Source organism: Canis lupus, chromosome 5 (genome assembly GCF_003254725.2).
Source record: "Canis lupus dingo isolate Sandy chromosome 5, ASM325472v2, whole genome shotgun sequence".
Lineage (NCBI taxonomy): Eukaryota > Metazoa > Chordata > Mammalia > Carnivora > Canidae > Canis > Canis lupus.
This window is the reverse complement of record NC_064247.1, coordinates 75,733,957-75,858,632: the sequence shown is the minus strand read 5'-3', so window position 1 is coordinate 75,858,632 and position 124,676 is coordinate 75,733,957. Positions and strand designations below refer to the sequence as shown.

At 44.3% G+C, this 124,676-nt stretch overlaps 2 protein-coding genes across 14 annotated transcripts; one reads left to right on the top strand and one right to left on the bottom strand.

Annotated features, from left to right (window-relative positions):
- Positions 1-6,947: 6,947 nt before the first annotated feature.
- Positions 6,948-110,838, top strand: ZNRF1 (zinc and ring finger 1). Of its 7 annotated transcripts, none has more exons than XM_049109615.1 (6): positions 6,948-7,698; positions 96,341-96,436; positions 96,546-96,674; positions 106,805-106,910; positions 108,495-108,586; positions 109,733-110,838. In XM_049109615.1, the coding sequence occupies exons 1-5, from the start codon at positions 7,275-7,277 to the stop codon at positions 108,550-108,552; spliced, it is 813 nt and encodes a 270-aa protein (XP_048965572.1). In that variant the 5' UTR covers positions 6,948-7,274; the 3' UTR covers positions 108,553-108,586; positions 109,733-110,838. The 7 variants fall into 7 exon arrangements, with proteins under 7 accessions (XP_048965572.1, XP_048965571.1, XP_048965570.1 ...); XM_049109614.1 differs by having other exon boundaries at positions 109,552-110,838; XM_049109613.1 differs by having other exon boundaries at positions 6,949-7,698; positions 109,531-110,838.
- LDHD (lactate dehydrogenase D) lies at positions 103,934-118,239 on the bottom strand. 7 transcript variants are annotated; one of them, XM_049109606.1, is made up of 12 exons: positions 118,081-118,223; positions 117,641-117,686; positions 117,177-117,291; positions 116,797-116,938; positions 116,438-116,579; positions 116,142-116,301; positions 115,686-115,885; positions 115,463-115,591; positions 115,256-115,383; positions 114,653-114,743; positions 114,457-114,568; positions 103,934-105,982 (listed from the first exon to the last, which is right to left on the bottom strand). In XM_049109606.1, the coding sequence occupies exons 1-12, from the start codon at positions 118,153-118,155 to the stop codon at positions 105,823-105,825; spliced, it is 1,500 nt and encodes a 499-aa protein (XP_048965563.1). In that variant the 5' UTR covers positions 118,156-118,223; the 3' UTR covers positions 103,934-105,822. The 7 variants fall into 7 exon arrangements, with proteins under 7 accessions (XP_048965563.1, XP_048965566.1, XP_048965564.1 ...); XM_049109607.1 differs by lacking the exon at positions 103,934-105,982 and adding an exon at positions 110,408-114,375 and having other exon boundaries at positions 115,463-115,554; positions 115,661-115,885; positions 118,081-118,220; XM_049109605.1 differs by lacking the exon at positions 103,934-105,982 and adding an exon at positions 110,408-114,375 and having other exon boundaries at positions 118,081-118,216.
- Between the last annotated feature and the right edge of the window lie 6,437 nt (positions 118,240-124,676).

Here is a 124,676-nt window from a genome sequence, read left to right as displayed (position 1 = left end):
TACTTTGTTAGTTTGGTTCTTGTAAGGAGTTAAGCACAGAGCCGGGAATGTAGTCAATACTCTTACGGTTGTTAATATTACCACTGTTTCTATATACAAGTCCTTGCGTGAATAAAGGTGAGAAGGATTACCTTCCCTCCTGGAGTCTTGCATTTAATGGGGAAAGACAGACATATCAACAAATTAGGGTGACCAAGTTGCCTAGGAAACCCTTCGGTCCAGATAAAGTGGGACAGTTGGTAACAGTACAACAGATATACACTTGAGAGAATGAATTGGGTTTTATAAAAGACTTGCAAGCAACGTGCCAAGAAAGGACAGCCTAAATAAGAAACCCAACGTGGCATCCTGAACAAGTTGACATTGAAGCTTTCCAGTATACTAGCATTTCCGTAGGATACACTGTCAAGAAAAAGTATTTCAGCATCAAAAGTGAACAAAGACCCTTATGTGTGAAGAGGGGAGATGTGTTCCAAAGATAAAGCAGTTCCCCCCCAAAATTGTCACAGAGCTGTGCTTCTTCCTTTTCCTGCAGAATACACACCACAATTTGTAATGCATTATTTGTTTGTTTGCTTAATATTTTCAAGCTTTGGGAGGATAGGGAGCAGATCGGTTTTGTTCAGCCTTGCATGGTGGCTACACACCAAGGCATTCCATATATTTGTCCAGTTAATGAATGGAAAAAGAGTGGAATCTAGGGCAAAAGGATGCCTTCTGTGAAACCAAAAGTAATTTCTAAAACCATTCAAGGTCTTTACTTGTAACTCTTTACACCCACAAGGGGATACAGAACCACCACGCATTCTCCTTAAAACCCTCCACCAATTAGTTATTCTCACACACTGCAGTTCTTTATAAACTCCTCCAGCCCTGGCCTTCACTGTCCTGTAGTGGCATTTCTTCTTGCCTCCCCATTTCCTCCTTGTTGTCTATGGAAAAGGCCAAAGGCTGCTCTGGAGAGAAGGGCTCAGCTCAGCAGGCCAAGTTCAAGGCCAGAGAGAAGGAAAGATAAAGAATACTCTCTATGCACATTCAGGCTGTCACATGGGAATAAATGAATTCATTCATCTAACATGTCATATTCCTATTGTTTATTTGCCTACAGCCTTGGCTGTAATAGGTGCTCAATAAATATCTGCTAAGTGACTAACAAATAATCAAGTATGGCTATAACTTAGGGTATCTGACAGGATGTAGCAGGCTGTACAGCTAAAAAAGTTGGAACCTGCTAGTAGGAAGGACCCTGCCTTGGCATTTGAGTTTTATTTTGGAGATAGAGACAGAGATACAGGTATTTCAAAGCTCCCTGTCTATATATAGGTTGGTAATCTGTTCCCCACTAGAAACAGAACTAGAACAGGTAGGATTGCCCTCACCTGAGCATTTCTGTAACCCTCCCCCACTGCCACCTCTTTAGTTCGTATTTGTCTGGTTCTCAAAATCTGCTTGTCATGGTTCGTAGGGACAGAAAGTACTTTGGGTTTCAAGTCCTTGGTGCCCTCTATTCTCTCAATGTTTTCTCTCTTAGATGTGAAAAGGGCCCGGGTAGAATTTTTGAGAGAGGGAGCATGAGTACCTTTCATACTGCCCCCTGGGGCCCTTCCTTTTTCTATCTCCCACCCACACTGTCATCACAAAAGAGTGGGGACTCTGGACCTAAATCTAGAGCTCTCTAGCTGCTACTTGATTGCTGTGTGCCTCTGAGATCCACATATGAATGTCCTGTCAATCAGAGACTGGAGACCGTTGGGGGTCCCTTGTCAAGTGGATCTCAACTTGCTGGCCAGGCCACAGGACTCTTATTGCCAAGCAAGTTCTTTTCAGAAGGTCACTCACCAGCCATACCACAGGAAGACAGGATATGTGGTCAACCCAGAAATCCAGGGCTTTGTCTGGCTGTTATCAGTAACTACCCTTGCAAATTTAAACTCCGATCCTTTATCTTTCTAGTCCCTCACTTCCGCTTCTGTAGAACGTAGAGTTAGCCAACCCCTCAGTCTCTTTACATCTGGGAATCTTGGAATCCTGCCCTGAGCCCCACTACTAATTTTCCTCTCCATCAATCAACAAATATTTGTGGACATGCATACATGCTCATGCTCCTTGCTTTGTGCGTTTGGTTGCCCATTGCCCTGATTTCTTTAAGGTTTCTCTTTTTAAGCAAAATAATAAAAATGTATAGAGATCTGAGAAATCTGGGAGAAAGTTTCTAACTGGGAGACACTTATTCACCCCCAGAGGAGGTGCTGGGGGATCACTCCAAAGCCATGGCTCATGGAGACAGAGAGGAAGGAGGCCACAGATTTCCCAAGGTTTCTCAGGAGCAGGCCCCAGCAAGCTGTTTCCCTCATTTTCTGAACCTTTCAGGAACCTCCTAGACATATATTCTTTCAGAGATGTTTGAAACTGGGGCTTTGCAGCATTGTAATGCACTGGCATTCACAGGCTTTGGCAACACCAATTTTATCAGCCCTTTCTCCTGACACTTCTGGTAGGTGGGTCAGTGGCTTATTAACCCTGTTTCACAGCTAAAAGACAGCCAGGAAGCAGTTCACCCAGGGTCAGTGAGAGCAGGAAGATAAAAAATAATAATAATAAAACAGAGTCTTAAATCTATAGCTGAGGCCATTTCTGCCTCTGATCTCCTTGCATTGAGAGCATCCAAAATGACTTGACACCTCCCCAGATCCATTAACTTTAAACCAAAAATCCACAGGAGAAACTCTCAGCAAAACCCATACTGGATCTCAACGCAATGAATGACAAAATGAAACTAATCGGAGGCTGCAGGTCTCCGTGGATGCCTGTTGCTATGCCATGAGTCACTCTCCCTAAGATGTCAAGGGTAGAGTCAAGCTACTGAAAGAAGAACTTTACCTATTCTGTATTTTAATATTTTAATTTCAAAGGAAATTTGTTCTTTAATAAGTGCACAAGGAGATAACAAGGGCATTGCCTGAGATAGGCTGCCAGTCAGAGTCCCACAGGGTACCTAAGCCTGGTGTCATCACACTGCAGAGAGCAGAGGCTTCACCTGCAGTTCAGGCTCTCAGCTGTTCCTTGGAGCCAGATGTGAGAAAGGATGGCCTACCATAATCAGTAGACTGGAATATAAACCTTAAAGGTAAATTCTTAATTTACAAAAAGAAATAGAGCCGTTAAGCAGATTAACTCTTTTTTTTACTCCATTGGTGAGCATACAGAGAAAATGAGCTTGTCATCCAAAGAGTTGTTGATGAGCATGTTCACTATAAAGCTTAGAAGTCCAGCTCTACCCCTACTAGCCAGGTGATCTTAATGCCCACGTATAGACTTTATCTCTCTGTCCCCCTCAATTTACATGGCTCCAACACTAAAATCCAAAAAAGTATATAATGGGCAGCCCGGGTGGCTCAGCGGTTTAGCGCCTGCCTTCAGCCTGGGACGTGATCCTGGAGTTACATGTAGGGTTCCCCGCGTGGAGCCTGCTTCTCCCTCTGCTTGTGTCTCTGCCTCTCTCTCTCTCTCTCTCTCTCTGTGTGTGTGTGTGTGTGTTTCTCATGAATAAATAAATAAAATCTAAAAAAAAAAGCATATAATGAAACAAAATATTTGTCATCCATCCTGTCACCCAGCAGTTTAGTTCCCACTGCCCACCCCCAGGGGGGACTACATCATATTGTTTCATGTTTCTATCCAGGGACTTTATCAATATAGAAGCTAAGGAAAATAAAGATCTTTATTTGGGGAGGGCACAAGTTTCTTAATTTTTCAAGTGTTGACCTCTTTAATGCTCATTAATCATTAGCCATTTTTATTTTTACTGATAATAATGTTGATAAATCTTCCCAGAGCTCCATATCTCCTCAGGATATGGTCCGTGCCCCCTACCGGCTCCCAGGACCCTCAGGCTTGCCCCTAAGGACCAGCTTTTTATTTTTTATTTTATTTTTTATTTTTTTAAGGACCAGCTTTATCTTGGGTTCCCACTTCCTCTTCTATCAACTCTTCTGTAGCTTTTGTTCCTTGAAGATGCCATGTTCTCTAGGCCTTCAAACATGCTAGGAACATGGTTGGAACATGCTTGTCTTCCTAAAGTGCAGTTCTCCCCCTGAGACTCCATTCCCTGGTTGGTCACCAGCTCATGTTTTAGGCCTTGGCTTAGAATCATTATGTTTGTGTGACGCCTGGGTGGCTCAGTGGTTGAGCGGCTGCCTTTGGTTCAGATGGTGATCCAGGGTCCTGGGATTGAGTCCTGCATCAGGCTCCCTGCTCAGCTTAAAGCCTGCTTCTCCCTCTGCCTATGCCTCTGCCTCTCTCTCTCTCTGTGTCTCTTATAAATAAATAATCTAAAAAGAAAACCAAAAATGAATCACTGTGTTTGTGCCTGTCTCCTTCCATCAGTACCATGCTTTTTCAACTCTCATGGCACTTCACCATTCACGCAGTCATTCATAGAGAGTGCTATCTACATGCCAGGCACTGTTCTAGGCCCATCTGTCACACCATACACTGTCACTGCTTACTTCACTACTTTGTATGGCATTGCACTGTCATTCACATACCATCAAGTTTACCCTGTTAAGTGTGTAATTCAGCAGTATTTAGTATATTCACAAGGTAGTATAAATATCACCATTATTTTTAAAAATATTTTATTTGAGGGAGGAAGAGAGAGAGAGAGCACAAGTGGCAGAGGTTGGGGGGAGGGCAGAGGCAGAGGGAAAAGCAGAATCTCTGACAATGCAGGGCTTGATCCCAGGACCCCAGGACCCCAGGATAGGACCCTAGTGCCACAACCTAAGCTGAAGGCAGATGCTGAACCAACTGAGTTACCCAGGCACCCTCACCTTTTTTTTTTTTTTTTTAAAGCAGGTTCCATATCCAGTGTGGAGTCCAATGCAAGGCTTAAACTCACAATCATGAGATCAAGACCTGAGCTGAGATTGAGTCAGATTCTTTTTTTTTTTTTTCCGAGTCGGATTCTTAACTGAGCCGTTAGGTGCCCCAATAATCACCATTATTTAATATAGAACATTTTCATCACTCTAAAAGGAAACCAACCCATTGGCAGTCATTCTCCATTCTTGCCTCCCCCTCAACTCCGGCAACCACTAACCTCCTTTTTTGTCTTGGTGGACTTGACTGTTCCAGAAATTTGATATAAATGGAATCACACAATACATAGTCTTTTAGGATTAGCTTCTCTTACTTAGTGTAATGTTTTCAAGGTTCATCCATGTTGTAACACATATTAGCACAGAATAATACTCCACTGTATAGGTACACCACATTTGCTTTATCCATTCATTGGATGATGATGACAGTTGGGTTGCTTCTATTAGCCATTTTGCATAATGCCACTATGAACATTCACATACAAGATTTTCTGTCCATATATGTTTTCATTTCTTTTGGAAATATAGGAGTAGAACTGCTGGGTCATAGGATAACTCTTTGCTTAATCTTTTTGAGGAATTGCTGGACTATTTTCCAAAGCAGCTGTACTATTTTCCATCTCTACCAGCCAGGTATGAGAGTTCCAATGGCTGCACATCTCACTGACACTTGCATTTGTCCTCTTTGACTGTAGCCATCATAGTCGGCATGAAGTGGCTCTTCTGAAGCTTTGTGAGAACCAGGACTCTGTGACAGATCAGCTCTTCTTTTTTCTTGGGGGGGGGGGGGGGCTTCTTTTACTCTCTCTCTCTATACCTTGTTTTGACTCCTCGATGTGGAAAGGACGTTCAGAGCAAGGAAGTCAGACCAGGGACTGGGTGATGCTCATAGCCAGCCACCACCCAGCACTTGAAAAAATAGTTGAATGAATGAGTGGATGGACGGACACGAATTTGGGAGAAAGGCATATTGCAAAGTGCAGACTTGTCCGACAAATACTTGTTGAGTACCTACTGTGTCCCACTATGGTGCATGTTGGAATAAGAGGTAAACGAAAACGGGGATTCGCCCTGGACTAGGGAGTTTCTAAGATCGCCAGTTGTAGTTGTGTCTACATCTCCGCACTTTCTATCACACGCCTCATGATTTTTCAGGATCCCATTTTAGCTAAGGACTCTACCCTTAGGAAGGAAGGGTAGATCTACTCAGCAACATCCGGGGTCACAAGTGCCCCAGGGCGCTGCGTACCCCCCAAACCAGCTAAGAATCCCCCAAACGCCAGGCTTCCTGAGCTTAGGGGTTCCTGGTTGGGAAAGCTCCGCGAGAACGGACAGCACGTCCACCAGAGGGTGCTGTGGGGGCAAATTCGTGCGGGGAGGGAGGCTTGACCGGTGACCCTCAGAGCCAGGTAGGCGTCCCGAGCAATTTTCATTCTTCCCTGCGGTTCCTTCCCAGCGCTTTGAACCGTGTCCGCCCCTCCTCCCGTAGGTGGTTCCCCCTCAACAATCAGCCATCTGGGGGGCCGTAACGAGTGCTGGCCTTGAAAAGCCGCCTGGCTCCTGCTCCCGACGGCCGGCGGCTCGGGCCACGCGGGTCACAGGCCGGTCGCGGGGGGGGCGGGCGGGCGGGCGGGCGCGGGGACCTCCCGGCGTCAGGGCCCGGCGCCGCAGGGGCCGCGAAGGGGTTAACCCGGCGGGGGGGAGGGGAGGGGGCGCGGGCCGCGCCTGCGCTCTGCCGCCCTCCATTGTCTCCACGGCGGCGAGGAGCGCCGGCGAGCGCAGCCCGGGACCGAGCGGGGCGGAGCGGCTGGCGGGGCCGACGGCGGCTGGAGCGAGAGCGCGACGCGACGCGCCCGCGGCTTCCCGAGCTCCGCCTGGCCGCCCAGCGCCGCAGCCCGCCCGCGGCCTGGAGGGGTCCGGGCCGGCGTCCATGGTCGCGGCGTCCTGAGGCGGGGGCGGCGCGCGGCGCCCCCAGCCCTCCTCCGCCTCCCCCTGTCCGGCGGGCGGCCTCCTCCGGCGCCTCCCTGCGCCCGCCCGCCGCCTCCCTCCTCCTTCCCTGCGGCTCCCCGGGCTTTCGGGAGCCCGGGGGCGGCCTGTGGCGCGCCGAGCCCGCTCCGGACTGCGCCTCTTTGGACCTTGAGGGGAAACATGCGTTTGGCTTGGATCGTTTTGAATTCTTAGTTTGGGATCCCCGCCCGCCTGCCTCTTCCGCCCCGCGGGGGTTTCTTTTCTTTTTTCTTTTTTTCTTTTTTCCCCCGTGTTTCCCCCCCCCCCCCTCCCGGTCTCCTTTTTGACTCCCTCCCCCTTTATGCTCGCCCAGCCCTGCCCCCGCTGCTGAGAAGTGGGGGAGGGTCTCGGCCTCCAGGTTCCCGCCCCACCGGGGCCCGGGCGAGCATGGGGGGCAAGCAGAGCACGGCGGCCCGCTCCCGGGGCCCCTTTCCGGGGGTCTCCACCGATGACAGCGCCGTGCCCCCGCCGGGAGGGGCGCCCCACTTTGGGCACTACCGGGCGGGCGGCGGGGCCATGGGGCTGCGCAGCCGCTCGGTCAGCTCGGTGGCGGGCATGGGCATGGACCCCAGCACGGCCGGGGGGGTGCCCTTTGGCCTCTACACCCCCGCCTCCCGGGGCACCGGCGACTCGGAGAGGGCGCCCGGCGGCGGAGGGTCTGCGTCCGACTCCACCTATGCCCATGGCAATGGTTACCAGGAGACCGGCGGCGGTCACCATAGAGACGGGATGCTGTACCTGGGCTCCCGAGCCTCGCTGGCGGATGCTCTACCTCTGCACATCGCACCCAGGTGGTTCAGCTCGCACAGTGGTGAGTCCGCGGGCGGTGGAGGCCTCGGAGGGTGGAGTGCAAGGGAGGGCGCGCCGGGGCGCCCCAAACCTTCGCGCGCTTGCGAACATTTGGATGTGGAGTGCGCGACCTGGGTCTGTCTGCCTTTCCTTTGGTTCCTGGGGGATGAATGGGCTGTCTACCCTGTAGAGAAGAGGCTTCCTGCGAGGCTGCGGAGCCGGGCGTTCTAGGACTCCAGGCGTCGGTTCACTTGTGGATGAGCAGAGCGAAACCTGCCCATTGAAGTCCCATTTATCAGGCATCGCCGGCCTCAGAGAGGAGGTCTCCTCTGGGTTAGAGCAAGTCGGCCTTGATGCTTCCTTTCTGTCACTGCAGCATTGTGCCTGCCTAACCGTTAACAGAGAGAGGGATCCAGTTTGACCAAGCAGTTGTCTCCCAAACAAAAGAGTGTGAAAAGAAAGAAAATTGGGGCCAAGTGTTGGATGGATTAGGGCTCGCACTTTTGCTGGGAGGAGGGGTTGCCCAGTTTTGCCACCCTGCTGGAGATGTGTTTGAATTGTTTAAAATGGAGCAGCCGGAAGGTTGCTGCCATAGACAGGTGTGGCCTGCCGAACGGAGGGCCTAGCCAGGGAGCCTCCCTCTGAGGCTTTGCAGGACCAGGGCTCTGGTGGCGGGTGCTGCATGCAGTAGGTTTGGCTCCATGACTCTCACATCCCTCCATCTTTTTTCTTCCCCTCCATGCTAAGTGCTGGGTCTTCCTCCTAATCTGTGTCTTTTTTGTAATGGGAGGTGGGACTTTATTGCCTGGCTCCTGGTACATAACAGGGGGAAGAAGATTCAAAGAATCCGGATGCATTCATTTTGTGAACTTCTGATGACAGGCCAGCAAAAAGCTGGAGGAGGATTTCCCAGGCCCCGACTGGCAGGGCAGAAAAGGCACTGGCAGGAGCTTTTGGAGGAAAACAGGTCTGTCTGCTCAGCTAACCTGAGAAGCCAGGTTAGGCTTCTAGAAAATTGGTCAAAAGGGGTGTGGGGCCACTATTTGTTAATTGGCAAGTTGGAGTGAAGAAGTTAGCATATTCAGACTTCTTTGGGAGAGTTAAGAAGATCTAGATATTGTGTAGAAAGAAGAAAGGTTGCCTTATGGAGGATGTATTTGTTGGATCACTGTTCTGGCTATTGTGAAATAGGGTAGACTTTTTGAATCTTTTTTTTTTTCTTTTTTTTTTAAATTTCTGGAAATGGTCTGGTTTTTGTTTCGATTCTATAAACTTTAATTTGTGAAATAAATTTTTGAGGGGGAAATAGTGACTAATTTGGGGTAACACTTGAAAGTGGATTTTGAATCGCTAAAGTGGTATTTTATTTTATTTTAATTATTTTTAAGATTTTATTTATTCATTTACGAGAGACACACAGAAAGAGAGGCAGAGACGCAGGCAGAGGGAGAAGCGGGCTCCCTGCAGGAAGCCCAAAGCGGGACTCGATCCCGGGATACCGGGATCGTGCTCCGAGCCAAAGGCAGATGCTCAACCACTGAGCCACCTGGGTGTCCCTAAAGTGGTGTTTTTAATTCCAAAACAGATCTCTAGATATCATCGGAGCTTCCTTGATCTGCATCAGTCTTTGCCCTAAATGAGATGCAAGGTGTGGCTGCTTTGGGCACTTTTAGACATTTGATCATTTTTAGACATCTTGAAATTAAAAATCTTACTCATAAAATTTGGTCCAGAAAATACAGCTAGCTGTATTTGTGAGATGACTATGATTAACATTTATTTATTTATTTATTTATGTTTAAGATTTTATTTATTTATTCATGACAGACACAGAACGAGAGAGAGAGAGAGAGAGAGAGAGAGGCAGAGACACAGGCAGAGGGAGAAACAGGCTCCATTCTGGGAGCCCGACGTTGGACTTGATCCCAGGTCTCCAGGATCACACCCTGGGCCCAAAGGCAGCGCTAAACCGCTGAGCTACCTGGGCTGCCCTGTGATTAACTTTTTTTTTTTTTTTAATTTTTATTTATTTATGATAGTCACACAGAGAGAGAGAGAGAGAGAGGCAGAGACATAGGCAGAGGGAGAAGCAGGCTCCATGCACTGGGAGCCCGACGTGGGATTCGATCCCGGGTCTCCAGGATCGCGCCCTGGGCCAAAGGCAGGCGCCAAACCGCTGCGCCACCCAGGGATCCCTGTGATTAACTTTTTAAAAGAACTGTCATTAGTATCTGATTTTAAACTGAAAAGCAGTATAAGACTCAAAAATAACAGAATTTTGTGTGTTGCAAAACACGTAATCTTATAGATGCCAATCTGGGGAATGAGTTCCCATTTTGCTAAAATTTCTTATCCGTCTCTTACTAGAAACTTCTTTTTCCTTATTCCACCTGGTACCAGGTTCCATGTTAGAGTTATGAGCTTACAGTTGGATTCCAAAATTTCAAACTCCTCAGCTGTGAAACCTGAATTTAATTTTTTTTCCTCCAGCTGTGGTGAGGGTGGGAAGAGCCACCAAACCATGAGAATACAGGAAAAGCTGGGGCATGTTAATCCCTCTGGGGTTAATATTAAAGTGTGTGTGAGGCTACTCCTAGTATTTGGGGGAATACATTCTTTTTTCAGATTTTATGTATATAACATATAAAAGTAATCTTTATACCCAATGTGGGGCTTCAGCTCACAACCCCCAGATCAAGAGTCTCATGCTGTACTGACTGAGCCAGCCAGGCCCCTCAGTAATAAATTCGCCATAAGACCATCCTGTCTTTTTGTAAGACTTGGAGCATACCTGGCCCTGCCCACTACATGCCTCCACAAAATTTCCAAGTGTTCTTGAGCAGGATACCACCCTGATAGGCAACTACTGCTTTAGTGATTCATTTAGGGATTCATTCCTTTTATTTTTTTTTTAATGGGATTCATTCTTTTATTCAAATAAAGTAATTCATTTTTCCTCTGCAGTTCATTTAAGATGAACCTTCATATTTCTACTCTTCTATGCTGGTGGTTCTCTCTTACTTTCCGGAACAGGCCACAGAATCTTCCTTCCAGGACATCCCTTTCCTCTCTTGTTTATTGCTGTAAGAAGAGAAACTTGTTTCTATTTTGGAGCTTTTGAGTGAGGTCCAAGCAGTTTTTGCTCTTGTGTCGTAAGAGTGGAAGGATAAGGACTTTGGTGCACAATTGACTAGATGCCTAGAAGTTGGTGTGATGCTGTTGCTTCTGTTTTTAAGGTGCTTTTGGGCACCGAAGACAGTTGTCATGGAAATAAGTGTTGAGGGGAGCGGGGGGTGGGGGGGTGGGGGGGTTCATTGTGCATGAAGCTTCCTCAAAGGAAGGGAGCAGATGTTGTGCCCTGAGGTAGAATACTGGGGTCTCAGGCCCTCCTCAGAGTAGCTGTGACCTTAGGCAAGACACATCACCTCTCTTGAGCCTCATCTTTGTTATTTTTTAAATAGATTTGGTAGTCTTTGGCAGCCAGTCTCTGAAGGTTTTCCCTCAAATCCCATAAGGTTACATAGCCATCCCATTTGTCGTCTTTCCATTCCTACACTTCCCCAGGTTGTGACCCTTGCACACCCTGGTCCCTATAATTGGAATGCTTTCCATTCCATTCTGTATATGGATAGCTCTTTCTGATCCCTCACAGCTCAAATTTAAATTTCTCCTTAGAGACCACTCTTAAAAATTGCCTCCTTCCTATTAATCTCTCCAGTCACTCACCTTTTATTGTAACAGCACTTTACACCCTTTATCCATTTACCTTTTCTAATCTAAGCTGCTCTCTGTTGTCACTAAGCCATCAACTGAGGTTTGTAGAAGGTAACTTTTGGTAAAACTGAACATGCTAGCAGGACATTGACTGGATTTTAAGCTCCATGAGATCAGGACTGTACCTCTTGCTCGCTATCTTATCTTTTGCAGTGTGCATGCCTGGCACAGATATTTGTCTAGTGAATGAATTCGAGTGCCTCATGTCTGTCATCTTATTTCATCATCACTATAACTCTGTGAGGTAGACGTTTTCATCCCCATTTTACAGGTGAGGAAACGGAGATGAAGGGCGAGGCAAGGAGCAGACACAGGGTCAGGTAGCGAAGAGGTGGCCGAGCTGGAATTGGAATGTGGGTCTGCCAGTGTCAGAACCTGGGCTCCTGACCATTTATACTGCACTGCCTCTCACCCTGAAACCAAAGGAAGCTGGCTCGTGTCCTGGAAATCATGTTGGCCGGCGAGCCAGAGGGCTAGGCTCATCTACTGGTTGGGCTACCAAATAACAGCCTGACTTGTGACCTTAGGCTCATGAGTCATTTAGCCTCACAGTCCCTGTTTTCTCACCTGTAAGATGGAGATAATGCCTGTCTTGCTCACCTTTCAGAGTCATCCTGAGGGTCTCATGAGCTAGTGTTGACATAAGCCAAATAGCCTACATAATGGAAAGGGGTATTCCTGTAGGGGACTTCTCTGACAGTCTGTGCCTTCTTTCCCCTCTGCAGAATTTGCTGGGCAGGGAGATTGAGAACTGTGTGAACTGTTTCCCCAAAATGGAAGCTAGTGCTCTCTACTGAAACCTGACCTACATTGACAGGCTGTTGAAAATAACGAATGCCATTGAGAAGGGTGAGAGTTAGTGTCTCTTCCTTTCCACATTAAAATGTCAAGTTTGCTATAAAGTGTTTAACCTCCACATGGTTTGGCCAGTGTTCTGGAGGGTCTGGTCATTCTTTTGTAGTAGTCTTATTATCTTAGAACGTGGATTTCTAGATGTGGAAGTGGAAACATAGAGCATTTACTATGTTGGAAGGAAGAGTTTGCCTTTTCTGAGTCCTGCTATGAAGTGTCCAGTCATTGAGGGTTTCACTCTAGCTTCTTAGTCACAGGTATGTATGCATGTGTATATTCAGAAAAATCTAAACTTCTCTGTTGTTACCAGGCCATCAATGGGGGCTGATAGAAGGTAACTTTTGCTAAGACTTTGAACATGCTAGCAGGACATCTCATGGATTCTATTTGCTGCCATTGTAGGGTTCTCAAGTGATTTGTCTCTTCTTAAATAATTAAACAAAGTCGCCAACTCCATTGGAATGGATCAGAAAAGCCTCTATATGCTTCACCATAGGTGTGCTAGAGGTAATGATCCTTTACATGGTTTCTGGGGAAGGAAACGCATTCTGTGTTCTTCAGAGAGCATGATGGGTCCTGCCCTGCAAAAGTTCTATTAATGAAAATTTTTCTATGAAGTGGAGTTTTATAGTACTGTATTATGATGAGGGCTCATTTTCTACAAAATAAAAAAAAAAGTGTCCTTGAGAAGCTGATAATTCCTTGAAAGTCACAGCTGACTCTTCCTCATTGGTGTTTGAAAGATGTTACAAGAAACAATGGTTTGACTCTTAAAAGTGTTTGTTTTATGGGATGTGTGCATTTTACTATTAAATAAAGACACACCCCAAATATGTCATAAGGAATACTCTGAGCCAGGCCACTCTGCATTAAAGAAATACAACTCTGGTTCCTTTTGGGAAAAGGAACATGCTTTGTATTTTACAAACGTGATATTCAACACAAGGTTCTTGGGCACTAATGTTTTAGTAAATCCAATTATAAAACTAATCTTCTATTTTGACAGTTTCTTTTTTTTTTTTTTTTTAAGATTTTATTTATTTATTCATGAGAGACACACAGAGAGAGATGCAGAGACCGAAAGAGGGAGAAGCAGGCTCCCTGCAGGGAACCCAATGCAGGACTCGATCGGGACTTGATCCCGTGACTTGAGGATCATGGCCTGGGCCCAAGACACGCTCAACCACTGAGCCACCCAGGCGTCCCAATTTTGACAGTTTCAGGATTGGAAAAAACCTCATGGAGAAGTGGTCATAATGTAAACAGACTAGTCTTGCCCCTGCTAACCCTTAAATAGGGGTTTTTTTAGTGACCGTGTGTCACTGAGGTTATACTACTAGAATCTTGAAGTTAGCTCACAACCTAAGGCCTAATCCCAGTCTTTTAGAATGCTGGATGAGTATAAATTACTATCTGTTTTTTTTCTAAGCGTTGTCATGGCTTAGTCTGTATCAAATCGTTCCTAGTGATTACTGTGGGTATAGACTTGAGTGTGAGAAGACACTTCTCATAGACCCAAAAGTTTTCACTTCTGAATCTTATTTTCTCATAAGGACAAAGATTTATTCTTGAATGTAACATTTGGGTTCCTGGTTTTGACATTTGAGGGGTAAGTTGTGGGTGTGAATGAATAACCTGAAGACCAATAGCCCTCAAGTGTAAAGCAAATAAAGAGCCAAGTTTAACCTTGAAGCACTAGCTGGGGTAGCTTCTAGACCAAAGAGACTGTTTACCCTGAGATCTCCCTGAGGTTGTTAGAATTGAGAGTACAGCCTTCATCTGCTGGCAATAAAGAGGAAGGGGGAATTCGCTGGATCCCTATAAACACCAAGTCCAGGAAGGCATGGTAAGAATTTATAGCACACTCTTTGGATCTGTAACAAGGAAGCGGAAACAAGCAAGAGCTCTCTTGATTTCTGTGAATGGTTCAGAGGGTTTTCAAACTTGACTGCCCAGTATTCTCTGGGGGGATTGTTAACAATGCAGATGATTGGACCTCACTCCCAGAATTCAGTAGAGCTAAGGAGACACTGAAGAATCTGAATTTGTAGCAAATGATTCTGAAAATTCTTGTCCCAAAGAAGTAATTCTAAATGCTTTTTTGGTAGCACTCATTAACATTATTTTCAATATTACTAAATGAATCAAGTATCTCCTAAGCAGGATCCACATAGTTCTTCCTTTCATCTGCTCCCAGAGGGTCTATTCACCCAGCAAGAGCATTGCTCATGGTTTTGATGGTTTTCTTTTACATGGAACTGAGCATTTTTCTCCTAGAGATAGGACTGAGCCCATCTGCCTTGGTCCTGAGAATTGAAGTTACTCAGAACAGAAGGTAATTGTGGCAGTGTCCCTTCCCTTCTGTGCTTGCCTTCCCCCGATTTTTCTTCTAAGGCACAGCTGCCTTTGGCTGCTTGTGCTACAGAAGGGCTGAGTGAGCTAGATTGTCTTTTACGTATCCCAGCCAGCAGCTAGGCAAGTTAAGATCCTAGAATGAATTGAAACTTTAAATGGACAAAATACCTATTTTTTCTTTTCTCCTACAGACCCAAGAGTATAAGACTTTTTGAGTGTGTATATGGAGATCTTTTGAACTAACATTCACTTACTCAATTGGTATTTATCGAGTGCCTCCAGGAGACTAGGACCTGTGTTAGGTGCTGGGACTATAGATTTACTCTAAGGGTGTTTGACATTACTCTGTTCTTTCTAAGTATCTTTGCTTCCTTACTCCTTAAGGCGGAGTCTGAATATTGCAGTTTATGGGAGGTTTTACCTTTTTCATCCATTCTTCTGTTGAATAAACAAATTCAAGGTTTTGTCCATGAGGCTGCTACACGGATGGTATTTCCCTACTGTTCACTGACACTCTTTGTTCTTTCTTAAGCTCTGTTTCTGGGCTGGAGCAGGTGATTTTTTCTTTGTGGTTCCAGCCAAGTGCCAGTTAAGAAATTCCTCATATATCCTAATACAAGTGGTCCTTTTATCTTCTCAGTGAGAATATGAAAAGGAAAAACTGTTTTGCAAACTCTTCATGTGTAGCTTTGGCTTCAGTATCTTTGTCATCCCTAGAGCCACTTATCTTTCTGGTCATTGAACACTGTTTTCTAGAAGCATGATCCACCACTTTAGTAATCTTTTCTCTGTAAAACTTGTCCCAAGCCACAAATACCCATAAGGAAATATGAGGAACAGTTTTTCCCCTTGGTCTGTATATCTCTGAGCTCCACGGTGTTGACATTTAGTGCTATTTTAAGTGATTTTTCAAGCTTTGGTTATGATAGCCAACATTGGTGACTGAAATGTCCTTCTTACCTCCTCCAAATAATTATTAAATGTGAGTTATATTTGAGGGTTGTTTTGTTTTGTTTTTGCTGAAAGTCAAGGGTTTAAAAGAACGCTTCATGCTCAGAGACCTAATGTGGACTTTGGCTATAAGGTGATACCTTAATTTTTGGAGAAACCTCACCTTTATATTTAGGAATATATAGTCATCTTGATCTTAGTGAATTAGGCTTGTCATAGCTTGGCTCCAACTTTATCGTTTGAGTATCTTTAATCCTCTAAAAAGTATATTTAAATAAGCCATGCTTCACAAGGAGTTGTTCTGAAATTGGTCACCTTTGTCCTACAGTATCTCTTAAGGTCAAAATTGATTTGTTTGCATGTGGGAGAAGCTTAAATCTGGAGTTGCCCAGATGATCTGGGACAGAGTGGGAGAGAACCCTAGACCGCAGCCATTTTGGTCATTTTGCCCACATTTCTCAACACTTTGGAGATGTTTCCATTTGATTCCTCTCCAGTAATCTTTTTTTTTTTTTTTTTTTCCTCCTGCTAAGAGGGTGCTTTTCCTTAGGGAGAGCCATTAGAATTCTTTTATCCTAATGCCTGAGAAAAAGTCCTCTGGGAATCCTACAAGGATTTGAGGGAGTCTTGGGATCCAGCCCAAGCCAATGAAGTACTTGCCTACCATAAATACAAATTAGCTTTCTGTGATATTGTTCTATTTAGATCATTTACGCTTGTAATGCCCTCTAAATAATGCCATCTAAGTCAGCTTTTCAGAGAAACTTTTTTTTTTTAATTTTTATTTATTTATGATAGTCACACACAGAGAGAGAGAGAGAGAGGCAGAGACACAGGCAGAGGGAGAAGCAGGCTCCATGCACCGGGAGCCCGACGTGGGATTCGATCCCGGGCCTCCAGGATCGCGCCCTGGGCCAAAGGCAGGCGCCAAACCACTGAGCCACCCAGGGATCCCTCAGAGAAACTTTTTTTTTTTTTTTTGAGAAACTTTTTATAACACTTCTCACTACTTTAACAGGCATCACCAAAATACCTATGTACACCATATATTATTAGATTTCCTCAGTCCTGGTCAGATATGGTTCAGATAGTCATGCCATTGCAGCCAATTGCCCTGGAGAACTATGGCAAATCCAATACCTCTGATTAGGGCTGGCTTGCACGCTAGCTGCCTTCCATCTTGGTACTTGACAAGCCCAGTCTTGTTGGCTGTGTTTAATTCATTTATTCTCTACCTCCTCTCTCAGCCCAGGGGCCCAAGTGCAACATGAAAGGGTAGTGACTCTAAGCATCTCCAGTATTTTGAGGTATAGGAATTGCCTATGAAGTGGCAGACCTTTAAGAAATAGTATTATGAGCTGTTCTGTTTTTGCTGTGGCTTTGGAAAACCTTTGGATTCTTCTACTGAAAATTTGTTTGAAAAAAAAAAATCTTTTTAATGAAACAGTGAGTCACAAAGCAGCCACTCCTTCTCATAATAGCATTTCTCACCAGGGGAATTTTTGGTAGCTGTTGGGGGAGGGATTTGAGTAGGTTGTGGATGATAAATCCCTGGGTGGAACATAACCAGAGGCTGCCATATCAGAACTCTGGTGCTTTCCATGCTGACAGCGAGCCCTGAATTCAAAGGACAGGACAGCAGAATAGAATAGGGGAGGCCTGTGCTCAGAGAATTGCCACAGTAGCATGACCAATGAGATTGGAGTTTAACATTCAAACTCAGTTCATTAAAACACCATTGTAGTGTGAAAGGATCATGAAACTAAGGCCTTGGGTCAGGGGGCCTGAGGCCATTTACAGGAAGAACATCACATTTCTGGATTAAGGGATGACTGTGGACCTAATGATGAGAAGAATATAAGAGTCAGGAGTATGCCTCCTTTTTCCATATGGTGAAGTGGTGGCATGGCACTTGGCACTGACCGTGGGACTCCTTTACAAGGAGACAACTTATACAAGGTCATCTGTGCTCTTAAGAGTTTAGGTCTTAATAAAGCCTTTAGAATGACACCCAAAGTATACACATTATCCAGTCAGCCTCTGTAGGATGGTGCAAAGGAAATGCTGGAGATAATAAGAGTTCAGAACAAGCCAGGATTATGCATGCTGTCAGCATCCGAAATGCTGTCCTCAACCTCTCATGCCCGCCCAGATCTGAGTTTTAACCGTTCCCCACTTCAGTGACCTACAACTCTTTAAGTCCTCCTGTCTGAACCACTGTCTTATGTAAGCTACAGACAGAGGAAAGTCTGAAAGGTTATTACAACCGTGTTAAGATTTGCTTTCCGTTGGAAAGTCGTAGCCTTCTCCACTCCGTGTTTTCCTGGCTTTGTACTTTTCTTGAAAGCTTCTTACGGATTCCAAGCCTACCCCCCCCCCCAGCTCAATAAGGGGGAGCAGGAAGTCAGCATTTAATGCCTAAGAGCCAGCAAGAACTAATAGAGAAAAGGGCACAAACAAGGGACTCAGAGGGGGATTTCTGGGCCTTAAAGTTCTCAGGACTGTAGGATTCTAGATCTCTGCTTCAGGGAGGATTTCAACCAGGCCTTCAAACAAGGAAAGAGCAAGAGGAACCTTAACTCCAAGAGGACTTTTTCTTGGGTTACTTAGTAGAGGCTCAACATTTTTTTAATTGATGGCATAATTACAAAGTTTCTTTTGCTTAAGGAGTTCAAAACACTTAAGGAAATGGTCACTTTTTCATTAAGTTTTCAATTTTAATTCCAGTATAGTTAACATACAGATTTACATTAGTTTCACATGTACAATATAGTGATTCATCCATTCACTACATCACCCAGTGCTCATCACAGTAAGGGGTACTTACTCTCAGTCCCCATCACCTGCGTCACCCTTCCCCTACCATCTCCTCTCCGGTAACCACCATCCGTTTGTTCTTTAGAGTTAAGTTCCTCGGTTTGTCTTTCCCTTTTTTTTCTTCCTTTGCTCATTTGTTTCTTAAGTTCCACGTATGAGTGGAGTGGAGTCTTGTGATATTTGTCTTTCTCTAACTTACTTCACTTAGCATTATACTCTCTAGCTCTATCCATGATGTTGCAAATGGCATGATTTCAATCTCTTGTATGGCTGGATTAAGGGATGACTGTGGACCTAATGATGAGTGGATATTGACATAAATTATATATATTCATATATATGTATTCATTATACGTATATAAATATAATAATAGGGGGAAGGGGAAAAAATAAAATAAATAAATATAATAATATATATATTATTATAATAAATAATGTTGCACTCTCCATTGTATGTATATACCACATCTTCTATATCCATTCATCTGTTGATGGACGCTTGGGCTGCTCTCATAGTTTGGCTATTGTAAATAAAGCTGCAGTAAACATGGGGTGGGGGGCAAGAATCCCCTTGAATTATCATTTTTTTACTTTTTGGGTAAATACCCAGTAGTGTGATTACTGGGTTGTAAGGCAGTTCTATTTTTAACTTTTCTATTTTTATTTTTGCTTAAGTAATCTATACACCCCCCAAGTGGGGCTCCAATTCAACAACTCTGAGAACCAAGTGTTTCTTGCTCTTCCAACTGAGCCAGCCAAATGTCCCTCTGTGTGCCTGTTTTTATGACAGTACCGTACTGTTTTGATTACTACAGCTTTGTACCATGACTTGAAGTCTGGATTGTGATGCCTCCAGTTTTTTCTTTTTCAAGATTGCTTTGGTTATTTGGGGTCTTTTATGGTTCCATACAAATTTTAGGATTGTTTGTACTGTGTGAAAAATGCTGTTGGTATTTTGATGGCCATTGTATTAAATGTGTAGATTGTTTTGGGTACTATAGACATTTTAACAATATTTGTTCTTCCACCCCACAAGCATGAAATGTCTTTCCATTTCTTAGCTTCACCTTGGATTTCTTTCATCAGTGTTTTATAGTTTTCAGAATACAGGTCTTTCACCTCTTTGGTTAAGTTTATTCTTAGCTATTTTATTGTTTTTGGTGCAATTCTAAATGGAATTGTTTTCTTAGTTTCACTTTCTGCTGCTTCATTATTAATGTATAGGAATGCAACAGATTATTGTACATTGATTTTTGTATCCTATGACTTTACTTAAATTCAGTTATCAGTTTTAATAGTTTCTCAGTGGAGTCTTTCGGGTTTTCTGTATATAGTATCATGTTATCTGTAAATAGTGGAAGTTTTAGTTCTTCCTTACCAATTTGAATGCCTTTGATTTCTTTTGTCTAATTGCTGTGGCTAGGACTTCCAGTACTATGTTGGTTAAAAGTGGTGAGAGTGGACATCCTTGTCTTACTCCTGACCTTGGGAGAAAAGCTGTCAGATTTTCCCCGTTCAATATGATGTTAAATGTCGGGTTTTCATTTATAAGGCCTTTAGTATGTTGAGATATGTTCACCCTCTAGACCTGCTTTGGTGAGAGTCTTTATTTTGAATGGATGATGTTGTACTTTGTCAAATCCTTTTTCTGCAAGGCGATGATCACTTTCATAAAATAGCAGAAATTACTTCCCTACCCCCTCTTTTCTTTGAGGATCCTCAGGGTACATCTTGTCATAGGATCCAGGCTGGAACCTCCTGTCCGTTCACTTGTATTTGATAAACTTTAAAGTTTCAGTCCTGTGATTGCAAAATGGAAAAGTCACAGTTTATACTATCTCAATTTTGGTTTCATTTGCACATTTCAGGAGATCAAATAGTGGTGTGACTAAATGGGAGCTCTGGTCTCTTGGAATCTTTTCCAAAAATCTGTTTTGGCATTCAAAAGAGATAATCTATTTACCTACCAAACAGATTAATAAATAAACCATTATATATGTAATTGCATAAATCCTGCCTAGTTCCTTTATTTTTCTTTCCCTCCCTGAAAGTAACCATTGCTTGACTCTCCTGTTTATCATCTTCTATACATTCATACTTTTATTGCATGTTTCTGTCTAAAACAATATTCATTTAATTAATCTAAATTTTGTCATATTGCCTCTATGCTTTTATATCCCCGTGTGTGTGTATATATATGTACATATATATATATATATATCAAAATGGATTTGAGATCTATAAATCCATCATACTACTTATTGCTCATGTTGACACATTCATTTTCACTGTGGCACTCTGTTGTATGACTGTACCACAGATACCACCATTTATTGATCCATTCTCTTGGATCAATAGTGGGAATTACAGTTGTTTTCAATTGCTTTGAGAATTTTTTCTGTTTCTTTACATATTGAGTGAGAGATTTTTTAGGATACATCCTTAGTTATCAAATAGCTGGGTCATAGGGTATATTTATCTTCAGTTTTTTAAAAATTTTATTTATTTATTCATGAGAGACACACACAGACACACACATACACACACAGAGAGAGAGAGAGAGAGAGAGAGGCAGAGACACAGGCAGAGGGAGAAGCAAGCTCCATGCAGGGAGCCCGATGCGGTACTCGATCCCGGGTCTCCAGGATCACACCCTGAGCCCAAGACAGGTGCTAAACCGCTGAGCCACCCAGGGATCCCCTACACCCAGGGATCCCCTATCTTCAGCTTTTTTTTTTTTATTATTCATTCATAGAGATGCAGAGAGAGAGAGAGAGAGAGAGAGAGAGGCAGAGACACAGGCAGAGGGAGAAGCAGGCTCCATGCAGAGAGCCCGACGTGGGACTCGATCCAGGGTCTCCAGATCACGCCCCGGGCTGCAGGCGGCGCTAAACCACTGCGCCACTGGGGCTGCCCCCCTATCTTCAGCTTTTAATGAGATATTGCCCAGTGGCTCTCCCAATATGCTTGTACCAATTTACATTCCCAAAATAGCATATTTTTACTTCCTCCATGCCCCTGCCAAAACTTGATATCATCATACTTTAATTTTTGGCAAGCTCTGGTGGGTATGAAATGGTATATCACTGTGATTTTGTTATTTATGTATTTGATAGTATGTATTTACATATAATTAAGATATTAATATCGTATATTTAAACAAAATGTTTCCTCTTCTATGAAATGCTTGCTCCTGTCTTTTTTTTTTTTTTTTTTTTTTTTATTTATTTATGATAGTCACAGAGAGAGAGAGAGAGAGAGAGAGGCAGAGACACAGGCAGAGGGAGAAGCAGGTTCCATGCACCGGGAGCCTGACGTGGGATTTGATCCCGGGTCTCCAGGATCCGCCCTGGGCCAAAGGCAGGCGCTAAACCACTGCGCCACCCAGGGATCCCGCTCCTGTCTTTTACCCATATTTATTTTGGATAGTTTGTCCTTTCCTGACTAGTTTGTATGAATTTGTATTTTTGTTTTGTTTCCAGACAATAATTTGTTGTCATAAGTAATGCAGATGTATTTCTCCCTAGTTTGTGGCTTATCTCTTTATTCTTTTTGTGATTTGTTACAGTTAACTTAATTGTGTAATTGAGTATTCCAGTGTTTTTCCTTTTGCCATATGCATTTTGTGTCTTAAATATTTTCTTTCCCTTAGGTCATAAAATATTATATTTTCTTCTAAAAGTTTTAAAATTTTGCCTTTCATATTTAAGTCCTTAATCACTGGAGAATTAAATTGTTTGAATGGGGCAGGATAAGGATATATCTTTCTTTTCTGTATGAGTACTCTCCCAGCAGCAAGTGAAGAATGGTGAAGTCCTTTCCTACTGATTTGCAAAGCCACCTCTATCATGTATCAAGTTTCCTTCCAGGCCTGTATTTGTTCCTGGGCTTTTTGTTCTGATCCATTGGTCAATTTGTCTATCCTTGTGCTAACACTTTCTTAATTACTGTAGTTTTGTCTTGCTGTGTGAAAGGGCAAATCCTTTCATCTTGTTATTCTTTTTCAAAGCTGTGTTGTCTAAGTGAAGCTTTTTCTAGGGGACAAATAAGGGAATCAGGGTAGAATAAACAAAATGAAGTACAAAGTACTAGGAACTGCTCTGTTTATAGCTGGTATTCTTAATGACAGGACATCTGGCAAACTGACCCTAATGGGCAGTTTCAAATTTTTTCCCTTACTATGTTGTACAAACAATAACATTTCCCTATGTCTTTGTATTGCAAACAGCAGAATAAACGGTTCCTTCTGTATGTTTCAGACAACAACAATAAAAACAAAAACCGGTTAGCTATTTTTGGTAACTTCTGCTCCCAGAATCAGCTTTGTCAACTTCTGTGGGGGGAAGCTGTTAGGATATATATTGGAATTACATTGAGTTTATCAATTGCCATCTTTATAAACTTGACTCTACCTATGAACCTGATGGGAATGGATTTACAGATATAATAGAATTTTAAAATGTCTTTTAAAGCTTTGAAATAATTTCAGATTGACAGAAAAGTTGCAAAATTTGCACAAATATTGCATTTGCATCACTCAGAATCCTCAGTTGTTACTAGGGAGATATAAATAATTGAATGTCCATATAGTTCTTGACTCTGTAAAGCAGCTTAAGAAGTTAATGAATGAAACTTCTCAAGTCTGAGGGATCTACATTGACCTGCTCCTGGGAATGGGCAAATCACACTATCTTAAAAGTGACACGGTTTGAAAGGGTGGCTAGATCTAATCCTGGAATCTATTTTTGTGAGAGTTGGTCTGTATCCTTAGGATGAACTGAAGTGGATCCAGTCTCAACCTTTGCTCCCAAAGTTTGTGCTCTCATCCCATCTGTTGAAATAGGGGCTTATTGCTCATAGTTCAAGTTAAGTCTGCTTCATTATGACCTGAGACTATCTCCTGGAGACTTGACTCAGCTGAACTAGAGATGCCTTCATGGGAGGAGTGGGGATACCCACTCTTGGGAAAGGCAGTGTAGGGTACCGGTAAAAGTTGCAGGCTTGGAGCTAGACTGCCTTAGATTTGAATCCCAGTGTAGCTGATTTTTAGTTTCAGAATCTTGGGCAAGTGACTTACCCTTGTATTGTAATTTCTCTAATTCTAAAGTGAGGCTAATAATAATTATATCTATCACATGGGACTATTTTATGAATTAAACTAGTTTACAGGCATACCCACCATTCAAAAACAGTGCCCAGCAGATAATAAGTGATCTGTAAATGTAACCTCATATTATTACTGAATGTTTTTGGATAAAGCTTTATAATTTTTTAAGATCTTGAATCCCTTTTGTTAGATTTATCAGTAGGTACCTTGTTTTGGGGTTATGACTGCAAATAGCTTAAATTTTTTTTAATAATTATTTCAGATTTCTTGTGTATTCAGCAAATTTGCTGGACTCTTAGAATAATAGTTATAATGGGAAACATCTACAGAGAAAATCCAAGAGAATCACATCTGCAAATAATGACTGTAGTTCCTTTTTTTCTAATCCTCTTCTGTGGCACTTCTCTCTCTTTTAAGATTGCTGGCTAGTTCCTCCAGTTAAAAAGTTTACTTGAATCTGTAATCATGGGCATCCTTGTTTTCCTCCTATTAAAGGAAGTGCTTCTTGCCTTGGAACCATGGTCTGTTTTTGGTAAATTTCCTTTATTCTCTTCTATTCTTAATTTGTTAGGTATCACAAGTGGCTATTTTATCAGAGTTTTTCTTTGCATTTATTCAGATGGTCTTTCTCCTTTCATTTATTAATGATTACATTAATAGATTTTATAATGTTTAACTATCCTTATATTCTCGAAGTAAACCTTACTTGGTTGTGATACATAGATTTTCTATATGTTGCTAGATTTAGTATGTCAGTATCCTACTAGGGATTTCTGCATATATGTTATGAAATTTTGGTCATAATTTTATTTCCTTCTCTTGTTATTAAGGTTAATATAGACTTTTAAAAGAAATTTAGGAATATGTATATGTTCATTCTTTTCTAGAAGAGTTTGTATAAAGGACTGTTAGAGTTCTGGCTGCAAACAGGTGACACTCTCAGAGAGGTAATTGAATCCAATTTAATTGAAGAGACCATTTACAAAGGTGTGGGCAGGATTAGAGGAACTAACAGTGCATGGGTGGAGCATCTGGAGATTGGCCACATTGGCAGTTTCTTACCACTCCTAGATCTGAAGTGCAAAGGGGGGAGTTGTTTCAAACCTGGTGAGAATTCTGGCCCTGGGAAAGATGTTCCACAGAACTGGGGTTATATAGTAGAATGAAACTACTGCCCATAGCATAGCTAGGCAAAGAGAGAGCCAGGGAATAAGTACACCAACCCCTCTATCATCTTGTCCTTGTCTCCTGCTGGTGCTTTCCATTGGCAGAACCCAAAAGAGGTTTAGGAGGTGAAGGAATCTTGTGCAGGCTTGTTAGCCTTGTGGAGCACAGAAGAGAGAGGAAGGTGGGTCTGGAGGAAATAGGTAGAGACAAGGAAATACTTGTACTTTGAAATTCTACTTCAGTAGAACTTGCATGTAAAATTCTCTTGTAAAGCTATCTGGGCCTAGGGCTCTTTCTTTCTTTCTCTCTTTCTCTCTTTCTCTCTCTCTCTCTCTCTCTCTCTCTCTCTCTTTCTTTTTTCATGAGTAGGTTTTTATTTAATATGATTCAAGTTCTTCAGTAGTATTGGTATGTTCAAGTTTTCTATTCTTGTGTTAGTTTAGTTTTGATAAGGCGTATATTTCCAGGCAATTTCTGTGTCCATACCTGTATTATGTCCCCCTATCCATTCCTATTATTATTTGTATGTTTTCTTTTTATTCTTGATTAGTCTTGACAGAGCTGTTTTATTAGTTTCTTTCTTTTTTTTTTAAGATTTTATTTATTTATTCATGAGAGACCTGGAGAGAGAGAGAGAGAGAGAGAGAAAGAGAGAGGCAGAGACACAGGCAGAAGGAGAAGCAAGCTCCATGCTGAGAGCCCGATGTGGGACTCGGTCCCGAGTCTCCAGGATCACACCCTAGGCCAAAGGTGGTGCTAAACCGCTGAGCCACCCAGGCTGCCCTATTAGTTTATTTTCAAAGGACCAGCTTTTGATTTTATTGATTACCTTTTACCCCCTCTACTTCATTGCTTTCTGATCTTTTTTTAATAGTTTTTTTTTTAAAGATTTTTAAATTTATTTTTGAGAGAAAGAGCAGAGCCAGTGAGAGAAAACACGAGTGGGGGAGTAGGGGCAGAGGGAGAAGCAGACTCCTCACTGAGCAGGGAACCCAGTGCGGGACTCTAAGATCATGAGATCATGAGAACCCTGAGATCATGACCTGAGCCAAAGACAGATGCTTAACCAGACTGAGCCAGTCAGGTACCCTCTGCTTTTTTTTTTTTTTTTTTTTTAAGTTTGTTTTATTAGAGAGCAAGCATGTGCGAATGGGGCAGAGGGAGAGAGAACTCAAGCTGACTCCCTATTGAGCAAGGAGCCTGATGCTGGGTTTGATCTCACACCTTGAGATCATGACCTGAGTTCACATCAAGAGTCAGAGGTTTAACTGAGCCATCCAGGTGTGCTGCTTTCTGTTCTTCACTGTATTTTATCTTTTCTTCTACTTCCCTTGGGTTTACACTGTGTTTTTCTAAATTCTTGAGTTATCATCATACTTCATCCATCTGAGTTAAAATTCTGTCTTCCAGAGGCAGGCTTTAACATTTTTTTTTTCAGTGAGTCTCTTAATGGTAAACTCTTTTTTTGCTTGCCTAAAAGTGTTTTTATTTATCATAAATCACTGAATGATAATTTAGCTTGATATAAAAATCTGGATTGGCTGTTATTTTTTCTTAGCAATTGGATGCTTTTATTCTGTTTCATTATCTCCTGGCTTCTAATATCGTAATTGAGAAGTCTGCTTCTCAACTCTTACCCATTTTTTTTTCTCTTACTGCTTTTTTATCTTCTCTTTGTTCATAGTGTTCTACAAATTAACTGTCATGTTGATTTATTTATCCTGCTTGCTATTTGTCTTTAAATCTGAGATTTTGTGTCTCTCAAAACACCTGAGAAATTCTCATTTATCCCTTCAAATTTTGCTTTTATTTTTTTCCATCTTTCCTTTTGGAAATCCTAGATGTTATATATTGGACTTTCTTATTCTATCTTTCATGTTTCTGAAACTGTTTCATATTTTCCACCTCTTTAGCTCTGTATGCTGCACATACTCTGGGTAATTTCTTACCTACACTTTTCAGTACACTAGTTCTTTCTTTACTTCCTTTTAAACCCATCCATTGGTTTTTATATTTCATTGAACTACATTTTAAATTCCTTGGAATAAGTTGATGGATTGTTTACCTATTGCCTTCAACTGTATAAAAACAAACAAAAAATGAATAAACCACTTTATTTCCATGGTTCTGGCTTTCCTCATTTGGAAAGTAAGTGGGGCTGACTAGTTGCTTTATCTTCTTGTCCTCAAAAATTCCATGCAACCGTATCATTGGCTTTATACCCTTGAGCAAACAAGCACTAGGCGGAACAGGGAGGTGGGAAATTGTAAGCCTGTCTTCATTGTAGTTCCTGCTTCCAGAGGAAAAGCAGCTCCTGAGTCATGTAGGGAAACCTTTTAGCACTGTATGTCTTTGGCATGGAAGGGGGTTGGCTCACAGCTGTGACAAGGATCCGTGTCTATGGCAATAGGAAGCTTAATTCTTCTATACTCAGGGCTTTAGAACTTTCCATTTTCTCAGGAGGCTGAATTTATTCTCTTCTTTTAGGCAGCACTGTCCAATACAGTAGCCTTAGCCACATGTGGCTGTTTAAATTATAATTAATTAAAATTTAGTTTCTGAGTCACACTAGCCACATTTCAAGTTCTCACTAGCCACAAATTGCTAGTGACTGGTATAATTGGATAGCGTGGATATAGAACATTTCCATCATTGCAGAAAGCTCTTTCAAACTCTTGCATAGTATTCTTAGCAGTAGATAAAGAATTGGTAAACATGAAGTTTCAGGAAATGGTTCAAGTGAACTTGTTGATACCCAGAATCTAGAAGGTTCTCTTTAGAGTTACTAATTATTCTGCACCATCTAAATATAGCAAGAATCCAGAGAGGGCATTACATTCTAAGAATGATTTATGGGATGAAATGGTGTGCTGAGGCCTTATGTGTCTTACCTGTAACTTGGTGCCATAGGAAGAGGGGAAGCCAGGTAAGTAGAACAGTGAATGAGCCCCTGATGTTTAATCAATTGGGAACGTGGAGAAAAATGACTGCATGGCTATCCTGATTTTATGCAATTGTGATTGAGCTGAGAAGAGGGAAGATAGCCTTGTGAGGTAACTAGAGAAAACTAGCCCAAGTTCTTATTACTTGAAATTTGACTCAGGTTGGAAATTCCTTGTAATGAAGTCATCTTTTTCCGCCCCCTTAAATTGGCATCTCATTCTCCTTTGAGTTGCTATAAAACAGTTAAAGATTCTCAAAAAAAGAAATACTTTCTTTCTACCCCCTCCCACCACATACACACAAACACCCACACTTTCTTCAAATATAGCCACCTTTCACAGTGATTGGACTCCAGATAGACCAAGAATAAGAGCAATGTAGGTCACACCAGCCCTGGCCCCAACAGACTGCACAGAGAGAGAAAAGCCACTGACCCCAACTTTGTCTAGCGCCCATGGCAGACAGTGCTAAAGCTTACCCTCAGTGTGGACTCAGAATCCTTCTCCACACAGTGCTCTGTTACCTAAACCGTACTAACTAGCTGGTGTTAGCAAGTGAGACTTAAACCTGTTTACTGCCCTTTGCTAGGGATCAAGGCTTGGAATTTACTGTTCGGAGAAGGGACATTGTTCTTGTTGATTTCAGAGTGTAGTACCAATTATGTCAAATGAAGTAGTTGGGGAGTTCCTGGGCTGGCTCAGTCAGTGGAGCATGCAATGCTTGGTTGTGAGTTCAAGCCCCATGACAGATATGGACCCTACTTAAAAATAAATAAATAAATAAAATATTTAAAAAAAATTTTTTTAAGGTCTATCTTGAGTATTTATGGCCCAGTGTAAGAATGGGTACCAAAATAAAAGTTGTTCAGTGAAGATACACATGGGTGATGATTTTAGGGGTGAAGGTAAAGGGAATTCATAATGGAAAGGGGTTCAATACTTAGTTCATTCTGATGATTTTTGTAGAGTTGGCAAAGGTAAGTTGGAGTCAACTTTTTGAAAGAAACTGATCTGAAAGAAAAAGATGGCTTATAAGATAGCTGGGAGGGGTTTGGGAGAAATGCAGAGGCAGCATTTGTAAAAGGAGAAGGAAGTTCTACAAGGAAACAATACAGCAGGTGAAGGAGTAGGAACAGATTAACTAACAGGTAATAGGCGCTCTGCAGAAACAAAAAAGTTAGCAGATGTTTGTGATTTCTAAGTCAGTGGTTTTTTTTTTTTTAAGCAAATCTGGAAGCATGGGTTCTTCCTGGGTTGTTTTTTTTTTTAACTGTCACAAAAATAAATCAGAATATTCATTGTAAAGATTTCAAGCATTAATGTAGAAAGCAAAAGTTTCACATGATTCCGCTGGTGTGTACCATAGACTTGCTCCCATGGATGAATGGATATATATAAGACAGTAGGAATCATGTTAACATTTCACAACTTGTGTTTTTTGTTGAATATATTCCTCACTGATGCACGACATCATTCCGTGTGCATATGTAGATCTTCTTTTGTTTTTGTTTCTGTTGTAGTTTCCAGAAACTTGTACCTGGAAGTGAAACCTATTCACAGCAAATCCCACCCTCACCCCCCTTTCCCCATAATCACTGCCTGTTTGAGTGAAGTCACAATCATTGTCTATGAAGTTTGCCCAGGAATGGCTTTTGCCCCTCTACTGCTTTGCTATAGATATATCGGCTCTTTGGTCAAAACTTCTCTGTAAGTTGTTATAAGAATACTACAAGGAGAGATCATGAAGCTCCTGCTATAAATTTAGTCCGTTCTCATAATGCAATTAAATTATAAACTAGAAAGAGCTCAGAGTACATCCCCAATTGCAGAGAATGTTTGATAAAGAAATCAGACCAGTCAATTGGATTGATCCCTAGGAGTCCATGTTGTCCCCCAGCCTTCAATTCTGAAGTAATCTGAATATGTCTCACTTGTGGGGGAGTTCGCTGCTTTCTTTCCATTTTTCTTTCTGGTGAGATGAATGCTCCTTCCAGTAGCTAGACTTGGAGCATGAGAAATTTGTCTCTTGGATCTGCAGTCTCAGCTACTCTAAAAGAAAAGCACTGATGGGCAATGAGGGTGGAGACACTTTAAGCCAGGCCTGTAAGAGGCTGCTAATCATGGCTCTGCACTTGGCCAGTACTTTTGCATCCTCATGCTCTTGCAAACAGAAAGTGTCAAAACAGGCAGCCGTCTTCTGGGACCTAGCAGCTGTGAGGAGTCTCATGTAGGCTTGAGTCCTACAGCCCCACGTCGGAGTAGCTGTCAGGTGACTGTCAGTCTCCTCCCTGTAGTGACTTGTGTGCACACTAATAACAGGAGCCATCACTACTAGGTGTCTTATTTGAACTGTAAAAGGAGTCTGGCCTGCTCCCAAATGGACATGTGAAATATTAACAAATAAGAAAAAGAACCCATTCCCAGAGTATTTTATTGAAGATATTGCTCTTCCCTGTGGCTGTCTGAGACAAGCTGTGTGAGCAGAAAGGAAAGGCACTGGCTCAGAACTGGAAATTGAGTTTGGAATGAAGTCGAACCCCTCCACAGCTTACGGCCCTTTTAGATGGTGCATATCATTTCTCCCATGCCCCCAGAAAGTGGAGAAATAGGAGAAGAGTGGGGAAAGGACTTGGAAAAATTCTGGAATGACATGGGACTCCACCAGCCTTAATACTTGAGTCTCTGAACTCTTCCCCATGGAGACTGTTGCTTTTACAACAGCCTGTTTTTGTTGGTTATTGAATCTTTTAAAAATGAGAAACATAAAAAAATAAAATAAAATAAATAAAAATGAGAAACATGCACAGTCTCAGCAGATATTAATGTGATTTCTTACTAACAGCAAAAGTTTATTTATTGCTTACCAAGTGCTGGGCACCCTGTAAGTGGTTACTGTTACCCCATTTTGCAGATAACTGAGCCCCAATGGTTAGGGAATTCATCCAGTGTTACACAACTAGGGAGTGATGTGGCTCTAATAGCATCTCCTACTGATAATAAATGCCAGCAGTTTGGCCATCACAAATTAAATGGTGAGAGTCTCTTTTAGCCCTGTGTCCTTCCTACCACTTTGGAGCCTACAGTATTCTTTGTAGTTTCATAAAATGGTGGAGAAATAAAACCCATTGTCTTACCATGTCAACTGTAAGAGTTGCCACTCAATGAGTGCATTTTTCTGCTCTTTGTCATAACATTAACCCAGTCAGCTGTCTGACTCCAGCAGGACCTGTAGTTTTTTTTTCTCCCTGTCCTTCATCCCCTCATGCTCTTACTTTCTTAAATAACTTGAATTCCAAGGTCAGTCATTATAAACACTGCCTCATGTAACACTTGTCAGTCCCCTTTCCCTCTTCTGCTTTGCAACACTTACCTGGCTAACCACAACAGGTTAAATTTAAGTCTCTGCCTCCTCTGTGGATATATAGTCCTGGGCTGGAGGAAACACCCAGTACGTTTACAGACCTCACTCTTAATTCATGATCACTCACCTTTAACGCTACCAGGGAGTCCTGCTGTATTTCCACAATTCAGCCATTCTCCCACCATCCCAGAGGACTAGACCAGTCCATATCTACCTCTCCCTTCCCCAAACTCCTTTCTCAGCCTTTGCCGATGACCTTACTTCCTGTTTCATCAAGGAAACATGTTATTGACCCTCACCACCAGATCTGTCCACCTGCTTGCATCTCTAGTTTTTTTCTCCCTTTCCTGTAACTAGTAGGTCTGAGCTGTCCGTGCTCCTGGCACAAGGGCCAGGGTGTCCACTTATGCACTAGATTTCATTCCTACTTGCTGAGTCAGGAGCAGAGCTCTTCTTAAGTTCCTTCCTCCTCCTGTCTCCTAAATGTTGCTCCTCTGGAGTGGTACTTTTATCAGCTCATAAACTGTGTTTCTTCCATCTTGAAAATAGTAAGAAATTCTCTTAGATCTCTTCTCCAGATACTACCCCATTTCTCCACTTCCTTTTGTAGCAAATTCCTTAAGAATTCTCTTCTTGATTTCCTTTTTTTTTTTTTTTTTTAAGATTTTATTTATTTATTCATGAGACACACACAGAGAGAAAGGTAGAGGCATAAGGCAGAGGGAGAAGCAGGCTCCATGCAGGAAGCCTGATACGGGACTTGATCCCGGAACTCCAGGATCACACCCTCAGCCAAAGGCAGACGCTCAACCTCTGAGCCACCCAGGCGTCCCACTTTTCTTGATTTTCTGATTTTCCTCCTTCTGGTCTCTTCAAAGCCACTTCAATTGGGTATTTGCCCACACTACTGAAGCGAAACTTATCAAGGCCACTGAGGACCTTTATGTAGTTAAATCCAGTAATCCCATGTCAGTTATCAATTTGGGAAAGCCAGCTGCATTTGGTCTCCTTGAAACACTTTCTTTTGCTTCCTGGGTACCACCTTCACCTAGTTTTCTTCCCACCTCTCATTGCTCTTATCTCCTTGCTCTCATCCCTCTGCCTCTAATGTTGGAAGGCAATGGAAGCTTAGTCCTTGGACTGTTTCTCCTTCTTTTATATGTCACAACCTTAGTGAAATCTTCAAGCCTGGTGGTTTTAAGTACCACGTGTGTGCCGATGTCTCCAAAATTTACTGTCCTGCTCAACGGCTCCCTTCGCCTTTTTTTTATTTAACTGCTTTATTGAGATAGAAGTCGTGTCATACAATTCACTCATTTAAAATGTACAGTTTAGTGATTTGTTAGTGTATTAAGAGGATTGTGCATCCATCGTCACAATCAATTTTAGAACATTTTCATTATCCCAGAAAGAAACCCTGGAACCATTATAATTCTGTTTTCCTCAGTCTACCCCAGCTCAGGCAACTGCTAATCTATTTTTTACCTGTTTGTCCTAGACATTTCATAGAAGTGGAATTATACAAAATGCGGCTTTTCCCATCTGATTTCTTTCACTGAGCATGTTTTCAAGGTTCATATTATAGCATGTATCATTACTCCATTCCTTTTTAAAAAAAAGTTATTTATTTATTCATGAGAGACAGACACAGAGACATAGGCAGAGGTAGAAGCAGGTTCCCTGTGGGGAGCCTGATGTGGGACCTGATCCCAGGACCCTGGGTTCATGACCTGAGCCAAAGGCAGATGCTCAACCACTGAGCCACTCAGACTCCCAGTACTCCATTCCTTTTTGTGGCTGAATAATATCCCATATTATGGGTATATCACATTTTGTCTATCTGATCATCAGTTGATGGACATTTGAGTTGTTTCCGCTTTTTGTCCATTAAGAACAACACTGCCATGGACATTCATGTACAAATTTTTGTGTGAGCATATGTTTCCATTTCATCTGGACATATACCTAGAATGACTGGGTCATACAGTAACTATGTTTGATATTTTTTAGGAACTCCAGGCTATCTTTCAAAGAAACTGCAGCATTTCACATTTCCACCCACAGTGTATGAGGGTTTTGATTTCACCATATCCTCACCGATGCTTGTTATTATTTGCCTTTGATAATAGCCATCCTAGTGGTTGTGAAGCAGTATCTCATTATGGTTCTAAGGATGTTGGGCATCTTTTCACATGTTTTTTTATCCCTTCATAGAAATATCAAAGTCCTTTGCCAATTATTTTATTTTATTTTATTTTATTTTATTTTATTTTATTTTATTTTATTTATTTTATTTTATTTTATTTTTTAAAAACATTTTATTTATTCATTCATGAGAGACACAGAGAGAGAGAGAGGCAGAGACACAGGCAGAGGGAGAAATAGGCTCCATGCAGGGAGCCCGACGTGAGACTCGATCCCAGGTCTCCAGGATCACGCCCTGGTCCGAAGGCGGCACTAAACCACTGAGCCACCTAGGCTGCCCCCTTTGCCAATTTTTAAATTGGATTTTCTTTTTGTTAAGTTGTAAATTTTCTTTATGTATTTTGGATACTAATCCCTTATCAGGTACGTGATTTGCAACATTCTGTTGTCTTTTCATTTTCTTGTCACAGCTTTGAGGCACAGAAGATTTTAATTTTGGTGAAAGCTGATTTATTCTTTTATTTTGCTGGTGGCATTTAAGAAATTATTTCAAAAAAAAGAAATTATTTCATAATTGAAGGTCACAAAGATTTACCATTGTGTTTACTTAAAAGGATTTTATATTTTAGTTCTTATGCTTAGGTCATTGGTCCATTTTTCATTAATTTTAGGATCATAATGTAAGGTAAGGGTCCAACTTCATTCTTTTGCATGAGGATATACTCTTGTCTCAGCACCATTTATTGCAAATGCTGTTCTCTCAATTAAATGGTCTTGGTACCCTAGTTGAAAATCAGTTGACCCATAGATATTTGGGGTTATTTCTGTACTGTATTATTTTCCAATGATCTGTATGTTTATCCTTATGCCAGTATTACTGTCTGAATTATTATAGTTTTGCAGTAAATTTGGAAATCAGAAAATATGAGCCCTCTAAGTTGTTCTTTTTTAAGATTGTTTTGGCTATTTGATGTTGCTTGCAATTTCATTTGAATTTTAGGATCATCTTATCCATTGTGTGAAAAAGGCAATTGGGATTTTGATAGGGATTACACTGAATCTCTAGATTAATTTGAGGAGTATTGCCATCTTACCAATATTAGGTCCTTCAATGCATGAATATGGGATGTATTTCCATTCATTTAGATATTCCTTACTTTCAGCTGTGTTTTGTAGTTTTCAATGTACAAGTCTTGCATTTCCTTTCAAAGTTCATTCCCCTCCTAGTTGTTCCAGCACCAAATGTTGAAAAGGTTATCCTTTCTTCTACTAAATTACCTTGGAACCTTTATAGAAACTCTGTTGACCCTGTATGTGTGGGTCTACATCTGGACTCTGTTCTATCCTGCTCTGTAGTCTGTCCTTATGCTAGTACCCACACTTTTAATTCCTGTGCTATTAAAGTGAGTCTTAAAATCAAGTATTGTAAATCTTCTATCTTATTCTTTTTAATTGTGGAGGTATTCACAGTCCTTTGAATTTCCACACACATTTTAGAATGAGTTTATAAATTTCTAGAAAAAAAAAAAAGCCTGCAGAATTTTGATTTAGGTTGAATGAAATTTATGAATAAATTTGGGAAGAATTAACATTTTAATATTAGCAGATATCAATCCATAAAAGCAGTATACCTCTACATTTATTTAAGTGATCTTTATAATCTCTGCAATGTTTGTAGTGTTAGAATAAAAGTCTTTCATTTTTAAACATTTATCTTTAGGGACGCCTGGGTGGCTCCGTGGTTGAGCATCTAGATAGATGCTTTCCTTCGGCTCAGGATGTGATCCCGGGGTCGGGATGGAGTCCCGTATCAGGCTCCTCGCTTTGCCTGTCTCTGTCTCTCTCTGTGTGTCTCTCATGAATAAGTTAAAAAAAAAAAAAAAAAAAAAAACTTAAAAAGCTTTTATCTTTAAATATTTCGTGTTTGTTTAAAAAATATTTTTAAATCATTTGTGATAAACTACACATAACAAAATTTGCCATCTTAACTACTTTTATTTTTTTATTTTTTATTTTTTTAAAGATTTTATCTATTTATTCATGAGACACACAGAGAGAGGCAGAGACACAGGCAGAGGGAGAAGCAGGCTCCATGCAGGGGGCCCGATGTGGGACTCGATCCTGGGACCCCAAGATCACTCCCTGAGCCGAAGGCAGCCGCTCAACCACTGAGCCACCCAGGCGTCGTCCTAACTACTTTTAAATGTAGAATTTAGTGGTGGTAAGTATGAATATTCATGTTATTCTGTGACCTGCAGAATCTCTAGAATTTATTCATCTGGCAAAACTGAAACTCTACCCATTCATTAAACAGCTCCCCACTTCTCCCTCACCCAATCCTTGACAAGCACTATTCTACTTTCTGTTTCTATGAGTTTGACTACTCTTACTTTATTTACCTCATGTAAGTCAAATTGTATGGTATTTGTCTTTTTGCAACTTGCTTGCTTCACCTAGCATAATATCCTCAAGGTTTCATCCATTTTTTAGCAAGTGCCAGATTGTTTTTCCTTTTTAAGGCTGATTAATATCCCATCGCATGTATATACCACATTTTGTTTACTCATTCATCCATTGATAGGCACTTGGGTTGCTTCCATCTTTTGGCAACTGTGAACATGAGTGTGCAAACGTCTCTTTATGACTTTCCTTTCAGTTCTTTTGTGTATACCCGGAAGTGGTATTGCTGGATCATATGGCCATTCTATTTTTAATTTTTTGAAGAACTTCTATCCTGTTGTCCACAGTGGCAGCGCCAGTTTATATTCCTGCCAGCAGAGCACTAGGGTTCCCTTTCCTCCACATCCCCACCAGCATTTGTTATCTCTTGTCTTTTGGATAATAGACATCCTGAGAGGTGTGAGGTGATATCTCATTATGGTTTTGATTTGTATTTCCCTAATGATTGATGATGTTGAGCATCTTTTCATGAGCTTATAGGCTATTTGCACATCTTCTTTGGAGGAATGTCTTACACAAGTCCTTTATTTGTTGAGTTGTAGAAATTCTTTACATGTTCTAGTTATTAACCCCTTATCAAATATGTGACTTGCAAATATTTATTCCCATTGTCTAGGTTGCTTTTTCACTCTTTTGTAGACTTTGATGCACATAAGTTTTTTTTTTTTTAAGATTTTATTATTTATTTATTCATGATAGACACAGAGAGAGAGAGAGAGAGAGAGAGAGAGGCAGAGACATAGGCAGAGGGAAGAGCAGGCTCCATGCAAGGAGCCCGATGTGGGACTCGATCCCGGGACTCCAGGATCACATCCTGGGCTGAAGGCGGCGCTAAACCATTGAGCCACCCAGGCTGCCCTGATGCACATAAGTTTTTAATCTTCATATGGTCCAGTTTATCTGTTTTTACTTTTGTTGCCTATGCTTTTGTTATATCTGTTGATGGTATTTTTTAAAACTTTATTTTTCTATAGTTTGTTGCTAGTCTATATAAATACAGTTGATTTTTGTACATTGATCTTGTATCCTATGACCTTGCTAAATTAACTTACTGGTTTAGCAGCTTTTGTGTAGTCCCTAGAATTTTCTACACACATAATTACATTATCTGTGGATCAGGACAGCTTTACTTCTTTTCAAATCTGTATGCTTTACTTAATTGCACTGGCTAGGATTTCCAATACAGTGTTGATTACAAGTAGTGACACAGATATCTTTGGCGTGCTCCCAGTCTTAGGGGGAAGTATTTAGTTTTCTGTTATTAAGTGTGATACTAGCTGTTTCATAAAGTTTCCTTCTATTTCTAGTTTGCTGAGAGTTATTATTTTCAATGGCTATTGAATTTTATCAAATGCTTAAGTATCTATTGAAATGATCATAGGATTTATCTCCTTTGTTAATATGGTGAAAAATAACTTATTTCAGTTTGTTCAAATTTCTTTCAATTTGTTAAAATTTTGTTAAGGATTTCTGCTTTTATGTTTATGAGTATTTTTTTCCATGCACTGTTTTTGTCTTGTTTTGGTATCAGTAATGTTGACCTCATGCAACAAGTTGGGAAATGCTGCTTTTCTATTTTGTAGAACATGTTATAGAGTATTATTCTTTCTTAAATGTTTGGTAAAATTCACCAGTAAAGCCTTTTGAGCCTGGAGTTTCTTTGTAGGTATAGAGCTATTCGGGTTATTTATTTCTTATCAAGTAAGCCTTAGTAATTTGTCTCTCTCTCTCTCTTTTTTTTTTTTTTTTTTTAAGATTTTATTTATTTGAGAGACACACAGAGAAAGGCAGAGACATAGGCAGGGAGAAGCAGGCTTCCTGTGGGGAGCCTGATGCAGGACTCGATCCCAGGACCCTGGATCATGACCTGAGCCAAAGGTAGACGCTCAACCACAGAGTCACCCAGGTGCCCCAGTAATTTGTCTCTTCCATGTGATTTGTCCATTTCATCTAAGTTGTTGAATTTATCAATAATTTATTATTATTATTATTATCATCATTATGCAAAAGGTTGTTTACAATATTTCCTTTTCATTTTAATGACCATAAGGATGTTTAAGGATGACTCCTCTTTCCTTCCCAACATCGGTAATTTGTGTCTTCTCTTTTTTCTGATTAGTCTGGCTAGAGATTTAGTAATTTTTTTTCATTGTTTCAGTTGAACCAGGTTTTGGTTTCATTGATTCAATCAGTTTGTTTTTCTGTCTTCCATTTTGTTGATTTCTGCTTTTTATTTCATCCTTCTTTCAGTTTAATTTGCTCCTTTTTTAGCTCCTAAAGATTGAAGTTTAGATCATTGATTTTAGACCTTTCTTCTGTTAAATATAAGCATGTAAAGCCATACATTTCCCTGTAAACACTGTTTTATTTAGCTCTTTTTGTGTTATGTATTCCATAAATTTTGATACATTGTACTTTTATTTTCACTCATTTCAACATATTTTCTAGATTTTTTTCTGATTTTTTTTTCTATGGTTCATAGGTTATTAGAAGTGCCTTATTTGGGGTGCTTGGGTAGCTCAGTTGGTTATGCATCTGCCTTCAGGTCAGATGACGATGCCAGGGTCCTGGGATCAAGCTTAGTGTTGGGCTTCCCTGTTCAGTGGGAAGTCTGCTTCTCCTTCTCCCTCTGCTCCAACGACCCTCTGCTTGTGCTCTTTCTCTCTAATAAATAAATAGAATCTTAAAAAGAAAGAAGTATCTTATTTAATTGCAGATATTTGGTTTTCCAGATATCTTTCTGTTGTTGATTTTAGTTTAATTCTGTTGTGATTAGAAAACATACTTTGTATGACTTGAATCCTCTTAAAATTTTTTTTTATTAAGTTTTGGTTTTAATTCTAGTGTTGTTAACATACACTGTGTTACATTAGTTTCAGGTATACAATACAGTGAGTATTACTCAGTGCTCCTCGTAAGTGCACTCCTATTCCCCATCTCCTATCTTCCCCGTTCCCTCTGGTAACCACCAATCTCTTTTCTAAAGTTAAGAATGTGTTTCTCGGTTTTTCTCCCTCTTTTCTTCCCTTTGCTCATTTGTTTTGTTTCTTAAATGACACATAAGAGTGAAATCATATGATATTTTTCTTTCTCTGACTTATTTTGCTTAGCATTATATTCTCTAACTCCATCCATGTCATTGCAAATGAATCCTCTGAAACAAATCGAGATTTGTTTTGTGGCTCAGATTGTGTTCCAGTTTGCTCCACATGAATTTGAAATGAAAGTGTTTTCTGCTGCTTTTGGGTGGTTTTTTTATCAATGTCTGGTCAATTTGGTTGAAGTGTTTTTCAAGTCTTCTGGAATTATACTGATTTTCTTTCTTTGTTTCATAGATTTATTTATTTGAGAGAAAGTGCTTAAGTGCAACCTGGAGGAGGGGAAGAGGGAGAGAAAGAATTTCAAGCAGACTCCTCACTGAGCGGAAAGCCCAATCATGGGGCTTGTGGATCCCACGATGCTGGGATCATACCTGAGCCAAAACCAAGAGTCTACTGTTTAACCAACTGAGCCACCCAGATGTCCCATACTGATTTTCTATCTACTTGTTTTATCAGTCACAGAGGCAGGTGTTAAAAGTCTTTAGCAATTATTGTAGCCAGTCCACCTTTCTTTTGATTAGTGTTTGCATGGTTATCTTTTTACTTTTAACCTATCTCTGTCTTCCTATTTAAAGTGGATCTCTTAGAGAAAGCGTATAATTTTGTGTTGCTTTTGTTTATCAAGACTATCTTTGCCTTTTAACTGGAATATTTGCATTTAATCAGTTATCCATATGATTGGGTTTAAGTTTACCATATTGTTTGTTTTCTGTCTTTCTCTTTTTTCTTTTTTCCTCTTTTCTTGACTTCATTTGGACTAAGAAAAAAATTTTTTATTACATTTTATCTCCACTGTGGGTTTATTAGCTTTTTAAAATTTCTTTGGCTTATTTTTTTTTCCTTTGGCTTATTTTATTAGTGGTTGCTCTAGGTTTTACAATATACATCTTTAACTTATCACAGTGTACCTTCCATTAGTGTTTTATCACTCCATGTACAGGGTGAGAACTTTGCAGCAGTGTTCTGTTTATTTGCCTGCCCCAGGAAATCTCTTCAGTCCTTTACCTATGCCATAGGTTTGGCCCCTGTACCTGGGAGGAGAGTGAATGAGTAAGCCCTAAATGATAAAATTCAGATATCACAGTTCTTGTAGCAGACATAAGATCTTGAGCAAATCATATAAAGTTGAGACCTGAAAAGCAAATATAGTCTCGTCTCGTCTCGTCTCGTCTCGTCTCGTCTCGTCTCGTCTCGTCTCGTCTCGTCTCGTCTCGTCTCGTCTCGTCTCGTCTCGTCTCGTCTCGTCTCCCCTCCCCTCCCCTCCCCTCCCCTCCCCTCCCCTCCCCTCCCCTCTCCTCCCCTCTCCTCTTTTGGTTCTGTGATTCCATTGGCTAAAAGAGTGAGGGAGGGATCCCTGGGTGGCGCAGCGGTTTGGCGCCTGCCTTTGGCTCAGGGCGTGATCCTGGACACCCAAGATCGAATCCCACATCGGGCTCCCGGTGCATGGAGCCTGCTTCTCCCTCTGCCTATGTCTCTGCTTCTCTCTCTCTCTCTCTGTGACTATCATAAATAAATAAAAAAAAAAAAAAAAAAAAAGAGTGAGGGAAAGTTTGGTGTAACAGACAGATGGAGCCTGGGTTGTGATTAGCAGGTGGTTGCCATTATCAGTTTAATGCCAGTTAAAGGAGGAGAAGCTGCTTACTACCTTATGTAAGGATCAAGAAGGGGTCCATAGGGAATCATCTGTCTCCTAAATCCTAGCTGAACTAAGCTCCTCTACCTGCTAGCATCCTTCTGAATGCTAAGACTGTTTGCCCTCTTTCAACGAAGGCCTTCCCCTCTTAAGCAGTAGACTCAAGGACTCGTTACTTCGTAAAGCTGAAGTTCACTAGCCAGCTCTCAGTTGTGAGTTGAAATCATTAAGACACGCACTGCTTTGGGCTTAGAGCTCATCTCTGCAGTTCTCCTTTTAAGGATCCATCTCTAGACAAGCACGACTTGTTCTCTGGCAGCTAAGTTATCTGCTCTCTCATCCAAAGTACTTTGGACAACCTGTCCAGAAATGTAGAAGCAACTTCATTCATTTTCTTTCTCAGATATTGACATTTTGAACACCTGAAAGAGATAGTAACACCTATATGGTATTTGAATGAGTAGTACCTGGATGGTATATGTTTTATATACATACATATGTTTAATTTCGTTGGGCACTATTAACTGAGCCATATGTGATTTAGTTCCTTTATTGTATTTTCTTAGAGTACATTCAAGAAAATCCTAGGGCTATGCAACATGTTATAGGTTCAGTTGCATTGATTTGGGAGGGAAGAGAGAAGAAAACATGAACTTGACATTTCTTGAGTGCTTGTTCAGGGCCAGGCCTCCCGTGGTACAGATGGGAGATGACAGAGCCAGAATTTGAATCTGCCTGACTCCAGCATCATCTTGTGCAGCTTTTGTCATGGTGGCATTTTAAATGTGGTTACATTTAAACTCCCTCTCCTATTATAAAATTAATACAGGGTTCTTATATGTAGAGGGAAGAGCAGAATGGATGATACTGTTGAAATCTACATCTTGAGGATCTCTCTTCCTGTTTCAGCAAACCCTAAAGAATGGAACCACATTGTAGGTTGGTGTGTAATGGTGAAGCATGTTTCATTTGGTCTTTAGAAAGGACAAAATATTCATGTAACTTTTATTTCATGTAACTTTCTAAATGTAAAATTTGGAAAGCAATAAAACCTTTTGCTGGCAGACATGGAAAACTTCTGTGATAAGGAAGGAGATCACATCTGGCTCGTGAATATTTATATTCCCCCACCCTGGACCCTTACCCCCAGCTAAATTCAGGCTCCTCTTACCCCTGAGGTATAGAGATTAAGTCATACCTATTGACTACAAGCTGCATGTCATTTACCAAGAAGAATGTTCAAGAGTAGGCTTGAAACTCTGTGTTGTCTGTTATTCGGTAACAAAACCAACTCCAAAACTTAATGGCTTAAGATCACAGTCATTGTATATCTGCTCATGATTCTGTGACTCAGGAATTCAGGCAGGGCTCAGCCAGGTGGTTCATTGTATGGCCACAGCAGGGGCATCTCATGAAGTTGTAGGAGTCAAGAGGGTGACTGGAGATGGAACATCTAAGATGGTTTCACTCATGCAGCATGTCTGGCACCTTGATAGGCATGGCTGGGAGGCCAGGACCCCTCCTCTACTTGGTTTAGATTTTGTTACATGGCAGCTGGATTCCAAGAGTGAGCATTCCAAACAGTGAAGGCAGAGCTGTAGTTTGCTCCAGGCCTAGCCTCCAGAGTCGCTTCCTCTCGATTCTGTGAGCCAAAACCAGAATCTGGGCTAGCGCTGTGATAAGGAGTGGGGAACAGAGGAGCAGTTGTGAAGGGCCATTGTGGAGTAGCTTGCAGGCTCAGGACAGTATTGTCTCGACTATCTTTAGGAACACAATTGATGAGAGAATCCTCTTCCGAGGAGTGCTTGAGCCCCACCCTAGGCCAGTTCAGTCAGAATGTGATGAAACAGCGAGGTGCTATTAGGGAAGTCCTGTGTGTGTACTCTTCCAAGCACATTTTACATTGGGGCCCTCAGGCTCTTTCTGGCTCATGCAACATGGCATTGCAGTGTGTGAGACTACTCCCACTCCTTTGAGCCATACTGATAAGAGAAATTGAAAATAATTTAAGTGCTGTTACATTTTTTTTTCTAGGACACAGTCCTACTTCTATAAAAATTTCCCCCGTCTGTTCCCGCATACACTGATGCTGAGTACTATTGTTTTTGTAATAGTTGGAAAGTATGGTGAATTCCTGGTAAGAAGGAGGCCTTTTGTGCCTGTGACTTTTGTGATAGCACAGTATTAGACTCCAGTAAGTATGTAGGAAATTGTAGAATTGGACCATTGGCACCGCTGCTGCTGAGTGTTATTAGTGCCTGTCATAATTGTCTTCTTATAGATCAGACAATTACGCATCCCTGTTAAGAATTCAGAAAAACATGTGATCTTGCACTTGAACAGATTTAAAATTAGATTCAACTTGAAAAGTGACCTAAACATTTTTAAAAGAGAAAACATTTTTTTTAATGTGGAGGCATATTTAGAATACCTTGAATAAATATAATTTAATTCTCTGCAAATGACTTCATTTAGAAGGGCTTAAGGCAGAATACTATTGACTTGGAACCATTTAAAATATAGGGTATTTTTGGGGTGCCTGAGTGGTTCAGTTGGTTGGGCCTCTGCCTTTTAATTTCAGCTTAGGTTGTGAGATCAAGCCCCATGCATCAAGCCCTGTGTCAGGCTCTGCCCTGGACACAGAGCCCGCTTGGGATTCTCTCCCCCTCCACCCTATCCCCACCCCCACCTCACCCATGCATTCTCTCTCTCTCAAAATAAATAAATAAATACACAAAATACAGGACATTTTCTTTGTCACTTTCAACACAGGAACACAGATTTTACTCTTGAAATTACTTATTAGTGGTCCATGTGAGTGTTGTAGCTCATGGAGTACTAAACCATGAGATTGATAAGATGATAAGATAAGATTCTGTCCTATAGGTTTAGATTCCCAGGTTCTCCTTTCCTAAAGGTCTGATGTAGTCTTGGGTGGGACGTTGGAAGCTGTATGGTATATGTTTTATATATACCATGTTCATGTTAGAGAAGCTTTTTAGAAATGCAAATTAATGAGCCCCACCCCAGACCTATCTGGAATGGAGGGATATCTGAGGTGTTTCTCTTTCCAAGTGATTCTTACATGTGCTGAAGTTGGAGAAACACTCTTGCAGAGAAATCCATTCCTTAGTATTCTGCCTAAAAGTTCCGTTTCTACTAGAAAGTATCCCAAAAGATTTTCACAGTATAGGAACTTCAAATTAGGGACTCTCCAGATAATACAGGTGAGATGGTTGGTTGGTAGCAGTTTTTAAAATTAAGCTGTAGTTTACATACTATAAAATTCATCTCTTGTAAGTGTACGATTCAATGATTGTTTAGTAAACATACAGAGTTGTACAACTATCACTAAAATCTAATTTTGTAATACTTCATCTCCCCGAAAAGTTCCATTATGTCTGTTTGTGGTCAGTCCTGCTCCCACCTCCAGTCCCAAACAGCCCCTTATTCAGCCATCTCTAGATTTGTGTTTTCTGGAGATTTCTTTTTTGTTTTTTTTTATTTTTTTTCTTTTTTAAAATTATTTTTTCTTTTTTTTTTTTTAATAATTTTTTTAAAAGATTTTATTCATTCATGAGAGACGGAGAGAGAGAGGGAGACAGAGACACAGGCACAGGGAGAAAGAAGCAGGCTCCATGTAGGGAGCCCGATGCGGGACTCGATCCCAGATCACGCCTTGAGCCAAAGGCAGCACTAAACCACTGAGCAACCCAGGCTGCCCTGGAGATTTCTTTTGAATGAAATAATATGTAGTCATTTGCATTTGGCTTCCTTCACTAGGTTCATCCATGTAGAACATGTTGTTCCTTTTTATCACTAACTAGTATTCTGTTGTATGAATTTACCACTTTTATCTATCCATTCACCAGGCAATAAGACATTTGGATTGTTTTTAGTTTGAGGCAGTTAGGAATGATGCTGCTGTGAACATTCATATACAGGTTTTTGTGCGGTCACATACTTCCATGTGGCTGGTTTGTGTTTAACCTTTTAAGAAACTGACAAACATTATCAAAGTGGCTGTGCATTTCAGCAGTTGAGTGAGGGTTCCAATTTTGTCACATCCTCCTAACACCTGGTATTGTCAGTCTCATGAATTATAGGCATTCTGGTAGGTATGTAGTGGTATCCATTTGTGGTTTTAACTTGTATTTCCCTAGTAAGTAATGATGTTGAGCTTATTTTCATGGGTTCGTTAGCAATTCATATATCTTCTTTGGTAAAAAGTCTTCAAATCTTTGCCCAATTGTTTTTTATTGGATTGTTTGTTGTCTTCATTGAGTTGTAAGAGTTCCTTATATAGTCTGGATACTAGTCTTTTATCAGATACGTGACTTGCAAATATTTTCTCCCAATTGTCTTTTCATTTTCTTTTATGGTTTTTTGAAGAGCAAACGTTTTTAATTTTGACTAAGTTCAGTTTTATCATTGTTTTTCTCTTATTGATCATGCTTTTAGTATCTTAAAAAAAATCTATGCCTAGTCCAAGGTCACAAAATTTTCTCCTGTGTTTTTATCTAGAATTTTTCTAATTTTAGCCCTTTACATATGTCTGTGTCCCCCCCCCCCCTTTTTTTTTAAAGATTTTGTTTATCTATTCATGAGACACAGAAAGAGAGAGAGAGGCAGAGACACACAGGCAGAGGGAGAAGCAGGCTCCACGCAGGGAGCCCGACACGGGACTCTATCCCCGGTCTCCAGGATCACACCCTGGGCTGAAGACGGCGCTAAACCTCTGAGCCACTCGGGCTGCCCTGTCTATGTCCCATTTTGAGATAATTTTGGGGTATGGTGTGAGGTAAGGGTGTAAGTTCTTTTTTTTAAACATCAGCAGAAGCAGTTGTCTTGACACCATTTGTTGAAAAGACTTTCCTTTCCCCACTGAATTGGCAAAACCAACTGGCCATAAATGTAAAGGATTATATCTGGACTTGGTTCTGTTCCATTGACTTACATGTCTATCACTATCTTGGTTACTTACAGTTTTACAGTAAGTTTTGAAATCTGGTGGTATATGTTTTCCAACTTTGTTATTTTTCAAAATTGTTTCAGCCATACCAGGTCATTTGTATTTCCATCTGAATTTTAGGATCAGCTTGTCAATTTCTACAACATGGTTATCTGTTTTTAAATCTTGATACTTTTCATTCAGGAGTCTGAGACTTCTCAGAGAGGAGCTGAAACTGACTCACTGCTCTTTGAGAGGTTATAATAAATGGTTCCTGAGAGACACTTGCTGTCCTGGCATTTCTCCAGGCTAGGCATGTTATGTTTAACAGTTAGTGAGAACACAGACCAAGGCCAACTCCAGAATAGCAGTGATGGGGGTGTTTCCCTTCACCTTGGAGTCTCACCGATAGTTGGCACTCCATAAATGTGTAATAGGGGTGAGAGAGCATCTGCACTAAAAAACAAGTTGAGGATGAAGCATTTATCTTATTTTCTGTTTTGAGCCTGCCTTATTTGAAAGCCATCTTGATACCAGTAAGTTTTGAAGCAGCCTGGCCAAGCATGACTCCTTTTCCATTGAGTTACAGGCAGTGTCTTGGCTGATTGCTTTTATCAGATTTTTTTCACCTGTTTTTGCCCAAGCCTGTAACACATTATCACTCAAACCAGACATGCTTTTATCTTTTCAGAAGCTTGCAAGAGGAAGCTCTGGTGCTTTCCTTCCTCAATTTTACTAAGGGGAACATTTTATCTCTTTCTTGCAAAGGTTGGCTGTTCATCTTTTAACATTTTAAATGGACATTTCTTTTGAACAGGCTACCTTCCAAAAATTGTATAGTTCTTCTACTTCACCAGGCCTTTTGTGCCAGATTCACTTAGACCCAATAATATTTACTGAGTGTTTGATATATTCAGACTATCATTTCAGGCCCTAATAGATGTGGAGAAATAGATAAAACCTGGTTCTTGTCCTCATGGAGCTTATAGTCTGGTCAAAGAGTGTGTACTGTGAGTACACAGGTAGTTATAGAAGGCAGCAGTATCAGAGATTGAGAAGATCTCAGAGTTTTCTGAGGAACCTGCTGTGAATCAAAAGCTACCTTTGCTTCATATTTTATTTTATTTATTTATTTTTTTTACAGTTTTTTTTTTTTTTTTTTAATTTATTTATGATAGTCACACAGAGAGAGAGAGAGGCAGAGACATAGGCAGAGGGAGAAGCAGGCTCCATGCACCGGAAGCCTGACGTGGGATTCGATCCCGGGTCTCCAGGATCGCGCCCTAGGCCAAAGGCAGGCGCTAAACCGCTGCGCCACCCAGGGATCCCTGCTTCATATTTTAAAACCATGATCTTGACTTTCAGAATTTGATTCTTGGAAATCTCTTGTAGTGGTTTAGCCTTGCTGACTATAGAACAGGTAAAGTGTTTGAATTCCGGACCTCCTTATCCTGTTGACTCACTTTGCTATCTCTGATTTTACAAGACTCTAGGATATATTTTTAATTATGGTTATTTGATGGGCATTCTGTTTTCTCTTGGAAAAAGGGCTGTCTATAGAACAAATGAACCATGAGCGACATGCTTATAAAGGGAGTAACCATTTTTTAAGCACCTCTTCTGTTATTTAATATATTATTAAAAGTGGGATTCTTAAAAAAAAAAAGTGGGATTCTTTTCTCTAATGCTGTTTAATGCTTCCACCAAAGAGGGTGGCAGAGGATTTGAAATAGTAACTTTGTTAGCCTCCTCCCCTGTCCCTTTCTGTACTGTGGGACACCTATAGCCGAATCTCCTGGCAGGTGTCCTGCATGGATCTATGGGTGGTGCTTCACTGGTGGTCTCATGGATCCAGTTTAGAGACCTATTCTTTGAGCATTTGTTGAGAGAGTTTGTTTTTAATCTAACCCACACCCATGCAAACCATGTTCTCCATGCCAGTACCAAAATAACCCTGGCCAGGACTCAAGAAAAACCTGGTAAGTGACCTAAAATTAAATGCATGAACTCTTCTTGCCCTCTTGCATTACATTTTTCTTGTTGTTAGGTATTCATGATTTTTTTTTGCTCTTGGAAAAGTCTGAGATGTAGAAGTTTGAGTCATTATCCTAAGCATAGAGAAGGGATGGATGATTAGGGAAGGAAGGTTACTGCTAATAAGCACAGGTGGGGTCAGTGCAAATTTTACTGGATCTAAGATTTTCTTTTTAACTTAGCAATAAAGATTCCATGACATTATCAGTGACTGGTTTTGTCCAAGAGAGCTCACTGAGTACTCCCACGTGTGGAGTATGGTGTATTGAGCCTTGACAGCCTTGAAAAGGGCTTGGTTTTTATCTTTTGCTAGTTTTACCTTCCTGCTAGGGTAGTGGTAGTTATAGGAATGAATTTATTGTCTTCTGAAAAGACATGCAGTGTTGTGAGGCTTTTTTTAAAAAACATCATGAGTCCAGGGACACCTGGGTGGCTCAGTGGTTGAGCACCTCCCTTCGGCCCAGGGCATGATCCTGGAGTCCTGGGATCAAGTCCCACATCAGGCTTTGGACATGGAGCCTGTCTCTCTCTCTCTCTCTCTCTCTCTCTCATATCCCACGTCAGGCTCCCTGCATGGAGCCTGCTTCTCTCTCTGCCTCTCTCTCTCTCTGTGTCTCTCATAAATAAATAAATAAAATCTTTTAAAAAAATCATGAGTCCTTTAGAATTTAATGTTTGCATTTATCTAAATCTCAGAGTTGTTTGTTTCTACCAAAAAAATTAAACATTTCAAGTATATAGAAGAGTATAGAAAATAATGGGGCAAACAGCTATGTGCCCATCACCAAGATGATATGTTTATATTAATTTTTTATCATTCCTGTGAATTTATCCTTACTTGTACCACTTATATGAATCCCTGTGATTTTTGTGTGTGTTAAAAATGGATAGACTAATGTATCTTTGTAACTTGCTATTTTGTTGTTTTTAATTTAGAGTAATATTTTTGTGATGTATCCATGCAGATCCAGCCCATATATATATATATTTTTTTTTTTAAAGATTTTATTTATTTATTCATGAGAGACACAGAGAAAGAGGCAGAGACATAGGCAGAGGGGGAAGCAGGCCCCCTTTGGGGAGCCTGATGGCAGGACTCGATCCCAGGACTCTGGGATTATGACTGAGCTGAAGGCAGATGCTCAACCACTGAGCCACCCAGGTTTCTTGAGCCCATTTATCTTAACTGCTCTGTAGTATTCCCTTGATATGTGGATAAATATTTTTCAACTTACTTATCTCTGTGCACAGTGAGGGACAGTTAATAAATGCACCTGTTAGTTTTCTCATTGTTGGTATATAGGGAGGGGTGCCATTGACTTTATGCATGTAGATCTCTGTCTAGCAGCTTTTCTGAACTTCTGTTAGTTCTGGCTATTTGTTATGGCAGATCCTCCTGCCTTTCCTGATACATATCACACTTGTGTTTCTTCCTTTCTAATCCTTGTATCTCTTCTTTTTCTTATTGTGTTAGTATGCTAAGGCTGCCATAACAAGGTACCACAGGCTGAGTGACCTAAACAACAGAAATTTATTTACTCAAAATTCTAGAGGCTGGAAGTTCAAGATTATAATGTCAGCAGGGTTGATTTCTTCTGAACCTCCCTCTATGGCTTGTAGATGGCCATCTTCTCGTCTTCACATGGTGATCCTGTGTCTCCAATCTCTGCTTCATTAGGATATAGTCATACTGGATTAGGGCCTGTTGTAGTGCTCCTGTTTAGCCTTAATTATTTCTTTAACAGCCCCATCTCCAAATACAGTCACATTTTGGGTTACTGGGGAAAAGACTTCAATGTTGAAATTTTGAGAGGACACAGTCAGCCTATACCACTATGCTTGCTCAGCCACCTAATAATATACCACTGAATCAAAGCAGTGATGGTGGGCATCCTTTTTTTTTTTTTTAAGATTTTATTTATTTATTCATGAGAGACACACAGAGAGAGGCAGAGACATAGGCAGAGGAGAAGCAGGCTTCATTCAGGGAGCCCGACATGGGACTCCATCCCGGGTCTCCAGGATCACGCCCTGGGCTGAAGGCGGCGCTAAACTGCTGGGCCACTGGGGATGCCCTGATGGTGGGTATCCTTGATTTGTTTCTGACTGCAGAGAGGGATTTTAAAGAAAATGTTCTTAAAGTTTCACCACTGAAAGTGATTGTTGCTGTGGATTTGTAGATACCTTTTACTAGGTTAAAGAAATTACTTTCTGTTTCTTGTTTGCTCTCAGGAGTGGATGTTGGAGACTTTCCAACCATATGAGGGCTCCCTTTGCAAGTTAGAGTTAGGAAACGTAAATCCCTGGCCTTCTTTACAGATGAGTTTAGAGACATGACCTGGGATCCATCCAAAGGCTAATTTGGAAAGAGCAGTTTGAGGTGGTGGAGGCAGCACGCTGACAGAGTCCAGTCCTAGCACATAAATGGCATGGCGGGTGGTGGGGGTGGGGGTGGTGGTGGTGGTGGTGAATGTGATGGTGGCGGTTTCCTCAAGTGCCCTCCCCACCCACCCACAGAAGTGGAAGGCTCCTCATCACTCCAGTTTCTATGGTGTGGTGTTTGGCTTTGTCACAAGAAACTTAGCTTCCAGTTCCTGCTACTCTGCTACCATCCTTTCAGTTAACTTTTTTCCCTCCTGCACACTGTGGTCATTTTCTGAGGGTTACTATGAGGAACCTTTTCTGGCCCAGTTATCCTCCCTTCCACTCTCTGTATGTTCTCTGGTTCTTTCCTAGGTTTTGGAATTGGACACTCTAACTTACGATTTTCCATTATGTTTATTTTCAAGTATGTGCATTTTTCACATCTTTATTGAGATACAATTTACATACACCTTACCCTTTTAAAGTGCACTGCTCAGTGGTTGTTAGTATATTCAGAGCTGTGTAACCGTCACCAGCATCAATTTTAGAACATTCTCATTACCCCAAAAAGAAACTTCATGCTCTCTAGACATTTCTCATTTTCCCCCAAGTCTCCTGGTGCTGGGCAGTGTACTTTCTGTTTGTATAGATTTGCCTGTTAAGTATATGCATTTTAAATCCCCCTTAGATTCTGCTTTGCTATGTCCCACAAACTATTTTTAATCATAGGGTAATTATTTTTCATCCCCTTTTATTGTTTGTTTCAAAAGATCACTTTGATATTAAGAGGTCTTATGCTTGGTAGGTTAATATTCAGGATTCATGGCTACTGAATATGTAATGAAAATATTATTCTTAGGTCTTTTGGTGAAGTTGGCAATGACATTTGCTTAGATGATCCAGTACAAATGCAAACTATTATCTGCTCTGTTTTAAGTAGTATGAAATCTCGATTCCCTGAAATAAATGAACTAATCCTCCCTCTGAGGAGCTCCCAGGGACTTCCTTATTTCTCTGAGTTACTTGGATTGGAATTCTAACATATCATTAAGTGTTTCCGGTGTCTTCATCCTTTTTTTTTTAACCCCTACCCTCATTGCCATATTTAATTGCCTTGATACATACACAGGCTTTTCTGTTTATAGTTGTACAAGATATGTTTTTTTCTTTTCCTCATCTTGTTACTTTGAAATTTTTCAATCCTGTGGAAAACTTGAAACAAACACCTACATACTTCTCACTCAGTCAGTTACATTTTGCCATATTTGAAGTTCTCTTCCATGTATGTCTCATTTTTTCCTGTACCATTTATTTATTTTTTTAAAGGTTTTATTAATTCATGAGAGAGAGAGAGATAGGCAGAGGGAGAAGCAGGCTGTCTGCAGGAGCCCAATGTGGAACTCGATCCTGGACCCTGGGATCGCGCCCTGAGTCAAAGGCAGACACTCAAACGCTGAGCCACCCAGGTGTCCCTTTTCTGTACCATTTAAAAGTATGTTGTAGACACCATGACAGTTACTCCTAAATATGATCTAACTAATATATCTAATATTAACATCCTCACTCAAATTTCCATTTGTCCCCAAAGGTCCTTTTTCTTTCCCTCTTTTCTTTCCCCCTCCCCTCCTTCCCTCCTTTGCTTCCATCCTTCCATAGTATCTCATTCTTTGGAATTTTGAATCCTTCTTTATAGCTTTAATGTTCATATATATTATTTCACACTGTTTTCAGATTCCTGCCCACAGTGGATGGTTTCCCCCTGTGTTTTGTAATTTTTGATATCAGGCTCATTAGAAGCAGGGTCCAGGAGGTGCAGGCCTGTGGTCGCAGGTCTCAGGGGAGATTCTTCTGTCTTTCTACGTGTATAGACAAGCCTTTCTCTAGTCTCACTTTCTCTTTAGTTCTCTCTCTGTTTCTGGCACTTGGGGGATTTCCAGTCCTTTTCTTTTGTTCTCCAATTGTATAAGGTACTTGTAGCAGTAGGGTTTTCTGGCCTTCCTATTACTGTAATTGGAAGTTCCCCTGACTTTCATTTTCAGAATTGAGACTTAGCACTTCAAAGAATTTAAGGCTCAGGTTTACTCTTCTGCAGACTTCCCACAGGTGTCCAAAGTGGTTGTCTTTCTCCCCATCTAACAAATCCAGGAGTCTTATTATTAACCCCAGTTACAAAGATCTTGCAAATTCTTATTTTTTAAATGACCTGGTGGGGAGCGATGTTTGGAGAGGAGATGGGGTGTGGGAACGTGGTAGGGAGGGTAGAAAAGCTGTAGAGTCATCCAAGCCAGGAGTGCCTGGTTCTGCTTAATCTTTCAGTCCTTATGGGCGTCAGTACATCACCATTTGAATGTGTCAGAATGGTTTGCTTTTCAGCGTGATCAAGCCCCAGCAAAGTTACTACATTTTGTAAGATGAAAAGAATCGTGGTTCACTCCCCTGCTGAGGTTGTAGTTTGAAGGATTTATGACTTTTTAACATTTTCTTTTTTTAGACAGGATCTTATTTTCAACAACAGATGGAAACAGCTGTGTCTAGAGCATGTTCCCTCCTGTGTCTTGTGAAATTCACCAGCAAACGATGGTTTAGGAGTTCTCAAAGCGGAGAGAACCCCATTTTGACAAACCCAGGCTTGGGTAAGGTGGGTTTGACAAACCCAGGCTTGGGTAACACTCAGGTTTAAAAAAAAAAAACTTCTTTATAATTTTCAGTTTGCAAATTTGCAGCTACCCCCATGTAACTATAGAAAACATCTGGGTTTTTTTTCCTTCTTGTGGCCCACTTGACCTAAATCATCTATTGATCTCGATCCCAATATTTTATGTTCATATTTCAAGATTCCTATCCCAAGGAGGAAGGGAGGGGATCTTTAGGCACAAATGGCTCAGAAATATTAGTTAGCATTGTTGATAATTAAGTGTCCTTTAGTTTTGGAGTTAGAAGATAAACGTTTCTGTGATAGAGAAACCTCTATGGACTTTGGTTTTCCAAAGATGGTTTTCCATCTACGTAAGTGGTTAGATGACTTTAGTAGTTCTTAACCAGGGAAATGTTTCAGAATAGTCTGAAGAACTTTTGTTTAACTTTCTACTTTGAAATAATTATAGCTTCTCAGGAAGTTGTTAAATAATACAGAGTGATCCTTGTACATTTATGTAGTTTCTCCCAGTGGTACATCTTCCATAACTTATGGTGTAATATCGAACTGAGGAAATCCACATTGGTACCCTAATATCCACAGACCTCATCCAGATGTCACCAGTTGAACATGCACCCATTTGTTTTTTGTGTAGTTTATGGAGCTTTATCAGATGTGTGGGTTGGAGTATCCACTACCACAATCAAGAGACAGAGTGCTCCATCGCTGCAGAGACCCCTCTGTGCTTTTCTTTATAGTCATAGCCACCCTCACTGCCATTCCTAACCCCTGGTAACCACGAATCTGTTCTCCAGTTTTGTGTGTGCTGTATAAATGGAATCATATGTATGTAACCTTTAAGGTTAGCTTTTTTCACTTAGTGTAATTCCCTTTCTATGTTGTTGTGTATATCAATAGCTCATTCCTTCTTGTTTGTGGGTTAAGTGTATTCCATGGTACAGACGGACCATACTTTACTTAAGCCATCTGTGGAACTTTAAAAAACACCCGCCCTTTGGTACAGCCATACTACCACTTCCACCACTGCCCCCTCAAATATATCTTTTACTGTGCTTGTATTGTTATTACGTGCCTATTCATCTGTCCACTCTTCTGTTTATCTATCAGTCTGATGGTTTTGATGCATTTCAGAATAAATTGCAGACATCCATATACTTTATTCTAAATATTTCAACATGCACACCATTAATTGGTATTCAGTACTTGTTTATAGTTTCTCTTGATGTAAAATTTATATCCAATGAAATGCACACATTTTAAGTATATGTCCATTGAGTTTTGACAAGTACATATACAAGCACACCTCAGACTCCTATCAAGATAGAAAAATTACATCATCCTACAAGCCTCAGACTGTGGGTCACCAGACTTTACAGCCCAAGCATGAGTTATTTGCAAAAGGTCTCTGATTTTGATAAGACTGATTCTAACGCATACCTGTCTAAAGAACTCCTGGTGAGTTGATAGACCTCTTTCAGGCCAGAAGACTGGCTTAAAGTGAGGCTGGATCTTCTGATCTCGAGTGACATCTTTACTCCAGCAAAGCTGCTTCCATCTTCAAGCAAACAGGTCTGCCAGAGACAGTAAAATGGGAGAATTATGCAGCAGACACCCACGTGACCCCCACCTAAACACTACAATCAACATTCCCCTATGTTTACTTTATCACGAACTATTCATCAGTGCAGTCCTTCATCAACCCATCTTATTGTTTTGATGCATTTCCCCAAATGCAGTGTTAACCTCTGCATGATCTCTGTGATTCCACTCCTTTGCAGCACAAGCTTAGAGAATTAAAACAGAGCTGGTAACCCATGTGAAAATGAGGAGAATCTGAGCTTGCAGATGTGAGAAGCATTTTCGCTTGCTGCCATTGGGGATGTGACGTGTGTATTCCCGAGGCTAGCTAGACATCCTGTGACTTGGCTCCATAAAGTGTCTGTACTGGAAGCGAAGGAGGAACCTCCCAAGGAAATGGACTTTTTCTTAAAGTCCTGGCTAGGTAGGCCGACTGCCTTCCTGAAGCCCTATTTATAGATCCCAGAGGAAATCTAGGGGATTTTATCTCACTTCCCACCCTACCTTATAAAATTAGTTCAGGTGGGTGGTTAGAATCCTAATGTTAAACACCAATTATCTAAATATACACGTAAGGTGGGAACAGAGGGTCAGAAAGGAATTACATATGCTCCAACTTGAGGACTCCAGCCGACGAGATAAAAACTACAGCGCCCAATGTCTAGCTGTCAAAGGCTACTTGTGATTCCAGAGTTGTTCTTCTCTTTGCATCCGTGATTCCTTTCATGGGTGTGCCTCCCGCTGCAGAACACGATTCATGTATTAAATAAGCAAATTTGACTCATCTAAATAGTTTTCCTCATAAACTCGGATTATGTCTTTTCAGTCTGTGCTTTGGTATGACATGTCACATTGTCAAGAAAATCTAGACCTCAGGAGAGAACCTGTAAGGTATTTCTGGTTGGTCTGGGGCTCCTGGGCTCCCTATTCAGGCTGCTTTTGCTATAGGGGCCTTTGGCTGGTTTGGTTCATCCTTCGTGGCTCAGATTCTTCTGTTATATTCCCTTTGGTAGTCAGTGTCTTCCCAAGCTCAGGTCAAAACTTCGCTTCTCATTGAGTTAACTATATGTCTCTTTCTTCAGTTTATAGATTCGCTTCCATTTAAAATTATTTCTTCCTCCTTGTTGACAGTTCACTTTGTATTTCCCCATCCCCAGCAAGGCCTCCTTGGTTTCCTCTGACTTTGTGGCTCCTGTGGAAATGGCAGGAGCCCACATGGAAAATAATCACCCTGCTCTGTGTGTTTGAACGACATGGCATCTTTTTGTACACTTCTTGTGTTCTAGAGCCCCTAGCTGTTCTGCCTACCTTTTTTTTTTTTTTTTAAAGATTTATTTATTGATTTATGATGGACAGAGAGGTGCAGAAACACAGGAGGAGGGAGAAGCAGGCTCCATGCCGGGAGCCCAACATGGGACTTGATCCTGGGACTCCAGGATCGCGCCCTGGGCCAAAGGCAGGCGCCAAACCGCTGAGCCACCCAGGGATCCCTGTTCTGCCTACCTTGAGGACCTCTTATGGTCAGAGAACAATCTAAGCACAGACTCATGGTCTCAGATCCTGGGCAGAATTCCTCTTTAGACCAGGGTGAGCGGGAAGAGCCGGGGAGGGGGTAAGGGTGGGGACACCCATGGAGGAGATCAGTGGGGTCTTGGGCCCCATGCTGCGTTTTCAGTCTTGACTCTGGTCTCTGAGTCAGGCACGTCTAATTAAGGGTCTGGAATCATTTCTTTTTACTTTAAGAAGCAATTTAATAACGTAAGAGTCAATAATACTAGGGCTCTGTGCTATTCTGACCACCTCCCCCATCTAAGTGCTTTGATGGCATTATGTGTATTGCTCTATGATTTCTTTCCTGATATCAGTTCCACTGGGTGGTTGGCTTTACCTCTTCATGTGGAGCATCACCTATCCTGGAGCGTGAGACCTGCTCCCTGGTGATGGTGCCTTGGCTTTCACTGGCCCCGTCAGTTGGATGATCTCAGCCTCTCCTTGTCTCTCACACCTGGCCTTTCATACTGGTCAGGTCCAAACAAGAGGATCTAACTCTCTTCCTGGTCTGTTCTTCTGTGTAGCTCTCTTGTTTTAGAGCAGTAATTAAAGGAGCAGGGTGTCTGGATGAACCTGTTCCTGTGATCTTATCAGCTTCTCAGAGCAAATGCAGAAAGAAGGCCTTTGTAACAGGCAGAGGCGGGTGGGCCAACGTTCTCTTTCCTTTGTAGAGGGATGGCTTTCCTCTCTCAACAAGCAAGGCCAGGCATCATCCTGTGCTGCATTGATGCAGGAGAGAACGGAGAAGTGTGGGAACATCGTTTAGACTTTTCCCCTTGCTCCCGTGTTATTGTTTTCTAAAGGAACTATTTCTCTGGTTTAAATGAAAGTGACAGCACTAGGTAACTAGAATTGAGAACCATTCCTCCTTTGTTTGTACTCACTCTGCTTTTTCAGTCTCCCCTCTCCTATGATTTAGAATTTCACCCTTGTGCAGAACCAGGGTCCTGATTTAAGGTCCTGGCATCTCTTGTTGAGAAGAACTTGGTCCCCAGCACTTTTTGTGCTACTGGCCCAGGAATAGGTCACGTTCTATCCTCAGACACTGGGGTCCTTTTGGACAGGCTGTGGGCTTGATGATCAGCACCATTTGTCCCTCTGGGAGAGAGGTCTTTTCCTCTGCCCACAAAGCCAAAGATCCTGTGGACACACCAGCTGCCCTCTAGAGTGAGAAATGTCTTCTTGCCAGTCTGTGGAACATCATTTCTGTTGGAAACACATAAGAATTGAATGCCAAGTGACCTCTTCAGGTGAGCTTAGAGACCAAAGACTGATTTTACAAAAGGAAAAGCAGCATAAACACGCAGTCTTTTTTTTTTTAATATTTATTTATGTATTATTTATGGTAGACATAGAGAGAGAGAGGCAGAGACACAGGAGGAGGGAGAAGCAGGCTCCATGCCAGGACCCTGATATGGGATTTGATCCCGGGACTCCAGGATCGCGCCCTGGGCCAAAGGCAGGTGCTAAACCACTGAGCCACCCAGGGATCCCCCAAACACGCAGTCTTATGGGGGGTAGTTACTGCCTTTCCAACGGAAAGGAGCTTACCCTGGGAAGGTCAGCCTTGTCTCTAACTGGATGTACCCTTGAAGGACCAAGAGGGTGTCTCTTGCACCACAAGCTCTGAAGAAAACAAGAAATGTTCCTGCTCCTGTATTTCCTCAGTAGAGGCATTTGCTAGTCCATGACCCAGAGCTGTCCCTGAGCTGCTCAGAATTTAGATCCATTCCTTTGCTGAGACGGCAGGTTATATTTATATATAATCGGGACTGTTTGCTAGTAGAGAAAATTCTGAGGACTGCAGTCATTTTAACTGTTAAAGCTGATGATTATTTCTATAGGTTCCCTTCCCCATATCACTTCAGAAGTCTTTTTTTTTTTAATGTCTGTTTTGAAATATAAGAATCCATAAGATAAATTGGAATCTAGTTCTTCAGAGGTCAGGGCTTAAAGAAGTTGGCTGAAAGGATCATCTTTTTCTACAGATCCCAGTGGCCATTTTAGTTCACATTCCCATCTGGCAGCTCTGGCCAGAGACCCCATAAAATAAGGTATTTGGCTGAGAAATCTTTCTTTCTTTTCTTTTCTTTTCTTTTCTTTTCTTTTCTTTTCTTTTCTTTTCTTTTCTTTTCTCTTTTCTTTTCTTTTCTTTTCTTTTCTTTTCTTTTCTTTCTTTCTTTCTTTCTGACACAGAGAAAGAGAGAGAGAGAGAGAGAGGCAGAGACATAGGCAGAGGGAGAAGCATACTTCATGCAGGGAGCCCGATATGGGACTCAATCCTGGGACTCTGGGATCATGCCCTGAGCTGAAGGCAGACACTCAACCGCCGAGCCACCCAGGCACCCAAGAAGTCTTTTTATCAATGACAGTCATGTTCACAAGTTCTAGTGCTCATGGCCAGAGCAGTTTGAGAGTCAGATATATATAGTTCTACCTAATATTGGTGTTTACCTTTCTTGGTTAAATAGTAAATCAGACAGTGGCGCTCTAACAAGAATGGAACTGTGTACTCATACAAAGACTTGAAGGTCCTGAGGTTCACATGTCGTATACAGGAGAACTAACTGCCATGGATTTATCTCATGAAGAGACTTTTAACACCTCCAGGTTTGACCACACACTATGGGAATCCCTTTGAGAAGCATCTAGAAAACCCAATAGTTCTCTGCCTCTGGCCATTTTATTGACAGAAAGGTAAGGCCAGGGGCGCTTATTTGGTTAAGTGGCTGCCTTTGGCTCAGGTCATGATCCCAGGGTCCTAGGATTGAGCCCCACATCAGTCTAATTCTCCCTCTGCTCCTCCACCCTACTCGTACTCTCTTGCTCTTGCTCTCTCAAATAAAATCTTTAAAAAAAATTAAGAAAGAAAGGTAAAATGAACAGGATTGCAATGTATGGACATCCTTCATTTCTTAGAACTAACCAAAGTGAAAATGAGTCAGAGTGTTACCTGGCTTACTGTTTTTTTTTGTTTCATTTTGTTTTGTTTTTTTTTTTTTGCTTACTGTTTTGAGAACCAGTTGATGTCCTTCCACTTGTTCAGAGGTAAAATTCCCCAGCAGGCATGTTTTTAGAATGACCCTCCAGTGAGTGTGTAAAATGTTTAATCTTTGAAGGGCAAGTGAGCATCCACTCGAGCCCATGGACTGAGCAAGATGGTGAAGATGAGTCTTGGCTGTGAGACCCTGACTCTGTGTAGACTTCTCCATTTTCTCAGGAGAACTTTCCTCCCCTGTGCATTCAATCCTGCGGCAATTTGTGGTTCAGTTTCTTGGATTGTTGAAATTCAAGATCTGGGATTTTTATTCTGATGGCATTTCTCCTTACAGCCTCGTCTGTTGTATTTTCTTTCAGATTTGTTCAGAATTTCCTGGGGCTTTCCCTATTCAGAATCTGATAGCTACAGGGCTCCTTTGAAAACCTCCACCCTCCCAGCCTCCTCCTCCATTGCCCTGCTCCTTTGACTTCCTTGTAACTCAAATGCTTGTCTTATGCTTATTCACAACAAACAGATTTGTTTTTTTTTCTTGTTCTTTTTTTTTTTTTTTTTTTTTTAAGCAAAGTGATGGAAGTTTATTAAGCAGAGAAACAAAGAAAGCTCTCAAAAGTGAGAGGGGTCCTCACAGAGTTGCCCAAACAGATTTCTGATCTAAACAAATTTACTGAGGTTATTCCGGTACAAATATAGATGGCGACAGAGTTTTGTTTTCTTGTTTGCTCAGCAGGAATCAGGTTTGATCAACACCTGGAGAATTTTACAAATGATTTAATTTGGTCCTACATTGAGAGGTACTTGACAAAGACAAACTCCTTCAGCCTCAGGACTGAAGAGCCTTCCCATGGCTCATGTGGTTGGCCAGGGCAGGGCAGCAGGCAGACCAAATTCTTGCTGCTCTTTCTTGGGCTTTCTCCATGTCTCTATTGCTTTTGAACCTTCTAGTTCTGGTTCCGAAGTCAGAAGTCTCAGGACATAAGAGTGGAAACAGCTTTATGTGAAAGAATGCAGACTTCATAAACCCAGATGTATCATCCTTGGCTTAGGATGGTCATCAGCAACAGCTTTGCCAGGAGGTCGGTGGAGGGGCTTCTGTAAGTGCGCTTCAGGAACTGCTGTTTTCACAGGGAGTTGTGTGTGTGGAAAGGGTGGGGACCAGTACACTGTAAATCCCCTCAATAAATGTGGGGTCTGAGAGAAAAGAACCTCCATTCTGCCCCTCTGGTCCCATCAGTACTCCCATATTTGGCTGCATTTCCTTCTCCACAGGACTATACAGATATGGTGAGAGCCTGGGGTGGTCCCATTGGGTGGGCTATTTTCATCAGGGGTGTGCAGCTTTTTCCTTTCTGGCTCTCAGTCCAAGGATGATTTCCCCATACTGCTGGCTCAGCACCACTGCAGGCGGCAGGAACTGAAGGGAAGAAGAGTGGCCAAGGCCTCACGAAAGAGTGGGAGAAAGAGTTATGGATGGAGGCAGGTTGGCGGGGAATTGGAGCCCTCCTGGACAGTAGAGGGCTGTCTACCCCGCATAGCATACTTGGGCAGAAAGTACGCAGCAAACCTCATCACACTGCTTTGAAAAGACATGTTTGGATTGGGTTTGGTAACTTGATAAGAGCTTAAAAGAAGCTGGTACTTATCCTGGCCTCTGGTGCAGCTTTGGGTAGTTGGGTCTAGTAGAATTATTCCATGTCCCTTTCCTCTTCTCCTTTAAATAAATTGAATCTCACCCCGCAGAAGATGTACTAGGCTTTCTGCCTTAGTTAAGAGTTTTATTTATTTATTTTTAAAAAGATTTTATTTATTTATTCATGAGAGACACAGAGAGAGAGAGGCAGAGACACAGGCAGAGGGAGAAGCAGGCTCCATGCAGGAGCCCGACGTGGGACTCGATCCTGGGTCTCCAGGTTCACACCCTGCGCTGAAGGCGGCGCTAAACCACTGAGCCACCGGGGCTGCCCCATTAAGAGTTTTAGACCACGTTACTTTTTTCTTATTCTGATTCTGACCTGCTGCTGTCTCAGGGGCTGCTGCTTGCTAAGCTTTTTGTATTTGAATATAAATGACTAGATACTGGCCTTGATGTCAAGTTCCATGAGCCCTAGGAGCTGTGAAGGAAGCCTTCAAGATGTTCCAGACCTGCCTGCCATAGGAAGAGCCTGCTCTCAGAACTGTTTACAGATTAGGTCACAGGACTCATCATAGGCACTTTGCAGTTACCCTTCCTGTTTCAGGCTTGGCAGCAAACATCCATGGATTTAAAAAAAGAAGAGCATAATAAATCAAGATCAAACATGATAAATCTCTGATACTGTGAGGGTTATCAGAGAAGGCTATGGTCTCTTTATTTTTGTTTGTGGTAAAATGATTTAGCTGGCCTAGGAACTGATCTCTACCATCAAAATACTCCCATCTCTTGAAGTTTGTTCTTAGGTCTTATTTAATCTTGCTTTTAGATGTGAGCAGAGAAAGATTGGAGCCAGCAGTTAGAGAGTTTTACTCTACCTGTAATGATTGGAAGTTGTATAAATCAATTTAAAAGTAGACCATGGGCTCCTGCGTGGCTCAGTCATTTGAGTATCCAGCTCTTGATTTCAGCTCAGGTCGTGATCTCAGGGTTGTGAGATAGAGCCTGCTTTGGCTCTGCACTAGGCCTAGAACCTGCTTAAGATTTTTTCCCTCTCCCTCTGCCCATTCCCCACACATACCTGTGCGCACTCTCTATCTCTGTCTCTCTCTCAAAAAAAAGAAAAAAGAAAAAAGTGGACTAAAGTTATTGGGCTCATAAATTTGACCACTCCCCTCTCTCTTTCAGGCCTGCTTTTTGTTTCATTTGACCCTTAGAAGCCCTTTTGTTTATGTTCCTGTATCTTTTCTGCACCCCATTTCTCCCTCCATTCCTTTCCTCTAGACTTGGTAAGTGCAAAGAAGTGGAGGGAGAAATGTGGTCTTACCAAATCTAGATGAACAGATAGAGAGTTGGGGTAGGGTTATATGACCAGACATCCTGGTGTGATTATTTGGTACAATATGGGATATGAGGATCCCCTCTCAATTGTGGAAAACCCAGAAGCACTTGGGCTTGCCATTGCTAAACCAAGGTGTTGGGCAGTTTTCTAATTTGGGTGGTCCTACCTGGCGTGTGGGTAGGACTAGGGAGATAAATCCCATCTATATATGTAAGCACCAGAGCCATAAAGTCTACCCTAGCACACCAGCCTCAAAGGAGAGGTTAGGAGTACAGAAACCTGGATGGATGGATGGATGGATGGATGGATGGATGGATGGATGGATGGATGGATTGGTTGATTGATTTGAGAGAGAGAGAGCATAAGCAGGGGGAGCAGGAGGGAGAGGGGGAAGGAGACTCCCTGTTGAGCAGGGAGCCTGATGTGGGGCTCCATCCCAGGACTCTGGGATCATGACCTAAGCTGAATGCAGACACTTAACTGAGCCACCCAGGTCCCCCCAGAAACCCGGATTTTAACTTTGGTTGCACCTTTAGTTTGGGGGAAGACTTCCAAGGTCATATCTTCATCTCTCCTCTGTGCTGTGAGGGTCCTAGCATCTCTTCCCTGCAGGAGGAGGAAGCTAAGAAAATGAGGCGAGAGGATCTCAGTAAGGCTGCCTACTGGTGACTTCCCTTCAAGGGACATGATAAATCCAGCCCTGGTAATGGAGCTCTCGTGTTCTTGCTAGCAGGTTTTATGAGGGCTTAGTCAGAAGTGACCAAGGGAGGAAGACATGAGAAGTATAGCACTTCTCAGCTGGTCCTTGTACCCTAGTATAACTCTGACTCCACCAGTTTTCCTAACAGAATTCATCGTTTCGCCATCAGCTTGGTTTAAAGTGTTCATTTGAGGAACTAGCTTTGTAACAGTGTCTGACCTGGCCGTGGCCTTTTAAAGAAAATTGGCCTAAATGTAGTACTGTTGTGAGAGGCTCCTGCGCCCAAGAGCCTGGCCGCTGAGACAGTAGAGGATGCTGCTTTATATTGTATTTCTCTCCAGTTAATCTGTGAAAGAAACTTAAAATCAGGTTATACTTTTGACTTGTCAGAGTATCAGTGTTCTCGCTGTTATGCTGCTTAGAAGGATCTGAGCAAATGGCTGTTCAGTGACTTCAAAAGGATCGAGACAGTTGAAAGAACTTGCTTTGACAGACCTGTTATATCTCATTTATAATAACATGCTTAGAAGCGGATTTGTTTCGGAGCGCCTCGGAAGAAGGTAATGCTGTGCAGTTGTTCCCTTGGAAGCACCAGGAAGCACCACTCTGGGAGGTTAGGGTATCAGAGACAGACACCTCTCGTCTCTTCAGAAATTGTATTTCTTAGTCAGGTGGGAAATACTACTCCCTTCATAAAACCCCTGAGGCCTCTCTGAAGAGCCAGAGAGGTTTCTCCCTACAGTAGCTCAAGGTCAGTGCTCAGGTTCAGAGTTGCTGAAGGGAAATGGATTATTTGCCAGAAAAAGTTGATTAAAAGAGCTGAGAGAGAGTGCAGATATGGGCTACGTCTTTCCCTTTTCACACCAGCTGTGGCCACGTGCTCCTGAGTTCACTTTGCCACCGTGTTCCCAGCAGTAGGTGTGTAGCAGGCTCACGCCGGAGCTGGGATGTTCCCATTTTGGCCTCCCCGTGGCACTTGTGGCACTCCCCTGCTGTACCTCTCAGTCTTTGATGGCTTTGTGAGAGTCTGTCTCCTTCAGGTCCTGTGAGTGATGGAGGCTAGTGGGGATGGGGTGGGGTCTGTGCAGGGGTCCCGGGAGAGGCATCGGGAAGACTCACCCAGAGCTTCACAGTCGACATGAGAATAACAGGTATCCCCTCACTCTTTCTCATAGAGGCTTTTAAAAAAAGGCATGAATTCTGAAAATATTTTAGAATATTTATCATGTGTGAGGCTTTCCAAGTCCTTTTGTTCACCTGGGAGCAGTACTACCCCGCTTTATAGGGCAGGAGAGCCCAGGGTCCTCCCTGAAAAGAAGGGGAACCTCGGTAGGAGAGGAAACCACAGTGATCTCTAACTTTAAATCCATAAACCTTAGAATTAGCAGGAATCTCAGAGACCTAAGCCAGTCTCCTCATTTTATATGTGAAAAATGGAAACTCAGAAATGCTAAGATCTGTCCAGGTTAGAGACAAGATCCTTGATAAGAAAACTCATACTTTTAGCTCCCTGCTGGGTTCTTTTTTTTTTTTTTTTTTTAACCACCCTACCCCCTTCTCCACCATCCGGCCTCGCACCTTCCTGCCCGACACCACACCAGCAGTAGCCTGGCCACTTGGAGTGCCTTTGGGGAGGTAGGGAAGGATACCTCCAGCCTGTGCATTCCTAGAGGCCAGGGGTAGATTCCCTCCTAGATTGGGGTGATTGTGGATAGCCAAGCTCTACTCGGTTTGCCTTTTACCTCATCTGCCTTCATCTCTGGCCCTCCTTCCTCCTCCTACTGGGTTCAGCATTTGCCTTGAATAGGTAGGTGTTCGTGTTAGGTAGCTTTGAAAAAAATGTATGGTGGCATTCATTTGTATGTTTTAAATTTTAGCCCAAAGAGTTTTATTTATTTTTGAAAGTATTTGAATTAATAAACAAATGAAGATAATATGCTATTGGTTTTGAGAATGGATGATGAAGTTTGTGAAGTCACTTTGTGAGCTCTGAAGTTCCGTAGTTGTCAGGGAGGTGAGTGCCCTGAGCATGTGGTCCTCCTGCCCCTTAGCTCAAGTGATACAGGAAAGACTGTTCTTACCAGAATCAAAATGAGAAGGGGGGAAACCAGGCACAAAGCCATCCCTACTTTTGTCTTCAGTAATAAATGTGGGGGATAAGTGGTCTTTTGAGTTGGCTGTGACCTCCCTGCATGTGTCTGCCTCCCTCATGCCAGGTGGGAGTAGCAGAGGAGAGGGAGTTGTCTCCCAGCTTACGACTTTTGTTACAACACAAGAGTCCATTCCCCATCATTCTTACAATTCTTCCTGTGTATTTCCAGATCACCCAGAGGAGAATAGGAATATCACTCCTGAAAACATCTCCCCTACCTTGAGTCTCTTGCTTTAGCTAATCTTGAGATGAGAGCCTGATTTTAAACCAAAACCCAGTTGCTCTGTCAGTGATTGAAAAGGCACAACCAATCAATGTGGGTTGGTTGGCTTTCTTTCCCCACCTCACGTCCCCATCTGGTTCTTCATGTTGTCCTGAGAGATCTGTCTGCCCTTCACTTCCCGGTACCTCCGTCTCCTCACAGGTATAGTAGGAATAATAATGGTGTCTAGCACAGAGGTTCGAGAGATGAAATGCAACAAACAAGGCACCCAGAACATGCACCAGGCATATCCAAGTGGCTCTAAAGATACAGGCTGCTGTTGTCCTTTTTACTTCCTGTTCCTACTGTTCTGCTGGATAGAGAAGCTAAATGAACAGCAGACTTAGAGTTGCTGTGGCAAGAGAATTGAGATTTTTTTCCTGGCTACTCTTGGCTATACTTGCAGTACTTGGCACCAGCATGTCTTGTGTTGGTGACAGCCAAAGGCGCTTTTCAGAAGGACTTACTGCCTGGCCCTGCCCTTGGCTCACTGTGCATTCTTCTCAGCATCACATGTGCCATCCTGTGTCCCTCAGAGGGCCCAGCAAAGAACAACGTGGAACACCAGCAGCTGGTACACTGGGTTCAGACCTGGTGGTGTGGGAACTGAGCGTTCAGTTAATTGAGACTGATGAAGCTGCTTTTCTCAGGGGCTTGGAGGCTATTTCTCACCTTACCTTATATGAGAGGTGGGCCGTGTTCCTGTGTTCCTTCCTCAGGAGCTCTCGTGCCTTCAGATAAGGAAAAGGAGAATGCTTTCACAGAGTGAGAAACTATACCCATCCTGTTGCTTTGGTAATTACAAGAGATACATCCAGGCGGTTAGAGCTGGAGAGGGAGAAGCGGGAAGAAATGAGAAGGAAGCAGGGGAAGGCTCTTTCCAGCACAGTCCTCTCCTAAGGGGTGTTGGCTGCTTCTGCAACAGGGGCCTCTGGGGCAGCCCCGCCCATTGCAGGGCTGGCGGTGGTAAGCAGCTCCCTTATGGGGAAGTCCCCAGAGTACTGTGTCAGCTAGCTGCAAACTCTCCCCAGGGGGGTTTTCTACCAGAGTCACTGTTTGGGCCCAGACTGTGACTAAGTAGCATTCCCAAGCACTGTGACTTACACTGAGATCCCGGGATAAGTGGGATGGGGGTCAGGAGTGGGAGAACTTAACAAAAAGTCGGTTTTGGTTCTTGTAATTATGAAAGTAATTTGAGTCCATTATGAGAAAATCAGACAACGCAGAGTATTTAAAGTAAAAGATTGTGGTCCCTTCTCCCAGTCATATCTCCCTGTCTATGGGTAAGCAGGCAGCTACTGTGCAACATGGTTGTGTCTGTGCTGATGTGTGTGGATTTCTGTTTTCTGAGGGCATCACACTCTATTCTGCAACTTTTAAAAAAAATTTAGTTTGTGGACAAATTAGTGTATAAAAGTTTTACTTTTTTACTTTGGCAGTCTTAATGGCCCATCATATGGACATTCCACATATTATTAGCCAGACTTCTATTAACCTTGAAAATAAGAGGATAGTTTGGAAGTCCGAATAAGGAGCCACTCGCATCTTCTCCATCAGGTGATTCTCCTTTCCAGCCCTGCAGCAGATGGAGAGGGTGGGGGGGGGGTGCGCTTATCTCTAGAGAAACTGAGCAGGAGTTTGTAGACTTGATCAGGCAGTGAGACAGGAGGATCAGACAGGAGTCCATACTGTACCATGAGGCCCCAAACTCCCTTTCCTGTTCGATTTTGGAATTCCAGGGATAAAGGCAAGAGTTTGGAGGATACAGAGGAAAGTATTAATACAGAGGAAAAACCTTTAGATACTAATTAACATTTGGTCACAAATGAAAAATCTCCCTAGCACCTCTGTTACCAAATTCCAAATAAAATATCAGCTAGCCAATTTAGTAGTGTATTAAGAACATACACATCAGAAACAAGTACTGTTTTCCCAAAAATACAAGGATGGTTCAACATCAGAAAACCTATCAAATCAGTAGACCGAAAGAAGGAATGATCTTGATTTCAGTTGATACAGAAAAAGAATTAATATAATAATATAATAAATATATAATATAATAAAAAAGATAATAACAGTTACCATTTTATGTTTTAAATTCTCACTAAACAATGGGACGCCTACGTGGCTCAGTGGTTAAGCGTCTGCCTTCAGCTCGGGGTGGGATCCTGGAGTCCCAGGATCGAGTCCCACATCAGGCTCCCTGCATGGAGCTTGCTTCTCCCTCTGCCTGTGTCTTTGCCTCGCTGTATCTCTCATGAATAAATAAATAAAGTCTTAAAAATTCTCACCAAATAATGATAAAAGGAACTTTTTTTTCTTTTTGATTTTACTTATTTATTTGACACACAGAGAGAGGACACATAAGCAAAGGGAGTGTTGAGCAAAGGCAGAGGGAGAGGGAAATGCAGGCCTACTGAGCTGGGAGCCAGATGCTATGCAAGGGCTCAATCCCAGGATGCTGGGGTCATGACCTGAGTGGAAGGCAGACACTTAAACTGCTGAGCTGCCCAGGTGCCCTTAAAAGGAATTTTCTTAATTTGACAAAAGTTATATAACGAAAACCTATAGTAAACATTATCTCCAAAGTGGAGGTCCTGATCAAACCTGATCACAGGTTAAGGAAAGAAAAAAAAATTAAATATAAGAATTGGAAGGGAAGCGATAACATGGATGGATATGTGGGTGCCCACTGGGGTATCATTTTGATTTTTCTGAATGTTTGAAAGTCTCATTATATCATGAGAACATTTTCATTTTCTCATGATATAATCAGATACAAGGTGAATCTGTGAGATCAGATCATATTTCCCAATGCCAACATTGATCGACTAGAAATATAAAAAATAATAGCAGAAGAAGCCATGAAGTTTCTGGCATTTCACTGAAACAAGAATATGTAGAACCTCTATTGGAGATCCAGATAAAGGGAAAGACATTTTGTAATCTTGCATGAGATCTAATACTGTAAAGATGATAACTTCCTTTCCCATTGATTTATAAATTCAGTGCTATTTCAGTGACTATGGAGTAACAAACTACCATAAAACTTATTAGCTTCAAACAACAGTAATCATTCTCATAATTTTTGTGAACCAGTAATTTGGGAGCAGCTCTCCCAAGAAATTCTGGCTTTTTTGCCTCTTGTGAGGGTGCCTGTGGATGGGACCATCTCAGAGGCATTTTCACTCACATGCCCCAAGTCTGGTCTGGGAAGACTCAAGCACTTGGGGGCCGGGACAGCCAAGGCCCCTTGGGCATCTCTATTTATGTGTAAGCTTTTCTTTTCTTTCTTTTTTTTTTTTAAGATTTTATTTATTTATTCATGAGACACAGAGTGAGAGAGAGGCAGAGACACAGGCAGAGGGAGAAGCAGGCTCCACGCAGGGAGCCTGACATGGGACTCGATCCCGAGACTCCAGGATCACACCCGGGGCCGAAGGCAGGCGCTAAACCGCTGGGCCACCCAGGGATCCCCTATATGTAAGCTTTTCACATGATTTTCCCTGCATGGTGCCTTCAGGGTACCTGTACTTCTTCCATGTTGGTTCAGGGATCTCACTGCCCTTGTCCCAAGAAAGAACCAGGTGGAAGCTATAGTACCTTTTTTGACCTAGCCTTGGAAATCACAGGGCATTATGATTGTGCACCTCTGCACATTACTGGTTGAAGTAGGTGCAAAAGTCACTCTGTATAGAAGGGAAGAGAACATAGACCCCATCTATAGTAGAGGAATGTTAATATCACACTGTAAAAAGACCGTGTGGGATGAGCATCTATTGATGTAACTATCTTTGGAAAATAAAATCTGCCATCAAGTGCAATTTGGATTCAGCACTCTAATTGAATTTTTTTTTTTTTTAACTTTGATTCTTGGGGCACCTGGGTGGCTCAGTTGGCTAAGTGTCTGCCTTTTGGCTCTGGTCATGATTCCAGGGTCCTGGGATCAAGCCCTGCATCAGGCTTCCTGCTTAGCAGGGAATCTACTTCTCCCTCTCCCACCAACTTCTGCTCTTCTCTTTCTCTCTCTCCAATAAATAAATAAAATCTTTAAAAAATAAAAATAAACTTTTATTCTCAAATGCATTTGAAATAACAAAATTGACTTTTAGAAGAGAACACGGGGACTTTATTACCAGATGTTGTAAGCTACCAAGCATAGTACTAAAAGCAGTATAGTGTTTATGCAAGAATAGGTAATAGGCAAAAATGGAATAAAGATCTCTGAGATAGATCCATGGTATATGGGAACATAATATAAAGGGGCACATGAATCAGTGAGGAAAGGGTGGGTTACCCTATAGGTTGTTGGGATAATTGACTTATGATATGGAAAAACATAAACCAGATCTCCATGTAGTATCATATAAAATTCTAGAATTAAAGACCTAAATGAGAGTGGTAACACCACAAGGCTAATACAGGTCCATTTTATCCACAAATTTGAAATCCAGAAAGCTCTGAAAACCAGAAACTCTTTCATGTAACCCATATGGCAACAAAACTTGAGTTGAGATTAGACTGTTTATTTATAATCATGTATTTATCAAATGCTTAATGTGAACACACATTTCACTGCAGCTTTTTAATTTTTTTTATTTTTTAAGATTTTGTTTATTTATTTGACAGAGTAAGAGTAAGTGAGCACAAGTCGGGGGAGCAGCAGAGGGAGAAGGACAAGCAGGCTCCTTGCTGAGCAGGGAGCCCAACACAGAGCTCCATCCCAGGACCTTGAGGTCATAGCCTGAGCCAAAGTCAGATGCTTAACCAACTAAGCCACCCAGGTGCCCCTCGCTGCAGCTTTTTAAAAGAACTATTATTATAAAAACTTTCAAACATTCAGAAAAATTTAAATGATACTGCAGTGGGTACCCACATATCTACTGCCTGAACTCAACACTTAACATTTTTGCTGTATTTCTTTTATCTATATTATGTATGTATATCTTTTTTTCTGAACCATTTGAAATAAGTTGGAATCATATGACACTTTGCCTATATATACTGCTGCATATAGGTATTTCCCAAGAGAAAGGACATTTTGCTGCAGAATCACAGTATAATTGTCAGCCACACTTTAAAAATTAACAGCATTTCCATTATATTAGTACCCAACCCATATTCGACTTCTCTTGTTTATCTCTACAATGCTTTTCCCCACTCAATGTTTATTGAGCACTGGAGTATTATGTTTTGAACAATGTGTAGTGAACATTAGTGAACACCTGATATTAGAAGTCACTATGGAAAATACAAAAATTTTAAAAATTTAATTAGGGGCACTTGGGTGGCTCAGTTGGTTAAGAGTCCAACTCTTTTTTAGTGTCCAACTCTTGATTTCGGCTCAGGTCATGATCTCAGGGTCGTGAGATCAAGCTCTGCATTGGACTTCACACTAGGAGTGGAGCCTTCCTAAGATTCTTCCTCTCCTTTTTCCCCTCCCCACCTGAAATGAATAAATAAGACCTGTTCCCTGTCATCATGAACAATCTAGTGTGAGAGATGCAAACATACATGAGAAGTATGATGTGAGATAGACTGCAGTAGCAAACTTGGTTAGATGTGGAGCCATCCATTCCTTCTGAAGGGGGGCCTCCTCCTGTTATAGCATATGGGGGAGAACTGCCAAGTCCCTAGTCCTAAGCCACCTTCCTCTCTGCTCAGTCCTTGAATTCTAATTTGAGGGATATTTGGTCTCAAACCAAAAATAGAGTTTTTACATGTCTTTATTAAACTAAGAATTAGTGAGGGTTCATACATTATATTTAGTGGTTGGTCTGTTTCTTGAATTTCTCCTGATCCCCAGAACTCTGTGTGTGTAGGGTGTGTGTGTATGTGAGAAAGAGATACTGACATCTTGTAAAGACCAGAACCAACTGACTTATAGAATGTTCCTCCTTCTGGATTTGTCTGATTGTTTCCTGATGGTGTCATTTAACCTGTTTTTCTATCTGTACTATCCCTGGTGTTTCTTTATAAACTGGAAGCTGGGCTTAAAGGCTTAATTTCAGTTTAAATATTTTGGGGAAGAGCATAGGTGTTACTGCTACATACTTTGTATTGTATCATATAAGGAGATAAACAATGAATGTCATTCTGGTTTTCTTAAGTTTGATCATTTGGTTAGATGGTAATTGCCAGCTCTTCCCCTTTACACTTTTTCCCTTGACAGTGAGCAGGTTACTAACAGGGCGATTTGTTGTGAGTTGCAGATACCTTGTTCTTTGGCAACCAAATGATTTTATCATTTTAATGATAAAATTTAATGGTTTTATTTTTATTTTATTATTTTTTTAAAGATTTTATTTAAAAAAAAATAAAGATTTTATTTATTTACTCATGAGACACACACACACACACACACACAGAGGCAGAGACACAGGCAGAAGAAGAAGCAGGCTCCATGCAGGGAGCCCGATGTGGGACTCGATCCCGGGACTCTAGGATCACGCCTTGGGCTGAAGGCAGGTGCTAAACCACTGAGCCACCCAGGGATCCCCAAATTTAATGGTTTTAATATCTATTGATGATCCTTGCCTGGATCACTGACTTCTGTGGTGGGTCACTTCAAAACTGTTCATGTATGTAATTATGTGGTGCTGTCCTGGATGTTAACAGAGATATCACATGACATCATCTTTCTTAAGTCTGGAACAGTCTAAATTCCAAAACTCCCAGGCACAAAGGTTTGCAGATACGGGATCATTTAAAAAAAAAAAAAAGGAAAAAAGGCAGAATGTCTTGGTGTCACAGGAGCAAGGAAGAACTTTTTCAAGCACAGATAAGGCAAAAACACGGATATTTAAAACCTCAATACTCAGAAGGGGGAGGACGTAGAAAGAGAACAGTTGAGAGGACCAGAGTCTTGAGACATAACTGTTATTAAGTGGTTGGGAGGAAGAGGAGAAAGAAACAAAAAAGGAGACAGAAGGAGCAACCAGTGCGGGTGAGGAGAACCAAAGTGTGCCGTGTGGAGACCACGTGCAGAAAAAGTGGATCAAAGAGGACCAGTGACCTGATCTGTGCTCCCATGAGAGCCCAAGCAGGTGAGGACCGAAAGTGGACCCTTAGGTCTGGCAGCATGGGGCCACTGGTGCTTTTGATGAGTTGCTGTGATGGAGTGGTAAAGGCAGACGTCTCGTGAAAGTGGGTTTAGGGTGGAAGAGAAAAGAGGCATTAACTGGTATGGGCAACCTTTCGGGAGAGTTTTTGGATATAAGTGATGCAAAGAAATGGAGACATACCTGTTGGAAGCTGAGTCAAGAGAAGGCATTTTTCCAAAATTGGAGAAATACCAGCATATTTGTTTGCTGATGGGAATGATTCAGTAAAGAGCAAAGTAGTAAAACAGCCACATTCCCAAAATGACAATCCACATTGTGCAAGCACACCTATAAACCAGAGGATGCACAAAAAGTACACTTAAATGGTTGCTTCTGGAGCAGAGGGTCTGGAAGGAAGGACTGTTGGGGATGAAAGGAAACAAGAGAAAGGCTTGTTCAGGCCAGAGTGCCATGAACTGTAGAGTGTGTTAAATCAGCCCTTGCAATCAGAGGGTAGAAACGAAGATGGGGGGGCGGGGGGAGAGGCCTGACACCTCTGACATCTGGCAGTGAAACCTCCAACCAGCCAGCCCCCCATCCACAGATATGTGAAGTTAGAATTAAGTCATTTGTGAAGTCTCAGGAACCTTGTCCTTTCCTAAGAAGCTGCTGACAGATGTGTTCCCATCCTAATGAGGGAACAAACCAAGAAAGAGGAAAACCTGGAAGCCCATGATGAGGCTCTAGCAAAGGAGCAGATAAATAATAAGAGGGCTATGTCCTTAGAGGATGAAAAAGATACTCTTATCAATAATTACCTCTGGGGAGTTGAACTGGGGACTTTTTACTCTTTTTTTTTTTTTAAAGATTTATCATCTATCTATCTATCTATCTATCTATCTATCTATCTATCTATCTATGATAGAGAGAGAGAGAGAGGGGCAGAGACACAGGCAGAGAGAGAAGCAGGCTCCATGCCGGGAGTCCGACACAGGACTCGATCCCAGGACTCCAGGATCGCACCCTGGGCCAATGGCAGGCGCCAAACCGCTGAGCCACCCAGGGATCCCCTTTACTCTTACTTTTAACCTTGTGCCTTTTCATAGTAGATAGAAGTTGTAAAACATCTGTGTCTTAACTAAGCAGTTTTACTTTGTGAAATTTACCCAAAGGATGAAACTGGACAAGTGCCCAAGATACTCAGGTGCTGTCAAGATGCAGTGTTGTTTCTAATACTGAAGTCAACCTAAATGTCTATCTGTAGGAAATCAGCTAAAGAATTCTATCTCTGTACAATAGGCTATAATATAATTATGTCTTAAAAGAGATTAGTGAGGTTGTATTATTTCCATGTAAAGAAAATGTATTTCAAGATGAAAAAAGGTGGGGGGGACCCCTAGGTGGCTCAGTAGTTGAGCATCTGCCTTTGGCTCAGGCCATGATCCCAGGGTCCTAGGATCAAGTCCCACACCGAGCTCCTGCTTCTCCCTCTGCCTATGTCTCTGCCTCTCTTTCTCTGTGTGTCTTGAATGAATGAATGAATGAATGAACGAACAAACAAATAAATACATTTTTTTTTTAAAGGAGAGGGTCGCCTGGGTGCTCTGTTGGGTTAAGCACCTGCCTTTGGCTCAGGTCATGATCCTAGTGTCCTGGGTTTGGGCTCCTTGTTCAGTGGGGAGCCTGCTTCTCCCTCTCCCTCTGCTGCTCCCCCACTTGTGTGGTCACACTTTCTCTCTCTCTCTCTGTCAAATAAATAAAATTAAAAAAAAAAATAGAATGAAAAAAAATTCAAAATACTATAGATGGCATGGCATAAGAAGAAAAAAAATCAACATATAAATATTTTAGCACAGAAATACATTTTACAATAAAAATCTATTGATCTACATTGGAGACGAAGGATGTCATATCAAACAGGCCTCAGAGTCTACAGCCAAGTGCCGGCATTCCTCAAGGGTGCAGTGCCTTGGTAAAGCCTCAAACTGGAAGATGATGGCAGTTACAATTAATGAACACTTTATAATATGCCGAAGTGATTAGGGGGAGAATTCCCAAGTGCTGTGCCATCCGCAGGGTGGGTACACTACCAGGCTGGGAGCCTCTGTCTGTGTGGGGAGCAGGCAGTGGGGCAGCAAGAACCCCTTCCTTGGGAGGTTGAGTTGAGTTCTAATTCCTACCTGCTGTTCTTTTTTCACCAATTGTCTAGTTGGTTGATTGTGCCTTTTGAAGCCAAGCTCAAACATCAGTCAGTCCAAAAAGTTAAAGACCTGGTGATCTGGTTTTGGAGTGTGGCCTCTGGAGACAGAGGGCCCCAGGTGTGTGCGAGGGCCTCCAACACTAGCTGGCGCCAGGAGCAAGGCCAAGGCTGGTTCTGGGGTCTGGAGTCTGTACAGCAAGCTCCGAGTCTCCAGCCAGCCATCCCGCTTCCCTCTGGGATATGGAATATAATCTCCCTAATCCAAGTTTAAAATTTGGCCCTGGTGGCTAGGGCTGGAGAGCACACTTCCCTTGTCACCCTGGGTCCATTTCCTTACTTGTGTGAGTCTTTTTTCCTCTTCTGCAAAACAGGCCTGAAGCCACCTCACCACGTCATTTGGATGCACTCAAAAATAGGAGGGTCCACTCTCGCCTCCCCATTTCAGTCAGCAAATGGATGGAATCAAGCCAAGGCCTGAGGTGAACCAGTAGGACTCAAAGTAAGAGAAGGGTACTTTCTGCTGCTTGTAAGCCAGAGAGAACAGTGTTGTTTTATCATTTTAAAGATCTGAGTTAAGGTTAGCCAAAGTCAAGAGGTAGTCTTTTAGTAACACCACTTTCCAGCTAACAAAAACAAGAACAAAAGGAAAGTAAGAAAGAGTTGCTCTGCAGATAGATAGCTATAGTTTGGAAACTTCATTTGTGTTTTATTTTGTTTTGCTCTGGATCTCAGAGTATGTACTGTAAATATTATTCTTAGCTGTGTTCTTCTATGTCCAGTATCCATGGTATTTGCACTCATGTTTAAGTGTGGTCCTTTAAATGTTAGTTTCCCTCAGGGGCCAGGTTGGGATCCTTATACATTCTTCTAGGGTGGGCTTCTCTGTTCCCATGGCTTTTTTTTTTCCTTCTCTGTTTTAAAGTGTTTCTACCCTCAGGCACATCCCCACTCCAAACCTTCCCTCTGGGCCTCAGGTCCTCACACCAGATGAGCCAGCTGTTTCCACTTGTGTGTGTCTCAGATTACTCAAACTTGATGTGTTCAAAACTGCCCCTCACCTTCATCCCCACCCCCTTCCCATAACCTATCCTCCTCCTAGGACTCATATGTCCGTAAAAAGCACTATTTATCCGCTTTCTGAAGCCAGAAGCTTGAGCATTATTGTTAACTACTTCTGCACCCACTTCTCTGACTTCTAAGATAATAAACCCCAGAATATGAACACCTTTAAGGATCTTTTTAATCCATATACTTTTCTGCCAGGGTTGGGCACAATGTATAAGAAGATGCCAAAAAATTTTTAGTAATCAAGATAAGTAATTGTTCAGGGTTACATCAACCAGATGTCCCTCCTGGATTCTGAGTCTGCCAGATGGCTCATTGGGCAGCCAGTCCAGAGGCCCTAGTGGCATAGGGGACCTTAATGTTTACCAGGGGTTGGCAGGGCAGCGGGGTAGCCTGGCCCAGGCCTGTTTTTCTCCATTCACACCACTTTTGGCCTGAATGACTGCAGCAACCCCCTAATTGTTCTGCAGGCTTTCAGACCAACTCAATCTGTTTACTGCACTGTAACCAAAGTGGTGTTTCTGAAATGTAGTCAATGTCAGAATTGCTGGATAGTTTGTAATGTTTCTGGAATAATGCACCTAAGTCCTTGATGTGCCTTACAAGGCCCTATCAGATCTGGTCCCTACTTCCCTCTTTAGCATCCACTTTTTTTTTTTGGTCACTCTACCTGTCAACATTAAAAGAAGGAATTTTTTTTAAAATTATGGTTTAATGTACATACAGAAAAGTGCTTATCCACTTTCTTAACGATAACATTATATCATTAAGTGTGCATTTTGGTGAATTTTCACAAACTGAACAACTCTGTAAGCAGCATCCTAGGAGATCTCCATCATGGCCCTTTCCAGTCACTGCCCCATATCAGGTAACGGTTCTCCTGACTTGTAACAGCATGGATTTGTCTTATAATTGTACTTTAAGTAGATAGAATCACAAACTCTGCACTCTTATGTCTGTTCCCTTCCTCCTCGGTATATTTGTGAGACGTGCCCATATTGTTAAGTATGGTTGTGGACCTTCCATTTGCTTTGCTGTCACAGTTTTCCATTATATGGATATGCTGTATTTTATGTATCCAGTTCTTGCACTAGGGCTGCATAGCAAAATAACCCAAACTAGGAGGTATAAGATAACTATTATGCTCACAGAGTGTGTCTCTGGTATTTGCATAGAGGACAGCAGGAGCAGCCATGATATCTGGGGCTTCAGCTGGATAACTGGGTGATGGGGTACTGTCTCTTGATGGCCTCTTGACTCACATGGCTGACTCTCGGCCAGAATACTGCTGTGTGTGGCCTCTCCCTTTGGCCTGTGCTTCCTCACAGCATGGCAGCTGGGTTCGGGGGTGCTGGGTCCTGAGAGAGTGCAAGGTGGCAGCTCTGTCTTCCTGTGACAGATTCACAAGTCATAGTGTATCAGCTCTATTCCCTTAGTCAAAACAATCACAAGCCCACCAAGGTTTAAGGAAAGGGAAAACAGATTCCAGAGCCTGGTGAAGAATGGCAAGGTCTGGAAGTGCATGTGGGACTGGGAATAGTCCTAAGGCCATTTTTTGGAAAACACAGTCTGCTGCTACTCCATTCGGCTAGTAATCAGTTTTTACCTTTCTGATCCAGCCACACTGATCATTTTATTTCTTTGAAAGAACAGCCTCTCTGTCCTCATGCCTTTGGCCATGTTGTCCCATCTACTTAGAACTAGAGCCTTCTGCTCCCTTCCTTCCTTCTGTTTCCTTCTGCTCACCGACCCTAGCTGCCTGGCTGCCTTCTACTTACCCTCCCGTCTGGGCTTAGCTGTACCTAGGTACCGGAAGCCTTTCTGACACTCCAGCCCCCAGCCTCAAGATCTCACTGAGGGCTTTACTCCCAGTCCCACTTGGCACCTTGTCCTGTCCCTCTCATCCTAGTGGTTATGAGGCAGTCCACTTGCCCGTGTGCCTGTGTGTATCCCCCATCAGCGTTTAAGCTCCAGGACGGTACTCTTTCTACCTTCTACGCCAATCAGTGCCTGGCATTTGGCAACCCTCAATAAAATGGAGAAAGTGGATTCAGCTTTCAGTACACACAATTGAACATTAGACTTTAATAATATGGATTAATTATGTGGTAGGACACACACATGTGCCCACAAGCACTAAGTATTAGAGCAAGGAGCAATTGTGGCTTTAGATCATCCCATCAAACTCCTCCTTCTTCTGGTAAGAAATGTTAACCAGAGCTGTGACTTGAGTCACCAAGCCGGAAACAGGTGCCTCTGGGACCATCCGTTAGTTCCAGGCCCACACTTTGAGGAGAGGCAGTGCAGTGTATGGGACTCTGAACCCCCCACCTACCTTCACCTCTGAAATGCAGGGGCTAAAGGGATGAAACCCAGGTGCTGCCATTTGTCATACCCTTCTCACATGTAAGCAGCAGGAATGAGTGAGGCATCGTGTCAGTCCCCCTGCTCTCCTAGCCCTGATCCTGGGCCATTTGTCAGCCAGTTAGCTAATCAGGTGAAGGAGTGAAAGAGAGCATTAGAAAAATTGAGGCCAGGCTCTACTTTTCACAAGTATTGATTGTTTGCTGGCCTCTGTTAATAGTGTGCTTTTTTTTTTTTTTTTTTTTTTTAAATTTCCCTCTGATGCAGAGTGTTGAGTTAATACTGTTTCTCAGTTTGTGGCATTTTATCATTGATCTGGGCAAGGCCGTTCTCTTGGTTTTATTAATTTGTGCTTTGATTTACTCCCTTTTATTCCTATTCGCCATTCTACTCCACAGCCAGCAGTACAGATGTGCTTGATGTGTATTCCCTTACTGGTGTGTTATGAATTGTTGCTTTGTGTGCATATGTGTAGTGTTTATTTTTGGTTTTGCATTTGGATGTTAGTTCGTGTTTTTCATTTAAGTGAATGGCTTGGTACTCCAAATCCTTTGTTTCTTTCTGTCTCTCTGTCTCTCTTTTTTTACTTGTCACTGTGTTCATTATCTATCCTGTGTGTATGTTCAGTCCATTGCTGATGCCTGCTACATAATGCTTCAGAGTATACATGCTCTACATGATACTCATATATATGCCTGGAGCTCACTGCTACTCAGTGCTGTAGTGAACACCCTGTGCTATCTTCTGATTGGCCTCTGGGAAACATACCCCAGAGGTGGGGTAGACCAGTGAACTTTCTAGGATCATTTCTTTTGAAGACTCAAAAGAGAGGATTGTGTCTTCTTTTTCGCCCCATTCTCTCCTAGGTACTGGGAAGGTAAGCTCCTTAGACTGCCCCAGTTTTTAACCTGGCTCTGGAATCTTACAGCAATACCATCCAGAGATAAAGGTTGGGGTTTTATTCTCTTGTGGGTCAGTTTGAAGTTTGAGTTTCTTCACTTTGAGTTGTTCAGAATCACATTGGTCCTTTTGTGTCCATGTATAAAATAAGCCACAACTGCCAAGGTCTGTTCTGTTACCCTGTTGTCCATGACTGTTTCTAGACCTCCTGTATGGAGGCAGCTTGGTAGTGCAAAGAGGCCACACAGTGGAGGCAGTCAGGCATAAGACATAACTGGCTTCTCCATGTGCTTGGTAGCCCCATCCATAAGCTGGGGTCACTCCATCGGTCCACAGGGGGGATATAGGGACCCACATGCAAGCACATAGCACAGAGCCTATCCAGGGGTAATTTTAACTCTCCTTTCTTGGCTCTTCTGTTATGAGACATGAAAGCCCCCAACAAGAGTGTTGAAAGAGCAGTGTGTAACGGGTGTGGATCTGTATTAAAATATCTGTTACCACAATGTGAATTATTTATAGATGGACTTATGTCTGGAATTTGTTTCAAAACAACCTGGGTGTGGTGGGGAGTGGGTTGGGGTAGAAATCAGGTGACCATATAATTTATTGTCCAGTCCCAGGTATGTTTGAGACTAAAAGAGAGGGCTCTTAACTATACCAGGACAGGAGTGCCAGGGTGGCTCAGTCAGTTAAGCATCTGACTCTTGGTTTCAGCTCACATCATGATCTCATGGGTCACTCTCCCTCTGCCCCTCCACACAACTCACATGCACACACTCTCTCTTTCTCTCAAATGAATAAATAAATCTTAAAAAAAAAATTATATCAGGACAAGCTTAAACCAAGATTGTCCAAGCAAACCAAGACATGTACACCCCAAGAGATAATGAGACAGAACTGACTCTGAGTTGATCATTGTTGAAGTTAGATGATGATTACCTGGGAGCTCATTATGTTCTATTTTTTGTCTGTCTAGAAATTTCCATAATAAAAAGTTGTGTGGGTTTTTTTTTTTTTTTTAAGGAAATATATCTATTAGACTTCTAAAGCATTCAGAAGTCCCCACCATCTAGGAAATGGCTATTGGATCTCTAGGCACTTCCATGTGGGGAGAAGTCTATAGAAAGGTTCTGCCTGCTCTTGTTGGTGAGAGGAAAGAGAAACCACAGAGTATTCTAACTCAGTATGACTTAGTGTAGCATGGAGGCAGGGCTGACCTCTTTCCTGCCCCCAGGACTTTCAAGCCCTGCCCAGGTGGCAACCCAAGCAGAGCCCTTCACATCCGCTGTACACCATAGTGCTGGTAGCAAGGGTGCCTGCACTCTGTGTACACGCACATGTGATTACTATCTGCACCCTATGTCAGAACCACGAGTTGGGCAGGAAGCAGCATGACCGCAGTGGGTTTTTAACTACAACACTGCACCATCCTACTTAACTCTCATTGTGGTCTGGCAGTTGGTGGAGCCTTGAGTGGTAGAAGGTGGCCCCTGCTGGGAATGGACTCAAACAACAGTTTGACATACCCTTAATTTGTTATCTCTTTCCAGTTGTACATCTGGGCCTTTTTCACACAGTTGCATGAAGTGTGATATTCATTCATCCAGCAGATATTTTCAAGAGCTTATCATATGTCATGATCTGGGAATACAGCCGTAATAGAAAAAGACTCTGCCTTCACGGAGCTTATATTGAAATGGGGGCAACAGATAGCAGGTGCATTGGTGGTGAGTGCTTAGAAGAATATAAAGTACATTGGCCCTGGGAGGGTGAATCAAGATTGGTGGCTGTTAGAGAGGTTGTGTAAGGAGGCAAGTGGGAACTAGCAGACGTCAGAGGAAAGGGCATTATAGGGGACCAAAAAACAAGTAAGTGTAACGACAGTGTGGTGGGGGCAGGTGGAGGAGGATCACCTTTCTCAAATGCTGCTGAATTTTGGAGAATTGACTTCACGTAATCATGCAGAGGTCCTTAGTAATGGCAGTTTTGAGGATTGAGGTAGTTCAAGAGGGAATGGAAGGAGAGGAAGTGAAGAGAGCCATTGCAGATAACTCTTTGAAGGTGTTCTTCATTGTAAATGGGGGCAGTTGCTGAAGGGTGGGTGTCCTTGAGAGAGTATTCTGTAGGCAGGGATGAGTGTATGTATGCGGACTCCGTAGAAAGGGAAATTATGTTTAATGGACTTGTTGTAAATGGCTCTCTGATGTGCTTTAGTAAATGTTAAATGACCCTGATCATGAGGTGTGGAGCCCTGGAGGGCCAGGTTCCATATTTTTCTTTTGGCTGGTCCCTCTACTCCCTACTAAAGGTAAGTCACAAGTGTTGGGTCTGTTTTCAAAATATCCCAAAATGTCAGATAATCTTCTGTCTGTAATCTTTTATTATACAAATGGTTATTAGCTTTTAAGTTATAAGCCCAAACCCTTTTGACAATCCAAGTGTATGGATCCATTCCCCCAGACAAAAACATCCCTGCCACAGAACCTGCCATATTATTTCAGGATGTTGACAGACCCTGAGATGTTCATTCTAGAAGTGTTCAGGTTAAGAAGCTGCATGTCAGGTATGCTCACTAGATGTTCACTTAAGACTAGAAAAAATATGAAAAGAATGAGAACTCTGCAGTCATGTTGCCTCTCTCCTTCCTAACAGATCTTTATGAGCCTAGAAATTATATTCAGGGCTTTGCCATATTTCCTTACCACTTAATAAACAGAGTAAAATGAATGGGCAGACAAGACAGGCTGACTCACTTGGTTGCTCATCCAACTTGAGTGTGGCAAATAGTTGTGCAATTTTCAGTGGTGCTCCAAGAGAGGATATCATGCTCCAGCAATTTTTAGCAGTCAGGGAACCCCAGCTACCTCCCCCCTTTAAGATTTGATTGTTTAGGAGAATAACCATGTCTCCTATAACTTTCTTCATTAATTTTCTATTATTGCTATAACAACTTATCACAAATTTGACAACATAAATTTACTCTCTTACATTTTTGGAGGTTAAAGTCTGAAATAGTCTGGGCTAAAAATCAAAGTGTTGGCAGGATCGCATTCCTTCTGGAGGTTCTAGAGCAGAACCCATTCCCTCACCTTTTCCAGCTTCTAGAGGCTCCCACTTTTCTAGACTCATGGCCTCTTCGATTCTTCAAAGCCTGCAGCGTAGCATCTTCACATCTCTCTTTGACATCTGCTCTCCTGACTCTCCTATCTCTCTTGTTCCCTTGTAAGGAAATTTGCGATTACATTGGGCTCCCCTGGATAATCTGGGATGATCTCCCATTCTAAAATCCTTAATTTCTCCCACCAATGAAGCCCTTTTTGTCCTATTCCCAGGAATCTGGGATTAGGATCGGGACATCTTTGGGGAACCATTATTCTGCCTGTCGCATGTTTGTATAGCTTTTTACACATAGGTTTCCATTTAATGGCGAGGCTGGCAGAATTATTCCTGTTTTACAGACCAAAAGAAAAGGAGTTCAAGGAAGCTAGGCGACTCTGCCTTGGCCGCGTAGCTTATGACTTGAATGGTGGAATTCTGAGTCCAGATCCATGTTTTTTCATTCTGTTTGGTTGCTTATTTTTTTAGGTATCTTTAAGTGATACTGATCAATATTTAGGTTCCTGATGCCAATATTTTGGTAAGTTGATGTGCTGATTTGAAATGAAGGGATGTCAGGGATGCCTGGGTGGCTCAGTGGTTGAGCATCTGCCTTTGGCTCAGGGTGTGATCCCAGGGTCCTGGGATCAAGTCCCACATCAGCCTGCAGAGAGCCTGCTTCTCCCTCTGCCTATGTCTCTGCCTCTCTCTCTGTGTCTCTCATGAGTAAATAAATTTAAAAATCATTAAAAAAAAAGAGGGGATGTCAAAATCTGTGCAAAAATAGTCATCAAGGTAGAAATGTCAACATGAAGAAGGAATTGTTTATGTGGTCCTCCCATTGCATAAACGTGTATAAGGTGCAACACAGGGTCAGCTTACTGTTTTAATATTTTGTCCACTGAGATATACTTGATTTTACATGTTATATCATATCACAGGTTTTTTGTTTGCCAGCCAAGCAGATTGCTTATCATTGGGAGACCCCTGACTTTCATCACTTTGGCACTAGTACTGTGAATAAGGATTTGTGAGGTATTGCCACGTTCCTTCCACCATGTTGAAGTGTCTTTCCTCTTGCTAACTCCCTGTACCATTTTTGTGTACCACACTCAAAGCGATCTGAAGCACAGATTGGAAAACCAGTACAGTAGCATGCTTTATGTGTCTTGATAGGGGTCATACGCTATTTTAGGGAGGGAGCTTAGAATTGATGATCCTTATAGCTCATGCTTTGTGTCTGGAGGGTCTCTGGGGAATCCTTTTTTAACTCATTGGTCAGTACCTCCTAGCTCTCTAGGTTCTTTGCATCTCCTCTGTGGTACTCACAGCCGTGGATGACAGAAAAGCCAGGAGTGAAGCATGAAGGCTTTCTCTAAACCTTAGAGTTCCCTTTGATAAGATTGATTGTTCTACTGCAGTTAGGCTCTCAAAAACAACTCCATTCTATTCTTTTGGCTTCTTCCTCTTTAGATTCCATTTCAAAGCACAGTTGTGGCCTACAGGACTGTGTCCTCTGAGTTCCTGCTTCCATCTACTTCTGTGTTGGAGGTACAGCTGAGCAGAGGATGCCCTGCTGGGAAAGGGCCAGGTCTAGGCCTAGGCAAGAAGCCAGCCAGCATTCATTCTGCCAAATAGCCAAGCTCAGCCTGCAGTATTGTTGCGTGCCAGGGCCCAAGCTGGAGCTGATAGTTGTTAGGAAGTGAATACAGCAACACGTGTGCTGCATCCTGAGATTACATTGAGAGCTGTGGAGGAGTTTTCCAGCAGACCTTCAGTGACATGAAGGCCAGGGCTGTCGGCATCAGTAGTGCCAGGCAAATGATGTTTTTTAATATGAGCAGTCACTTAGATGTGAGTGTCATGTCCATTTGCCTGGTGAGTCAGATTCTGGTTGAACATGATACAGTAGTATGTTCAAGTGTTTTCCTTCTTGTCAGTGAAATTCCCATCAACCATATGGACACCGAGGTAGATGATGCCTTCAGGAGCTCAGAAATGAACTATTGATCCTGTATAGATTTTGTGTGAATCTTTGCTTCTTTGTCCTTTCCCTTCCATAACTCTCCTTTTCACTTTTAATTCCACCTCCTCCAAAAAATTCATTAAAAAAAGCAAAGTTCAGGCCAGCCCTGGTGGCTCAGCGGTTTAGCACCGCCTTCAGCTCAGGGTGTAATCTTGGAGACCCGGGATCGAGTCCCACGCCGGGCTTCCTGCATGGAGCCTACTTCTCCCTCTGCCTCTCTCTCTCTCTCTCTCCTCTCTGTGTCTCTCATGAATAAATAAATAAAATCCTTTAAAAAATAAAATCATAAACTGCAAAAAAAAAAAAAAAGAAGAAGAAGAAGAAGCAAAGTTCGTTGATTTAAAAAAAAAAAAAAATCAATCAAGACCCCAGGATTTGAAAAAGAATATCAGAGAAACAGGCCAAGAGCAGGGTGGTTCCACAGACCTGGCTGCTGGCACCTGCTGTGAATGAAGCTGGACCTACATGCCTGATGTCCTATTCAGTGTCCCCAACTGGAATTGGAAGAAGTGAGGCTCCCTTCTGTTGCTAACCATTCCACAAATCCTCTGCAGGTGATAACTGCCCTTTTTTGCCCAAAGGGATTTTATTGTTCCCTTTGTCTTTTTTGAGGTGACATGGTTTGTGGCCCCACTGTTTGCTGTTGAATTTATGAAGAAAAGGCTGAGGATTCCTGCGTACATCTAAGAGTGTTCTCTAGAGTTGCCCAAACACTGGAAAACCCACTTCAGCAGCAACTATGGATATTGGGTCCAAGGGCCATAGATGTGTGGTGTGTTAGGGATTGGAATGAGGTGGGGCAGCCATTGGGAGGAAAGCATGGTATTTAGCTAAGTAACTATGCATTTCCTGGCCAGACCTGTCTCTCCCATTGCCTAGCTTTTAGGTGATCACTAATATCTAAGTATTTAAAGAAATTCTGGCTTGATTCCTTAGACAGTATTACTCTTGTAATAGAGAATCCATCCCTCAAATAAGACATCTCTAAAATAAAAGCCAAATGTTAATCTGGAGCCTACCTACACACTATTTGAATCATGATTGGATGCTCCTGAACTTGACTAAGCATGGTAGCTAGGTGACCAAGGATTATATTTTACATTCATCTTCCCTGGGCACTAGTTGGGGACTTGATCACAGTCACTCTGAGGCTTTTATCTTTTCCATATTCATACTTGCTCAGGCTTGGATCATCAGACCATCATGTTCCCACTTCCCCCTTTCCCCAACACTTCCTCTTAAATAGTCCTAGGGCCTCTCTCTGGAAGAAGTAGGTTAGAGTGGCAAAGGAAACAGAACAGATTAATAGCCATAGCTCCTGTTCCGGCAAATGCCTTTCCTCTTATTCACTTGGCTAGAATGCTGTTTTTGGGCTCCACCTGCCTAGAGTTTCTGTAAAAGCGGAGTGGGCTTGATGTCATCAGACACATACATATCCATGTGCACACCCTGCAGCTCTTCCCTTTGTTCCCTCTGTAGATATCTTGATTGAGCCAGTTCTCATTTGCAGTAAATAAACAGGAGTAAATGTATCGGGTATATGATTGGGATTTGGTCTATATATGTAGATTTAAATATCCATATATGTATTTCTCATATATTCACTGATTCTAAGGCACATGCATTTCACAATTTAACAACTCAAAAATCAGTATGTATCATATCATCACACCTTAAGATTATAATTGGCAGAGGTTTTCTTTTTTTCCCTCTCTTGAAGGTTTATAATAATGTCTCTTTAAATTGATGGCATCTTAGAGTCCACAAAATATGTTATGTAGGATCAACTCATTTTTCATTTCTTTGCCTGTTCTTCAGACCAAGAAATAAAATAGGGAGATTTAACAGTTAGCCTTAGTATATTTGAGCTGTACTGCATGCAGCATAAGTAAAATGGCCACCTCACATTCCACATATCTTTTTCTCTGTACAGAACACTCTTTAGAGTGTTTAGAACAACACTGGGCACTATATAAATACTGCTAAATAGCTTGCAAAAGACCACCTGGCTAGTGATAGGGAGAGCCTGGTTCTTCTGACTCTTGATACAGTTTTCTTTCCTTCAAACCAGTCAGCTGGAATCCAGAAACAGCAAAAATATGTTGGGGGTGGAATATTCTGTGCTTAGAGTAGAGAGATTGGAGATCACTACTGAGAGAATCTTTATAGTAGGTAAAAATTGGGAATCCAAACACCCACAAAAGGAAAAAGCTAAACACAATATATTAACACTATAGAATACATAGACATTAAAAATGATATAAGTGTGTGAATTGTTGCTGATGCAAGGAAGTGTGTATATTTAAAAAATAGAATATTAATATCCAGACAGAGAGGATTTTGGGACAGTAATGGCTGGAATGCACATCTCATCTTTTTGACTTACAATGCCAGCTATTTACCTCCTCGAGCCAAGCAGCAGGGCAGGCAGCCATGGCCCAAGAGTTAGAGAGGCTGAGTTCCTGAGAAAATGCCAAGACACAGAAGTTATGGAGTTGGAGGTAAGAGATCTGGAAGAGGTACAAGAAATTTGACATATCAGTAATAGGAATATTAGAAGGAAAAGAAGGTAGAGGAAGAGTGTATTGGTCAGGACAGGCTAGAACTAGGTTGATGATGTAATAAAAATAGTCCCATAAGCTCAGTAGTTTAAACTCAACAGATTCATTTTTTCCCCCCACAGTACAGTACCCAGTACAGGTTACAGTTGCCGGGTGCAGGGGCGGTATGTGGAGTGGTAGTCTGCTCATTGTTACCTAGGAACCTCAGGTGGTAGAGGGTTCATCTCAATACAGCAGTTCAGGTCTGTGGTGAATCATAAGCTAGTGCTTAAAGTCTGCTGTCTGCTTGGCAGTGTATACATTATTACTTTTACTCACATTTCACTAGCCAAAGCAAATCAAAACCTCACTTTTAACTTCAAAGTGAATAAGCAAAAATGCAATCTTACTATAATATATAGCTAGGAGGAGGAACACTAGAAATAATTGGTGAACAAACTCATGACTTACCACTAAGGGAATAATTAAGACACATCTAAGCATATCCTGGTAAAATATTTGAACTCTAAGGATGACAGGAAAAATCTTCCAAGCTTTCAGGGCAAAGAAACACATTACTTACAAAGGAAAAAGAATATCAAATTTTCTATTTGCAGCATCAAAAAGCTAGAATATGGTAGAATTTATCTGTAGACCGTTGAGGAAAAAACGGAAAACAACTCGATAATCCTATACTCAGGCCGACTTTTATTCAACATAATATTAAAAGTCCTAGCTAGAGCAATTAGGCAAGAAAAAGAAATAAAAGTCCTCCAAATTGGAAAGGAAAAAGTAAACTATGAAATGACATAGTATTATTATATAGAAAATCCTAAAGCCTCCACCAAAAAATTGTTGTACCTGATAAATTCAGTAGAGTCAGTGATGTATCAGAAAAAGAAATTAAGAAAACAGTTCCATTTACAATAGCATCAAAAACAAATACTTAGGAATAAATTTAGCAAGAAGGTGAAAGATTTGTACACTGAAAACTATAAGACACTGATGAAAGAAATTGAAGAAGACACAAATAAATATATTTCATGTTCATAGATCAGAAGAATTAATATTGTTAAAATGTGATCTACACATTCAGTGCAATCCATATCAAAATTCCCGTAACATTTTTCACAAAAATAGGAAAAATAATCCTAAAATGTGCATGGAACCACAAAAGATCCTGAATAGTCCAAGCAATCTTAAGAACAATAAGACTAGAGATATCACACTTTCTGATTTCAAATTATGTTACTAAGCTATTGTAATCAAAACAGTATGGTATTGGCATAAAAACAGACACATAGACCAATGAAACAGAATAGAGGCCAAAAATAAACCCATGCATATATATGGTCAGTTATTTACAAAGGCACCAAGAATATACCATGAAGAAAGGATAGTTTGTTCAGTAGTGTTAGTTGGGTATTCACATGCAAAAGAATGAAACTGGATCCCTATCTTACACCATATACAAAATCAACTCCAAGTCGATTAAAGATGTTAGTAAGCGACCTGAAACCCTAAAATCCTGCAGTGTATGATGGAAATTTGCTAAAATCTTAAGTCTTCTGGGACACCTGGGTGGCTCAGTGGTTTAGCGTCTGCCTTTGGCTCAGGCCATGATCCTGGGGTCCTGGGATCGAGTTCACATCAGGCTCACCACAGGGAGCCTGCTTCTCCCTCTGCCTATGTCTCTGCCTCCCTCTCTCTCTGTGTGTCTCATGAATAAATAAATAAAGTAAAAAATCTTAAGTCTTCTCACCCAAAAGAAGAGTTATGTAAATATGTGAGGTGATACATATATTAACTAGTTGTGGCAGTCATTTCACAATGTATTATGTATATTAAATCATCACATTGTGCACCTAGAATTTTATTTGTTAATTATACCTTAATAAAGCTGGAGGAAAAAAAGAATCCTCTATCCAGACAAGATAATCGATTCAGCTTTCAGAATAAATGAAAAGTATTTGAGCATAGACAGTAAGAGAGCATGTCCCCACTGTCCCCTGCCACCTCTGGTACTTAGTGTGCTTGTGACTTGACCCTTATTATCCTAACACACCAAGTTCTCTGGCACCTGTCACCCCCTCAGAGGGGCCTTCCCTGACCAGTAGCTAAATTAGCATGCATGTACACACACACACATACACCCTCACTGCTTGATACTTTTTTTTGATGATTTATGATGAAAATTTCAAATATACAGGAAAATGGGAAGAAGTTTAACTTATGCATCATTTTTATGCATTTCATCTCAATGCACATGTCAGTACATGTTGCTCTAAATGCTTCAGCATGTATACCATTAACTAGTTTAATATTTGCTTAGTTTTTCTTTTTTCTGGTTACAAACAATGGAATCTCAAATCTTAAGTGTACATTCATTGAATTTTGACATGTACATGCATATGTGTAACCCAAATCCTCTTCATGATTTAGAATATTTCACTCCCTCAAAAAGGTCTCTCATCCCTTCTTCAGTTCATTTCTGCCCCAGCTCCTACCACCTGGAGACAGGCACTGTTCTGATTTTTTTCCACTATAGAATTTTCCCGGTTGTAAAGCTTCATACATTTGGAATCATAATATGTACTCCTTTATGTCCGTCCTCAGCATGTTTTTAATATCCATCTGTGTTGAAGCATATATCAGTAGTCATTGCTCTTTATTGCTGAGTGGTGATCTATTATAACCCATCATGCTACAGTTTATTTACCTCTGCTGATGGGCAGTTATTTCCAGTTTTTGGTTGTTATGAATAAAGCTGTGATGAAAATTCTTATAAACATTTATTTGTAGACCTATCTTCATTTCTTTTGGGTAAATGTGTAAATGAGGAGTTGCTTATGTCAGGCTAGGTATATAAAGAACTACCAGACCATTTTCCAAAATGGTTCCTGCCAACAGTATCTGAGAGTTCCAGTTGTTCTACATCCTCACCAACATTTGACGTTGCCAGTCTTTCAAGTTTTATTGTTTGGCAGTTTAATTAGTAGATGTATTGGGGCTCTGCAAAGAAACCGAGCCGAGCCATTGGTGGGGGAAAGGAGGGAGGGAAAGAGAGAAAGTGTTTTAAGGAATTGTCTCATGCAGCCCAGGTGGCTCAGCGGTTTAGCCCCGCCTTCGGGCCAGGGTGTGATCCTGGAGACCTGGGAACAAGTCCCATGTTGGGCTCCCTGCATGGAGCCTGCTTCTCCCTCTGCCTGTGTCTCTGCCTCTCTCTCTCTCTCTCTCTCTCTCTCTCTCTCTCTCTCAATCTCTCTCATGAATAAATAAAATCTTTTAAAAAAAAAAAAAAGGAATTGGCTCATGCAAGTATGAAGCTAAGAGATTCCATGATCTGTCACCCGCAAGCTGAAGATCCATGAACCCCTTCTGGAGTTAGTTCCACTTTGAGTCTGAAGGCCTGAGAACCAGAAGAACCGATACCATACGTCTCAGTCTGTGGACAGGAGACCAGTGTCCCAGATCATTCAGGCAGACAGCTCAAAATTGGATTGGATGATGACCATCAACACTGGGGAGGGCTGTCTGCTTCACTTAGTCTACCAATCAGATATTAATTTCATCCAGGAACCCCCTCCTAAATACACCTGTAGATAATGGGCATTCCATGACCCAGTCAAGCTGACATATAGAGCTACTGTCACAACAAACATGTTAAAAAATACACGAATATGTTAACTGATTTTAGGTGTCAGTGTGGCTCTCTTCTGGTATCCACTTATGAGAATTTTCTTGGTTCCTGGGGCGAGCCTCAGCCCCTGGAATGGAACTGCAGAGGCTGAGTCCACAGAGGGGTTTTGAAAGAAGCAAGTCAGAAGTGCTGGGCCTTTTTCTAGTTCAGAATGTTCTCCAAGCGAGACTGTCCCATGCCTTACCAACTCAAAAACTGTGCATTGGTTTCCAGTTATTTCTCAGGGATTGGGCAGGAAAGTATGTGTGAAGAATATGATACCTACAGCCTCTGCTCTTGGGGGCACATCTCTTCGACAGTATAGAAATGTCAAAAGTCATCCCATGTTACCCCCCTGATCTTTATTTTGTAAGAAATCCCATGTTACTGAATTCATTTAGTCAAGTCTCATGTCACAGACAAGCACCACAGGATGTGAGGGGAGAGCTCCAGGGTGGAAACTAGGAACTGAACAGTAGGGGACTCAGCCCCTGCGTGAGAGGGATCTACATCAGCCCCTCTTCCCGGGGACGCAGGGACCTGCCTAGACAGCCTGGCTTCCTTCTCCCTGGTTGCTTCTGTAGATGCTTCTCCCTTTAGGTGATCCCAGAGACAGGCAGAACTGGGGCAGCGTTAAAATAGCGCATCAGCTATCACAGGGAGGGTCAGGGAGGGAACTGGGGCAACATGCAGAGCACACGTCCCGCCCCAGAAATCAGGTCTTAAAGGAGAAGGTTGCAGTTCTGGGAAATGAGAAGAGCTGATTACATCCTAAGATAAATGTGGAGGACCAGGAGAATCACAGCCTGAGTCAGTGGCTCCTGGCCTTCCTCAGTTGTCCCATCAGCCGTGGAAGGACCTGGGTGCAGGAAGATGCTTAGGGTACAGGACATGTGTGTGCTCCTGGGGCCTCTGTCGGGTCACCTACCAGTGGGCTTACCCTGACCTTACAGTTCGAGGGGCCGAGGCCCTGCCCCAGGTGGGCAAGGCGGGGGAGCTCTGGTTTGTAGCCAGCTGAGGATTCCCCCCTTTACGCAATCTGCTGTTGAAAGACAGGAAGCAGCTGGGCTCTGGCTGAACACAACGCTCGTCGGCCGTTCTGGCAGTATCATTTTCAGCTGATCTGATGACGAGAACGAACAGAAGTAAGGTCTCCATTAGAAGGGCTCCTCTGGATTGCGGGGGGGGGGGGGGTGGGGGGGGGGGGGGGAGTAATCCTGTAGCAGCACTTGCTTATAGAGCCCATCTGCTGCAGCACTGGGTAATTACAAATTCCCTCTTGCTGCTCTGCCATTCATTCCTTCCTCATTTTGAGAGATTGGCAGAGAAAGACTAGGAACCACATAACTTCCTTGTCTCTGCCACAGCTTGGTGGGAGCAGGTGATGGCTTAGGGGAACCACTGTCAGCCTCGGCTGGCACTTCACTCTGTCAGTGGCACATATTAAAGACATGACACGTGCCGGATGCTGCCTCCGCCAGAGAATGAGATAGGAGAAGGGAGAACAGCTGGGTGGGCTTGCTCTGCATCCCAGTTCCCTATCTGGGCTCGGATGCTGGCAGGGAGTGTCCCAGTGGCTCTACCTCTAGCTTTCCCACGAACGAAGAGAAAGCATCTCTTGCACACACTTCCTCAATGATGACGAAAGGCTCTTATGAAATTTGCCTAAATCTTGTCATTTGAGTGACTTTTTGTGGACCTTTGGTTTGTCTTTGTTCACAGAGCTGATTTTAATTTGGCTTGAACTTTTCTCCAAAATGGTATCAGAATTTCCTAGATGTTTTAACCTTCAGATAGCTTATAAAGATCACAGTACTTATCATTCCATAGAGCTGTTGATGCTAAATTGTGACTGAACATTTACGAGAAAAGATTGGGGCAATAGAGTGGGAAAATCCATCTTGGTCATTGGATGACCTTTCAGGAAAGAAGGTGGAGACATTAGTTTTTACCCCTTAGCTCTCCATGTTTTTCCAGCCCTCTTACCTTATGTCCTTTATTTTCCATTTAAAAGGTAATTTGCAAACTCAGCATCTTACCAACCAGTGACAGGTTCAGTACCAAGTAGAAAGCACAGCTCTGTCCTTCCATATTAACACAATTTCCAGAAATTCTCAATTGTTTCCATCTACGGGATTATCCAGGCCCACCATGCTTCAAAAGAAATTGCTGGGATGGTGTGGAGGATTTGAAGTTATTTAGTAATAACCAGTAGTCTGTGTAGCCTTGATGTTTCTTTTGCCATATAACACCTCCTCCTTAGACCAGCCTGCCTGTCCCACAGCTCAGCAAGCAGGGTACACTCTGGGCGGTCAGTCTTCCTGGGTGCTGTGTGCCAGCTCTGGCTCCCCAGCTCTTTTTTTTTTTTTTTTTTTAAGATTTTCTTATTCATGAGAGAGAGAGAGAGGCAGAGACACAGGCAGAGGGAGAAGCAGGCTCCATGCAGAGAGCCTGATGTGGGACTTGATACCGGGTCTCCAGGATCATGACCTGAGCCAAAGGCAGAAGCTCAACCACTGAGCCACCCAGGCACCCTCCCCAGCTCTTGATGTCTTCTTCTGCGAGGTAGAGTTAACATGAGTGCTCACTTCGTAATATGGTAAATGAGGAGACACATACAGCCCAGTGGCTGCTCACAGTAACGACTCAATACTTGTGAGCTATTAATTTGTCATCACATACAGGAGTGAAAGCCATGGAGGCTAAACAGGAGGCCTCATCCCACACTGGCAGTATGGAAAGTGCCATGCACAGTGCTTCAGAGGTTCAGAGGAAACAGATGGGGCAAGCAAAGATGGCTACCACCCACCAGCTCTGGCACACTTTTCAGGACCTGTGGCCTCTATGCCCTGTTGCTCCACTACCCCCCCCCCCATCTCTCAGCCCCCTAAATCCTTCCTCTTTTCCTTCCTCCTCAAGTACTGCTGGGCTTGATGATACATTTGATTAGCTTCTTCGTAGGGTGCTTTCAGGTTTCTTGTTTCATCTGATCCTTGCAAGAGAGAGGCACAGTCCTCTTTTTTTAGATAAGAAAACAGGGCCAGAGAGTGTAGATCACTTACCATATCTCAAAGCTGGAAAACCTAGGTCATCTTGTCATTTCCCACTCATGTAATAGACTGAGTTATTTTTTGATCTTTACACGCCCCACCTCCATGCCAGAGAAAGGTGAAGCAAGTGGCACTAACCCTGCTTTTGCTAAAATGTAGGTCTCTCCCTACCACAGTGGTGCTTCTTCTCCAGTTGTAATATTTCCCAACCCACCTCTTTCTTAAAACTCTATTCTGGTGTGTGTTTTCCCTGTACCACCAAGCAGTTAACTCAGTTTCAACACTGTCTACGTGGAGATAACATCAGACCACACAAGTGAAGGTACCATTCCCCCAGGACTGCCCCCCACTTCAGACACCAGTCACAGATTCAGGTTGTCACCTGTGCTTCTGTCCGACTGGTTCTTAATCAGAGGTTCCCATGACTCCCTTCTCAGGTTCGTTTAATTTGCTAGAGCAACTCACAGGATTTAGAGAAACATTTTACTTACTTGTTTACCATTTTATCATAAAAGGATATTACTCCAACAGCCAGATGGAAGAGATGGCGGAGGACAAAGTATGGGAACAGGGTGTGAGCCCCCGTGCCCTGTCCTGGGGCACCATGCTCCCTGAATCTTCACAGGTTCACTGTCATGGAAGCTCTCTGAACCCCATCCTTTGGGGTTCTTATGGAGGCTTCATTACATAGGCATACCTGAATAAATCATTGGCCATTGGAGATTGAACTACATCTCTAGTCCCCAGTCCCCCACCCCCACCCCCATACCCAGAGGTTAGGGGTTGGGACTGAAAGTTTGGACTCTCTAATCAGCTGTTTGGTTCCCCTTGCAACCAGCCCCCATCCTTAGTTTACCAAGGAGCTTTCCCAAAGTTACCTCATTAACATAAATTCTGATATGGTTGACAGGGACTCATTATGAGTAACAAGACATTCTTTTCACCTTATGGCTCTGGAGCTATTTTGGGAACCAGTGACAAAAGACCAAATACTCCTGGTAGGAAATTCCCAGGGTGTTAGGAACTCTGTGCCAGAAACAAGACGAAGACCAAATACATAGTTCTTTTTTTTTTTCCTTTAATACATAGTTCTTATTGTAAGGTACAATATCACGTGTAGTCGGCTCCTTCCTGGATGGAAAGGACTTCAGATCGCCAGCTAAGAAATCTGACCGGTCTCAGCCCCACCCCCTTGGTGTTTGAACCTGTGTCTTCCTCAAGGCCTCTTTCTCTTTACAATGAGGGCACAGGCCTAAACCTGGGAGTCTCACCTTGGTTTGTTTTTCTAGGGCATAAATGTCCAGTGACGTTTCCTCATAGACCTTCTCGTTTGGGTGGCCTACTTCCTAGTACCTTGGCTATAACTCAACTCCCTGTCCTGCATTCAAGGAGTCATTTTGGGATGCAGGGGTGATTGATGCTATTATAGTGATAACCATGAATCTGTTCTCAAGGTTATCAGAAAAGTGGATAATGTGAGGTGTAAGGCCTTTTATCAGTAGTAACAATTCACTTTAGCACCTGACTATATCAGGGCCTGGTGTTAGAGCAGCTGGTCCAGAGCATGTCCACCCTGGCAGTGCCCTCAGCCCCAAGCCTATAGACAGGGTGCTAATGTAACAGGTTTAAACTAGAAATCTCCTGTAGTCATTTAAGGTATCATAAAACCTTGGTCTTTGGAGTAAAAAAAAAAAAAAAGATGAAGGAATCTCTGAAGCAAATGAGACAATCTCCCAATGGTTGGTCATTCTGTGGAATGTTACTTAATACTGGTTTATTTGCAGAGCCCGGGCATGAGAGCAGAACTGAGATTACAGAGGGAGCTAGGGTAGATGTGAAGACAGCCTTGTTCCACAAGACTCAAGTTCATTACTCACCTGTCCACAGCATGTGTCACACTGGGTCTGTAGATTTCTAACCTTGGTTAGAAAAGAATCAGCCTGCCACATCTGAGAACTGGTTTTGCCAGAAAACTGGGAATGGACCCTCCCCCACCATGCTTCTCTTCAGTCCTCTGGCTTTGTTATTAATGGATTCATAACCACCCAGAGATCAGAAAATACAGCTCTTGCTCAAACCTTGGCCAGAGTCCTTGGATTGATAGCACTTGTAAGATTTTTTTTAGCTGAGATACAGGATGCTCATGATCGTTGAGGGAAGGGGTCAGGGGAACGAGGACTGTGCCATGGAGTCTGAGGTCCACTTTGTCCATAGTTAAGTGGACCCTGGATTTTCTGGCTGGTCCTATAGTTCCTTGTCATTGAAAAGATGAGGGTTTGGAGAACACTAAGCAAAGTGCTTGTGCCCTACATGGGAACACAGGAACTGCCTTGCTTCCTGTCTTGGCACCCACAGCTGTCAATGTCCAGGGCTTTCCATAGAGAAAGAACAAGGCCCTGGGAAAGAAAGGTATGACTTCCTCCTCTGTCCAGAAGCACTGAACAGGCAATACGAGCCCTCCGCCTTTTGTCTATTTCATAGGAAATGTCGTCGGCAGATATTACCAACATCCAGCGTGCATGGAACACGTTGACTAAAAATGTAACAGGAGAGTCACATCTTTACAAGATTTAGATGTGCTGTGTTGGACCTAGGAAATCCAGGCTGGGTGGGTAGGAATTAGTCACAAAACGGAGAAGTGGCAATATGTGAAATTTGATGTGGACAAATAAATAACTTTCCGTTGGTATTACATCTTTTCAGTAGCACAGAAAAGAATCAATCGTTTGAAAATAATTTCAATACAAATAGAATGAGGGAAATTAGGAACCATTTATCTTTAAAAAGTTGTTTATTAAAAAAATAATTCAAGGGACTGTGTTTGCGTAATGGCGTTCGGCTCAGAAGATTTTCAGCAGAAATCTCCAATATTGGTACAATTCTGACAAAACTCCCCGGATGTATAAGCAGTCCAGAGTCCCGGAAGTGGGACAGCGGGGTCACAACAGCCTGTGTTTGCCAGGTGTTGTGCAACAGCTGTTACTCTTAGTGGCACATAGCCAAGGCATGCATGGCATTTGGGAAGGTTTTGGAGGGCCACCCTGCTGCTCCACACACTCAGAGGACAGCTGCCTGAGCCACGGGGAGGCCAGGTGCCCTGAGTGAGGGATAGAGAGGTGGACCGGAGGGGGAGCCAGGGAGGGATGGAGGTGGTGACCGAGGTAGGGCTTCCTCCCACAGGTGGTCCAGCCACGTGGTTAGAGGGCTGTGAGGAAGAAGGGCATTAAATATTTTGTTGGTCAAAGATGAGACTGATGATTGGGGCACCTGGGTGCCTCAGTCCATTAGTTAAGGTTAGTTAAGCAGTTAAGCTGAGCATCTGCCTTTGGCTTGAGTGTAATCCTGGGGTCCTGAGATCGAACCCACATCAGGCCCCCTGTTCAGCGAGGAGTCTGCTTCTCCCTCTCTGCTCCCCACCCCACCTCCACCCCTGCACTGCCTTGCGCTCTCTTTCAAATAAATAAAAAATCTTTTAAAAAGCAGCAACAAAGACTGATGACTTGTTTGCCTTGATTGTATTCCTCCCTGTCCCTGCTGCCCACTAGACTCCCTGGGAAAGGATCTAAAGGAAAATAAAACTCAAACCTGCTGCCAGTGCCTTCTGAGAAGCTCCCCCGAGCGGCTGGCAGGACAGTGGGAGTCAGGAAGCCTTGGATAAAATCACAAAATTAATGAAGGAGAAATTGGGTGTAGGGTGTAAGAAGATGGTAATTCTCCACGCTGACCCCAACCCCACATGGCCACAGCTGTCTAAGGGCCTCTGTGTTTATGCTTGGTTTTGAGGAAGCATTTCACAGTGTTTTCCTCTCTTTCAGGTTTCAAGTGCCCCATTTGTTCCAAGTCTGTGGCTTCTGATGAGATGGAAATGCACTTTATAATGTGTCTGAGCAAACCTCGCCTCTCCTACAACGGTAAGGCTTTGGCTGGGGGAGCCTCCGAGTGAGGGTCTTCCCAAGTTCACATGGCTTCGGGCAGCATTGCCACCCCGCTTTCTGGCAGGAATGTCTATCCTTTGTTAAGGAATCAACTGTTCAAGGAATTGGTGCACCAGCTGGAGAGGAAGCGGAGTAGAACAGGAAGGAAGGCCCAGGGGTCAGGCCAATGGCACCGGAAGTCTCTCTCGGGTTGCCCACTTAGGCCTTTTGTCCCGTGAGTTCCTGGGACCTCGGGTTGGGACATGCGGCCTTTGCCCATTTATACAGCTGACAGCAGAGGGCCTGGGAAGAATGCCACCTCACCTCTGGGTGTGCATGACATGCCTAAGCCTTGACTGTCCACAGCAGAATAAGTTCAGTAAGTGGACACCCTTTAGGGATTGGAAATGCTGACCTGCCACCTAGTCACTCCTTCAAGGCTACACCACTTCCTACTTTGGAAGCTGCCTAAGGGCTGAGTAGTGAGTACAATCACCAGACCAGGCCATCCCATGAAACACAAGTCTGTCTCCCTAACATGGTAGCTCTGTGAATGAAGTAAGTGTCAACATCTGTCTAGTATGCTGTGGGTAAAGATTTGGAACCCAGCTGATGTGAATTCAAAGTCTGCCTCCATCCTTTACTGACTGTATAATCATAGACAAGTTGCTCAGCTTAGTAGAGCCTTGGTTTTCTGGTCTGTGAAATGGGGCTGTCAATAACCTGGCTCTTAGGATTTCTGCCAGAATAAAGTAAGACATTTACACCTCAGACCCTCCAATATAGAGGTCAGGAAGTTACAGCTGGCATTGATCAAGACTGTCACCTTCAAAGATGGGAGCCTGTCCGTGGGTTTTCTTTCATCATTTTCTGGAGAGTGGACTGACCGCTCTTTAGTGCTGGGCACTGTGAACTGCTGGCAGCTCTCTGGTGTTCCACTCTTATGTACTTAATCTGGTCTTCAGACCACATTCATCGGAGAGCTGCATCTTTTTTTTTTTTTTAAGATTTTATTTATTTATTTGAGAGAAAGAGAGAGCTAGTGTGTGTACAGAGTCAGAGAGAGAAGCAGACTCCCCACTGAGCAGGGAGCCTGACACGGGGCTCGATCCCAGGACCCTGGGATCATGACCTGAGCTGAAGGCAGACACTTAACCGAGTCACCCCAGCGCCCCGGAAGAACAGGCACTGGATCTGAGGGGGACCGTGCTCTAGCCCATCACTGGGCTACCTTCTGGGGTTGAAGTCATAGCAGTGCTCAGGATGAAGTCTGGGATTTCTCAGTCTGTGGACTGGATGGAAGGTGAGCTTGGGATCACTTGAACCCCATCCTAATGATGAAAATTTCCTGGGTATACTTTCCTTACAGAACTGTCCTTAGGTCCTACCTCCTCAAGCCCACAGTTACTCTTGCCTTCACACAGCATTCACCTAGGGAGACCTGATGATTCCAGATTGTTCCTGCAAAGTAAATCTGATGAACAGATCTACTCCTTCTCCTAAAAACACACCCCACTATTCTTTTGTTTGTTTGTTTGGGTTTTTGTTTTTTTTTTTTTTTAGATTTTATTTATTTATTAATGAGAGACACACACAGAGAGAGAGAGAGAGAGGCAGAGACACAGGCAGAGGGAGAAGCCTGCTCCATGCAGGGAGCCTGACACAGGACTCGATCCCGGGTCTCCAGGATCACGCCCTGGACTGAAGGCGGTGCTAAACCGCTGAGCCACCAAGGCTGCCCCCCGACTATTCTCTTATCTCTTACTTATTTGCTCAGCCAAAAGATTCTGAATGCATGTAGACAGGCCAGTTACCTACTTATCTCAGCTGCACTCAGTCTGGTCATATTTGTTCAGAGGATCAGCTGTAGGGAAAACTGTGGCCCTGCCTCTGCCCCTGGCATTTCCTTCCTCTTTATTTCCTACTTGGTGCCCAAAAGCCTCTCTTCTACCCTGTGGACAGCCTCTCCCTGTCCCCAGACACTGACTGCTGCCACTTCTCTGAAGCCATTGTCATGTGAGCTCTGGGCTTCCTGTCAGACTTGTCAGTGTACGTTCCTTAAAGGATGATGCTCCAGCCCCACTTTATTCTGCTCTTCATCTCTGCCTGGGACCATGGAGGGAGACGAGTCTTCTCCCGAGGCCCACAGCTTTCCCCAGCCGTGGCCTCAGAAACTGTGTTCACTTATTCTCTACATGTGCAGAGCCCTCATGAAGACCGCTTTTTGTCCTGTGGGTTGCTGGGGAGAGTTCTCTGTAGACACTGCCTTGCTGTCATAAGAACACAAAGCAGCTTCAGAGTGGGCTCCACCCAAGAGGACTGGGCTCTTGACATCATCAGGGAGAACTCTGTAAGACCAGCTGTGGAGGACAGAGTGCTCTTGGGGCCACCTGAGTGAGAGGTACCCACACACCCCATTGGGAGAACAGGGAAGGCAGGGGGCTTGTAAGTGCCTGGTGCTACCCGGAGCTCTCCTCCCACCCACAGCTATGGGAAGGGTCCCCTCTCCCTTCCCAGAGCCAGCATGGCAGCCCGGCCTGAGCACATGCCATCTGCAGAAGTCACGTTCCCGAGTCAGAGTCCCCTGAGAGGAAGAGGAAGTTGGCCAACCAGCCTGAGACACAGGACTGAAGCTGTTCCCCTTCTGGTCCCATTTTCCCTCTTCCTTTAATTGAAAACCACCTCTACAGGGTGTGTGTGTGTAAACTAGAGGCTTTAAACTCAAAGTTGTCTTGCAAAAGCCATCCTTCCCAGCAGAGGCAAGGAGAGGCATGTTGCATCTGGTCCTATCAGTGGAATTTGACTTATGGCCATGAAGATGCTTCAGAAATGACGGCTGGCCTCTCTGTGGACACTTAACTGCCATCTTGGCTGGGCTTCCGTTAGCCCAGCCGCTAGTCTCTGTGTTTGCTGAGACATTTGAACCCTCCAGATAAGAGAAGGCCTTTGCCACCTGGGGTATGTATGTGCAGTGGAAGTCTCCAGAGCTGGTCTAGGGCCTGTTCTAGTTCACACAAAGCACTGGCCTTTCAGCTTCCATAGGCCAAAGTCCCAAGTCAGGACCTCTGGGTGTTTATTTTGGTTTTGCGAGGAACATACTTTATCCATGATTTCTCATCATCCCATTCTCACCTTCACTTTATCTTTCCTGTTCAAAAGAAACGTGAGGAGACTTAAGGAATGTGTGAAGTGTAGAGCTCCCAGAATCTTCTAGAAAGTAGGCAAGATGAGTCTTTCTGAGTGGATAGAGAGCAAAGTGCTATTTCCTTTTGAAGACTGACCAGAACTCCCCAGTCAGTCCCCTAGAGATTTCTCTCTCTCTCTCTCTCTCTCTCTCTCTCTCTCACACACACACACACACACACACATACACACACACACACTATTTCTGTAATTGCTGGCACTAATTGGGGAAATTTCTAGAAAATTTACAGTGGTTATATAAGATGAAATTTAGTTAACCACCAAAGGAGAAAAAAGTAGAAACCTCCTAAATGAGGCAGATAGAAAGTAGTATTTTTCTTATTATGAGGGTTGGCCTGAGCTGTGGGTTGGAAAGCCTCCAGTAGCGGCCTGCCAGACTTAAAAAAAAAAAAAAGAAAGAAAGAAAGAAAGAAAACCAACTTAGGAAAGGCAAGACTAGTTTAACTGGTTCACCCAGTGCTCAAGATAAATGTAAAGCCCAGGAGCTGGTGCTCCCAGTGCAAGCACCTGGCTAGGAAGGCTCATGAACAGCTACCTCACAAGGTGCTGAGGGTGCAGGGAGGGTGCTAGACCACAGAGCACTGACTGTGCCATTCTTCCTTCTCCTTGTCCACAGGCAGCTCTGAACTCAGGACCCCTACAAGATAAGGGAGGCATTGGTGGGTCCCACTTACCTGGGTAAAGGTGGTGAGCTTGAATGGACCTTTAATTTCTCTCCCTTTCCAACATCTGCTTGTAGTTCTGAGACCAGAGAACTCACCCTCAAGAATATGCACTCAAATTTTGACCTCACATTGCTCAGCTAGCAGAATGAGCTTTGAGATGGGCTGGGGGACCTGAGTTTGCTGTGAACAGAAGAGAGTCCTAATACTGTGGGGGGCATGACAGATGGCCAGCCATTCATAGAAAGTTTAAGGGGCCTTGATTCCAGGACCAGCCAGGGGCCCATGCCTCTACTAGATTCTGGGGTATTTCATGTTCCTTTGCCAGTGGTATTAAGGAGAGCTTGGTGGTTTCAGGAGATCCTCTCCTCTCAGCTTTCTTCTGGAGTGCCGACCCATGCCCTGCTTCTTAAGGTCCTGACTACCCTCTTTCTCTGTCAGAAGTCATTGCTCCCACCTGCACGTCACACAAAGTTTCTTTAAAGGAGAGAGAATCTAACTCCCCTAAAAGCAGAAATACCTCCTGCTCATTTATCCCAAGCTAGCAGACTTGTGTAAATGGTGCTTATTTGGCCTGTGTCCCTGCTTGGGACCCTGAGTCTGTGATGGAAGTACCTTTCCTTAGGCCTGGGAGAACCGGGGCCTGGCCGTGGAGTGTGCCCAGCCCAGTGAGGCCCTGCCAGGGACTATTGTTAGATGCTATAGCAATGCCAGACTCCAAGGTGTCTGCTCTGGTGCCCCTCCCGCACGCAGAAGGGAGGGCCTGAGGGAGCTCCAGCTGCTGCTGACCAGAGGGCTGCTGGGGGAGTGAGGAGTCAGTGGGCAGGAGACCCACAGAAGCTTGCCACACTGGGGAAACTAGAATCAGGTGGCTACAACAGAAGGGGCAGAGTGGAGTCACGCTGGGGAGCCTCAGTAAAGATGAAGCCCACCAGGCCTGAGCTTTATCGGTTGACCCTTCTGGGCTACCATCATTCCAGTCAATCCACCAAAACAATTGGAGCACACCCTACAATCCAGGGTGTTGGGGTGGGGATGCCACTGCTTGCTGGTAGGGGAACTCTCTGCTCTTCCTCTTTTTCCTGGAGATTTCTCAAGAAGGGAGCTAGGGAGACCTGGCATTGATGGCACTGCCCCTCCCCAGCCCCCGGGAGGTGGGGCTGAACACCTCTGCACTTGCTGAGAAGGCAGCAGGGTCAGGCTTGCTGTCCCTGGGCTGGAAATGAGGCTAGGAGGTGGAGCTGGCGTCTCTGTGTCACTTGCTAGGGGTTCTCCCTCTGGCTCCTACCTTCCTTCCCACCAGGGCCTTGACTGCCATTCAACACAAGGGGAAATACGTTATGTATGGTCCTGCTCTCAGCTTCTGGCTCTGAGCCGCACCAACTTCATCTTCCCTCCAGGGTGCCAGCAGCAATGGATCTGTGGCTGTTTGGACCTTCCCACCCCCTTCATGACGCCAGCAGCTCTGGAAGTCCCATGGGGAATGTGGGAGCCAGGGCTCTCCACAGGGCAGCTAAGCCTCACAGTGGTACCTGGGGGCAGCAGTGCAGTTCCCTAAAGCTAGCTTCCTCCACCCTTCTTGGGCCCCTGCATGCACACATTCACAAGAAGAGAAAGATCTGAAGCTGTCCGTGAGATGGGCGGTGTTTCCCATCCCCAAGGGAAGAGACCCTATTGCCTGGTCTGTTAAGGAAAGGAGGTAAGGTGGCCAAGTAGAAGGAACTTGTCTTGGGAGTCATGACCACTTAGCATCTACATGAGTTGATGCAGAGACACCCCCCCACCCCCCCCACCCCCCCTGCTCCCCCACCCCCCCGCCAAAGGGTCTTTAGGATTCACTGAGATGTTCCTGTGAAGTTCTGGCATACAGCTGGTCCCAAAGAAAAGAAGCCTCCTTTTTCTCCTCCTAGATCTTTCTTTGACAAACAGCAGCTGTCAGTGCTCCCCCGATATCTCAGGGAAGGAGCAGAAGTATGCAGTCACTTCCCACCCTAGCCCCACCCCAGCCCTTGCCAGGCATCACCCTTCCCACTGTGGCGCCAGAGAGCTTTGCCTCTGGTTTGGCTCCCTAGTCTAGTTGGAGGGACAGCCGTTGGCATCATTGAGCACCACCCCCAGCCAGACCAAACACTTCTAAACTCCCCCCCTTGGACAGTGACACTGGCTTTGCACAGGGCATCAGGAAGCTGGGATGGGATGGGGTAGGGAGGTAGTTAGGAGCCAGTAAGACAAAGGTAAAAAGCACTGCTTCATTCCTGTGTACTCATCAAGGAGCATTGGTTGAGGCCCCCTCCTGTGGGTACCTGGTGATGCCAACGGGCATCTGTGTCTGTCTACAAGGTGGTCTCCATTTGTATCAGGCCCAGGGTCCTCAGCTTCAGGCCTAGAGGTCCCCAACAGTGGGCAGCAGCTTCCTGCAGGAATACTATGGAAATCCCATAGAACCAGTGGATAGCCAGGCAGCAGTTTCAGCCATTTCCACCCCGCTGCTAGCTTCCAGGGACATCTGGGGGCTGCTGATTCCAGGGCTAAAGGGATTGGGACAGGAAGTTTTACTCAGCCCACTCAGGCCTGTGGCCAGATCTGTGCACCTCTTGCTTTCCACTCTGGGAAGAACACTGCTCCCTGGGCTCCATGCTGGGTGTAGACCCTGCTGGCGTGCCCACACTGTCAGGTCCCCAGCCCCTAACTCCTCCCTACTCTCGGGACCTCCAGGCGCCATTTTGCAGCCAGGGCTCCAGGCCCCAGTGTAATGTGCTCCCTGCTGTGTGGCCCAGCCCTATGGGGCAGTTCCCAATTTCCTCCTTCCCACATCTGCAGCCCCAGGTCGGGTGGTGAGGCACACCACTGCACCATTTGCGAACGTGTTCCACAAAGTGTCGTGTGCTGGTAATTGATTATTAGTAAGAAAATGCAGCTGACCTTCATGTGCTCAAGCCTAAGTCCTTGATAAGAAGAGGAATTGCCCTGTGTCTCCTACCTCCTATGTCTTCCCCTTTCCTTAGTGACATCCAGTGTGAAAAGAGAGGAGGGTCAAGTCTAATCCTATTGAAAAAGCCAACCTCAAGTCTCTCCATCCCTGGCTCCTATCCCCCTCTCTCCGTCACCTCTACCCTGGCCTGGAGTCAGTGACAGGGAGACTACAGCTGGAGGCACAGGAAACTGTGTGGGACCCAGGGAAGTCTAATCTGCCCCTTGGGCTCACAGCTGGGGTGCCAGTTGGTAGAGGGAAATGCAAGGGACACTGATTTGGAATCTGTACCATTACTGCACCACAAGGATAAGAAATCATCCATAAGTGTGGGGAGGAGTACATGAAAGGGAGCTGGGGCCCAAACCCATTCTCCCAACGAGACGCCTGAGGCAGAGTGCATAGAAATCAGTGCCCAGGACGACTCTGCCTTCTCGAAGCCAGACTGGTTTTCTTCCCATCTTCATTGGAGATTTTTCCTCTAATATTTTATTATGCAAGTGTCAAACACACAGCAAAGCTTGAGGATTGTACAGTGAACACCCAAATACCCACCATGTGGAGTCTCCATTTTACTGTACTCCTCTATCACATGGTTCTGTCCACCAGTCCATCTTAACCTGTTGATGCATTTCAGAGCTAGATGAAAACAGTACATTTCCTTATTGGGGTTTTTAATTATAAATGTAATACATGTACAGATAAATTTAAAAATACATAAAAACAGTTTGCTTTTAGTCTTCTTTCCTCCACCATTAAAGCATCTATCCTCCCAGGAGTTTTTGGCCTTACACAAACAGAGGCACATGTGTATTTCAGTATGGCAGGAATCTGGTGCTTTAGGAAATGGGATCGTACACATTTACTGATCCGCCACTTGTCACACTTGGAGTCTCAAGTGAGAGGTAGACTGATGATGTGCCATCTGCTTTTTCTGTTCTTGTCACCCTTTCAGGTGGGCCTGTGAGTTAGCTTGATGTTAGCCAAAAATGACCGCAGGTTGTTGTGGCCTGGAAGCTGAGAGTGACTTCTCTCACAGCTCATGTGTACAGAGACTTTATACTGAACTGGTCCTATCTTAGGCTTTTTCCTCAGCGTTCCTGCTAGGGAACTTGGGGGCACATTAGCCCTCTAGGCCGTGAAGAATCCTCATTTTCTGGGTCCCAGATGTTTTCCTTCTCACCAGAGTAATCAGGGAACACCCAGAAACAGCAGTGGAGGGGGCACCAAGTGGAGGATTTCAGACCCTGCATCACAAACTGCCAATTTAGGCAAGATGTTTGACTTTTCTGGCTTCTCCTGAAGGCAGATCCTCCTTTGCAAGATAGGAATAGCACATATGCCCTGCCTGGTGCATGAAATTGTGAGGCTCGATTGAACACACACACACACACACACACACACACACACACACACACACAGTCTCAGTACCATTGGCAGTACTCAGGAACAACTGAAATCTGTTAGTAGTGAGGAACTGATCCTGCTTCAAGCTTTCCTTTCTTCACATCCATAACCCCACCATCTCAGAATTTTTCCTGTAGTTTAGGACCTTTTAGTTTTCTACCTTCTTGGATTCCAGTTGAATCTCTATCCCACATCTACCTCTATCATCCACATCTCTCCCCCTCAACCCCAGATCCAGGCTCCAGTGGACTCTTGGAGGTTCCCATCAGCATGTCCCAATGGAGACACCTGGTCGACACTCCCACCCAACTCTGAACTCACTTCTCATACCTGTCCTCCTCTTCCTGGGCCCCCTCTCATAGTGATGAACCCCTGCCACTTGTCCAGCTGCCTTGGTCAGCCCATGCCATTGCTCCCTCCTTGCCCCCTGCGGCTAATGCAAGCCCTGAATCCTTCCCTCCTGCATTGCTGTGTTGACCTGCAGAGTGGGCTCCACATCCCTGAGCTCTGCAGCCCATTCTCCAGTAGTCAACAGAGACTAGCTGTGATCAGAATGCGTCTCCAGGGCCCCTCGGTGAACCAGATGAAGCCACGACAGAGCACAAATTCATCCTGGGGGACTTGGTCTCACCTCCCACTGTGGCCCCACATCTCAGCACATGCTATGGCAAGCCTCCTGCTGTTCCGTTTGAAATGCCCTTCCCTGAGCAGTTCCCACCCTGATAAAGGCATCAGTCATACCCTCATACCTGGGCTTCTATGCATAAGGCTTCCTAGAAATTCCCATGCTGTTCATTTCCATTTTTTTGTCAGTTTCCCCTGTGAGACTAGAACTTCAATCCTGATACCGTGGCTCATCCACTGAGTTGCCAGTGAAAATGTCCTAGAAATTAAATAAAGCGCTGCTGACTCAGCCATGGTGCTCTCCCATTCTGCTCTGGCTTTTCCAGCTGTGGCTGTGCTAAGGGCCTGGGGTGTGCAGTAGCTTCCTTCTATTCCTTTTTTGTGAGGCAGCTTTTTTTTCTTCTTTCTTAAATTGGGTTGTAGTAGCATTTAGGACCTTCACAATGTCATGCTGCTGCCATCTCTGTCTAGTTAACAAACATTTTCAAAAGAAAACCCCTCTCATGATTGTACTTTTATCTAAAGTATAGTACAGGGATGCCTGGGTGGCTCAGCGGTTGAGCACTTGCCTTCGACTCAGGGCATGATCCCGCAGTGCCGGGATTGAGTCCCACGTCGGGCTTCCGGCATGGAGCCTGCTTCTCCCTCTGCCTGTGTCTCTGCCTCTGTGTGTGTCTGTCATGAATAAATAAATAAAATCTTTTTTAAAAAAAATCTGTCAGGAGGGTAGATCTCATCATAAGTGTTCTTACCACCAAAAAAAGGGGGAAAAGAAAACCCCTTTCCCATCACAGAGTCTCTCTCCATCCCTCCTGCCCCAGCCCAGCCCTACTTCTCGTCTGAATTGGCCTATGCTGCACACTTCAGATAATGGAGTCGTCCAGTAGATGACTGTGTGTCTGGCTTCCCTCACTTAGCATGATGTTTTCCAAGGCTGTCCACACTGCAGCCTGCCTTGGTGCTCCCATCCTTTTGCACAGCTGAGTGATACTCTGCTGTATGGGTAGATCACATCGGTTAATCCATTTAGGTGTTGGAGGCACTTGGGTTATTTCCACCTGTTGGCTGTTGTGAATGATGCTGCTATGGACATGCATGCCCGAGCAGTTGCTGGAGCTCCTGCCTCTTCCATTCCCTCTTGCCTCGCATCCCATCGCAGTGCCTTGCCAAACCCCATGCACCTGGTCCATGTGTGTGTTTGGGGGAATGTATTCAGGGAAACAGTTTGCCTCTGCTATGTGCCTGTTCGCTTTCAAGCCCTTTTCACCCTCCATCCCCTGGCCACGTATTTGGTAATTAATCCCATTTTGTCTTCAGATAATTACTGTGTGGTGTGCCTGTCTTGTCTCTGCACTAAGGGCCTTCAGACCAAGGTACCCCTTGGGTTCTATTTCGCTTACAGAGCCTTGCCCGCTTCAGGTGACCCATGCAGTCCTGACCTGCTTTGTGTCACCTGTCTGCTGGCAACTGACCCTCTCCTCTGTCCTCCCTTTGCAGATGATGTGCTGACAAAAGACGCAGGGGAGTGTGTGATCTGCCTGGAGGAACTGCTTCAGGGGGACACGATAGCCAGGCTGCCCTGCCTGTGCATTTATCACAAAAGGTACGAAAGGGCCGCCAGGGCCAGCTCAGCCCCATCTGAGATCCCAGAGGGCTCCTTCCCTGAGGTGGGCAAGAGAAAGGCAGACCCTCATCACTAGCCGTCCAGTCCTCTTTGCTTGTGGGATGACCTCTCCTCCTGCCAAGGGCTCAAAGATCAAAGGTGTGAAAATGCCAAGTGCAGGGCAGAGCAGGTGTTTGGATAGTGAGGGCTGACAAGGAGACCTGTGGAGCGCCACAGGTTGGAGGCACTCAGGATCCCACCTGCAAGGTTGATTCTCCATCCATCTCCCTGAGCCTTTTCTTCTTCCATGGGCCCCTCTGCTCCACAGCGTGAGGACCTCATCTGTGCCAGAGGAGCAACATGGAGGGGTGTGCAGGCTGCCCCTGCACCCTTGCCTTCTCCCCAGAGGGCCAGAGGCAGGAATAGCTGATACCTGTGCAGCCACGGCTCTAAAAGCTACTATAATTAGCAGGGCTGAGAGTCGTCCTCAGGCTCCAGTATGAGCCTTGTTCTTGTTTCCAGCTAGAAAGAAGACACCTCCTTACCCAAGATGGGAGGACACTCTGTGCCATCTGCTCTTGGCTTCTTGAGTCCCAGAGCTGCTTCTGACACACAGGCTTTTTCAAAGCCTGACTCACAGGCTACTGGCCATGAGGCAGTTGTGGTGCCTGGCACACAGATGTAGCTGGTGCACGAGAGGCTGGCTCTGGGAGAGAGGGTCTTGGCCTGGGCCCAGCACAGATTGCTCTAGTGCCCCAGGGAGGCACCACTCAGAACAAGAAGATGGAAATCTTTGGCTCTGGGGGAGAATTATGTAAATTATCAAAAATACCCAGATGTTGGCTTACAAATCAGAAAGCTATATTGGGGCAATCTCTGTTCCCTGTCTGGTTCAGATGGTCATTTCTATAAACACTAGAGACTAGGGTTTCACTGTCAGCCTCCTGTCTGGCCCTCCCCAGCAATGTCACTAAGCCAGAGAGGTGGTCCTGCCCTTCTCACCTTCTCCAAGAAAGGCTCCATGCCATCCACCACCCACAACTGACCAAGGCAGGTAGAGCTGGGTGGGGAGGGTGTCTCCTGAGAAGTCCCATCAGGGAGGAAGCCTCAGGGCTGCCCCTTTGATCAAAGAGGGGGCTCTCAAGACCCTAGAGCTTAGAGCAACAGTCAGCCTGCTGGGTCTCAGTTCCTGTCCTCTGTGTGCTTTAAGCCGGAGACACGGTGGGCTTACTGGCCTGCTCCACTGTCCTGCCCTCACCTTCTCCCTGCTAGCTGTTGCCACCCTCTGGGCTCCATGCAGGCAAGACCCTGGTCCCTCTCAAGGCCACAGTTCCTCCCACCCCCCGCAGCATCCAGATCCACCCAATCCTGTACCCACCATGCCAGGCTGATGCCTCAGGCTGAGCCAAGATCAGTCCTGGGGTTCTCCCTTCTTCCTGCTTCAAAAAGTGGGTGTCTGGGGACACAGTTGTTTAGCAAGATTTAGCAAACCTCTACTCAGAAGCCTGACCTGGGAGAGCGCCCCCTAAGGAATGGCCTGGTCAGCCAGTAACATGTCTCCCCTTGCCCACCTCCTTGCCTCAGTTGCATAGATTCGTGGTTTGAAGTGAACAGATCTTGTCCAGAACATCCCGCTGACTGACCCTGCTGGGCTCGCTTGCTGACTCCTCTCAAAGGTGAGCCCATGGTTGGGGGTGCTCCAGGCTCAAGGCCTGGAGTCAGGTCACTCTGGGGCCTGGAAGATAGGGGGCTCAGTTGTCCTTACACACCCCACCAAGAGGGGAGCATCTTATCAGTTAGTGGTTCTGTTGGGGGAGGGGATGTGACTCCCCGGGAAGGATAGGAAATACAAACTCACATGGTTATGAAGGAGAACCTGCTCAGCAGAATTAGATTAGTTGGGAACAGACCAGTATATTCCAGACATCTAAAATGAGTCTCTCCTAAAATGAGGTTCAGAAAGATCCCTTGGAATGTGCCAGGTAGGAGAAGCAGCAGCAGCATGAGCTCTGGGACCAGACACTGGGTTTGCACCCAGCTCTGCCTCGTGGTTGAGGAACAGCTCGAGCAAGTCCTGCCTCTCAGAGTCTCTGCTTCTTTTGGGACAGGGAGATAATCTCACACCCTATACCCATATGGACATCCCACTTATTAAACAAGACAGCTGTGGGATGGTCTGTTGTCCTCTGCAGTGCTCATCAGTGATCATTTCACTGCTGGTTCTTCCCGCCTGCAGGCCACCTGCCTCTCTCTCTCACACATGCACGCGTACACACACACCGCTTCCAGATGAATCACTGCAGCAGGCCAGCGCAACCTTCCACACCAAATATGCACACATGGTCCCCTATGTAACCATGTGGTCTGACTTTCTATCTCTTCCCCAGGGAACCCTGCTTTTTTGCTGACCATCCTGTCCTGTCCCCCATCCTACCTGTCCCTTGTGAGTGCTGGGCTGGCACTTTGTTTTTTTCTGGCAAACAAACAAAAAACCCAGAGAAACTAAAACCCTGACTCCACCTCATTTCACAAAAGTTTTGGGGCCTCTTTTCTTTTCTCTCTCTCTCTCTCTTTCTCTTGTTTTTGTGTGTTTGTTTTGTTTTCCCTTGTTCTTCATTAGGTTTATTTTATTTATTCCAAGTAAACTCCCAGAACAGCTGATGATGTCAGACAAATCAGGGACATTTGCTCTTTTTACCTTCCCCTCAAAAACTGAGGACACGGGGAGAAGAAAAAGCAAGGGTGAGAGTGAGGCAGAGGGACTAGGCCGGCGCCAGAATGGGAGTCCAAATCCCAGCGTGACGTTTGGCTTCGGGCCCCAGCGCAGAACCACAGACACCCGGCCAGCCTCGGCGGGATGCACGCCGCTGGACTCGGCCACTACAGCGCGACTTACATGTTCCGGTCCACACAGGGACAGCCAGCCCCCGTTCCCAAGAGGAGGCATCGGACACGGGCAGAGCTGAGCTGGGGACGCCAGTGGGAACAGGGCACCCCTTCTGCACTGACTTCCAGAAAATGGTTCTCCCTTTCTCCCTGAGGACACCAAATTGGACGACAGCGAGTTTGAGAGAAGAATCAACTGCTATCCTTCCCCTCACCCCTCATCCCGAGAGGGAAAGGGCATTTACTTTTACACCTTTGAAAGGCGTTGTGGGTCTGTCTAAAGTGTTTACAAAAAAAAAATTATAAAAAAAAAGTCTAGTGTCGACTGGTGTTTTCCCTCGTGATGTTTACAGATTGCTGTCTGCTGCCCAGCTAGAACCCACTCGGTGATGGAGACGAGCAGGGCTACGCATTCTGCTGGCGCATGGTCTCCTCCTGCGCCTGGCGCCCTCCCATCAGCCCTCTATCACCAACTGCTCTGCCTTGGGTGGTTTGGTTTTTGTTTTGGGGTTTTTTGTTTTTGTTTTTGTTTTTTCGGTTATCTTCCCCCCTCCATTTTTTTGGCTTGGTTTTGCACTTTTCTCCCCTGGGACCCTGATAATGTAACTTCATTGCCAAAAAAAAAAAAAAAAAAAACACCCATCAAGGAGCTTCTCTTCTTTCCCTTTCCCTCTCCTCCTTCCCTCATGGTTCTGGTCGGTTCAGAGGATTTAACAATCACAAGTGTCCTGCAAAAATGCCGGAACATTTTTCTTAGACCCTTGTGGATTTTTTTTCCCCAGAAAAAACTTAAACAGACAAAAGACTTATTAAAGGAATATGTACAGTTATCCTTGTTTTCAGGCAGTCTGTTTGAGAACATTTTAGCCATCGATGTTCACACGTGGCATCAGCCCATGCAAGATAGGTTTCTGTATTTATATATTAAAATACAAAAAAAAAAACCTTATAAAATGTTTAAAAAAATGTTCAAAGCTTGGGGGAAAAGCTTTCTTCATTAGTCAAGGTGTTTTGATATGGTATTAAAATGTCTAATAAAAGATGCACTGTGTGACTTTATTTTACTGAGGCATTGTTACACAATCAAGCAATGGAGGCTGAAGACCTGTCCCCCACTACCTCACCTACCTCCTTAGCCTTCCTCCAGGCTGCTATTTGGCACTACAGGAGTGTGAAGTGGTCCTTAGAACAGCCCTGCCTGAGCAGAGGGAACCTGGCAGGTCCCACCCGAGTCCACGAGGGCGACTGACCCTCCAAAGCATCGCGGAGTCAGTCTGCCATCACCTGTGGAGCGGTTGGGACAGAACTCCTCAGGAAAGATCTCCAGGGGCAGAAGACCTTGTGGCTAGTGGCGGCTGCAAGGATGCGGCTTCTTCCAGGTATTGGCCCAGTCCCCGCCCTCCTCCTCAGCTCCCCATCCCACGTCCCGTCCTGCCCTGCCTGTTGCTCAGTCTGCATCTCAGTGCTGACTCATGGGCATGCTTCATTGAGGCCCAGAAGGAGGCCCTGCTTTGGGGCTGAGCCAGCTCAGAGCCCTTGAACTAGAACCAGCCACTCAGGGCTCACAAGAGTTGGCACACCTCGAGCTGGGCGGGAAGCTCAGAGCAGGGGTAGGACGCATGCCCGGCCTCTGTCCCCGTGCCAGACAGGCTCCTGGAGCAGCATTCCAGAGTCTCCTGCAGAGCCTGCAAAGGAAAGCTCCGGAGGGAGATGCCTCCAAGCTTCTCCAATCACACCCCTCCTCGAGCCTCTCGTGCTGTTGCCTCTGAGGGCTCTAACTCCGCCAGGTCCTGGCTCTGCCATCATCTTCTGTCACATGCTTCCTGAAGCACCTACTCTGTGCAAGGGCAGTGCAGGCCAGTAGACAAATGTGAACTAAGGGCCAGGCTTGCTAGGCATGTTCAGAGAACTGCTAAAGAATTTGTGGGTCTGAGCCTGGGCCTTAGTGTCAGATCCAACTGGCATGGGGACTCCCCGGGGACCATCCGTCCCCATGGCGGCGGCAAGAGCATGAGCTCTAAACTGCGTGTGGGTTCCTCTGGTAGAATGATGTGGGGGAGACAGCTTCATTCTGGATTTCAGATTCAATCGCATGTGAGTGGGGACAAAGCCGCCCAGCTCTGAGGTCACCGGGAGGGTCAGGGAGTCTGCCCGGAAGCCCCTGGCACATGCAGAGCAGGCTTCCTCATAGTTCTGTCATCGCAGAGAGCACTGTTCTATTCACAGCACCTCCTGCTTCTGCCTGGCAACTGTGTCTCCCTGTTCTAAATTTAATTCCTCTAGCAGAGCTGGCCCTGAAGATCTCCTTGCCTGACCCCTGGGCCTACAGGCAGAGGCCTTTATGACCACCTTGGCTTAGGCCCGGTGGCCCTGGCAGCACTCTGGGTGAGCCAAGTGGTCGTGACCTGGGGGCGGTGGGGGGCAGGCTGGAGCCCACGCTGGGTGCTGGGTGCGCTGGGCGCTATTCCAGGCTCCTGGGGCTGGTGCCTATCCCCACCCCCAGCGACTTCCACTCCCACCCAGCACACGGCAGCCCTCTGCTGGCTGCAGCGTCCTCGGAATCCACCCGGGTTGCCGGTTCCTCAGGTGAGGGTGGTCAGGGTTTGTCCAGGCTTCCCAGGTAGGACTGGTCTGTCGTTCATGTGCCATCCAGGCAGCTCTCCCAAGCTCTATCTTTCTGGGAGGGGAGGGAACCGGCAGGAACTGCAAGGTGGCTTCCATCCCCTCCCTCCAGTAAGGACCCAGGACACTTTGGGGGCTTCCTGGGCAGAAGCACCTCACTGAGACCATTCACCTAGCAGCCATTTCACAGTGTTGAGGTTTTTCTAACATTGTTCGGCTTAGGAGATAGATGCTAAATTCTATAGGTAAATGGTGTCAAGAAATGTGTAACTCAATTCCAGATGGTTCCCCAGAAAGTACACACACAAAGCAAATAAGGCAAAAATAGTCACTTGAATCTTCAGGGGCTGGTATTTCAGTGAACAGTGTGCTTGTTCTTTCAGCTCATCAAAGAAGAGTCATCCCCAGTAAGGGAGAACCCTCCATTGCAGACTTCTCCCCTGGGCTCGGGGGCAAGGCAATCCACGTGGAGGAAGGGTGTGAGTGAGCTGTGTGTCCAGATATATGAGGCTAACACTAGATCGGGTAGGGGGGTGGCTTGGGGAGAGCCATGAGGCTTGCCCCCACACCACCGCTTGGCACAGAGACTGCTCTCACACAGCACAGGGGTAGAAATGTACTAAAGGGGCAAACTGGGCTCAGTCCAGTAGTAGCTTCCAAGAACCAAGTTTGGCTGAGGAGTCCCAGAAGGCAGCCTCTGCCCAGGGCCTGGAAGGCTGATGGGGAGAGGCAGGGAGGGGTCCAGGGGGTGGAGGCAGCAAAGGAGCTCAACAGTGGCTTGTAAGGGTGAGGTGAGATGGGAAGGTCCCACCGGCCTCCCTGCTTTGATCAGGCCAAGGCCACGGGGCAAGGGAGACAAGCCCGCATGATAGGCTCCTGGGATGGAGTTTAAATGAGAGTTTCTGGGACCCTGAGCCTCCCCCACCCCAACCTTGGGAAGGTGGAAGGGAGGGAGGTGTCCCTGGACAGAGCGCTACAGGCCCCGTCGGAGGTTGAGTCCTGAGCAGATCCTATGGCGTCAGGCGCCCTCTCGTGGGCTTCGGAACAACTGACCAGTGTGCAGGACAAGTGGTGGGGCCAGAGATCCTAAGGGTCGGTAGGCCCAGGGGAGGGCAGATTCTGACTTTGAGGGTAAAAAGCTAGTAATATAATCCATCACACCAGGGAGAAGTAGAATACAAGGAGAAAATCTTCACTTCAAACTGGCAACAGCCACTTGAACATGTTCAGAATGCTCTTAGGCCCAGGCCAGGCTCAGTTGGGTAGTCTGTCATGAGGGATGTGGGCTATGGTAAAGGCCTCGGGCACTGGGGTTTTCACCAGCAGATGGGACAGGGACCCTGTCCCTGAAAGCCACTTTCTGTAGCCTAAGCCATACTGGGCCCCTCCCGGGCAGGGGAGGAGGGATGAGAGACAAGGACAAAGGACAGAGAACGTGACGGAGGTGGGGAGGGCAGGCACAGCAGGCCATTCAGTTACTGTCTGCTCACCTCCAGGCTGCTGCAAATGGGGTTCTGGTTTATTTCAGGGGCACAAGGAGACCCTCACCAGGAAAGGCATGTTCCTGTCACCAGGCAGGTGGAGTAGGGCTAAGGGAGCTGAGTCTCTGAGGCCTTGCCTCCCTCCCCCCGCCCCCAGCTCCCCGGCAGCAGGGAGGACCAGACCAAGGGGAAGGCAGGTAAGGAGCCCAGCAGTTCTGAGCCAAGGCAGAACTGTCCTGTGACAAGAAGGAAGGTTCTAGAACAGGAGGTTCCACTGTCTGGAGCTTGTGGGCCAAGTCCTGGGAGCCCCTCACAGCACCTTGCCTGGGTTCATGAGGCCTTGGGGATCCAGCATGGCCTTCAGCTGCCGCATGGTCTCCATGCCCACAGCACCCACCTCCTCCTGGAGTAGCTGCTGCTTGCCCAGCCCAATGCCATGTTCCCCGGTGCACGTGCCATGGAGTGCCAGTGCCCGCCTGGGCGGCAGTGAAGAGATCCTCAGCAGGGTGGTCCTCCCCACCCCCCACCCCACTCCCTGCCAAGGGCCCTGCTCTTACCTGCCCAGCTGTTCTCCAAAGGCCATGACCCTGCGGACCTCCTCGGTGTCCTCTGGGTCCACCAGCAGGATGCAGTGGAAATTGCCGTCGCCCACGTGTCCAACGATGGTTCCTGGGAGCCCAGAGGACAGAGCTGCTGCCCCAGCCCTGCTGTCCTCCACTTCCCCTCCCCTCCCGCGTTTGGGGGTATGCAGACCTGTGAGTCCCGAGGCCTTCAGGTCCTCCTTGGTTTGCACCAGGATCTCCGGCAGCCGGGAGATGGGCACACACACGTCGGTGGAATAGCCCTAGGTGGGAGCAGGTCTGTGAGGCTGTCCCTGCTCGCCCCGTTGCCAGCCGGAGGTAAGAGGTCATTGTGGTCAAGGCTAAGAGCAGCTCAGAGGAGGCCTGGCCTCACCCACAGAAACTAGCTGCTCTGCTCTGGGCCTGTTGCCCCTGGACAACCGGACAAATGGCGGGAGGGTGAGTTCCCAGCCCTGCCCGCAGAGGCCCTCCCAGCTCCCACCTTGCAGGGACCCCGGCGGCCCCCTAGCTGCCCAGAGCCCAGTCAGCCTGACCCCTCCCACCTCATCATCTCCCTCGGGCCACCTCCGCGTTCACAGCCCCTAGGAGCGTGCCCAGGCCCCGCTCAGGGCCGGCGCCCCTCCTGAGGGTTCCGCAGACAACCACCTTCCCGCTTAGTGCCTGGGAAGAGCTGGGCAGGGCAGTGCTGCCCGGTGGGTCTCCGCCTGCTGCTCCAGACAGCGGGGGGGGGGGGGGGGGGGTGCTGGGGGGCCACCTCCGGCTCAGCCCGACTCACCTTGCAGCCGGGCCGCAGGGCCAGGGCCGCGTACCAGGCGCTGTGCCGTGCGGCCCACAGGCGGCGGCGCTCCTCAGCCTCCTTGGCCCAGGAGAAGAGGGAGGCTCCGTTGTGCCCGGCAATCTCCTCTGCAGGGGAGCAGGGTTTGTGGACACGGGGCCTCACTCGGCCAGCCTGCGCCCCCCACCCCATGGCACCCCAGCACACCTGCCCGCTGTATCTGCTCGGCCAGCGCCTGCTCGGAACCGTGGAACTCGAGGAAGAGGGTGGGCGCCACGGGGCAGTTCAGCTGGCTGTGCCTGTTGCAGGCATCCATCATGACCTCATCCAGAAACTCTGGGGCCAAGGAGAAGGCCGGGGAGGGGAGGCCCAGACTTCAAAGGCTGCCTCTTCCGGGGGGCCTACCTAGACTGCCCAGCCCCCAGCTCACCGATGCGGGCCACGGGCACTGCAGCTTGAAGGATGTGAACGGTGGTGTCTACAGCTGCCTGGACACTGGGAAACGCACAGGTGGCGGCCACCGTGGCCTCAGGGACAGGGTGCAGGCGCAGGGTGGCAGCTGTGATGAGTCCTAGTGTCCCCTCAGAACCCACAAAGAGCCCCGTGAGGTTGTAGCCAGCAGCGCTCTTCCTGGACCCCGGGGACACAGAAGGTAGGTAAGTGCCCAGCCATGAGACGATGGGTTTCTGGCCATAAGCCTGAGCTGGAAGCCCAGCATGGTCCCCCAGGCCCCCGCCAGGCGGGGACTTGGCCGGCCTGACATCGAGGCAGGTGTTTCCTTGCATAGCCCAAACTGGCCTGGTGCGGGAAGAACCCCAAACCTCAATGTCTCAGCCCCCTCAGAAGCCTGAGGAGGCCTCAGTTCCTGGGGGTCGAGGGTGCTCACCGGAAGTGACGGCCTAGGCCTGCGGTGTGAAGCAGCCGGCCGCCAGGCAGCACCACCTCCAGATTCAGCACGTTGTCACGCATTGTGCCATAGCGCACAGCATTGGTGCCCGAGGCCCCGGTGGCCACCATGCCACAGAGAGAGGCATCTGCGCCTGGGTCTGGAGGGCAGAGTGCAGGCAGAAGGCAGCCTGGGGCAAGTGCCCAGAGATACAGGGGTCCCCTCAAGCCCCCAAAACAGCCCTGCCACCTGGGAGCCCTCAGGGCCCCAGAGAAGGGCCTGAAGTTCTAGCCTACCCACAGGAAACCAGAGGCCACTGTCCCGCAGGTAGGTGTTGAGAGCTTTGCGGGTGACGCCTGGCTCCACCACCACAGAGAAATCTTCTGGATTCAGCTTCAGGATTCGGTCCATATGGGTCAGGTTGATGCAGACACCACCCTGACAGGAAAGGCGCCAAGTTGCTGATTGACCTCCGTCTTTCCAGGGCCAGGCCACATTCCATAGGACCCCATCTAGGGACTGACCTGGTGGCCACTCTGGAGCCCCCAGGCGGCAGGTAAGGCAGGGTGGAGGCAGCCACAAATGTGACACATGGGAGGGGGCCAGAGCCCAGGCAGGACAGTGGGGGGATGCGGGGGAGGGGGGCGCTGCATACCTGCACTGCACAGACGCCACCTTCAAGCCCCGTGCCAGTGCCAAATGGGATGATGGGCAATCCTTGGCTGTAGCACAGGGCTGCCAGCCGGCTGACCTGTTCCACATTCTGGGGCCACACCACAACGTCTGGAGGTTGGCACCTAGAACCAGACCCTCAGCAATTTCTGGGAGCATGGCACCCTCTAGTCCTGCTCTTGTCTAAGGAGCCCCAAGATATCACAGGGCCTGAGGCTACACGACGGGGGAGGGATGGATGTGCAGGAGAGGTAGAGAATGCCAGAGCCCCCCTAAGACAGATGGGTGGGGGAGAAGACAGTCCAGGACTCTTACTCCCAGCAGCCCAGCCCCCCTGGCTCTGATGGGGGAGGGCCCCCACACCTGTGCATGGACTCATCGTGTCCGTGCTGCTCTCGGTGGGCGGCAGCCGTGGACACGTGAGAGCTCCCCACAACTGCCTTCAGAGCCTCCACAAAGCCTTTGCTGAGCTCACCCTGCAAAGGAAAAACACACTGCCAATCACTCGGAGGCACCTGTGGCAGGTCCCGGAGTGGGGCAGGGAATGCAGGCACCTCTGTCCTCCCTGCCCCCCACTGACAGCACCGGAGGGCCAGCGCAGCCAGGCCTCGCCACTGGGCCCACTGGAAGCAAACCCACTCTACAAGAATGCCCCTTTCCAAACAGAGCCATCGAAGTCAGTGTTTCACTTGGGAAAACACACCACGTGGGTAAAAATAGGAACCAGATTCACTCTACAAAAAAGGAACATCCCAGGGTTCCATAACATAGTGGATGTTAAGTCCACAGTCAAGCCCTGCCTTAGTGGCTTGAAAGGTTACTTATCTCTGCATTTCCTCCAACACTGTCCCAGGGACACCAGGGAACACTGAGCTAGAGATAAAGGAAGGACGGGAAGGAAAAGCTCTGTTGCCAGTCAACTGAGGTGCACCCCATCCCCACCATCCTTACCTCCCGGGCATTGTTTCAAAATGTGTCTGTACATTTGGGATCCCCAAAGAGGGCGCCCTGGAGCCCACAAGCTTTTGATTTTACACCCCCCAGCGCCATTTGTAGGCAGCGGGGTGGGTGGGGGGCCTAGGCCGCCCATCTCACTCAACAACACCCTCCCCTCCTCCTTCCCCTCCCACCCCCCCCCCCCCCCCCCCGCTTGGCATGGAGTGAGCCCCGTGATCCTCTGCTCAAGGTCACAGGGCACTGGTACAGCAAGAGCCTGCTGGAAACTTGGCATCTGACCCCCCACCCTCCAGTGGGCCCCCCCACCTACCTGCGCCCCCCTGGAGCAGTAGCCCCTCCGGGGGAACAGCCCCAAAGTTGCAGCAGCCCGGAGCAGACTGGCCATCTCTCGGCAACAGCCAGAAGGCCACTGAGGCAGGTGGCCAAGTGGCCGCACCAGTGAATTGAATGGGAGGAGGGTGGGGAGGGCGGGATTGCTTAAGGTCGCACGGCCTTAAGGTGGCCCCACCAGACCTTGCGGAGTCAAGCAGGGCAGCAGGCACGCGTCAGTACTTCTGCAGGAGAGGTGAGGCTCACCGCACACAGGGAAACAGCATAGCAGCCTCTCGCTGCTTAACGCCCCGTGCTCTGTGGTGGCTTCCCTTGGTCTTTCAAAAGAAGGCAGGCTCCACGCCATGGCCTTAAAGGTCCTGCTGGTTCCTGCTGTCCTCTCCACCTACCCCACGTCTTTCCAGTCTCCTCTTTATCCTCTAAGTTCCCATTTCCCTTGGGTTCCTGTATCCCCTGAGCTCCAGGTCAGTTTAGGGCCTTGGCGCACACCCTTCCTCTCTCTTATCCTGCAAGTGTCAGCTTGTCTCACAGAAGAGACTGAGAGCAGGACTCTGAGGTGGACCGTGCATGGAGGGCAGCCCCGGTGGCGCAGCAGTTTAGCGCCGCCTGCAGCCCAGGGCGTGATCCTGGAGACCCTGGATCGAGTCGCACGCACGTCAGGCTCTCTGTATGATGCCTGCTTCTCCCTCTGCCTGTGTCTCTGCCTCTCTCTCTCTGTCTCTATGAATAAATAAATAAAATCTAAAAAAAAAAAAGGAAAGTGCATGGAGGCAACTTCGGGATGGGATGGAATAGGGTGGTGAGGCAAGCCAGGAAACTCCCTGGAAGAGGAGAGCTAAGGATGTGCAGTAGTTCACCAGCTCTGTGAAGAAGACGACAGCGGTCCCTTCATCTCCACCCTCCGGTTGGGTGGATTTCAGATCCATCCTGCAGTGATGTGGCTGCCGCTCTTGAAACTCTTCCAAGCTCCGTTTTCCCTCCACAGCAAATTTGGAGAAGCATGTTGCTAACATTACTAAGATAAAGCTATTCCCAGCTTTGTTTTTCTTCTCAATTGAATCACGAATACAAACTCCTACTTGGGTCCTTCTCCCCAACCACATTTGAATGAATTCACATTTCCATTCTCAGCGTGATGCTTAACTGGCTTGTCTCAAAAAAAAAAAAAAAAAAAAGTCTCTTTCACAGTTGGTTAGTTCAAATCAACATCCAGTGAAAGTCCACACAATGCATTTGGTTAACATGTCTCATAAATCTCTTTTCATCTCTAGCAGTTTCCCTCCCCCCACCTCACTTTTTTCTATGCTATTTGTTAAAGAAACTGGGTCACTTGTTCTGCAGAATTTTCCACATTCTGTATTTGGATGATTGCATCCATGTGGTATTGTTTAATATCTTCCTGTGGTCTCTGTATTTCATGTAATTTGTTAGATCAAGATGTGGCGCTGTCCAGTACAACTTTCTGTACTAATGGAAGTGTTCTGTATCTATGCTTCCATTAGCCACATGTAGCTAATGGTACTGGAGGTATCTATGTTTGGAAGAGAGATGCCAGGGAGCATTTGTGGCAAACCCTAAAAGAAGAACCACAATGTAAATCCCTAAGGTTGGGGAGCAGGGTCGTGACATTTGTAACAGAGACTCTATACCATTCAGATAAGTGCCCCTGGCCCACTACTAGGTCCTGATTACAATGGTGAGTGTGCCCAAAAAGACCCACTCACTAAGGCTGATTGGGCTACTGCCATCGCTGAGTGTTCACCCTACTGCATCATTGAATCCCCCACATAGTACCATTCCTCAGGGAGACCAGCCAGCCACTTGGTCACAAGTCAATTACATTAGACCTCTTCCACTCTGAAAGGGAAGAAGTTTGAAATCAACAAAACACATATTATGTGTATGGATTTGCCTCTCCTGCCTCCATGGCCTCAGCCAGCCCTACTGTCTAAAGGCTCACAGAGTATTTGATCCACTAACATAGTATACCACATAACATCACCTCAGGCCGAACAACCCACTTTTTTTTTTGAGGGGGGGGGTCAGGTCAGCGGCTACTGACCTTATAGAGCAATGGTCTTTGTAAGGTACAACTAAGGCACCAACTTGGAGATGCATCTACTCAACTGTAGTGCCAGAAGAGGAAGATGTTTTTATATAACTAACAGATAAGATAAAAGGTGAGTATCAAAATTTCTTTCAACCGTTTTTGTTTTTGTTTTAAGATTTTATTTATTAATTCATGAGAGAGAGAGAAAGAGAGAGAGAGAGAGAGGTAGAGGGAGAAGCAGGCTCCCTGCAGGGAGCCTTATGTGGGACTTGATGATCCCAGAACTCCCCGGATCATACCCTGAGCCAAAGGCAGACATTCAACTGCTGAGCCACCCAGGCATCCCTCAACTTTTTATTTTGAAATAATTTTAGACTTTGAGACAAATTGCAAAAATAGTCCAGGGAATCCTATATAGTCTTAACTTGTTTTTCACTAGTGTTTACATTATATATAACCACACGTATAGTTGTCAAAACTAGTAAAACATTCATCAATAGAGAATTGGTACATTACTGAACTACAAATTTGATTTCACCAGCTCTTCCACTAATGTCCTCTTGTTTGGGTGGACGGGGGTGTTGTTTGGTCCAGGATCTAATCCATCATCTCATACTACATTTAGTTGTCTTGATCTTTTGTTTCCTACAATCTGTAACAATTCCTTAGTCTTCCCTTGTCTTTCTGACCTTGACATTTTGAGAAGTACTGGTCAGTTACTTTACTGAATGTTCTTCAATTTGGATTGAAGATATTTGATATTTCTTTTTTTGATATTTTATATTTGATATTTGATTCTGCTATTTCTTATGAGTAGACTGAGGTCATGCGTTTTTGGCAAGAATACCACAGAAGCAATGCACCCTTCTCAATATAATATTATATTGGCAGTTTAAGACGTCAATATGTCTTATTAGTAGTGATGTTAACTTTGATCACTTGGCTTGTGGAGGCCGAGAAAATTAAGGCCATTCCACTTTGAGTTCAGCGTTATCACAAGTGCAGCCATCCCAGGCCCCTGTGAATAAGGGCTGAACTTTACCTTACTTCAGTTACAGGAAGAAAACAGCTTGCAGCTTAACATCCTAGAAAGCCCCTATTCGAATAAGAACAGAGCTCAACGCCCTTGAAAGCCCCATATCAAAATGTAAACAGAACTTGAGAAATTCCTCCATCCCTTCTGAAGATCCCCTAGACCAGCCTTTAAAAACTAAGCTGAAACCCACCTCCGGGTCCAAGTCCCTGCTCCGCTGTGTCGGGTACACTTGGACCCAAGCTCGAGCTTGTAAATAAACCCTCGTGTGTTTGCATCGGTGTTGGCTCCTTGGTGGTTTCTCGGATTCGCAATCTTGGGTACAACAGGTTTAGGTCATGTCTGCGGGGTTTCTGCACAGTGAAGTTACTATTTTTCTCTTCTTTAAATTAATAAATATATTGGAGTAGATATTGAAGACTGTGCAAATATCCTGTTTCACCTCACTTTCATCTGCTATTAGCATCTAATGGTGGATCTTGCCTGCAATAGTTGTTATTGTGGTATTGTGTGTTCTAATGGTGATTTTCTACTTCTCTTATTCCTTCTATATTATTTAGTTAGAATTATTCTCTAGGGAAGACCCATCCCTTCTGCCTTATTTATTTATTTACTTAGTCAATTATTTATATATTACCAATATGGATTCATGAATATTTATTTTATTCTTTAGGTTATAATCTAATACCATCATTATTTTTTTGCTCCGTCAGTTCTGGCTCCGGCCACCGAGGCCTCTGTCTATGGGTTTCTCTGCCCTTTAGACTAGTCCTCACCTTTTTTTGAGCACTGTTTTACTTTCTAGTAAAACATCTAGCTCATCTTGTCTTTCCCCTGCTCAGACCAGTAACCAACCAAGTTTCCAAAGCTTCTTTTAGTGGAGAATAGTATTTAGAACTCGAGATTTGTGTGTTAAATGTGCTCCTAAACTCAACAATAAGAAAAGAAAAAATGTGATTAAAAATGGGCAAAAGATCTGAACAGATACTTCACCAAAGAAGACATACAGATGGAACATAAAAAGCACATGAAAAGATCCTCTACATCACCTGTCATCATAGAGTTACAAGTTAAAAGAAGATGCCACTATGCACCTATTAGAATGACCAAAAATAAATAAATAAATAACGACAACAACAAACCTGACATCAAATGCTGACAAGGACACAGAGTTACAGGAATTCTCATTCACTGCTGGTGGGAATGCAAAATGGTACAGTCACTTTGGAAGACAGTTTGACAATTTCTTACAAAGCTAAACATAGTCTTACCATATGATCCAGCAATCATGTTCCTAAGTTCTTACCCAACTGAGTTGAAACGTATGTCCCTACAGAAGTCTGCACATGAATGTTTATAGCAGTTTTATTCATAGTCTCCAAAAACTAGAAACAACCAAGATGTCCATCCAAAGGTGAATGGTAAGCCAACCATAACCCATTAATACAAGGAAATACTTGTCAGCTACAAAAAATCACAAAAAGACACAGAGGAATCTTAAATGCATAGTGCCAAGTAAAAGAAATCAATCTGAAAAAGCCACATGCTGTATGATTCCAACCATGTGACATTCTGGAAAAGATAAAACTAGGGAGGCAGTAAAAAGACCAGTGGTTGCCAGGGATTTGAGCTGTGGGGGATGAATACATGAACTACAAGAGATTTTTAGGGTGGTAAACTATTCTGTATGATACTGTAATGGTGGATGCATGACATTATACAATGTTCAAAACCTACAGAACTCTATAACACCAAAATGAACCTTACTGCAAACAAATTTTTTTAAAAATCATTTAGGGGGTTGGAAGATCCCAGGAAAGAATGCAGGCTGTGACAAGAGAATCCAACTGTATCTTTCTAAATGTATGAAGCAACCTCACTGAAGAGGGTGGGGAAAGAAGTGCTGACCCAAGTAAATTTGGGAATGGGGCATGTAAGACTAAAGGCAAAAGGAACTGCCCATATGTACTATGCTCTAGCCAGTACCACAGGGGCATGAATTAACCATTCAGATATAACCATACATATATATGGGATTGATCAAATCAATTAATAAACAGGGAGAAAAGACAAGTTCCTCATGCAGAAGAATTCCAAATAAGTTCTGTAGATACTCTACCCTAAAGATAGGGAGCATAACTTCCCACTCCAAAAATGGGGGCCGTTCATAGTGACTTCCTTCCAAAGACTGCAGTATGAGAAGGGGAAAGAAAAAGAGTCACTTTGCAGTGGAGAGATCTGACAAACACACTTTGGCCAAGGTCAGCATCAACAGCCAAAGATCACGTTGGTAACATGTACCTGTGCTGGGTTCAAGAGTATCCTCCCACAATTCCTTCCCAAGACCTCAGAATTTGACCTTATTTGGAAATTGGGTCATTGAGGCTGTAATTAGTTAAGATGGGGTGATTCTGGAGTAGGTTTGGCCCTTATCCAATATGACTGCTGTTCTTGTAAGGAAAAGAGAAGAGGCATAGGGTTAAGAGCTGAGAATGTCATGGGACAGTGGAGGGAGGGATTGACAGTGCTACAACAGGAACCAGGGAAGCTAGGGAAACTGGTGGAAGCTAGAGAGAAGCAAGGAAGGATTTTTCCATAGGTTTCAGATGTGCCATGGCCTTGCCAACACCTTGATTTCAGACTTCCAGTTTCCAGAACCATGAAAGAACAAATTCATGTTGTCTTAAGCCAGTTAGCAGTACTTTGTTATGACAGCCCTAGGAAAATGATACAGTACCCTTGACGTGATATGATGAAAATGGTCCTTTACCTCTGAGCTCTTCCTCCTCAGAACTCTTAACTCCTGCCTAATGAGGAGAAAAAAACACCAAACAAATGCCAATAGAGGAACATCCTATGAAATGGCTGACTAAAACTCCTCAAAACTCTCAAAGTCATCAAAAACGAGAAAAATCAGAGAAACAGTCACAGCCAAGAAGGGCCTATCCCTTAGTCCATCAGAGCTCCTGAATCCATTAACAACAACATGTATTTCTCATAGCTCTGGAGGCCAGGAAGTCCGAGCTTTAGTCTTTCTATTTGTAAACAGAGGTATTTGGACAAATAGACACCTTGATCCATTCTGTTTCTGGATCTACTCATGAAAAATGAGAATCTTTGGGCAGCCCCGGTGGTGCAGTGGTTTGGTGCCACCTGAGGCCCAGGGCCTGATCCTGGAGACCCGGGATCGAGTCCCACGTCGGGCTCCCTGCGTGGAGCCTGCTTCTCCCTCTTTCTCTCTCTCGCTCGCTCTGTGTCTCTCATGAGTAAATAAAATAAAATCTTTAAAAAAAAAAAAGAATCTGGGATCCCTGGGTGGCGCAGCGGTTTAGCGCCTGCCTTTGGCCCAAGGCGCGATCCTGGAGACCCGGGATCGAATCCCACGTCCGGCTCCCGGTGCATGGAGCCTGCTTCTCCCTCTGCCTGTGTCTCTGCCTCTCTCTCTCTCTCTCTCTCTCTCTCTGTGACTATCATAAATAAATAAATAAAAAAT

Bases quoted from the DNA above. Each gene is read 5' to 3' on its own strand.
- ZNRF1 (XM_049109615.1), top strand. From the start codon at position 7,275: ATGGGGGGCAAGCAGAGCACGGCGGCCCGCTCCCGGGGCCCCTTTCCG. The intron at 7,699-96,340 runs GTGAGTCCGCGG...CCTCTCTTTCAG, and splicing joins GTGGTTCAGCTCGCACAGTG to GTTTCAAGTGCCCCATTTGT. The intron at 106,911-108,494 runs GTACGAAAGGGC...TCCTTGCCTCAG, and splicing joins CTGTGCATTTATCACAAAAG to TTGCATAGATTCGTGGTTTG.
- LDHD (XM_049109605.1), bottom strand. From the start codon at position 118,155: ATGGCCAGTCTGCTCCGGGCTGCTGCAACTTTGGGGCTGTTCCCCCGG. The intron at 116,939-117,176 runs GTGTGGGGGCCC...GTCTGGTTCTAG, and splicing joins CACGATGAGTCCATGCACAG to GTGCCAACCTCCAGACGTTG. The intron at 116,580-116,796 runs GTATGCAGCGCC...CTTTCCTGTCAG, and splicing joins GTGGCGTCTGTGCAGTGCAG to GGTGGTGTCTGCATCAACCT.